Consider the following 121,896-nt stretch of genomic DNA (forward strand, 5'->3'; position numbering starts at 1 on the left):
GGCTGAAGGAGAAAAAGAAATGTGCCAAGTTTTTCCCAGTTTCTTTCAATAAACAACTGATCAGTTATAGTGCAACACCTTCATGTAAGTCCTTGAAGTTGGAAAGATTAAAATTCTTCCAAAAGACAGATGGAAACAGAGTTCTTAGTTTGTCTTCTTTTCACTTACATTTTTTAATGTAGACTCAGTTCTGCAAAAATGAAGGAGGACATAGGAATCCAGCAACATGATGGCAAAGGATAGGGCCAGTGTGCCGTCCCTTTTTTCCTTTGCTTGCTGACCCTGCTCAGACTTTTGTACTCCCTCAGCCAGAAGGTCCGTGTATGGGCAGACAGAAACAATTCTGTCTCATGGAACAAGTCCCAGGGGCCTGGGTGCAGGGCCCTCCTTGCAAAGCCTAATGAAGGATCTCTAGGTTTGTCTCAAACTCATGTTACTGCTTTATACCCTGCGTGTTCCAAGGGAAGCAGACTCATCAGTTTGATTTAGCCCTTCCTGCTCCAGCATTAATGGACGGTATTTTAATATTTTCCTGTTTTTCTTACTCTGGAAAGGTAATCCATACCTAAGCAAACAAGGTGCTCTTATAATAAAAACACACTCATAGTGCTGAGAGTTTGCCTTGTGTGTTTGCCCTCTTGTAAAAGACCATCTCCATTAAGAAATCCGCATTTGATACTCCATTGGGTAAAGGCTTAAGAGATGCTTCATATGTATAGACTTTCTCAGGGCCAAATCCTGAGCTCTTTGCTTACTTCTTTTCCATTTAAACTCCCATTTGCTTTAGTGGAAGTTTGCTTTTCACCAATTTCCATATTAAATATGCTATTTACCCATCATTTTTTTTCCTACCGCAAACTCAAGTCATGCTCTGAGGGGAAAGCAAGGTTCTTTGCTTCCGATACATCACTCACAGGTAATGAAATTTCTGCCAGCAAAAAGATGCAAGAATTATTGCTGTGCAAACATTATTGGCTTCTTGCACAAGGAGCATTTCCACTCATGTCAACACTGAAGGAAAAAAGGAGAGATCCAGGAACACTTGTTAGCAACAAATGTGTACACTGATTGGCCTGGTAACCGATAAAGAGGAATAAGAGGAATAAGAGGTATATGGTAAAGAGGAAAAGAGGTATAAAAGTATAAAGAGGTATAAGGTAAAGAGGTATGAAGAGGTATAAGGTAAAGAGGAATAAGAACCAGCTCCTAAAGAGGTTTTGCAGGGCTAAAAACCATACACTTACTTTGTAGTTTTGAACGCAGGTAGTAACGATTCTCAATACACAACAGGAACAGATCTGCTGAGTAAGAAGGTTCCACTTTTATAGCATTGCTTTTAGAACAAGACATACATCAACCTTTTAGTCTTAAACAAGCTCAGTGTTATTCTTCCAACAGAAAGGACAAAAATACACGGTATGAAATCTGAATCGCTCTGTTTCATTCCACTTGGACTGGATGAAGGGCTATTTGCCTCTCACTGACTACGTGAAAGCTAATGGAAGTGTAGAAATACCTCAGGTTTAAATACCCTCCAGAATGTCCTCCTTCTCAGGAGGTTAAGCCCTTAGCAAAGAGAGGCTGGAGTCATCAGTATTTCAGCTAGGAACCACTAAAATGAACACAAATTTCACATCCAGCTGCTATGCACAGCCATGGAAGCTACTTTGCAATACTTAGTGTATCAACCTCCACAATTAGGAATTAGAGCATAGCATTGCATATCTGCTTGTTTTTGTAATTAGAGCACACTTATTTTTCTTAAGCGCTTTTTATATTCAGAACATATCAAAACACACTGCACGGAAGAAGACCCAGTGGAGTTAATACTAATTGCATAGGTGAAAGAAGCAGTTAGTCTGCGACACTGCACTTCTGCTTGGTGACAGCACAGGGTTATTAGACGCTTGCTCTGATGTGCTGCTGAATTCTCTTCTTGCTCCACGATATGGCCTCTGAAGGCTGGTCACTTGTGGGCTCTTCTCAAGGGGATTTTCTAGAGTCCATCAGCAATTTCTTGATATTATAGGCTAATTGTCAAAACAAACTTTTTGAAGAAAACCTTTGAGAAGGATCTTCCTCATCTCCTGGCGAAAAGTTGTTCAGCCAGTAAGAGCATTCACTTGGGCTATAAGAGACTGCTTCTGCACTAACTTAATTGTAGTAAGGATTTGTCCTTCGTCTTTAATTTATCGCAATCTAGAGCAAGGCCAGTTGAGGAAACATCAAATATTTTTACAGGATCACAAAGCTCATTTCTCTGCATGCCCTAAATTTCTAATTGAGACACACAATAAAAACTATCCATACCAAAAATTATGCTACAAGACCTACCTTCTTGCTGTAATTACACAACTCAGTTAATAGTAGTAATTTATAACAGCTCTGAGTTATGAACAATTCAGTAATTTCAGGGTAGTTCATTGCCTGGACCTGGAGAAACCTGGAGATATTTTAAAGTAATCCCATCACTTGCCAGTGGCTTAGCAAAAATTCTACACCACTGAACAGAAGAGTAGATAGCTCAGAAAACTGAATAAGGATAGCAAAGATAAGGTTATTCGGGATCCTGAAAAAAGAAAAATCTCATCCAAAAGATCTGATAAATAACTAAGTGAGAATTAATATTTTATTGATCAAAACTGTGCTATAATTTGGATGTATCATAGCAGGAATATAAAATGACTTCATGTAACTCAAAATAATCAAGGATTTTGGATCTGGAATCTGTGTTTTCAGCAAGTAATGTGCACCTTCCTATGTGATAATTGAATAACTTGAGGCTATCTACGAAACACAAACAGAATAATTAATACCTCCCTCATAACATAAAATGGTGGGATGGACTAATGCTATTTGATCTCCTTGAGTCTTCTCTTTGTAATAAGCTCTTATTTTGTATTTCATTATGCATAGAATATTCATTCATGTCTCACTATTGCACTGTTTTCTACCAAGACAAAGAAAATCCTGGCCCCCTTTTACATGAACGCATACCGCATATTGCCAGAAGTAGCTCACATCTAACCTGAGGCCAATAGCTGCTGGGAAGTAATTAGTTGTAGTGCTGCTATAATCCCTTAGTAAATGTAAGCATAACTCCTATTTGTGCTGAAGGTGAAACGTTTGTGGTAACAAATGCCCTTTTCTCTGAATAAAAATGTATTTACTTTTGATCAATCAGGGACTCATTATCAGTGCTGTCTTCATCTCCCTAAACCTTTGCCTTTTTGTATATGATTTCAGCATTGGAGGAGACCGTCTGCAGGTTATTTAAGAGAATGTTGCAGAATAACTCTAATGACCTGAATCAGCTAGGGATAGACAGTCAGAAATTATGAGGTAGTCCTATTATCTTGTAGTACCTTTAGCCTTTCACTGGATCTTCACAATCCACAAAACAAAAAAAAAGGAAGGACATTGCTACTCCTGCAATTTAATTGATGGGTACCTGCATACACCTAGGCATCATATGACATGTGGATGTGCGTGTATTGCATGCGTGAAGAACCATTTCCAAAGGGGGAGAGGGATCACAGGTGAAATGCTGTTCTTTGCTGCTGAGCAGTACAAGCTGTGCACTCCAGAACATGATATGGAAAAACTGCTGCCCTAATTTAGAGAGAGGAGCTGGCTAAAGAGCAGGGCAATCGCTGGGCTAGCTCTGAGTGAGCTCACTCCAACCCGAGCACTGTTAAGAGAGATCTGCTGGATAGCTTTAAAGACTGTTATGTTGTTGCAGCCATTTATTCTCCCTCCTCCAAAAGACAAAGCATCCAGAGGGGGGTTAAAGGTTTGAGCCATAAAGCTTCTCTGCTTTTAAAGAGAAGGGAACTCTGGGAATCTCTTACCATGAACTAGGGCAGTTGCTTTATTCATTCTCAGCTTGGCCAACCTTGGAAATAAAAGTTACAAGTTTCAGCTATTACGGCAAGTAACTTCCCAGCAAGGGCCCTGCAGCGTGGTCAGGCAGAGGGACTTTCCAACAGGCTTTTCCAGGACATGCTTGAAGAGGGAGGAGAGGATCCTGAGAAGAAGAGTGTGGATGATGCTCTGTTTAACTTTTGTGCTCTTTATGTTCAACCTGAGAGCGGGGCGAGAGAAAAGCACTCACTCCTACTTGTTCACTGGTGTCTTATTAACAGCAGGGAAGTGACAGACATTACTGATCACAAGGAGGTGGCGTTGACTTCAGCTATGGCAGCAATATCTGCAATCGCTTTTGTAATTTCTTTAGACTTTTTTTTAATTTGTTAAGATTTTTACATTGATTATGAAATAGTAGTACCAATAAGAAAGAGAAAACCTTAGTAATAACCTCATTTTAGAGAGGAAAAACTCAGAACCAGTGTTTTTCCCCCTGGAGTTAATCTGTTATCCCTCAATATACAAGTAAGGCTTCTATAGACAAATGAAATGGCAGTACACAGCATCTGTTTGCTACGGAAGGAGCACATAGTTCTGGGGAAAAGTACATATATTGCAGAACGAAATTTTTATTCTGAACACGTGCAGTCACCTTTTGATACAAAACTCCACTGTTACAACCTGTGATCTCTGGACTCCGTTATCTGCTTTAAAGACTTCTTGCTATAACATCAGCAATGCTGAGTCAAGCCAGCATATCTGACTTACAAGAATAGCTCTAGCAGAGGGTAAATTGTAACAACAATTGTCTTCTTCCTTGTTTCTTTACACAGTGCAGATCAAGTGATACACTCTCAGCAGTAAGGCAGCCTGATCGTTACTGAGCACTCTCCCTGGCATGCCTATAAGCAAACTTTCTGTTGTTTCAATTAGATGTTCTTGGGCATTCAGGGAATTTAATACTGATGGAGCTCAGCTCCTAAAATCCTAGAAATTAGAGCCTAAGAGAACCTAGGGAATCATCTTGTCCATCCCTTGACAATGAAGATTATTTTCTACTGTATTTTTACTGTGGTTTTTTTTTTTCCAGTCTATTTTTAATGATTCTAGCAACAGGGTTTCCATCACTTTTCCTGGGGGGCCATTCCACATTCTAATAGATCTCACTGTTAGGAAAATATTCCTGATATTCAGTCTAAATTTTCCTTTGCTCAATTTCATTCCATTACTCCTAGATATGCCCAGTAGAGGCTGGTGAAAACTGAAAGTGAGTAGGCAAACCTGACACATTATGTGTGCTCAGAGCCAATTTACAGCAGCGGGTAAAGTGATAGAGTCAATTTGCAGCATTCTGTAAGTGATAGAGAGGGTCTTAGGGCATGCACTCTCTGCAAATTGTTCTGAATCTTGATGAAAACCCCCAAGTATAGAAAAATATCCAGAAGCTCTAATGACTTACACTTTTTATAACTTTCAGGCTGAACAAAACAAGGGTCTTCTATGAAGAGACAATAGGTAGGGCACCTTGTTTATACTACAGCTGCCAATAAAACTTACATTTATATGGACATCTGAAGAGCATACTTTCCTTTGCACCAAATGCTGAAAATTGACATTTTTCTTTTACATGCACAATTAAAATCCGAGTTATATTCTTTGAGCTATTACCCACCTGATAACGGATGAAGAAACCTATAGCTGAAAGGTGTGTTTATATTGTAAATGTTCTTGTGTAAGTCACTTCATGTCAGTATAATTTTCTGATCTCTTGTTAATAAACTTTCTAAAAGAAAAACTAAATCCCTTCTGCACACACATACATCCCTCTTTTTTCATTTCTCTCTTTTTTTCCTTCCCATCTTGTCGCTACTTTGCTGTCCACATCACTGCTCCTTGCAGACCATTTAGCTGCTTTTGTGAAAAGGTCATATTTCTCATCCTCCTCTTCAATAACATTGATCTCTTTATTCTTGGGGACACATGCGCTATTTCTACCCCATCACTTTATATTACCAAAAAAAAAACTTTTAAATCCTGCTCCTTATTTATACTCCTTCTTACACTCACCTCTTCCCCAGAGCCTTTAACCGACAGCACCTCAAGACCCACATGCATCAGACTTTAGCTGGTGTTTGTGTCCGATAGAAACCGCTAAGTTCTCAGGTATGGACAGTGCCTTCCTTTATGTTGGTTATGGAAGATGACAGAAAGCTGGTGAAGTAATTCACAGGGGAATTATATGGCCACAGCAACAGGAAAGAAAGATGATTTTAACAACCTCTTGCACAGCTATCCAGGCTCTCTCAAAACTGTAAAAAGTTTAATAGACAAAAGAAAACTAAAAGATTGTGTTAATCTCATAGCAATTCAAGGAACTCCACAAGGGCCTGATCAAAATTGTATCCAGATGCCTAGGTAGTGGTTGAACCTCCTTGAAACACAAGAACCATGAAAATCAGCAACTCATGACAAAGCAGGTACATCTGGAAGAAACACAAATTATAGACACTGAAAGACCTAGTTCAGCCCCTTGTTTTCAGTGGTTTATATTACAAATTCTGCACTTGGGGGAGAATTCAGCAGCTGGGATAGGCAAGGAAAAGAGGGGTTTGTGAGAGACTACAAAGAAATGCTAGGACTTATCAAGAGCCACAGGATGACAAGGACAAGGACCAAAAGCTGAATCTGAGGCTGCAAGAAGCAGAGAAGGTGATGGATTTGACAGGAGAGAGAAAGAAACAAGTCATTAAGAGAAAGAAAGTTCAGGTTGGATGCAATGGGTCACATGCCTGATGGATCACTGTCACTATCATGTCTTCAGGTGTCCCTGGTGATGCTATGAATATCTAAGACATAAGAAGGGTAACAGGGAAAGTCATCTTTCCAGGTACCTAGTGCAGCCTCAGAAACTGTTATTCTGGGATCACTGAGTGCAATCCTATGGCTTTGGCCAAGAGGGAGGTTACAGGACAGGATTACAACCATTCCTTCTGGCCTCAGATTTTATTAACCCCACTGACTTCGCCCATAGCGCCTCCTCTTCCTTGCAGTCAGTCCAAATATTGCTCCGGATGTCACTTTTTTCTCACATGTGTTTAATATCAAACATAAGCCATCTTATCTGCAGCCTGGACGATTCCCTTAGTCTTTTGGTTAGCTGGAACTCAAAAGGTGTGTTCTGAACTTAAAAGAAAATCCCCTCCATGGCTGAGGATCCGCTTGCAGTAAGATCTTGCTTCTTCCTGTAACAATTTGCCATAATAAAGGCCAGTGGATGCATTCAAACTGGAATTACTTTAGTGGCTGAGCTAGAACAGCGTTTCCTGTAGAGAACCTCTGCTCTAAGAAATTACTCCTCACTTCAGTCCTCTGAGGCCCTCTCCACGCCTACCAGTCCTGTCCTTTTAGTTCTTCTCTCCTAGAGGGTGGGAAATTTAACAGCCATAATTAGCAGTGCCTTTCATCTGCAACTGTCCTTGTACAGGATAGGCACCAATCCTTCAACTGTATTTAGGAATCTGAAGAATCAAATGTTTTACCAACTTCAGCTATCTTTGGCACTCCTGAAGGGTCATGTGCAATCTCGTCTTTCCGCTCCTTTCGTTCTATTTCCCTCATTGATCCCATATTTCTTCTACTCTGCTAATCACAGTGCTCCTGTGACCCCTTCTTCCGCTCTGCTTTCTGCCTTCTTTCATGCCATTTGACTGTCCTTCCCCATCTCCTACCTTCCTGTCCTGCCTTAAAACTCACAGGACTGCTATGCTGATTTTCTGACCACTTGCGTTCCCAGGTTCTCTTTCTTCTGGACGCTCACTGCAATTTGTTTTGATCTGTTAATGCATAAGCTCCTTATTTCTTTCACCAACTGTCAGGTACCTTTCTGAGTAGTTGATGAGACAGCTGGTGTGTACATACGTTCATTGCACTACTGGAGAGAGTCCAGCGGAGGGCTACAAAGATGACTAGGGGTCTGGAGCATCTCTCCTATGAAGAAAGGCTGCGAGAGCTGGGCCTGTTCAGCCTGGAGAAGAGAAGATTGAGAGGCGATCTGATCAACGTGTATAAGTATCTGAAGGGGGAGTGTCAAGAGGATGAGGCCAGCCTCTTCTCCGTGGTGCCCAGCAACAGGACAAGAGGCAACGGGCACAAACTGAACCACAGGAAGTTCCACCTAAACCTGAGAGAAAACTTCTTCCCTGTGAGGGTGACTGAGCATTGGAACAGGTTGCCCAGAGAGGTGGTGGAGTCTCCTTCCCTGGAGATATTCAAAACCCATCTGGATGTGATCCTGGGCAATATGCTCTAGGTGACCCTGCTTGAGCAGGGAGATTGGACTAGATGATCTCCAGAGGTCCCATCCAACCTAAACCATTCTGTGATTCTGTGATTCTGTGATGTGGTGTTAGGTACTGAGCTTAAATTTAGTTGTTGCCCTATTTAAGATCTTTACAGGTTAGTGCATGAGTCCACCACATAGAGGGCATATAAATGCTTCCTTAGAAATGATAACTCTGAGACAGACGGGATTTGTTGAGGTGGAGCTCTGCACAGGTGAGGCAATACAAGGAGAAAGAACATGCAGGAGTCTCAACAGATCTAATACATAGTCCCCTCAAAGCGGGGGACCAAACATTTCTTCAAGAAAAAGGCCTCTCAGCTGGCTGCTGTTGTCTGCGAGGGCCCAGAAGCAGACTAACACTCAGATTAGATCTCGGAACAGTCACGAAAAGCAAAATGTACTTCCCTTCAACCCCCATCACACAGTTGCCTTTTCCACTCTATTTCAGTCTTCATTTTTGCAGGCTGCTGCTTTCAGAGTGTTTCCCTTTTGCCTTGCATCTAACCCTCTGGCATGCCATACCTACCTCTGTCTGGGAGCGGAGCAAGTGTGTCCTTAAGGTGTTTCTATCTTCAGCGTGAAGATCTGTGACCTTCTCACAAGCCCCAATGGAAGGCTAGTAGGAGGATTTTTTGAATAGGTTGCTAGCAAAAAGAGCTATGGGCAAGAAATCTGTGCATGATTAACTCTTCCCCTAAGAAAGTAGAACTTCCTACATTATTATAAATTAACAGAAGTGTATCAGAAATATCTCCCTCATTAATTTCTCCTTCTAATTGGAATAACCTGATGAGATCATAAGGGAAAATCCTGGTGTCAACACCGGGATTCTGTTCAAACAGAGAAATTACGAGCTGGTATTCTTCTTGAACCAATGACAGATCCGCTCTCAGAAAACAAAACTAGCCAGAAGGAATTAAAACAAGACCAGAAGGCACTAAAACAAGAGCTGGAAACTTTACAAAAGGAATTACAGCAGCATCTGGAGGTTTCCCAGAAATGGCTGAAGTGATTTGCAGGCAGAGGTGAACTCTCTGTTGGAGTAACAACTACAAAATGTCCCAACAGACTGAGAAGGCCAGCTGCAAAACTTTCAGTTAGAAATAGTAAGACCAAAGAGGTAAATGACAACTATACTGCCGCAGACTCCTCGGGGTAGGGAGAGGCCAAGCTGCAGCCCACTAGCAGGGATGAACTGCAACAAGGACTTGCAGACTAAAATTTCAGCTCCAATAAGAAATTTCCGGTCACAGACCCATCAAGCTGGCAATGCACCTCCTCCATGGGCTGAGCCTTCAGAAGATAGGAAGATATCAGATACGTACAAAGATACCAGCTGCAGGGAGATACCGTAACTTTGCAGTTGTCATCTTGCATTTTCACTTATTTTTACAAAAAAAAAAAAAAGACAGCGGTAAAAAAAAAAACCCACAAATACTTTTTCCTGTGCTATGTGAATTCAGATTTGCTTTTACTCTGTCCTGTGTCTGCTCAGCCTATTATCAAGCCAAAGAAGCCTCTAAGCACAGCCAACTGCAGTAGTGGGTTAAGTGATTTGGGGAATATCATCACAACAAGGCCATCAGTTACGAGACCACATTGCCCTACAAATGACAGTGATTTCCTATTTCATTTTAGGGCTTTTTTTTTTTTGTGGTGACTGCTGTTGTTTCTTCCATAATAATATTTTTATAAGCTGCTGGACAACTGAGAAGGCTGTAGAAGGCTGCAAAATATGTAAGTGTTTAAGATGGCCAGTGATGCTGTCTTGTAGAAAACTCTTCTGTGGATCTTAAAAGTTTGCAATGTTTGTTTGTTCTTTCTGTCCTTCCTAGACATCAATTTTCTCCCACAAGCTCTTGATTTTATTTTCTGTAAGCTTTGATGTACTTTTGCAGGCTTCTACCACTGCTTCTTAGACCTTAGCTTCTTAACTAAAGCCATTTATTGATATACTACATCTCTCAGTGAAGCAGTACATCAATAAATTAAAGATTAGTTCAGTGTGTCAGCTCTCCCTGAGAATTCTGGGAAACATTTGCCACTTTGGATGGCTGTGGAGGCCGCACAACATCCTCACACAGGAAAGATAATAACTCTAAAAGATTTAAGCTATTGCTCCATGGCATTGCCTCCTGTTAAATATTTTTTGAAAGTCACCTTTTAAACTAATTCATAGATTCTGCTTACTACTAAGGAAACAGGTGGCCTGTTAGGTTTATATGCTGTAAAGAAAGGTGTCCTAAACAATTTTAAGCTGTCTCTTACTGTATTTTGTTTTTCTTCTGCTGTGATCTGATTTTATGCGGGCTATTCATAGTAATAAGCAGTCTTATCCTGTATTTAAACACATCAGGTTCCCTGTGCTACTACCTATTGTAAAATTACCTATTGTAATTTTGATAGATGTGACTACAAACTTTCATTGCAGCTTATTTTTTCCAGTGGCACGGGCTGAGGTGCATTACCACTGAATGGGATGCAATTGATCTTATCTTAACAGTTCATGTGAGCTACTTAAATGTTCTTTATTACTAATCTTACATTGGCACTCATTATTTCCTCAGTGTTTAGTTCAGGATTTTGAACCATTTACTTGTTAGATTTTAAGCTTTGTTCTTGCAATTAGTTTCTAGGATTTTACTTCAGATAAGATTTTCAAAATCGGAGCCAAAAATTAGAGTTCAAGGCAATATGTGCATACCTAAGTAGGTGCTTTATTTATTAATGTTCTGATTTGAGAGCAGATACTGTTAATTTAATTTAGGAGATGCAGGATACTCTGCATTTGTGTAGATGAAATATCACTATTTCAGTGCCTAGTAAAAGATTTGATCTGAGTTCAGTCCTTCTGTTTTGAAAATAGTGCCTCAGCTTCTAGAATCCAAAACGTATGCTTCACTGTCAATACACATTTTCCCAAATATATATCCTCTTCCTTACACTTCACGCAATTAAGTAGATGGTCATGAAACGGCAAATCAGAAACATCTAAAGCATACAAAAAGCTCCGATTAGAAATAAAATGGTGCTATTTGGTTCCTATGTATTCCCCAAACAGTTGCTCAGGGAATGTGGCTTTTTCTCTGTTTTCTGCTTGTTCCTGAGACAGTTCAGATTTCTGCTGTGGCTGCTATTGGTACTAAGATGGTATGTGGAAACTTCAGTGAAGGAACGGGACTTAGTTACGCTAGGTGTTCTTAGTATGCTAGGTGTTCTAAGAGAGTGTTTGTGGTTTGTGGGGGGTCTTCACGAGTTATTCACTTCTACTGTTCACTATTTGTGCTGAGTTAGTGGTCACTGAAGTCTCTTGACTGGATAAAGGGAACATTTAAAACGGAAGAATCATGAATGATGCATAGCAGATAGGGCTCGCAATGAATATTTTGTTGTGTAAAGACACCCATGTTAACATATGAATGTAGCCATTGGTATGAAGAGCTGCCGTTCCCCAAACATTCATGGGGAACACAATCCTATTTGCACAAAGGTTCATGAATAATGAATATAAACAGGGACATGAAGAGGGCACTTAGATACCATGGTGATAGGTGTAGGATAATGGTATATACATAGCCAGCTGGCTTTACACAGTCAATTGAATGAATGATTCCTGATAAACCCTCCTACAGTATTTCACCCAGGTACCAGAGATACCGATGAGGCGATCTTAGCCAGAACTAACAGCTGTTTTAAATTTCATGGCAAAATCTTAGCAGAGATGTATCACTCTTGTATGAAAACTGTTGGAGCAGTACGGTTGGTGAACCTTTGCACTGTAAGGCTTTGTTATTATCCATATCGCCTCTAAAGTGCAAGCTTACAGATGCTAGAGTGCCTGGGAGGATACCTTACAGGCCCAAACCTAACTAATAGGCAATTTTTGAGGGGAGTCAGTCATAGTAACTCAGGCTTTTGTATCAACCCTTGTCTCCAAAGAGAGCTGGAGTCTTCACCTTCCCCAATGCTGAGGAGCAGCAATGAAGAAGAAATGACCATAACTAGTTGCCTACCTGACTTCCAGCAATGGTCAGGTTTCCTCCCATTGCTGATGGGCAAAATAGCAGAAAATTACTTTAAAAGAACAAGAATCCTGCAAATTATTTTTCTTCTGTCAAACAGAAAGTTGTCAACGTACAGAGAAAAGAAATACCTGATGCCATCTTACATGTTCCAGGAGGTAAAGGGTTACTCATGCACCAGACTCCAGTGATGGGGCTAGATAAATTGACCTCCACTCCAGCGGGGACTTCACCTTGTCAAATTCCCTTTATCTGTAGGTAATCTTCATCTGGCTGAATATTCTACTTGGAGCTAAATTTCTCTACTAGAAACGAGTGTACTCACATTGAGAATGTACTAGTTACTTTGGGCTAAGTCTCCACAGAGATGCTCTTGGTGTGCCCTGAGTGTCATCTTAAGCAATGAGTGAAAACCCCTGCATGTGACCCCAGCATAATACACCCTACGTTGACCGTGCAGGCAAGAAAGCTATCCGAGAACTGTTAAGCTCTATTTCTCAGAGTCTTACACACGTTAGCCCTGTAATATTTTCCAATAAATCCTGAGCAGATTAGTATTTTAGCCTATGTTTCACCAAAGCCGGAGTAAAGGAAAAATGAAGAGTAATAGCTACATGCAATAGTGCGTCCTCCACCACAATACAACTGTTTGCTATAATCATTCGTGGAAGGACTTCACCCTTAGCTATAAAATAAGGGTGTAGGGAATTATGGGCAAGCCTTTGGATATTTATCCAAAAGGATACTTCTGCTACCTGGTAAAATGTGTAGTAGTTACCAGTTATTAGGAACCTGCCCATATACAGGCCATTTTGTGAGCTTTTACTAAAGCTAAGAGTAAAGTGTAAAAGGTCAAACAACCATCTCTGACTGACACATGGGAAACTGAGCTGCCAACAGTTAGTATCCCATTTACAATTAAAATCTGGCCTCCTTTTCTAATTTTTGTTGACGTGCTATTGGTCTGTGGACTCCTAGTAGACATCCTCGATTTTTAAATAGATCTTGCTTTGACTTCCAATTACCATACAAGTAACAATTCTAAAAGTGCTGCCTTTTAATTTCACTGCTTGTATTCATTTTTCTGTGCCCTCTGAATTTGCTCTTATGCCATGCCTCTTGTAGGCTCTGGTTTAGTACATCAGATGTCTGTATTTCTGTTTAAGATACAGAGGTAGCTAGTCTGTACATCTATATAGGAGCTATTCTTCCTCCTGAACAATGCAAAACTTTACAAAGCTCCACAAAACTAAATTTCTCCTTAATCCACTGCACTGACTTGGCAATATGATCTCACCATGTAATTACATTTTTTTTAAGGCAGGAACCCTCACCATGGGCCCAGAGGTCTGCATCAAAGTGCCCACTGTCTGCAGCTGGGCACATGCACGTGCAGAGCTGTACCTGTGAGCAGAACGTTACTCCAACTATTTTGAAACGTGGTGTGCGGTTCTTGATAGTCCCTTTAGCATCTCTGAGAACAAACGGTTTCAAAATGCACATAGACCCAGTTACCTCTTTCCCTAGGAAGAGGCATGAGAAGGAAAATGGTCTTTGCTTCATTCTGTAAGCCAGAAGTTCCTAAATTTTTGAAGGCCTCCTCTTGTAAGATTCCTGCTCCTCCTATTCTTTTCTCTTCAAATAACTGCAGGATTTTGAAAATGGCTGGGATCCAAGGAAGGATGTGGGAACATGATGCTGAGTCTGAAAGAGCAGTGCCTCGCACAGAGCCACACTAGTGCAGGCAGCTGCCCAGCAAGATCTTGTCTCAGCAGAGAGAATAGCTCCTTTCAGGGCATGCCCGAGGCAAACAACCAATGGTGTGGTTTGGGGCCATATGTCTAGAAAAAAAAATGGGGCATGATCCTGGCAAGTTTGAAGGTGGAATGTCTTCAGTTTAAGAAGAGAATTATAACAAGTTATTGCCTACCATCTCTGCGGTTTGCACTTAATGACCCAAAGAGTCTCCTCAGTCCTATGTTTCTATGGACTGCCGTAGTAGTCAAAAATCACTGTGGAGAGTGCTCCGCTTATCATTCATTTGGATTTGTTTATCGCTGTATTTTTCCAAATTGATGCTATGTTACTTTGCTTCCTAATACAGTTCCTGTTTCATACTCGGAGCTTTGAAGAAGAGAAGTATTACCTATTAGTGTGCCCAAGAAAGGCATTTAGCAATCCTAGGTGCCTAAACTAGTAATTTAACTGGTCTTTAGTGGGTGGGTGCTTAGACTGGTAATATTTGCTTGTATTACAAGTCTTCCCCAGTAACTCTGTCCTTCTTGCTGCTGCTAATCCCTGGCAGAGGGAATATGGAAGATTACAAAAGCTGCCAGTAGTTTTCAGGACCAAAATTCAGTCTCCTGGTAGCTTTCTGATCTCTTCATTGCTTTGTTCCAGCAAAAGGCCCTCGGTAGACAGAAGGACACTGGTTCCTGAAAAGAATTTCAAAAAGTGAATAAAGTTGGTATCTGCTTAAAAGTAATACAAAACAGGAGCATCTGCCAGAGACAGGAGCATGTTGCTGGCTTAGTAAAACAGCAGGGGAACCTGCTGTTGACCAGATTTGTCCGTATCAGTGCAGGTGTCTCTGCAGTTAATAAGAATTACTATTTACACTTGTTTTTAGAGATTTGGAGACATGGGGATAATATAGGTAGCCCATAAGTCATAAAGAGCAAGTAGATATGACACATGCTCCCATTAATGTATAGTGTTGCTCCTTGGAGTTTGTGATATTGAGACATTACAAACTATGGTATGAAATACAGATGGCTCTGAATCTTGTATATATTTGTTTAATTAGAGTAGAATATATTTTGAGACAGATTTTTATTCTGAATCCAAGATGGAAAAAATGATGAGCAAAGCTGCATGTACACTGAGTGTGTTGATTACTGACACATGGTAGCATGGAGTAAGTGGGCCGGATTTGCTGCACATCTTCATGAAAAAAACTGAAAGTGTGAGCATTTAAGCATAAACAGTCGTTTTCCCATGACAAAGTGTGTTCTGCTGAGTGAATTGATACATTAAGGGCAGTTTTTTAGTCAGTGCAAATGAGTGTCTTTCCATTCGTGTCAAGACAGTTCAAAGCCTCCCAGAAGCATCTGCCAGGTTGCTCTGGCCCTGAAGGGAGAAAATAGAGGGAGGATTTGGAACGGAGCAACTGGGGAAACCCCTCTGCAGTTGGGATTACTGGTTTTGTCCTCTCTGGAGACCAGAGAAGCCAGCAGCTAGAGGGGCTACAAGGGGCTATTTTGCCTTTTTTTCCTCCCTTTGTGTCCTTCAGCAGTAGCATCACCCGGTGCATCCTCACCAGCCTGGCTTTGCTGGACTCTGGCAGAGGCAAAGCAGGCTGCCAGAAAAGGGGGAAGTGGCTCTTCTGCTGCCTCCAATGTTGTTTTCAGAGTCAGTACCTGCTTCAGAGTCAATACCCAGCAGACTCATGGCAGCTGCACAAAAAGCAAAGGCTGGCTGCATGGAAGGACTATTGCAAGGCAGCAGCGTCTGAACCATTCACTATATATAGTTAAAATGGAAGACCATTGACTATGTATAATTAAAAAGGAAGACATTTTGCTGACTCCTAGTTGAATAATGCAACATGTCATCAAGGTGAAACAAGTCTCCTCACGGTGGACACATGCTTCCTCAGCCAGCTATAAAATAAAAATTTGAATCTGTACTACCAGTCTTCATTGCTTAGGATAGTTAATCCCACGTACAGTGAGATACAGTAGAGTTTTTAAAACAAAACCTGCAAAAATATTAAAGTTAAAAAAGGCAGGTTGCCTTGAACTGAATAGGAATGCCAGCTGACTTGGCTGGGGCTGACTTGTGCAAGGGAATGTTTCTCTTTTTTTGCAGTCATTGCTGGCCGTGCGGAGGTGGAAATATTAGAGGATCTGCACAAATTTGCTTCTCATTGTACTGTGGGGGGAAAAAAAGGACATTTTCTGATGTGGCCAGTTTCTGTGAAGAAATACACCCCAGTGGGTATTTTTTTTTTTTGGCCCTACTCTCAAGTGTAAATTTGGATCACTTCCTCTAAATAACACCTTTTGTGGCAGGCTGACTACATTTCTGTTCTCCAACATAAAATATTATTTTTCTTTACAGGTGTGAGCAAGATAAAACCTCTCTTCTGGGAATCTATATAATCTATGTAACAATTCTTCCATGGGTTCTTACCCTACGGGTTAAATCTCATCCTACTGCCAATGACACACAAAGGAAAACTACTGCGTAGGCTGCTTGACTGACTTTTGCCCTGGAAATACAGAGGCTGTCCTAAAAGGTGTGGTCAAAGTCTCAAGCAACCATTTTTTATGGCCTGGACTTTGACCAGAATGGTCACCACCAGATCTGTCGCATAAAAGGCTCCTTGAGCACACGTAGTCCCCTTGTGGGCCAGCTCAGGGGAATTAGGGAATTAGAAAGGGGGAAATGGGAAAAGGGGCAGGTGTCACACAGTCGACACAACTGGACAGTCCATCCTTATTAGCTTGTTCACCCACATCAGAGTGGCAACAGTGAGGAGGAATGGGCAAGAGCAAGACCAGGGAAAGTCAGTCATCCAAAATGAACCAAAACTGAAATGGTTCTGGAAGTGGTGAGATTACGATCATGAAGATTTTTACACTTAACTCTCCTTTCAACTTGGGAAACAGCTTTAAAAAATTAAATATATAGAATGCGTGTGCGTGTGTCTGTGTGGAAGAAGGGGAAAAATCAAGAGAAAAGCCTGAAGTACTTGGTTTTTGCTGGATATTTACTACTTCAAAACATTGTAGAGGAGTGACATCTTTCATACTTGACTTTTGCTGAAGTACAAAGCAAATTCTCTCTGCTTTAAACAGCAAAGAGCATTCTTGAGAGTAAGGACCCTTAAAGACTCTTGTGTTTTGTTTTGGGTTTTTTTTTCCTTCCGGGCAATGAATGACTAGTCCCTTGACATCACTAACTGTTTATGTAGAAAAGCTAATTTCACTTCTGCCAATAAAGTTCTCTTGCCAGTCTGAGTTTCTCATTAAAATTAATATTCGTATTGCATGTCCCTGTCTTTTCCCTTGCTGAGAGAGAAGCTAATAATCTTTCATTCAGGGCCAAATTCCCACCTCTTCTCCATCCCAAAGCAGAGGAAGGGGGAGAAGGTAATTGCATATGGAAAGACACATTGGCAGGAATACAGTTCTTTGGAGATGTGCTTCATTTATGTGTAAGGAGAAGTATCTCAGTGGCTGTATCATTTAGTCAGGCTGTAGGAGACCTTGGTTCACTTCTCTCTCGGAAAAAGCTTCAAGCTTACATCTCATGGGGGAATACCATAACTAACAGCCCAGGGACTATGGGGAATCATTCCCAATTTCTCTCCAGTGAAGCAGCTCCATTTTAAAAGAGAGAATTAAGTAGCCAGGGAGAATAAGTATGGAGGCATGGCAGGGGGATTAGGGCACTCAGTTGGGATGTTTCAGTTCCTGCTCTACTTAATATGAAAAGTGTACTAAGCCATTAGATAAAAAGAGGTATTATTTCCTCTGTTAGCTGTGCTTGGTGTGGAGCAGTTAGGAGAATACCTATTGGAGTGTTTATCAGATGTGGGGAGGACCATCTGTTTTGAGGAGCCCATTGGCACTTGCTGTGAAATAGGTGGGACTTGCTCAGCATCCCAACAGTGTGATGCCTCCCCGCAGCATTGTGAGCACCCTGGGATGTGTCACACAGAAGAGGAATTTACATGCCTTCAAGGAAAGGGAAAAGCTGGGAACCACATGGCTTTGGACTTAATATGCCAAAAGGAGAAATTAGGTGGGAAACCTCTATGGATCTTGCCTAGGACCGTGTGGCCAAAATCTCATTTATAAGTGAGGCTTGAGCAAGCACACAGGTAATCCTGAAACCCTCTCCCAGCAAAGGTGGTGGATCATTCGTTCCTCACACACCGCCAAGTAGCATTGCCATGTTGTCCCCACGCCTGACGGTGAACTCCTTCTTCTCTCTGTACTGGTAATACCAAAAGACCTGCTCAGCAACAACAGTATGGATATAAGCCCAGCTAGAAGAAATCATCCTGTCAATAGGACTATAATAAATGGGAGGTTCAACACCCTTTCCTCTTTCACGCCCCCATGCTGCCTTTTGGGTTTGATTTTTGATAGGGAGGGGAACGAATGGTTAGGTTACTGGGTAAGCGGGTATCGTGGAAATATGCTTCTGAGTGAGATCCAACCTTTCAAAAAATGCTTAGGAAAGGAATTTCTGCCAACACTGAAAACATCACTGATGCTAAATGTTCCTTTAATTCTAATTTTTAGAAGTTGCCAGTCTCTCAAATTAAAGATTTATTGCCTGAGAGTGCTCAGATCACAACCTAACACAGGTTTAGCTGCTTTGTTCCATACTGTTTGGAGTCATTCCAGAGGTTAAGCCCCTGTATTAGAAACATCACCAATGCAAAGATTGAATGATCGATCAAAGCAATGCAGATTATGAATTCTTTTATGCAGTCTTTTATAAAGAGGATCTACAGGAGAAGCTATTTTTTTCTGTTTATTTTTGGCAGACAGCTTGATGTTGAAGATTCTGTGAAAGAGCTTTGTAACAGTCTTTGTCCTTCATTTAAGGAGGTAAATTTTACTAGAATAAATATTTTTCAAGTGATAAAGGAAATGACATAACTGAGACAAGACACAGAAATGAAATGTTCTGCACAATTTGTCAGGATGGATCAAACATAGTAAAGTAAAAAGGTATTTCTAACTTCAGAATCTCCAGAATAAATAGACTGTTACTCATGCAAACTCCCTCAAGAAAACAAACAGGATGCACTTTTGCTCTGTTTTGAAATTAATTCTAAGTCCAAGGAATGGAATACATAATGTGTGTAATAATTTCAATGTGAATCCCAGGGACATTAAACATTAAAACTGGGCTGAGACCTTGCATTATAAAAATTATTGAGAGCATGTCATTAACATATATCATTCAGCTACTTACTGTGTTTGAAGAGGCTAGGTTTATACAAATACATCAGAGTAATGCTTAGCATTCCAGGGCGTGACCAAATAATCAAATTACAAAGAATTTGAGTGGTTAGGGCTTGAGATAGCATGGTAAACACTACAACTCAAAGGATCCTCTGCTGTGGATTAGATTTTGCTCCCTGTAGACTGCCTGCAGACTCACAAGGAAAATAAAGGAATAAATAGGTGTGGCATCAGGGAAGCCTTTTTGCAACTATGTAGATATCCAGAAGTCCAACTCGAAGAACAAAACCAGTAATCTGACAGGAAAGAAAATAAGCCATACCAGGCGCTGCTGTACTTGTTCAATTTGCCTCTCAATCACTCAATTTAAAATGTATCTGATTATTGATCATAATATTTTCCTCATCACCAACCTATCACTCCTTATTAGTAAAGAATATTCACTGTATTGATTTACTTCACTTTTTTCTGTTTCTAGGACTTTTTCCCACTCTAACGTACGATGTTCTCTAGATTCTGCAACTAGGAAGAAAGTATGTTAAAAACTGGATTAATCCTCTGAGAATCAAACTTTTAATTAACTCGTGCAAGAAACTTGTAATAAAGCAGCAGAAGATTCTCTTGAGGCTATATCTTTGTATTTAAGTTCCCCACTAGAACACCATGGACCCATTACCATGGATCCTAAATCCCACCACTTCTCCTCACTATATCTTATCATGAAGGTGATCAGCTTTGTAACTCCTTTTGATGTGAGCATGTAGACAAAATTTCATTTTATAACAACAAGCAGGAAAAAACTGACAGTGGAATGAAGTGTATTTGACAAAATTCAGTTTATTTATAGAAGTATACAAAATCCTGCTTTCAGCACAAGAGAAAGATCCAGAGAGAGGCTCTTTCCTCACTTAAATGTCATTTGCAACTCCCTACCACAAAAGTGTACTTTCTGCTGCTCTCAGGTCATATACCAGTTCTTTCAAAAGTGGCTGAAGTGGCTTCAAGATGATTTGTGTTCTGTCCACTCTCTTTTTACCATCCCTCTCCATGTTTTTCCCAAAATACTCAGAAAAGCCTTTCTTTCCTGCATCACCTTTTCCTTATTTTAGGTGAACATACATGGTTATCTGTTTACAGTTATCTTTCTTAAAGGCTGATAGTTAAGCATACCTGTCTGAAAGAGGTTTAACCTTACATATATCCTTCAGGTCAGCTCAGCCCACTGAAACAATGCCATCATAATTCATACAAAGTCAATAGATATGTAGTTCTTCAAGATAAAATTCACCCACATTTTAAAAAAGCACAATAAAAGCAAGCTTAAGCCTTTCCACATTTCTAACCTATTCCTGTTTAGTTCATTTCACATCACCAGACATTCTTAGTGTTTTCAATAACACTTTTAAGAAACTTTCCCTTCCTAATTTATTTTCTTCCAGCTACCAGTCAGAGGGTATCTCTAACAAGTCCCTGAAGAGTATTTTCTTCCTGGGTCTGTATGGCCCCAATGAAGCCACCGTCACCTTTTTCTAATGCTACAAGCCATGAATCAACACTTTCCTAGGACTGCGTGCATAATCAGGAGATGGGGACCATTTAGGGATGGCTTACAGGAGATAATGACAGCTTGCTATGAGTTGAAGCAATGCTAAGTCCCAGCATGACTTGGCAGTGCCAACTTCAACCATCTTCAATGGCTAAAATTTTCCCCTAGCAAGAGATGGAGATGAATCTGCTGAGGTTTGTTTGACATACCATTGGCTTAGAAGCCTCATCGAAGATGCGGACAAGCAGGTGTCTTTCAGGAACTGAAGAATGGTCACCATCCAGCAGAGCTATTTCTAAACTGGAAGATATTAAGTGGTTGTTCTAGGTAAAGAAATAGATTATCTGGTACAGATTTCCATTCTCATCAGACTTATGGAGTGGCGATAGTGCTATCATTAAGCACACCAATGAACAGGAGGAGTCATACAAAACAACTACTTCTGGGAGAATTCGAGGTATAGACTAGTTCTACACTATCTCAGTTTTCTTGTGTCTTATAGCTTATTCAGTCCACTCATTCGCTTTTCCAAAGCATGGCTGCTTTTTCCCCTTCCTTCCTTGTATCTTTTGCCCAGAAGCAAACAGGGACTTGGTCCTGCAGCAGAACTGCAAGAACTTTGGCAGGTAAGGTTTAACTAAGATTCTGGGCCAAAAAAACAGATTTCAGGCACTCTTCATCTTTCCTGTGTAGGAAAGATAGCAGAGCATGCTGATGCATTGCCACATGCCCCTTCCCCGCTCCCAGATGGCTCAGGAGAGCCTGCAGAACCAGGCCCCTGCATCCACTCATACCCTTTTCTGCATTGTCCTGGAAGATATGTAGAATAAAAGAAGTTAGGAGGCACTGGGTATTAGGAGGAGCCAACATCACTGCAGGTCCCTTACACAGCAGAGTGTAAGTGAACGTATGAGTCATGTGTTATATGACCCAGAATTATAACCTCTGCAGCACAATCAGAAAAAAGGGGGTCCTTCTAAAGGTTTTCATAACATTGATCCTTAAAGCAAGACTTGTAGGTGAAAGTATCCAAATAATCCTTCATGCAGCTTGAACGAGCCAGGTGACACTGAGTAGTGACTAGCTCAGCCCTGTGAAACCCTGCCGGTCACCGCTCTAAGCTCCCAAACACTCTCTCTGGAAGACCAGTTCAGACCGAGGGGAGAGAAGCTGATGGAACAAGGAGGTTCAGGGAGATTCGCTGCCCAGAGATGATAAAAACAGCAAAATATCAAAACGATGAATTGTCTTGGGATCAACTAATGCTGCTGTTAAAGGGCAACTGGCATTGCATGGAAAGCCACTAAAGACAATGGGAGAAGCTGTTCAGGAGATAGCCCAGAGCACAAGAGCTGGCAGGACTTATTCTTTACTCTTGGGTAAAACAAATCAGAAACTTTGATTGGAACAACCCTGCCCACACTGGAAAATGCCATTTCTACAGCCTTGACGTATTCCTGCAGAACTTAACTTTTTGGTCAAATTTCCTAGCCAGAAATACTCATGCTTCCCAAAAGCACCAGCTTTTCTGCCCTGCCATCTCCCTGCCAGTCTTCACCTGAGCCACCTTTAGACACCTGGGAGCCCCAGACAGGATGAGGAAGCTGTGGGCACCCCTCTGTTGCTCTCTGCAGCAGGGATAGAGGAGTTTTATCAATTTTTCCTTAAAAAACAAAAACATAATGCTGTTGCAATTCTTTTTAAGATAAATATTAGATTTCTCTGCTCTTTAGGATATTTCTATTTTCAAGGTTTCATTCCTTTCTTCATTGCAAAACAGTTTTCATAAAATGAAGCTTCCCAGTTAAAAGGAGTTACAGATTTTAATCCAAATCTGTCCCGGAGTAATAGGTCTTGGGGTCTGTGGGGATGTCATATGCCCATTAATTGATCAGATTCATCTTTTTGTAGAATATATCGGTACTTGGGAAAGATATGTTTGCCTTACCGTCAGGACAAATGGGAATTAAACAAGTCCAGAAGATTCTCATGTGTTGCTAGCACTGGCCTTTGCTTCTGGAGAAGTCAGTCTAATTATTAGAAATAGCATAGCTTATCCACAGGATGACCTGCTTGCCAAGAGGTTGCTAGACACTTCCTTAAATAAAGTGGAAGTCTACCTGCTGTCGAGGTTCCTACCACAGTAGAGCAGTCCATATAAGTACTCTGAGGAAATTTCAGGGATGTTTTTAAAGCGGCAGGAGGACTTTGGAGAATAAGGTGGTCATTCTTGAGTGACGAATGAGTAACTCAACCAGGTTGCTCCATGTGCTGTCAGAAACGTGGTGCTGGCTCTGCTTTTATCTTTTCGAAATGGAGCACCTGGCCAGGAAGGGAGAGACCTGTGTTCTCAGCCTGAAAGGATTTCGTCTTTAAAGATAAAGTAACAGTCTGGCAGTACTCTACAGTCTAGCAATACTGCAAGTTTCAGGATAACCTTCCGCTTGTGTCTGGACCTCCATGGAGGACGCCAAATGCACAGAGCTGAAAGCAGGCAAGAGGGAGTCTGAGCCCGCAGCCGAACAGTAGTGGCATTTCTCAAGAACTGGAGTGACTGCCAGCTCCAGATCCAGTCTGACTTGCGTTTCTCCTACCTCTTGAACAGCAGTGGCATGCCAAGTCCCACCCTTCAAAATGACCTCACTATTCGGCTAGATCAGCATACGCTTCCCTGCCACATGCTTTCTTGCTTTCCATGACTCCCGATGCAGTGTGTGGATAGACAGAGATGATTTCAAGAGACATCTGAATTCCTGGTACAGTCCAACAACAAAGAGACTCTTCACAGTATCATGCATAACCTAAATCAGTGATTAGATTATTAACCCGGCTGATAAAATATTGCTACCTCTTCTCCTGTTATAACTTCCCTTCCCTACTGCAACATCCTCTACGCTTTGTTTTGGTTTTCCTTCCTTCCCTTGAACTCTTCCCCTGACATAACACTTCTCCCCCAATCTGTGCCATCTGGAGGATGCTCGGTGGACTCTTCTGGACTCCTTACAACTCCAGGTCTCTCCCTTCCACCTTTTTTTTTTGTATTCAAAAGAGCTAACACAGGGGCCAGCTAAGGAACTGAGATATATCTCTGTTTAGAGCTGTTCCTTAAAAACTTGCAAAATTGGTAAGTCCTGCAAAAGCTGATACAGGTTTCTTGCCCAGGGGTTTCAGTTCCAGATTAAACCCTGGCAGAGTCCCATTTCACTCTAATGATTTCTTGAACTCGAGTCAAGTCGCCGAAAAAACCCTTTATTGCATTCATTTTCTGTGCCAGATACATCTTTGCAGATGCAAGTTACTCATGCCCCAATGCATTGTTTTACGTTTGAAAATGCAATGGCAGTCCTTTGTTGCAGATTTCACCTCTGTACAGCCTGTATTAGTGTTGCAAATTCACTTAGCGTGGAGCCCTTAACTCGTCACAGACAACTCCTAGTGCTTTAGGTAGACCATCAAGACCAGGACAGAGGAAGTCTGGTCAGTCAGAAGAGGGTATGCACTTATCTGGCTACAGAGATCTTTTCTGTTGCAGACTCTCAGACAGCTGTCAGTACCACAGCTCAGGCTTTAACTTCAGATCAGTCCAACAGTTACAACTTTCTTCAATGTCTTTGCAGTTTCAAAGCTTCCTCCTGAATTTCACGCTCAGGCAAAGCTGCCAGTGAAAACGATGAGTGGCTTACCTGACTAATGAGTATGAAATTGGAGCTTAGGTCAGTAAAAATTACTGCAGGAGAAAGGCTGTGATAACTGAGTATATGCAGCACTCCTGTTAGCTCTCTGTCAAAAGACTAAACCTTTCATTCTGTAGATCTTTTTATAAACCCCCCTAGCTTACAATTTTCTCTATAAAACAACCACGGATTTAATTTGGCTTTTAAAGAACAGAAAAAAAGGAAACACTCAGTACCTGATCTGTGTCTGAAAGGTAAAAAGGGAATTTTACATAAAGCAGACAAGCCAGAACTTTTTTATTTCAGTTTTTATTGGGGCTCTGATTTTAAGTCAGAGAATACTTCAGAGAATCTCATATTCTGCTATTTTTTTCCAATGATATGTTTTTAATCCTAGATTTCACTGGTAGTCGATTGCTTCCTCTATCCCTTGCTCCCCACCTCTGACTTCCTGTCAGTATTTCTGGCTGATTCTATTCACAGCCCTCACTCGCTAGGCTCTAAGTCTATGCTGAGATTCCTCAGTATAGCCTCAAAGCCAAAACTCTTAATATAACCGGGAAGCCAAGCAAATTCAGCTGTGAAAGACTGAATGGAAGAGAAAAAAAAAACACTGACTGTGCATACTGAGTATTTATTATGTATTTATAGTCGGAGTGTTAGCAATAGGCTTCGTAAAAAATGACCTGAAAACAGGAGAGGAGAGCATGGCTTTTTTAATCTATATGTGCCTTTTTATGATGCACAACAAAAGTCTGGAAATGTTATTCCTATAATCCATTACTAAGGTGGAGTGGGCAAAAGATTCTTGTTGTTTGTCCTAAAGATTAAACCTGAAGTACACTCCTTTAGTCAGCTAAGATGACCTCCAGCAAAAATGACAAAGATATTTATTCTTATCCTTATGAACCCAGTGGAATGAAAAACAAGTGTTAAGAAAAACTAGAAAATTATATTTATTCTTTCCTTACACCTATGCAGCCTCCTTTTCTCAGTGTTCCAAGGCACATTCTAGGATGCCATTTGCAGAACTTTTAGGAAAGGGTTCATAAAAACTAGTCAGAAGATTTTTGTAAAGAGCCTAGAAGCAAATAATACACTCTTCTAATTGTTTTAATAATAATAATAATAATAATAATAATAATAATAATAATAATAATAATAATAATAATATTTTGGAGAAACTCTCCAGTGAAAGAAACAAAGAAAGCTATGCTTACTCAAAAGTGCCTAAAAGAACTCTGCTGAAAGTTGGTGGAAATTTGACTTATTAGTCTCTTAAAAATGCACTTCTTATCAGTGACAGTGTTTTCCCAGCAGCTGGAAGACAGGCTGAATAGGCGGCAGATTTATGTGCAGCTAATCTAACTGTGTAATAAATGTCCATACTCAAAAGGTGTATATTAAATAGGGCAGGGATCCAAATGACATATAAAGTCTATATCAAAGAAGGTGGCACAGCCTTTCCCACCAATTCATCGCTTTCAATCTGGATTCAGGAGAAAAAAAAAGTTTACCTAGTCACGCTGTCTGTCAGTCAGTCCTCCCATAATAATTCTCCAACCCATTAGCCAGTTTCAGACAAATTTGAGAGAGGAATAGAAGTCTCAAAGATATTAAGTTCCGACAAGTTTCATAAAAATGAACAGCTGGAGAGAGGAGAAAAAACCCAAATTAGTGCCTCCGCAGAGCGGGTGAGAGGCAGACTTTGTACGCGAGCTTGCGTGCCTCTCTGCAGCCTTCATCTCAGCAGCCCCGCTGGCCTCAGCCGGGTGCGAGGGAGTCGGGCTCGCACCCCGCGCCGCCTCCAGCCGCAGGGCCAGCGTGGGGCAGCAAGCGGAGGTGGCCGCGAGCCCGCAGGAAGGCTCTGCTCACCATGCCGCTCCCAGAGCTGCTGGTTTTCCTCCCCGATTCAATTGCAGGGGTCCTTCTTTGCTGGGGAAGGAGAAGGGATACGGAGGCCAGTCTTCTCACCTTGGAAAATACCAGGGCAAAACTTCTCTCTTTTTGTTCCACTTTCATTCCACTAAAATCATTTATTGAATCTCACAGGAATTCTTGAATAGCTTTGGTCAAATTGAAACAGACTTTTTCAGTGAGTAAAGGGGATTCAACCAAAAAACTCTCTTAGCTCTTCTTGTGATTCTCACTGCCACATAACATTTTCAATTGGGAGCCTATAAAACAAAGCTTTCCCCAAATCTTTTCAAAGCCACCAGGAATATCATTCAGGATGTCCAAAGGAAATATGCAACAGGGAGCTGAGGAAATCTTATTAAAGTGTTCATTAATAATTGATATATAAGAGTATTTTCCTGCGGGAACAGATTAATCTTAAGTTCCTTACAGGAAGAGTAAAGTTCCAAAGAACGATGAGAACATATAGGTGTCTTCATTAAAAAATGCAAGGTGCAGTATGTTAAGTGCCTCACTGTAGTGTTTTTTATTAAGAAGTGAAAGTGAATTGAAACTGTTTTTCAGAAGACAGTTGCTCAATACTTCTTATGCTAACAGTTTGCTGTTCCAGAGGAAATCTTTGGAGAGAACAGTGGAGGCAAAAAGACCAACAGCAGAGGTAGCAGTAGCAACAGGCTCTTTACATCTAGCTGACAGTTTTGGCAAAGCAGAAGACCAACTGGGGTTAGAATGTCATCAGCTATTTATGGTTATTTATTTATTTATTTATTTCATTTTTGCATTTTAAATGCGGAGATTCACTTTACTTCGTTATTTACCGCAGGATGCATTTTTAACACAGTCTAGAAGATTTTTATGCTCGCAACCCAAGCTAACAATTAACAGGATCTACATGCATAAATTCTTTTCCCCATTCTCCATTCAAATTCTGATCCTTTCCCACAAGAAATTTGATTGCTGAGAGGTAAGTATTTTTTAGTACTTTTTTTCCAGGGGAGAGAAAAGAAATAGTTTGACCTCCCAGTTGACTGGCATTGCCTGACCTCTCATTGCCCTCACTGCAATTGCATACCCACTGCTTAGAAATACAAAGCTTTCTTTCAAAATAGGACCACTTAAACACTGAGCTTGGGGAAGATGATGGGGAAAAGAAACACCACCTGTTAGGTTTTAACAATTTAATAACTTGACAAAGCACACAGAGAGGTGAGACAAAGTCTTGGGAATGTCTTAGGCTAAATTTTCTCTCTGTTGTCAACATCTTCAGTATTATTCTTTCATGAACTTCTCATTGTGCTATTCCAAAAGTGAGATCAAAACTGGGGAAACAGGGGAGTTCTTTAGCTGTGATCCATGTGATGGCTTTCTGAAAGAATAAGGGAAACTCTTAAGATTAGTACTTAACATTTTTCATAATGAAGTTTGAAAAATCACTATACCTATAAAAAAGTCTGGGCAGGTAGGTCTCGTGGACCAAGTTTTTCGCATAGCAAAAGATAAATTCCTTTGGAGCTCCTTAGTTCACTGGATTTCCATTAGGATGAATTTTGTCCTCTATATCTTGATGTTTCTTTTGCTCTCCTCCATTAATAATAGACTGGCATTCCCCAGTTGTCTATTTTTAAATACCTTTTCCTGAGAAGGTAATATAAAAAAAGGCAACTTTTCAATACCTTTGACTTGTTCCCCTACTTTCACTTTTCATACGCTCATGGGCCCTTTTTTGGGTAGCCAGGGACAAAGTGAGACAAAGGCATTGGGGGTAGGCGCCCAGGAAACAGTTTCTATAGCAACAGTAACTACATTAAACCATGATGAACTTTCTTCCTACTCTTCATATTTCAAGATTTCAAATATCTTAGAGACTCTGAACAGGCAAATGCTATTTCCTTTACAGAGATCTCTGTCTGGGTCTCATCAAAAACATCTTTGTGCTGGGGGGAGAATTATGCTTTTTCGCTCTGCTGTAGGTGTGGAGTTTGTCTGTTGATGGTAGTGAACTTGCTCCCAATTAGCAGCAGTGCAACTGCAAAAAGATTTGGCTCCACATCAAACTACATTTAGACTATTGCTAGGACCCATATTTCTCACTGGCGGTGGCTGCTATTTTTGGCTTGGTGCCAGGGCTGCGCCACAAATAATATTGCCAAATATACCGCAACAGGTATAACACTGTTTTGCATGCTGATGTCTTCTCCATCTACTCTCCTCTTCTCCGAGAGCCTAAATTCCTTTGTACCTCAGGGCATTTCTATGGGATAACTATTTTTATCACATGTAAATGTTCACTTGCAATGCTAAGGAATGGGAGGAAGGAGAAGAAATATTAAAGGTAATAAAATGCATATAACTAAGAGTAATGGGAACTATAAAAGCGAAAAGTTGCGCTGAAAAGTCAGGGGAAAAGCTTCCCGGTAGTGAGATCTAATAGGCCATGAAAGACTCCCAAAGGAAAATGACAGAAGTCATATCATTTGAGACATTTAAAAGAGGGCATGAAAAAATATCAATACGCAGCTAAAAACAACGTTTCCTGGCGAAGGGAGCAATGGGCTAGGATGACCTAGTAGATATATTCCATCTTTAGGATCTCTAGTCCACCTGTATTTCACTTTTAAAAAACGAATGTTACTTGCAAAAACCCTCTTCTGTAGCTTGAATCTTCCAAGTGGAGAAAATGTGTGTAACTTAATATCTTATATTTCATTACCATTGGTTTTTATTTAAATGCTGCGTTGTTCCATCTGTTTAGTAGCTATGCGGCGTGTGACAGACTAATAAACACAAAATAACACAAAAATGGGTATTTTGTATGGTATCTTCCTCCTTCAAAATCTTGCAGATGCTTGGGTCCCAGTGATATTTCTTAGAGGATGGAGCTTGCAACTGCTATAATTAAGCAATACAGTACCATTAAGTCACTCGAGAGGAAATTAGGAACTAAACTAGCGCTGTGTGCTGAGGAAGCCAAAATTGTGAGCTGAGATCTTTATTCAGTGCATGAAAGTCTGCCTTTTTCTAGTTTACTTTAAAAGAGGTGTTATTCCTATTATACACCATCAGAAGATGTAAGAAGTGATATTAAAACTGTATTCAATGTTTATTTTACACGTAAACTGGGATCTTAAATTGTGGGGAAAATATGCTTTTATCAACAGTGCTTTCTGTTTTGGTATTACCGTATTAGCTTTTAATGAGCAGGAGAAATGTACAGAATTGGAGGCTTTCCAGGGGTTTGGCAGTATTCCACTGCATCAGCGCTGAGTAAAAAAGATGTTATTCCTTCTTGTTACAATAGGAGCTGGATGAAGGTAATGTCACTTCTTTGAGTCGTCCTGGCAAAATTCCCTCGAAAGAGAGGCAGTTAGACCAAAACAATCACAGTATGAGATGTGGAAATGATATATGATAGGATATGAACTCACAGTAACCTGTATGGGACATTGTTACTGCTCATATATATCACCTTCAGCAGCAAATATTCCAACGGGGTCAGAAGTGCTGTATCCAATGGAACAAAGGACTATCCCTCAGATAACACAAATTATTAGATTTTGGATAATCCAATATCACAAAAGCTTTATATGAGAGGACCTGCTACCACATGTGGAGCTTTACAAAGCAGAAGGAAGTTTTTCTGGTTACTATTTCCTCATTGTTGATTTCCTCGGGCTTTTAAGACACACAAGGTGACCAGCTCATCTTCTTACAGCTCTGTCTGAGCCCTCCCCTCTGCTTCCTATCAGCAGTTCTGCATCTCTGCTAGACAACCTTCTTCTCAGTTATCCTCCATCTGCAACCCCACAAGGATTTTTGCTTTGTTTTTGACAGCCTCCAGACCACTTCTCAATGGGATCCTTGACTTTGAAGCTGTCACCATCCCCCTAAGTCACATAGCATTTGCATCTCTCAAGAATTCTTTGTAGAGCCCAACTTGCCAAAAAACGTTCTCTTTCCTTTTTCCTTTTCAAGGGATGTGCTTTTACTCAGCTACATACAGAAACAGCAGCAGGATGTTGATGTACGTTTTCAATTTAGTTCTTGGACTGATCTTTCTGCACCTAAATTGCCACTTCAACAAATTGCTCTTCTCACTAGTCTTGACATACGTCTCCCCTGATCTCACACTAGACTACAGCTTGGCAGCTTTCATAGATGGAGTTATCTATTCTTCTTCAAGTTTCCAGGCCCACAGACACTCTTTTTTCTCTCTGTTTACCTACCTTGACTGAATAAATAATTCCACCTTAATTTAAGTGACTCCGGAGCCTTTCTGTACTCTCAAAGGGGTACTCATGAATGTGGCAAAAAAAGCCAACAAGGTGCCACCTCCCTGCCACGCTACTCCTGAGATTAGATTTGAAAGTTGGCCTCTCTATTGTGAATTATTAACTGTATTGTAGTAGCAACTTCCAGCTGCAAAAAAAAAAAAAAAAAATCATCTAATTGTGTAAGATGGTGTAGTGACGTAACGTAAGAGAAAGTTCTCTTCTGCAGGGCCTGGCAACCTAAATAGATGAAATAGATGAAGGGATATAGAACAGAAGTCTCCTACAGTGGTTGAAACCACAAATATTTAGTTAACAGTTTAAGCTGATGCCCTTATTCTGTCCCATTTCTCCTCAGCGGGAAGTGGCACTATGTCATTTTGTTGCCTTAGAGTGGCACATCAACACTCGGTCATACCAGTCGTGCTGCTTTTGCCATTAGAAAAGTAATGCAGGGGGTGAGAGGGGAAGGTGAGGACCCAAGCCTGTTTCTGAAGAGGTGGCCCTACGGGCTCTGTGGAGTCACCTGGGAGAGCAACTGCAGGACACCCTTGGTCTTACCTTGAAAGCTGCTGCCCCTATGTGAGGGGCACAGCCCTCTCCATGGCCGTCAGAGGTGCCAGGGGACTAGCCTGGCTCAGACGCTTGGCTCTTCGCTAGCAATAATCAGGAAAGACATGTCTCATCCTATGTGACTTGACAGCAGATCTACGGCAGCGCTGGGAATGAGTCTCTTTCCAGCCCTTTCCTCCTAGAAGTACACATTCGTTTCTTTGGAAGGAAATAAACCTTTGTGGGTTGTAGCCTACAGTGTATGGCAGGATACAAAATACTCAGTTATTTAGTGAAGTCAGATTAATCACACCAGTGAATGGAATGCCAAACACTGCTCAAAGAGTTTTGAAAGGCAAGAATCTGCTTTGTCTCATACAAAGTCTCTGCATAACGAGAATAAAAATCCTGTTTGTCAGCTGCCTTCTTGATTATGTTCAATAAGAGTACACAGGGCTGGTTTTATTTTCACTTGGCAATTTCTGTGTTGCTATGACTTCACTAATCTCCAGTCCATAAATCATTTGAGTAAACAATACACCAACAAGCTCAAATCCAGAGGAAATTTCTCCAAGGCAAGTTTTTTCATCTTTCTGTTTTCAAGAGAGAATTCAGGAGATTCCTCCTACATGGGATGTCACCATGAGAAAAAACTCCTGACATTCTCTAGGTTTAGCTTTAAATCATATCATTAGGTGTAGGTATTAAAGTGAATAGAGAATAGCACACTGTGGTCAGCTGAATCTTTTCTTTCTCTGAGTTCTGCTCCCTCTTGACCCTTACATGAGGATCCTTCTGTTGACTAGAGGATCTCTGTTTCTCTTCCCACTTCAAAACCCTTCCTCCTAGCAACAGAAAAGCTATCAACGTGCAGAGGCTTTTAAGGCAGCCCATAGCTGTGCTCTCTTGAATGTCAAAAGTGGTTGGTCTCACAGCTACAAATCAAACGTCATTTTATTTAATAATGTATTTCTTAGTGGTGCCTCTTTCGTTGGAGTTGTTTAGTTGCACATCTATCCTTTGAGTTTTATCTATAGCTGCTATCCAGTTCAAATAACCCTGGGATAGGGGAAATGGGCATCAGCTTTATAATACAACTTAAAACATAGTCCCGTAGGTAAAAACACTTTATAGGAATGGGAAGGAGGGAAAAAAAAAAAAGTGCCGAGACGCACTAAAGTGAACAGGTGGTAGGCTGGTCTAACTTTCTACTGCTTTATATCTTGCTGTTAACATAGGGCAGAATGAGTTCAAAACAGACAGAAAACAATACCAGACCCAGAAGGTAATATTCACACCATCACCCGCTTCATGCAAACTTCAGTAACTATGCAATGTGAAAGGCAGGAAGAAATCATGTGCCCATGGTTTTGTTCACGAAGGGGCTACCTACCAGGGTAACGCTGAGATACAATATATTCATGTTTTTTACAATATCTTTTGCAGGTTGTGAAGGAAGATTGGATGTGCCAGCCTTTGGGAACTCCTGATTTGGACAAACTAAGGGCGCAATGGGCTGACTGGGGAAGGAGGGTTTGGGTTCCTTGCAATCATTCTCTGCTTGTGTGAATTATATATTCCTTCTTTATGGTCAAAGTATTTTCTTTATAGTTGACAGGCAAATTGACAGGCAATTGAAAGACCCTGTGTACGCGATCCATGCCTAGCTATGACTTAGAAATATGGTATGATGACAACAAGAAAGTTAGCTCCTTTGGTCTTTGGTTTACCCGTCTGCAAAATGGTGCTGTTATTTTTCTCATATTGTCAGTACTGAAAAGGCCTAAGAAGTTGTTGGCACATTGGACATTTCCTTTCTGCTAACATAGACTAAATAACATTTTTTATTGATTAAGTACTTGTCTTTTATTTTTTGTGCTCAGTCCTTTCAGTAGAAAGTATCTTAGCATTATCACAAGGTCCTCAGCAGTGGCTTCCGTATGACTGCCAGCTTTTCTCATGCTCTTCTGTTAAAGGATCCAGCCTGAGTTTTCCAGTATATCCTGATTTTTCCTAGCTATATGCTGTCACTTTGATACAGCAGGAGACAGACTCTGAGACAATATTTGAGATGTTTTCTTTTCTCCTCACCTGCCTGCCTGCATGGCTCAATTTCCTTCCTTCCCTGGCTCTCGGCTCTCTTCAGCATTGCTCCAGGCTCACCATTCACAGGAGTCATCGCAGCTTTCTGGCCTGTCAGTTTTAGAGAAAGTCTGTTCAGACGTATCCTTGAGAGAGTCTTCATTTCACTCTAATAACAGCAGGGAATCCCCAGTATGTTGCAATTTAAAGGATGGTAAGAGGGTGGAAACCTGCCTCACAGACGTCCTAGCACAGAAAAAGAAGCCCCAAGACACAGATCTCTCTCTTCTATTCCTGTTAGGCATATTTCCCTTTTGCTTCCACTTTTCTTCTTTCACATGAGATGATCTGCCAGAAAATATTTTTTCGACTATCTTCAAATGTTCAACTCATTTTTGACTACCCCAAGGGCAAATTCAGTCCCTGTTTTATTATCGCCTTTTTTTTGCCACTGAGGCAGTGTAGGACAATCTTCAAATAAAAGCAATATTTTTTCACCCAAAGTTGTCAAAGTGCCTGACAAAGGTGAACAGGTAATAAGGGTCCCATCTCCCAAGTGAGGTTAAGTGACCTGCCTGAGACCACACAACAGGCCGTAGCAGACCTCACACTCAAGCCATGACTCCTCTTCCCTGCTAGACCAGGAAATATCACTAAATCTATACATTGAACAAGCACAAACAGTAGAGGTAGTAGGAACATGGTCCTCATATCGCAGATCACTAGTAATTTAACTACGTAAAACCCGATGGTTCTTCAGAAATGAATTCTCTCTAATCCTGTTTTGCATCCTGTTTCTCAGAAGAGATCTCATTTGAATCACCTTTTTTCCATATACAGAGTCATCAGTGGTGGGAAGCTTATGCAGACAGACCCTATATGCAGCTTCTCTTAGGGAGGCAGAAAATGTAAGCAGAATTATGATATTTAGATAACTGCTATATGCACCACTAGGCCTAAAGAAGAAAGTAAATTTTCAATTAAGATGTCTAGTGTTATCATTTTGTTCCAGCCTTCTCCCGTTTTCTTGTTGAACAGTTCCCCTACACGTTCTTAGTCCTTTTTTCACCTGTCTCCCACTTTTACAATCCTCTGGCTGCCTCCCACCAAAAAACAATGAAAAATAGCTTAAAAGCAAATGAATTATTATTGACTACCAAAGAAGGTCAGACATAGGAAACTATTTTTTTTTTAAATGAAAGTGGGACGTGATTCTTCTACCATAGAAGTTTTCTACTGGGTGGAATTTTATTGTGCTGAAAAATTTTGAGCATCACAAGAACCCTTCAGAAAACATATACAGACCTACTGGGGCAACGTATTTTTTAAAGTTAAAATATAGGCGGGTGATTTCTCTTCCAAAAAAATAAAAAAAAGAAAATTGGTATATTCCTTTTCTATATTTACTTTTAAAATAGAGACTCTAGTAATTTAAAATTTGTTTAAAGATAACTTTAAAATAGAATTTTTCAAAATTTCAGAAAACATTTTTGGTGAAAAATCTTGATTAAAAGGATATCTTTCTTGTAAACAAGTCAGTCAGCATGGCTGACTGCAGTGCGCATAAGTGAAGGAGTCATTATATGTTTATGGCTGAGTCATAAGCATATTGCTGTGCACCATTTGTAATGCCACTTGTAGTTTATTTGTATCCCTCAACCATCTGAGGCTGCAGGGGCAAGGATTTGCAGTCAGCCAAATGTTCCTGAGAACAAGATGCCTCGTTTGAGTAGCCTCCAAACAGAGACCCAGAGCCTACAGCTACCGAAAGGCGTGCTGCTGCTACCAAGGGTACTGAAAGGCTCCCCCAAGGGCTGGGAGGCCACGGGGCCGAGGGCCCCTGCAGCTGGAAGGGTGACTGCCACATACGTCCACCAGCCTCCCCGGGACTGAAACATCTGCCCAGGCTTGGGCAAAGGAGAGGTGCCCAGGCAGCCAGAGCAAGGCAAAAAAAGGAGAAGGAGGGTTATGTCGGCCATGGTACACGGAGGTAGAGGAAGGTGGGGACCACACCGAAGCCATCCGGAAGCACGTCGTAGGGCGGTGAGAAGAAAGGGTCATTGAAACTAAAAAAGAAAGTGTTGTATTGGGCAATTAATTATCGTTTTTTTAAAGTAAGCCAAATGTTTTATAATCACCAGCTAATTTAGATATTTGTGCAGTTGATTGAAAATATGCAAAGAAAGCAGAATTATTTAAGATTATTTTTAAATGTTTGGAACTTATTAGAGTTGACTATGGAAAAGAGATAATTAAGGATTCTAAATATAATTAATGTGCTGAGTTATAAAAAGCTCTGCTTAGGCTAGGGGTTTTCCAGCAGTTAGCAAGATGGTTGACACTGTAACAACATTTTTACATTTAAAGAGCTTTGCAGCTCACATAAATATGTATTGAAAAATAATTTCACAGGGGGTGCATAAAGAATATACCTCATACTACTTAGCTATTTATCGTTCCATCTTCATTTTAGAGCTTTAATATACGAACAAGTATTGGGGAGAGAGGAAGATAAGTTAGAGTAGAAAGTCCAGACAGCTGTATAACATGGATTTCCCCTGTCTTTGACAACTGCAGAGGGGGAGCAGAATCTCAAGCAGGCAAGGAGAGGCATTCATTTCTGGATGCATTAAAGGTTGATTTTTCAACTAAAAGCTGGCATACAAAAGGAGAGGAATTTTAAAAAAATCAAAAGGCAGACTTTCTCTCAAAAAGCATTATTTAGATTTTCTTATACTCAGATGGTAAGGGGGAGAGTCTTCTTTGATTCTCTTGAGAGAATCTAACTCACCGTCTTTGATCGTTTGAGATGAACAAGCCTAGAGGCAGGGAGGCATCCATTAGCAGGAGGGGAGTCCAATTGCACGTCAGGACCAAGCAAGAGGACAAATATCCTCCTGGAAAGAGATAAGTTCTGCTTGGTCCTGCATATGTTCTACAGCAGCTAAAGTAAGAAAAGTTTGCTTTTCATACCCTTCGCAGAGCTTACCCGTCTGTCCAAACTCTACCTTGCCTGAAGAGGAAAGATGAAACCCTGGCATGTCGAGGAGGTTGGTGCTCTGGGACAGGCCAGCTCATGCTGCAGGCAAATCTGGGCTTTAGCACCAGTGCCAATGGCCTAAAGCAGTCTAGCTGCCAAGTCCCGTTGCAGAGCTCACGCCGGGATTTTCTGCGGGGAGCCCAAGGAGAGAGTCAGTGCGGTGGGTCACTTATATCTGCTCATGCCCTAACCAGCCTGGCAGGGGGCCCAGGCACTCAGACACAGCTTGTTTAATGTGCGGAGGGGAAAGTCCTCCTGAACTGCGTGATGGACTGCATCAAAGCATCGTTCCAGCTGGGCACCAGAAATCGTGGACCTTCTGGAAGGTTATGAAGCTCAGCTAAAGGACTGCTACTGATTTAAACAGCTTTAGGCTGGACTTCCAAATCAGCTGCTGGAAAACAGATCACTTAGAAAACAATCTTAAAAATGCCAGAAGAATTATGGGCATTAAAATTTTATGCAAAGGCCAAATTTACCCAGCTAGGAGCCTAAGATTAGCATAAAGAGAGTTAGGCATTCACTTATTTCCAGTAGCAGCCTGAATCTCTGTGCCACCTTTTAAACTGAAACTTAACATCTCAGGCTATCAAAATTTAGAATTTACCATCAAGTACAGTGAGATGTAATACTCACCCTTCAGGAGCACTAGACTTGCCAGATTTCCCCTGTATACTGTCTATTTGGTCTTTGTTTGAATAGGATGTTCATTGGTCCTCATGAAAAGTAAATTCAGACAGTGCAAGGGAAAGCAAAGTGCAGAGAGCAAATAAAGTCTGTAGAAGGAAATTCATTCTTCTCTGGAGGAAAAATGCTAGTACTGAAAATAATGTGGGTGTAAATCAAGTCACCTAGGTAATCTTATCTCTGGGTGGACGAGAATTGGATTTCTTTGGTTTCATTTGCTTGTGTTTTAAGAGCCTCACTGGATCCTTGTTATTGCCTGACTGGCTGGTGCACCTGGTAAGACTCCCTCACATTTAAGATAACCACTTAGCCTCCTGAAGAACAAGAGCAGTCAGGGCAAGACTTGTGTAACCTTAACAAACTGAAATCAATCCCTCCAGTAATGGCTTTCCCAACTCTTTGCTTTTGTTTTTATCCAGTCCAAGGAGCATGTCTGACACCAAAATAAAAGGATGTGATCTGCAGCTCCACTAGCACAGGCATTTCATCAATATCTTTAAAATTAGGAATTTGTCTAGATTTTATAGCAGTTATTTGAAAGTTAGGTTTCTTTTTGCTTTAAATATATGTTTGAGGCTGTAACTTTACATGGGCTTTAATGAACTTTAAACTCCTTGATGCTCTGTGTTCAGTTTGAATGCACACGCTACAAAATGATGAGGACAGAAAGTACTTCAAGCTGATGTTTTCCACAGACAGCTGAGATTTAAAAGCATACTACAAGCCATTTATTGCATAGACCTTCATTGATTACAGCAGCATTCTTCACCTACAGTCTGTTGCCAAGTACTGTTACTCAGCTCCCTGCCCTAGGGTATCTTGCCATTACATGGACATAATGGCAGACAACATCTGTCCCCCCAAAAATGAGTTGAAGACTGCAGGCATTTATCACTCAGCCTATGCAAATGACCTCCTGAGAACCTCAGAGAAAAACATTTGCTGGGGTGTGAGCACCTCAACTAATGTCGAGCTGGGGCTGTAGGGCTTAGCAGCACCAGCCTGCTAGAGGTGTTGTTTTCCCCTCATTGCAAACAGGCTGTCACATGGAGACTGTGCTTACCTGTCTCTCTGCACATTGGGATACTCAAAACAAAAACATATCCCCACAACTTTATTACCACTACTGGAAAATTATTCTATGGAAAGAAGGAAGATAAAACTCCTGGACAGATGTTGTCCAGTCTTAAGGCTTTAATGGGAAAGAAGAGATCATCTGAGGGGTTTATGATGCTTCAGCCTGTGGCCTGTTCAGCCACCTGCAGTTTCATTCTCATTCAGGATCCCGATATTTGGCAAAGGGAAAATCCTTTTTCTAGAGAGAATCTGTCCCACTAGTAAGTTTGCTGGAATCAGATTCTAATCTTTTTCTGGGATAAAATACAGAGATCTGAGGGACAGCCACAGATCTCAGGCAGCCAGCCGGCAGGCTGTTCCCACACCACCCAGGGGAGAGCCAAGCAGTGCTGAAGCCCTCACACAAATGGCCAGGCTGCAAGGACAGCCCAGCAAGTATCTGCCAGCTCCAATGGGACCTGTTTTCACCTACAGCACCCTGGCAGGTCCCCATGACCCAAATGTAGCTTGAGGGCTCCACTTACCCACACGCTATTGCCTTAGCACGAGACCACTGCCCCGCTTTGCTCTGCGAGGGCGGATTACGCAGTGGGATTTCTCCCAGCTCAGAGGATCACTGCTGCTGGCACATGCTGTGCAGCTGCTGTCATCACCGGCAGAGCAGCTCCAGCTGTCCTCCTCGGGGGAGGAGAATAGGAGCTGGAAAGGCAAACCTCAAACTTCAAGGTTTTCTTTTTCCCACAAGAGCCAGGAGGAGTGTCTGTGCCACGGGAGGAGAGGAGGAGAAATAAAGTGGGTGCTGGTGTGGCTCTGCTGCCCCCTCACCACACACACACACGCTTGACCACTTTGCCACTTTGGTGTGTGTACCACCTGAGTACACACAGGTTTTCCATTCTCCTCTGGCTTTTCTTTCCATCCTAATCTCAGCTCTGGCTTTATCTGTTCCCTCTCCTATGTCTGATTAGCCTAAAAATAACCCATAAAAAATCACAACAAGTCCAATCGGAAACAAAATAAATTATTTTAACTCTTTGGAGCAGCTGTTCCCCTCCACCTGTGAATCCAAGTGCTAGGAGAAGCATGATTCACATAACTGAAATGAAAACCGTGGGAGGTGGGGCTGGGAATTGCTGTGAAACTTAATGCCACTGAGGAAAGGATATGACAGCAGGTCATCCAGACGTAGCTGCACCTTGGCTAGGGTCTAAGATACTTAAGTTTTGAAATGATGTATGTCCTGGGGCTTCTAAACCTGTCCAGCTCCATCCTAGGTAGATTTCAGACATATGCCTCTCGCTTCCTAATTAAGGTAGAAGTCACAAACAAGGCAGAGTCAATCTCTTGGAAGGAGCTTCCTGCTTCTAGGGTTGTTTCTGTCAAAGGGAATGATTAAGATTGCTATAAATGTTATTAATGTTGTCCTTAAAAAGTCATAAGGAAATCTGCTCTGAGCCAGGCTGCTGTTCCCCTGAAATTCAGAAACCAGCCTGTTTGTTTCCCAAACAGTAATTTGCAGCAGATAAACATAGAGTAAAAGGAAATATATGGTGCTGGATGGTGCCTGAAAAGAGTGCACGAGCTGGGAGGTGTTACTCGAGCTGCACAGCCGCGGTTATATTACAGCTTCATATCACACAGCTGAGTTCACTAGGCGGCAGTGTGTAACCCTTAATATTTGTCATTGTTAAAGAGCTGGTGGGGTTCAGGAGAGTCACAACAAAATATTCTGTTTAGAAACGATTTTGTTCCCATATCATATTAGCTGTATTTCCCTTCTGTCATTGCCATTTACAAGGATATTGATATATAAACCAATGTTTGTTTTGTCAAACTCATTTTCTCTTCCTACCTATTTCCCCTCTGAAATCACAAAGTGAACTATTTGCAGAAACAATATGTTTGATAAATTTACTCCTTTTTCCTTTTCACAAATTATCTGGGAACAGACATTGATTTTTTATTACTTTGTTCATTATTTAAAATATTTGTCAAATTGTTTATAATAACATTCCAAACCATGCATTGCTACCAAGCAGCCTGTCACAGGTTTTGTTAACAATTTTGACTTAGTGATTTGCTTTATGGAGCTGAATCTTGAATAACTCTTCATGTCATTTCCAAATTCCCAAGACACTGTTCATTTGTTTTGAAGGAGCATTTTCTACTCCCTGACACGCCTCACGCTGTCTCTGTGCTAGGTGCTGCATAAACACGGCTGAAAAATAATATTATTCTAATACACGGTCTAAGTCTAGAAATGAATGGACATCACCAGAAAAGCCAGAGCACAGAAAGAGTGAGGCTATTTTGGTGAGTATGATGGACACCAGTTTAGCATGCCAGCAATAAAGCAATGGTCAAATATTTTGTAGGCATCATAGGAAAGAAGAATTCTAAGTAGAGATTGGAAAAACAATGAGGTAATTTACATAAATGCCTAAATCATTGTGATTTATTCTTTTATCTGATAATGATGTTCCCCTATGCTATTTAATATTTCTTGGGTTCTTCTCAGACCTTCAGGCTAGCCTCATGAACAATTGTTGTATCAAAACATCTAGAAAAACAACATTTGTACAGGTATTTTTGATACCGCCTCCATTACCAATTCTCATAATTACTTTTTCAGAGAGTAAAAGACATGACAAATACAATCACAGCCAAAGTAAGAAAGCATACTTTTTCAACCTTTAATTTAGAAGACAATTTTGTAAGTTGAAGCACGAAATAGTCTCATTTCTACTGTAGTGTCAATGCACTTCCTGTTTAAAAAGAAAAGAGAGAGAGAAAGAGACAGAGGAAAAACTCCAGCTATAAAGAATTTTCCCTGTAATTTTCCACAAGGAGCTCACAGCTCTTTAAAACTAATAATCATCATTTCAATATATAAAATCAAGCTTCAGCAGAATCAGACCAGAGCATATCATATGTGACTGCTGGGATTATATAATGGGGAAGTTCTCATTGATTTTTATAAAGCATTGGATCCCAGAGATTTTAAAATTAGGCACTGAGGTTGACCCAGTTTGGGTGGAAAAAGCTTGCAGAATCCCAGGGAAGAACATAGCCCAGGGAGAAGTCTCAGGAGGTACCGTTATTTTTAACCTTTCAGACCTGCATGACAAAGAATGAATTCTGAAAACTCTGAGTAGAAAAGAGGTATTTAGTTTAGAAATTTTAGAATCCTCTACCCCGCAGATCTTGACCCTGGTAGAAAACTTGTACAGCAAACTTTTTTTTGGATTAAGAAAAAACTTTGGAGTAGATTGAAGCTGTCATTTGACTCTTCCCTCCAGAAGTGTGCAAGACAAAAGTAAAGCACTTTCCAGGACGTGATTCAACTAACAAATAGATAAATCAAAGCCAGAATACCAAGACAGAAAGGGTTTTCTTTTCAGCTAGAATCAAGAAAGCTAAATTTGTAATCAACATAAAGCATGGCATACACAAACTGTATACATAAAAAGATGCATTTACCCTCAAAACTGTTCTAAGAAACACTGCAGTTTTTCAGAGATTAAGTATTCCTCATCAGATGATTCAAACAAAATTTGTTCTGAATAAGTATTCTGCTGAAACTGTAATTCAATTTTCCTTCAACCTATTGTAGGTTTCAGCCTTTCTTATAGATGTGACAGAACCATTAGCTGAAGAGATTTTATGATACTTGCTGGACAGCATTTCAGATACGACATTTGTTTATTTGTAGTGGAGTAATATTAAACAGGCATTTGTGGTTCAAATCAGGTGTGGATAAGATGTCTGTATTGGTATTTGATCTTACCATAACAGCATACATATTTTCAGCCACTCTGAAATGGGAAGAGGACCGAGTACACATTATTTTGACAATCTAGTTATATAGTACTTGCCATCTATGGATTAAAAACCTCACTACCATTCCAGCCCCATTACACCACATAAAAATGCTAGACTAGCGTAACAGGGCTTTAACACACACCCTTTGCCTGATCCCTAAGGATGGAAGGGTAGGGAAATGCAAACAGCAGAAGAGACATACAATAAGGATGTACATCTCTGGCCTCGTTTCTGAAGACCCTCTCTAAAAACCCGGGCACAGACAGGACGGGGAGCAGTGAGGCCGAGGAGTCTGAGTCAGCCTATGACTTTTTGGTCTCCGACTCCCGTGCTATCGCATCTCCTGCAGGGCTTTTCAAGCTGCCTTTGATTAGTCAGTGTGGAAATTTTACAGCATAGGACTTCACACGGCATGGCCAGTTGCAGGTAGGAGAGAAGAGCCGGAAGCTGAGTTCACCCCTCACTGACCCTCTCCTCTGCCCTCTCCACATGGTGCTTTCTCGTAGTGGGAATGTCCCCCAGGGACAGCCAGCAAGGGCAGGTAGCTTGCATCCTGCGAACCGCCGGCACAGCCCCAGCTGTTTGTTGCTGGCACACAGGCTACATCTCAATGATATGTAGCTTGGGGCAACCACATCTGGGGTTAGCTACTGCTGCTGCCACCCCTTATTGCTGTTTCCTATGGCCATCAGGTGTCCCAGGGCAACACTGTATGGAACCGTGCTGGGAATGGCTCCTTGCTTTAAAAAAAAAAATTTTTTTTCCTCACTTTTCTTCTGAAGCAGGATCAAAATTCCTGATCTCGTTCTTGGCACAACTTAGAAGGCAGTGTACTGTGGTACTGGAAGAAGGTGGTAATGTCTTAAGCTGGTATTGCCAATGAGGATACGGACAATTGTCTCAGATGAAAATCGACGGCCTCACAGCCATGTTTTGCTAACAGAGCTGAACGTTTCTCTTGCATTGCGACCCAGCTTTGTTTTGTTCTTCCTTCCCATCTTTAGTTGGGGAAAAATCATTCTAAATAAATGCCTTAAAAATTCAGATATTTTTGACATAATAATCTTCCCTAGCTCTTAACAAACTTTTAGGTTTCTCCCACAAATTTTAGTGTTGCTACCTTCAACTAAAGAGTCAGAAGTGTCCTGTTGATCCTCAGTCACCTGCCATTAAAGAGACAACATGAAGCACGTGATCATAGAAAGGAGCCTGGACAAACTTCATTCTAAGGCAAGAAAAGAGTCAGATATCATCTTTGACCTACAACTTGACATCCAGTTTCTGCAATCGAATAGAAAAAAGGCATTTGTAACCTATTAAAAACCTAAGGATGATTTTATGTGGTTTTTTTTTTTTTTGGTGAGAAATCAGTCTTTCAGAATAGCCTGGGAGTTGTGAATAAAGAACTTTGCTATGTTTATTTAGAGAATCTAACCCCTTGGAGCCAGCATTTTCACTAATGCATTTTACATTAGTGGGCTGCATCAGGAAATCCTGACTTTTGGTGCCAGGGGGGTAATTAATATCAGATCATGTTTGCAAAATGCTTGTGTTTATGTGGGAATGAGGACTGAGCTGTAACTGGCAGGATTTGAAATAATCAACCTTGCTATGTAGCTTCAGCAACTTGCTGGAGAGTGGGATGTTGAAATCAAAGTGTACTAGGTTTTGATGGCTTAGTAAAGCTACTGTTGCTGAAGAGAGTTACAGTCTTTTGGATTCTGCTCTTAAGCTCTTAAGAAGTGTTGGAAGTATTTTCCTTAACAATTTTAAGGATTTATAGATAACATAGAAATGGTTGCTTTGTTACTGTGGTCTCAGATGTTCCAGGAAGTGCCAAAACATGGGTAAATTGTTCTCTCCTAGCATATCACCTCACACAAAACTTCCTTCCAAATCCCTGTGCTTACTAGCAAGGCAGCATCCATATATGGTGCAAAAATATTTTTTGCAGCACACCTCAGAAGAAATACTTGCTTGTGTGTACAAACCAGCTAGCACCGTCTGAGCAGTAGGTGTGGTTCAATGCCAGCCTGTTTCCCACCAGCTGTGATCACACTCAGACTAAGAAAGGTATTTGGAAATGTACTTGACGAGGTATTTCTTCAACTACTGTCATGCCTTGTTATTGCAGTATGGGCTACGTGCCACATTTATTTCTTCAGACTGTCCAGAGTCTACCAGCAGGAGGGACAGAGAGTAGTTAAAAATATCTATTTTCGTTCCTCTGGCTCTTTTCTTGCATCCTAATCCCCCTAAATTTTGGGTAAACTGAGAGGGGAGTTAAAAGGAGTCAACGGCTAAAGCCATCCTCCACAGGCCAGAACTCCTTCTCACCCTTAAGGGATGTGGCAGCTGGCAGGTCCTCTGTAAGACAGTGTATTTACTCCTCTCCCCATCAGAAACTTTGCTGGAAGTTCATGGCTCCCTCAGCAGTGGTAGGGATTAAAAGAAAAGGCGTAATCTATGTTAGAGCTAATACATGTTTCTTATTATAATGAGCCAATATACTGTTAGGGATCTTGTGGTCAGCTCACTGTGTTTGATAAATACGATCAATACATGTTATTCCTCTGAGATCCACCCACCATCATCTTCCCATACTCATCTCTTGCCAGTAGTCATTAGGGGATAATTTTCCCAACCAAGAGCCCACCTCTAATGTGCCCACTGTCTTTCCTGCTGCCATAAATCGGTCTGGTACAGGCCCTCAGATAACAAATCTAGACTGTATCATTATTATTGCTGTTATTTAACTAGTTCCTTGATCCTAAGATAGGGGTAACAATCTAATCATTTGCTAAAGCTATAGGAAAGCTAGATGTACCTAATGAATTATTCCCTACTGGGTATCTGCGTAACTGATTATTCCTAGCTAACCCTAGGAATAATGTCCTAAGCTCAAATACTCCTCAGTAACATTGTCTACAGCTTTTGTTCTCTGCGAAGCAGTGGACCATCTCTTCCTTTTCTCCTTCTACTGATATGTCTGGATAATTATATTTCATTGTGTGGTTTGTCTTGATTTTATTTCTAAAAGTTCAACTGTTTGTTTAAGCTTAGCTTAACAATGCACTTCCTCTTTTGTTTGAAGGCACTGATGAGCTCTTGATCCTCCACTTTGGGATAATTTGTACTTCTACCCATAGCATAATTTCCTTTAAGGTCTTGCCTGCGCTCCTGAAGACTTTTTTCTTTAGACCTTTTTCCTTATGTTACCTCTTCAATCTCAGAGATTATGGAAGTCATCTTCATGGAAGTTCACCGTTTGTTAGGCTCCGGAGGAAACTATGTGTGTCTGCTTGTCTACCCTGAGTTGAACACTCTAACGAATTTTAACCAAACTTGACACAGCCCAGCCAACTCAGAGAGGGATGTTTCAAGACATTACCTTAAGAGAGGAAACCTTTTCACACAGGGGAGGGGGACAGGCTGCCCAGAGAGGTTGTGCAGTTTCCATCCTTGGAGTTTTTCAAGACCTGACCAGAAAAAAATCCTAAGCAACCTGATCTGATCTCACAGTTGACCCTGTGTGGTGCAGGAGGTTGGACGAAAGACCTCCAGAGGTCTGTTCCGATCTGAATTATCCTATGATCCTGCTCGATGACTCCTGAAAACACCATCAGCCATCTAAGTCATTGTAAAGTATCAAGCTGTTCCCTTTGTATTGACACTGGTGCTACAGACCTTGGCTGTCTCCCTCGTCATTGCAGATCTCCTGAAGCGCTCAGCTTTGTGGATGTTTCTAAGACCCACCATCTCCTCCTCCTCCCAGATAGCAAAGGCAGGACTTAGTACTCAAAATATCTATTTTATGCTTTAGAAGGCAACATAGCTCTCAGATTCATTAGTGTACAATAAACATGCTCCTGTAATACATAGACCCTTTTATACCACACGTTTGTCTATATGGAGTCTCATGTACTTATGCCAGGATGTTGGCAATGCTGCCCACAGTGCACTTAGACACCTACAGTCCTTGGACATCCACGTACCCAGGACAAAAAGGAGTACCAGTCTCTCCTGCTCTGGAGACCTTGACTTGCAGAACATGGGCGGGGCAAAGGGAGGAATGTCACAGGCTGGGCCAATAAAGGCAGTCAATAAATCTGAAAAATCATGAAGCTTGGCATAACAATGCAATAGTAACTCTTCTTGTTGATGTAGCCACAGATGCCCTAGGATGGGCAACTTATGGGAACTGAGGAATCCTGTGCTGGGCAAGGTTCCTGCATTTCCTTAACTATATTTTGTGGAGGCAGACTTTAATAGTCATCTTCCCTGTAGTTGGCCTTCCCATGCCAAAGTCACTGGCCATTGGCCACGGAGAAGAAAGCCTCCTCAGGGCAATGAACACCCTCTTCCTCACCTGTACTGGTGTTTGAAAGGTGTTGTGCTCTTTTTGAAGGGTAAGGAACAGTTCCCTACAGAGATCTTCATCCAAAAGCCCTGCTTCCAAATGACGAAGATTATGTCCATACTTAATGATGTGCATACTTGTCTCTATGGCCCAGAACCTCCTCCTAACAATGGAGGAGGTGGATTCAGACACAGACCAAAGCAGGAGCTGGAGATGATTTTCTCATTGCTCCGTATATAATTCCTATCAGTTATCACAGCCATCTTCCAGCGTCTCCAGCAGTAATTCTACCTTTGCACCTGTGTCAGGCTTCAGGGGCAGTCTCGCCTGCTACCCTTCTAGAAGATAGACATGGTCAAAGTTGAGCTATCATGGCTGACAGAAACGAGAGAGATGATCAACACGGTTCCACAAAGAGGAGGAGCAAAAAAGAAGAGAGAGTTTCTCGATTTTCACCTAAATATACAAATTGTCTGCCTAACTGATGTCATAGTAAAATGTGGTAGCCTACAAGTTAATGAGTTATTGAACCACCATGTTGCAGCCATACAGTCATACATACATCAGCCAGTAGGACACTCTGCAGCATCCTTCTGCAAAAACTCTCAGTGGAAGTGTAAGCAGCTCAGCAAAAGGTGCTTTGGCACATTAGCTCACTTCAAATGAACTGATGCAAACTGGTAGTGCAGACATACAGCCAAGTGCTCATTCAGATGGTGACTAGCTGTCAGTGGTCATTTAAACAAAGATCACAAGGTAGAGCATCACGAAAGTCTAGTCAGCAGTTCACTGCTATCATGCTTGTCCCACAGACCTCAGGTCTACTGCATTCTAAACCACAAATTGTCAACAGGCAAAACTACTAACCAAGTAGTCCAATTCATTAATGTCCATGTTCATTACTCCTTCCTCAGCAGAGTGGGTCTCTCATCTCCCCAGTTTTCCGCCTCCCTTGTTTGCTGGCAGAGAGCAGGAAAACCCATAACAATCCAAAATTGAAGGGTGAGTAACACAGGCCACAAAGCAGAACTAAGCTTCTGATGTAATAAAGCAACAGTGTTGTCCTTATAGCAACAGCACAGCAACATTCATAACAAGCACCAATGAACGCTAGGCACCATTAGATACGTTAGCATGCACATAAGGTATATGCAGTGATTACAGATTTCCTATTACCCACCAGACGTCTAATTATAGTCCTCAGATCAACCACCCACCATCAGCCAGTAACTTCGCAGGATATTATAGATGCCTACAAGCTTGCCTCAGTTTTGCAATGCTCTCATCTTCCCTGAGTGTACGTGGATACCTGAGTGGGAGACAAATCTGAAATCAGTGTCAGGTTGGTTAGTACTTTGCCACGTTCAGGTGGCACGCTCTCTGGTCTTAAGAAAGTAAAAACCTTCATGTTTATTGGCAGAATACTCTTCCCTGATCCGTAAGCTTTTAAATAATATATCTCATGGTAGAAGGCAAACTTTTTATCCCAGCAGAAACAACCATGGGAGCAAATATAGATGTAGCTATCTGCGTGCTCACATTAAAAAATAATTAAAAAAAAATAAAAAAAAGCTAGCCTCAAAATGATATGCATCATTGTTAGGAAGAAAAAGAGAGAGAGACACACAAATCATTTACCTTTGAGATTGACAAAGGTAAATTGTCATATTGACTCGACAAGAAAGTACCTTAACAAGGAAGGCCAAAACCAGTATTTAGATAGAAACTCTAAGAACTGTGGCACTTGTTAGTACAGTAGCTCTGTGGAAAAGAAGTCTGAAGGCTCTGGGCTGAGAACCAGAAAAGCTATTCCTGGACAATGTAAAGGCAAATTAATATGGCAGACTGAAAATTCTTCACTTGATTTAAAGTTTGCTAAGAAAAAAAAAAAGGAACTAGCACTGATGTAGCTTAATTTCATGAAAATAAAACGTGTATTTCTACCAGCCCTCCCTAGCAAATGGTATTTTTCTACAAAAGTATCTGTAATGGACCTATGTCAAGATGCCAGCACACTTCTGGCAACATCCTACTGCAGTAGGTGATTAGAATTTATGCTGTGTAAAATTAACTTTTAGGTGAAATGAAAATAATAAACCAAAATGCAAAAGGATTCATAAGGCAATTCACCGATTGCTTAAAGAGTGTCAAGTGAAGTGAACACAACGCAGTGCTCTGAAGAATTCACAGACTAATAGCTTTGGATATTCTAGCAGCTTCTTTTCTATGCTCACACTTCTTTCTGACCAAAAGCCTAGCATGTAAACATGCAAAACCACTGGCATAATGAACTACCTTCACTTAAGATCAAGTGAATAAGGGGAAATTAGAAAACATTATTTACAGAAGAATGAGGGGAAAAAACTCTAATAAAACAATCAGATTTCAGCCATGGGCAATCCTACATTCTGCTAAATTAGCCAAGAATTTGCGTTGAAAAATGTCACAGGAAGCTTACAGGAACTGAGTGAAAGCACACACCATCTTGCAAGCCTGAAACAGGCAGGAATTAAAGAGACAGAAGTAAGGCCTTCACAACAGGTGTGTATTTCATGGAAACCAATGTGCCTGTTCTATCACAAGCTGAGAGCTGAAACCGCTCCATACAATGCCCTCTGAAGAGTCAAATGCATCACCCATCAAAGGGAGCTGGAAAATGAGCTGAGCAATTAGCCAGAGAAGCTGATAGCAACATAACTGCTCAGCCAATTCATGACCTTAACACAGAAGAAAATTCATAGTTTTTCAGTGGTGCCAGTGATCAGGAGCAGAAATTAATAGAATAGGGCCAATTTTGGAATTATTAGCAAATTCACCAGAAAGCCATATTTAGAAGCTATGTAATAACCATATAACTTAGAAATATATTTACTAGGATAAGTAATAGCGCACAGTAACAAACACATCCTGGGCATCTCACTACTCACATTATTTGACACTTCATTTCACCATTGTGGGGGAAAAAAAAAAAAATCATTTTTTGAACAGACCATTGTCACACCAGTTCAGTTCTACATTTCATTTAGTTCTTCAATCTAATCCAATAGTCTGCTGCTAATGATGCCTACTACCGGGTTTTTCAGAGTAAGGTTCTGATAATAGGAATGACAAAGAAATCTAAATGGTCTTCCACCATTTCCTGTCTATAAGGCACCAAAATAAATTTTTTCCGAACTCTAGCATGTTGTTTGTTACTTAATGCTGTGAAGCTGGAGGTTTTATATTCTTTCAAAATAAACCGTTTCATCTGGTCTGATGTAACTGTGCATGTTCTGAAACATATAAATATGTAATTACTTTTTTAATCCTACTACGCCCCTGGCCTCAACAGTATCTTGTGGATCAAGTTTACAGTTATGCATTTCATAAAGTGTTTCCTATTACGGATTTAAATGTGCTGCTGCTCATTCTCAACATACATTGTCTGTATTCCTGCACAAGTTGCACTATTTATTATGTACCTCTATTTTACCCATTATCACTTTTGAAACTAAAAATCCAGATCGGCTAAACTTTTACTTCATTCTTTCCTTATCGTTCATTACCCACTTATCTTTTACTTCATCTATCCTTTTTTGATAGAGGGGACACAAAAATTTACACAATAATTCAAGTGATGAAAAAACTCAGTGTTACAGTGGTTGTTAAGCATTCCATCACACTTTAAACATTTTATTGGCACTGTGACCTCCGATATTGAAGTTTCACTGGACCAGCCATGGAATTTCTCCTGATAGAACTAACTGCATACGAATAAATTCACATTATTCCTTTCAATACCTACTTTGTTGTATTTGTCAACAATAGCACTCTCATGCCATTTATTAAGTTCTGCTAAGGCTCTCTAAGTCGTGAAGATCCTAAGTAGCACCATGTTCACCTCATTTTGCTATCTCAACACTGATTACTTATTTCCACTTTTTGTTTTTTTAAACAGGTGTTAATCAGTGGTCCCAATACAGAAGCTCTTGATAATAAATTATACCAGAGTCATCATTTCTGATATTAAACATTTAATTCTATTCCCTCCCACATCTTATCTACCTTCCCATGTTTGACAGTTCATCTTATTGAATGGTCCATTTGTATGATAGCAGCTTCTCAGAGAATTTAAGGCTATGTGAATATACAAATATAGATCAATTGCATCAGACTTAACTGATCTTTTACAATAATTCTAATAGATGTGAGAGGAAGATTTTAGTGAGGGTTGGGGGGGGGGAAGAAGGGGAGATTTAAGCATATATATATATATCTCATCATTTAGTATAGTATTTAGCACCAGTTTCTTAACTTACTACTTCAGCCAGTTATCTAGTGTCTCTAGAAGGTTCATTTGGGTTGCTTTCATAGGGTATCTCCCATACGGTCCTATTCTATGGTACAGCAGCTATTGCCCGTGAAGAAAAATCAGCTACTTTCTTTTTAAATTTCTTCAGGGCTTCTGGCTGAATTGCACCTGGCCTTGCTGGATGTAACAATTTTTCTTCATTTTGTAAATTTAAGTATTCTCTTCTTTTTTGGAACTAAAATTGTTTTAAATCATATCAAGGTATGTTGTCAACATCCTCTCATCCTCTGTGGTGAGAACTGCAAAGAAGTACAATGATATTTTGCACCGATGTCCTACCCTCTGTATCAGGGGTATCACCTTAAAAAGTCAATTACTTTAAATGTTTAAAAGTGACCTTAGGTATGTAAATAAAAGTGAGACTATTTGCAAAATAAAGTTTGTTCTTTCTGCTTTATGTAGCATGTTCGCTTGTTTTTGTTAGAACACCCTGAAATCAGTTCCACTCCAAACAGTGAGCCAGCTTCTCCCTATCATGAGTCATTCACAGAGCAGAAGGGGAAGTAAAACCATCTGAAAGGAAAGAGCAAAATGTGATGGCAAAAATCTCAACACTTTGACAAGTAAAAATCACTTCATTCGTTAACTACGTCTCTTCACTCTTAGGGAGTTTGTACCATTTCTGTTCACATATTTGATTTGCTGTATAGGATCCCCTCCCTCCACCCAAGCCCTTTCATTTTCTGCATTCTACACTTGGCATTTTACACGCAAAAATGTTACACCTTTTCTACTACTTTCTATCCCTTGAATTTTATTTAATAGAGGATACATACTAAAATGAACCTTGAATCTTGCTGTTTCATCATCTTGCTCTTATTATGCATTCTTGCTTCTTTTTTGTTTAGGGAAACTTTTAACACAGAGATTTAGTGGAAATACTCACTTTAGAGTTATTGTCTCTCAAGTTGTTCTTCTGGCACAGTATCAGAGGAATAAGGCAATTTTTGTCACCACCAATTAAAAACTTTTACGAAACAGGACCGTTATAAAACAATTAAACCTTGCAAATGCAGCAGTCTCTAGGAGGGAAACCCTGGAGGAAATTCTGCTTATTAAAATTGCAATTTTAGTTTCCATTAAAAAGGAGAATAAGACAACAGAAGATGGGCTGGCAAGACAAATTATTTCTTAATGTCAGTTGAGCTTATTTCAAATGAGATAACATATCTACACCAGGTTGGGTTCATCACATTCTTGCCTCCTCAACTCATTTATCTAATTCAGTCATCTTGATTATAGCCTCATGGACCTTCATTTTCAGGAAGAATTTTGTAACAAACAACCTACACAACACGCTGATTACTGAACAGTTAATTCTAATTAAGTTGGCTATGGCAAGAGAATTTTGATAAAGTCCTAGAATGTAAATACAGTTTGGTTATCCTGGCCCAACTTCTATATAACAAAAACCCACAGCAGAGTCTCCAGATGAGAGATCAGAGTGATAGAGATCTAATTTAAAGGAACAAATGAGAAAATTAAAATCACAAATAATTTATTCTTCCGTTAGAATTGATGGAGTACAGTTTTAAATAGCAATGAAGTACACAGTGGTGGAAAATTGGCACAGAACCTACTAGCATTTCATTCATAATAACGCTCCTCATACTGTATCTTTTCAAACCTTGATGTATATTTTCTATCAGTCAAGTTTAAGCAAAAGAAAATTGCTTTCCTTTTAAAAAGGATGAACATACTGAAAGTCTTGTTTTCCATGTATAATGCCATATACATACTACGAACACCTTTTTTTTTTTCCCTTTTCAAAAAAAAAAAACACTCAAACATGATTGCCAATTGAAAAAAATTGGATTTTACTCCTGGGCTATTTTAAGTTGTGTCCTTTATAAAAGGTGCCAGGAATTCTTGTATGCACATATTCCTGTACAACGATAACCATTAATTTATCTGACATACTGTTGCAGGACAGTCTCAAAACCAATTTTTGTGTACTATGCTACTGATCAAGGTGCTGCGTCTATCTCACATGCAACACTATAAGCATTAATGCAGTTCAGAACAAAATTTGGCATTTACCTCACCAATAGGTTTTATATGTGATGTTTTAACACATCCCTTGGTCTCGTGTTAACCAGTAAGAAAAACGGACACCCACACAAAATGTCCCCTTTCTAAAGATATTAACTCCCAATTAGGAAAGTTTAGATAGGTTTTACAAAGTCTTCTAGGCTATTTTGATACATACAAATTATTCAACTAAAGGTTAAAATACACTTATACAATACAGCCCTGTTCTCCAAAATCTTTTTCGAGTTCTTTGCATATTCAAGCCAAGTAAAATTAACACTTGTCATTTTCTGTGTTATTGCAATTATTAAGAGGGATTACAGCTTGCTTTATGTGAAGCTGTGACAAAACACTTAAGAGATACAACGCAAACGTTTATCTTGTTACCCAAAGATGTTGCAGGAAATTGTCAAACTATGTTAGAAACAATTTTTACAAAAACGCTTCACTCAAAAATTGGAAAGCTTAAAAAATTAATCTTTGCACAAGACTATATTATACTGTCCTTACTTATGTTCCCATTTAGATAACTGGGATTCTTATTCTGTGTACATGAACCTATCAGTGATGTATGATGCTCTTCATCCTTTTTCACTGTTATCTTTATTGTACACCATTTCGAGACTTACACAATCGAGCACTTATCATGCCCCTGCCCATTTTAACAGTAGATTTTTCTAATCCTGCCCAGTGCGTAGTGTACTGTCTTGCATATTCACCACATGAAAAACATAATATACAAAATATTGCTGTTGTAAAAAGTGTGCATTTCCCCTTTCCCCCTACAAAAAAAATCTGTGGAAAAAATATTAAATTCCCATAACCTTCATAAACATACAAAGCTGTTCGCACCTTTTAGTCTGTAACAGTCTATTTGATATAGAGTTCTCAGCTCACTGCAAATTGTTATGTCACGTATTTTCTGTCCAATATTGCCATCTAGAGTAGAGAAGTGAAATCTGTTTCTGAAAAATCTACAGCCTTTTGTAATTAACCCATAAAGACTGTATACCATAAAACAGCCATTTATCCATAAGATTTTTCCAAAAGCTAGATGGAATGGGAAGTTCTCATCTCAGGATGATGTTCACAGTGCTGAGGAGACAATGTGGCTGCTAATAGATACCGCCTACTGGAATGTGAGTACTTTTTCACTGTTGATAATTTCCATACTGACTCTAAAAAGGAAATTCAAAATATAGAATTAGACCAAGAGGTAGCTTTTCTGTATTAAAAGGTGAAATCAGAAGATCACTTAAAAAAAAAAATCTGATGTTAAATGGTGTAAACATATGAAAGTTAAGTGGTAAACTGATTTAAGCAGTACCAAATTTCATCTCACTAAATCCTTTACATTTTAATGTACAAGTAAGACTGATGACATGGATTTAAAACCATGAACTTAACAGAATAGTATGTCTTTAAATACAACCATACTGCCGTGAAATTTGCAGAACACCATCAAAAATAAAAGGCAGGATTTACTTCCCACCTAAACATCCAACTATATTTTAAAAATATAAGGTCACCTAAATTCAAAGAAGTTCAGAAAACTAACCTGCTTTCAGACATACCTAAAATACTCATATATCAAGCAGCACAGAACAGACTGATATAAGTAACTCAAAAACCAGGGCACATTATGGTGAACATAAATAAGTAACCAACTTATCCTACGGGAATCAATTACTCCACAGATCCAATCCACAGAATTATTACTCTTGTTGATATTCTCTACTTCCTTTGATAGACAAGTCCAATATGATGTAATGAAGAGGAGGGCAGAGTTGAAAGCCTCAGTGCTACAGGCTTACTGTGATCTTTTACCACAGGGTTCAGAGCAGGCAGAAAAAGTTAGTGTGCCATAAAGCAAACATTCTTCAAAGTGGCATTCCACATGAATTAGGTTTCTCCATCAACATTCCACATAAACACCATCACAATAAGGCAATACTTTAAATGTCATTTTTACATTGCAATGTCACTTTTTTCCATCGTAATATGCCGATCAATTGGAAAGAAGAGTTCCAGAACAGCTGCCAGATGAGTATTTAAGCAGCACAATTCCTATGGGAATGGCTAGTATGAAAGAGTAGGAAGGCCTTCTGTAATTGAATTTCCCAATGGAACTTAGATTGCACAAACTGGAGGACTAGCATGTATCTACACAGAGGGTTATCCATTTCTACCATGTAGGAATCTGAAAGAAACTCAGAGAATTGAAATTAAGTTCCCCTCACCCTACATTTGCCACAAGCAAAGCATCTTCCTATAGCTTATTCTTTGCATGAGCATTTTATTTTTTAAATCTCACTGAGACACTGAACTGAAGAATTAGCAGAAATAACTTACATCACTAAACTACCCCCCAGAAGAGTCTGTCTGTTCCTTCTTTCTTGTCTCTGCTCCCTTTCTACAGAATTTAGAAAACGGTTCTCCTTTTGAAATGCTGATAATTGTAGCTATTCTCACTTCTAACGGTAAGCTCCTGTTAAAAATTCAACTAGCCCTTTACTGACCTATCACAATTTTTTTTTGAATATCAGAACCTCAGCTGGATCACAGTATATATTCAGTTCCATACATTTTATTTGTGCCAAGGCACCTAATAGTGTCTACTCCAACGATGTTTCTGAGCTCTTTATTCTGCTAAGATTAGACTTTTACAGTTTAGTAACTTATGCATGAATATTATACATGAATAAAACCTCTGCTTCATGCTTTAATGAGAAGGCAGTTTTATAGGAGTCCTCAAGAACAACTCCAGCCTCTTTTTTTTTTTTTTTTTTTTTTTTAATTTATCTCAGTAGCAATGGCAAAGCAACAGTTGATTTTCAGGTAACTTCTTTCCCACGTTCAGTGTTCCCTTACACTGCTCAGAGGAAAATTGTGTAAAAAGCAGGCTTTGTATCTCCTAACAGTTCTACAATAGAAGGACTTTAGTTGTTTACTTGAGGTGCTTCTGCAGCTGGAGAGTCAGATTACTAGGTTTGTTTGTGGAAAATTCAATCATTTTGAATGCAAAGCAGCAATGAAAAATGATCCTACATGAGATTTAAGAGCCCAAACCTTCATAACAGTCATTCATCTTTAAACTATGAAACAGATCACCTTAATTTTTAAGGTCAAAAATATGGTCTGTAGGCCCTCACTTTGCCAAACTGTGTTAAACTTTGCAAACTCAGAACAGAATGACTAATCACACCTTCACATAAGTGTTTCTGAATAACCCACATGGAAATAAAAGCCACAAGGGCTTCATATACACAGCAGAGAGACCACGTCCTCAAGTTCATTAGTTTAAATGTCCGCAATAAACTAAAATTATCAATTGAGTGTACAAAAATCACTACGCTCTGTTTAAGTGAAGGCATACCTGGTCATATCCATAAGGCCTCTGCTGTGGTGGCTGCGGTGGCCCAGGCTGTGTGGGTCTGTATCCCCCATACTGCTGGCCCTGTCCTTGCGGATAATTGGGATACTGAGGTCCTGGACCACTCTGGGAAGGACCTGGAAATCATTAAAACAGAAACAACAAAAGAAAGAAAAATTGGTTGAAGCAGTTAGAAAGAAGCAGTGGTAAAATCATTTAGTTTTACAATTGATTAGAGCTCAGAAATAGCACTTCTGTGCAATTAGGTCATCTCCTACTTAAAAATACATCAGGGATTAGTGGTCCTCCTCTCAAGGTGGAACAAACCTTAGCTGACAGGGCGTGCACTCCAACCATGGATCACTTACCTTTATTTTTTTTTATTATTTTTAAATCACCAGTGCACGTAGTTCCACACACTAGGTCATAGGACAGGAAGAACAAGGCAAGAAGTTACAAATACGGATCACGATCACTTTACAGGGGTTTAGGGAGGCACACTCTACTCCTGCTATATGCTGCTCCAGGTCCAAAACCTATAATCCCAGGAGCAGCCAAATGATACAATTGTGTTTAGTATTTGAACTTCTGAAGAGACTAGCGGTGCTGCACTGCCAAAGAGTGGGTTTTCACACCATGGCAAGCGATCATAAATGGGATGACAGGCAAGTAAGTTACAGGTAGAAAATGTGAGATGTGACAACAACTACATGCTATTGGGGGATGAAAAAAGGCACCCTCTACTCGTTCCTCCTCTGGTCATCTTAACTTTCCAGAAAAAGGATAGAAAAGAACTTTCATTCCAGCCTTTTTTGGCTGTGAAAAGCAGCAGCTCTTTTGTCCATACAAACTCTTTTCTTTCACAGGGACTCTTCTTTCCAGTCAGTTTACCAATGGAAGCTTCATGTTACTACCATAAGGCAGTGCAGACATATTCCAAAGAAAAGGAACTTCATCCCCTCCCGCCTTGGGAAGATGAGGTACTGTGCATTTCAGTGATACGCCAAGTGGATCGTTTGCAGCAGATGCCTTATAAGTTACCTTTTCAGCACCACCCTTTAAAAACTGGCAGAGTCAGGAAGACCTGCAACCCTCCAGGAAGTGCTTTCTGTGCTGCAAGCAAACCTGTTTTTTCAGAAGAAATGGGTATGTTTTAGCAATAATGTGATTCAGTGCTGGAGAGTGCTAGTTTTAGCTACAGGCACTGAACATTAAGATGACATCAGGTGGTAACTCTTTTGGTAATTCTGGATCTATGAGAGAGTCAAAGAGATGACCTAGAGGAAAAAAAAACTCCATAAACTATTACCTTTCTTCTCAGGCCTCAAATCCCCTTGAGCTATACATTTCAGCTTTTTGCAGTGGGACAAAGCTTAGAAGACTGATAATAATGACCGAGATGCTGATTTATTTTTTCAAATTAGTAAGCAATTAAATATTAAGATGTAGTATCATTGCTTGATTTAAGTGCTGCGTTCTTCTAATAAATGAAACCAAGTTTCATTTATTCAAGGTAATTCTTCAGAGTGGTTCTTCATAGTAGAAGTAACAGATTTTGTAAATTAAAAGTGAAATCTATTTATTTGGGACTTTTAACACCTATTTTCACTAAGAAAAAAAAATCAGAAGTTGAGAAATAAGCTATCTAGTTGTACAAATTTTGGTGGATAAGTAACTCCAATGGATTTCTTGATCCCTTTCCTCTAGTATTTCTTAACCAGAGTAAGTCAGATTTATTTGTTTACAACATTTAGAATACTGAGCTAGATGGACCTTCACTCTGATCTTCACCCTTTTCTTGTGTTAAGCTTAGCAGAATACAAGTATGTAAACATCATTTTAGAACTATTAATTCATCCATAGCCTCCAGAAGCTTGTCAAATCTCAGTGGATCCTTTTAGAACTTAACTCTATCTCAATATGACTAGATCTGATGTGAAACTGGCATTTATTTAGATGGCAAACAAGAAAGGTGTGCCTTTCTTTGCATACCCACAAAAATGAATTCTTATCATTTAAATCTGCAACAGAGCTAGATGTTAAAATATATGGAATTAGATTTCAGAGATTCCTTTTTAAAGGTTGCTGCTTCTAAGATAAATAGGTACAGCTTTGCAATATGCAAGCAAGGAAAACTTTGAAGAGCAGCGTTTTCAGTATGACGTTCTGTCCTATTTTTTTTTTTTTTTTAAAGGAGTAATGCACAAAAAACACACACTACTACTATAAACTTCCTGTAAGGAAGAACACCCTTCAATCCAAGGATTACATCAACTCGCATGTGACAAAGGATTTCTATTGTGTCACGTGTGACACAATAGCTTTAGGAATTTTTCACTACCAGTGCAAATTCTTTCTAAGACAAAAACTTTCCAAAGCTGCCTTGGTAATGCAAGTAACTGCAGACCCAAAGACAAAGGGGTGAGAATAGCTTTTTGCCATCTTTGTGCCCTCCTGGCTCTATGTTCACCTACCAAGAAAACAAAAGAGCAGAGTCTTTCAGGGTCTTTCTAGATTACAGATACCTGTGCCAATATTGCCTAGAAACCCCTCAGTTTACCACCAAATCTGCTTCCCAACAGATGCTGTCTTCTGCACTTTCTTGTTCTGCCCAGAGAGATTGAGGGCATAGTGCTCTTTTGCATAAGCCTCGACTTCCAACACAGTAAAACTAGTCGGAAGTAACATATGAGCATCTCACTCAGCCTTTTCTATGATTACTGTCTGTGTCTTCAGGTTCTTACCATAACCCTGCTGTTGTCCTGGATAGCCTTGTTGGCCTGGATACTGCTGCTGCTGTGGTGGATAACCCTGCTGTTGTGGTGGTCCTTGATATGCATCTTGCTGCTGACCATATTGTGAGTTTCCTGTAATATGATTGCAAGAAAGAAAAAAAAAAAAAAAACAACAACAACAAAATTAAAGACATTTACTTCACTAATTTTTTCCTTCTAAGATGCACAGCCAACAACACAAGAACAAAATGAAAATGCAATACTGATTTCAAAAACTGAACAAAACAAAGAAAACTCAAACCAAACAGAAGGAATTCGGCCAAACAAACTGCAGTTAAAGCCAATTTTGCAAAGTTGAACTGCAGCATTTTCAGCATCTCTGCCAAACGAGCATTACATTTACTGGAACATCACAGTCATAAGATCATGACTATGCTAAATAAAATAAAAAAGACAAAATTAAGGACAGCTACAAGAGCACAGACTAGCTACACAAGATCAGCAAGCTGTTTCCTAATGGCACTATAATTATACAAAATATATACACACACAAAAAGAAGATATAGAACTGAACCAACAAATTTACGTTTAAATAAAAATTTCCATTGAGGGAAAAAAAAAATCTCTATAGTGTTTTAGTAATTTTACTGTTGTTAGAAATGGCAAATTATGGTTATACGTTTTAGGTGTTTGCAAGAAATTATTCTGAATGCTTCAAGTTCCCTGCAGTTTTCAAGACAGCCAGCAACTAGTATTCTACAAGAGCTTTGCATGGGTATAAGTTGTGTTGTGCAAGAATTTTTGTTCCCGTTGCAGGTGGGGAAGGAAAGGGAATGTATGTGCGTATGTGTGTGAAGGTATATAGATACCTCCTTCGTAGTAATGTTGTGAGGAATCCTCATAAGGCCTATCGTAGCCTTGTTCAGGATACGACGGTTGCTGATAACCGTAATCATTATGACCTACATCAATTCGACAAGAGACAGGAAGAAACGTTAATGGCCTCTGAGTGAAAACCCTAAAAATATTTAATCTTTCAGAAAAATGAAAAAATTTTCAACTGGAAATACATGAAAAAGAATTTTCAATTGTATTAGCCAAAGATTTATTGATATGATCTCCTTTCATACTGAATTAACATGTGACAGGAAAAAAAAAGGCTTAATGCAGTAGTTTTAGCAACATCACAGCAAGGGATGGTCTTAACCTTCTGCTTAACCTTCTGATCATCTTTGTTGGGGAAAAAAAGTACTTTTTCTTTCACTCAAAAAAAAAAAAGAAAGCATTTAGGCCTTTCACATGTAAATAACCTGAATTAAATTAGAATGAACAAAGAAAGCAATTATCATACTTTGTCTAACACCTGTTCTGCTGATCGCCAATTCAAAAGCATATGCTAAAAGCAGTGTGAAATATAACAAATAAAGCTCAATGAAGTTATGAACCATAGTCTATATTAAATTTTGCTCTGAAGTGAAAAGAGGAAAAAAAAAAAATCTCAACATTGACTTTTCCCTACAAACAGGATTCCTGGAAGTCTTAAGAAAACTTCTCTTGGATTGCATTCCAGTCATGAGGGGAATCATTACAAAAGAACCTTCCTTCTCAGAGACCACAGGCATCTCTGATTAAGAGACCAACACATGAAGTAAGCACCCTACCTGTTGGTTGTTTTAAGATCAAATACATTTTATCTTGCAGGTGACCAGCACATATCATATTGTTAACTCGGTCATGAAAATAAGCTGAAATTTTGTTAAAATCTGAGCTAAAATTATAGTGAGTAGCTAAAATAAGAACAAAATAAATCTAAAACTAAATGGTCTTTGTAATTATTTCTGCAACTGTACCATACTTCATTGACTGAGTCAAATATAAATACATAACCATTAACATAAGTTTCATAATCTATTCTTCTTACGTTCTGTATAACAGTAATAATGAGGCAGTTATAAAGAATAAATCTTTAGAAGGAGTAAGTCTTAGTGAATTCATCTGTGCTACCACAGAGCTGTCAATGAAAATGTCCAATTTCCCTTACCACAGTAAGTTACCTGTAACCATTTAAAGGTCATGTGTATAACATAAAAGTCCCAAAATGAAAGCTCAATAATTATGATTTAATGCAACATGTAAAAACACCTTTGCATGTACGTATCCAAAAATAACATGTGCAAGCTTATATGTAACACCTTTGGACATGGTCTTGAGCATCCTAAAAACTCAATTTAATAGAAACTAAAATTAAAATGACTAACTTGTGTCCTTTCATCTGCAACAAGGAGTTTCTTTGGCAAGTACACAGCTTTGTTTTGCATGTATTTTTTAGAACATTAATATCTACCACTTCCTTTGCACTTCATGAGATGCCATTAAGTTGCAGACAGGGTTATCACAGTAGCCAAGAGTCAACATCATTATTCTCCCAGTCTATGCTCAGCCTGAAAACAAGTAACTGCAACTCTCCTAACTCATAACCTAATCCAATAGCCTTCAAGACTCTAAATTCAAAGAAGAAGAATACAGTTGTGCAATTCAAAGTTAAGGTCTTGCCTTGAAAGCACTGGGGGACTTTTAAAGAGGATTCACAATTATAAGCTCCTCAGGGCAGCGACCATTTTATGCCTTTGTAAGACATTAATTAAACTAAGAGGCCCACAACATAGCAGCAATAAAACATTTTTGTGACTTATATTAAAACTAAAAGCTAAGTTAAAAAAACAGAAAAAAATATGTCTTTTAAGTTTTTCCATTCCAATAAAAACTTTCATAAGAGGATATCACCCCCTCTCTTTTTTACTATAAGCTTATGACTTCTAACTCAGCTCAACTATACTAGAAATAAGGAAGCCTTCACACTTTTAGACAAACTAATTATAGAATCTTCATTTTGAAATACTGTAACTGATATTATGGTAACAAATGGAAGTATTACAAGTTACATACTTTAAGTGTAAAATTAACTAATCATAATAACTTAAGCTGTAGTACAATTCTGAATTGGGACGTTTTTGTAAATGCAAGGTATGATATTCAATTACTATTCTTGCCCCAATCCCTACTTTTGGGCAATCTAATGTCTACATTAATACTGGGCAGGTATAGAAAATGGGAAAGTTAACATTTATGAGAGATTACCATCAGGGTAATATTGCTGGTTCATGCCTTCTGGAGGACCTTGTCCACCATGACTGTATTGGTCCCCATAATAGTCTTCCTGGCCTGAGTACTGCTGTGGTGGGCCTGAAAAACCACAACCAGTCAATACGTAAATAACTTGTTTTCTCTTTTATAATGCTTGCTAATTTCTGATTTTAGTATGAGAAATATTTCTCAAATGTACTCCCCACCCATATTGTTGCATTTCAGACAACATATGTAATCTAGTTTACTTAAAATACCCACACGTACACACACACACACACACACACACACAGAGTTGTTTGGCTGCACTAGATCTGAGCATATATATGTAGATAGATAGATATCTATATCTATCATACTTCATTTCTGAGCTCATTTTATGAATATGTATATAATAGCACTAAGGCATTAAAAATACGATTATTCCCCTTCTAAAAGGACTGTAAAGAAAAAAAAAAAAGATGCAAGATTGTGGAACTTTAACTGAAAATTCAGAACCAAACAGCTACTCTGCTCCTTTTCTAAACCTATCAATATTTTTAACATTAAAACAGAATTCCACATCAGCATATCTGAGATGCACTCTTTGAGATACTTTTCGTCAGAAAGAACTCAGAAGAAATATTTGTCTTCAAGTCTCATGGTGATACTAGTAATCTGTTGCTGCAAGAACCACCCTTAAGAGGATGATAAAAAAAAGTCCACAAAGTCTACAAATGTTACATACAATAATTGATCCAAATTTGATGTAAGCAAGAAAGTGATTTAAAATAGTTTTAAAGGTGGTTATTCAAAATTCATATAAAAACACTGAAGTAAATTCTTACCTTGCTGTGGTGGCCTATACGGAGGAATCTGTCTCTGACCCATCATGTGATTTCCTTGGTTAACTTGGCCCATCATTCCTATAGGTGGCTGCTGTCCCTGGTAATGCTGGCCACCTGCTTGTGGCATATTGTATTGCTGGGAAGGAGGCTGTTGGTGCATCATTGGACCTATAAAACGAAAAACATAGTGAGAACGTCTTCTGCAAAACATGACCTCTGATTAAATCTTTCCAAAAAATTTAATACTGAAACTCAATCTTAAAAGTGTGAGCTAAAAAAGGCAATATATTTCTAGTGCCCTCACAAGTATTAGTTGCTTCTGGACCTCTGCAAATGCAGGTAATCAATTCAGTGACCAAGTTACAGACTAGAACTCAGCCTGAACAGTAGGACTGCTTCCAATATAATTTTTCTTTAAACTACAGGCACTTTAGTTTACTCGTACACAAAGGTAACTGAAACATTTCCTCCCCCTCCCTTTTTTTTTTTTCCCCCCAAGTCCCTAAAAAGGAAGCATAGATGAAAACCTGATAGCTTGAAGCTTTCTGATAGATTGAAAATTGATAGACTGAGACTTTCAATATGACAAGTCATAGAAACATTATTTAACACTGAATTCCTTGGGGCATGGTTTTGATACACATCCATTTGTTATAGCCCATTAACAGGCAACTTAGCTGCTATCACAAAATATAAAATTTTACTTAGCCTTAGAGACTTGTACCACTGAGTCAGGCAATCACACAATAGGCATTATGCACAAAGGACCCCAGAAATACAGGCTCTGCCCACCACAGAACAGCCCCAAACAAGTCTGTAACAAAAATCTTCTTTCACAGCAAGCTGCAAAAAGTTAGTGAGCCACAGGAAGAGAACAGGAGAGAACAAATACTGTCAGTGTTGTATTAACTCAGAAAATGTGGTTAAGGTGGAACGTGAAGAAATGCAAACTTCACTACTGAAAACAGGCAATAACAGAGCTGCTATTAACACCCCACAGCAACAAAAGTGATGAGTAAGCCATTTGAATATATCTGATTGCAGGTCAGGTTGATACAGCTTTTAACAAAGAACAGCCTCCTCACTTCCTCCGTAGCAAAACTTCAGAAGAGAGTTATTCCAATATTACAAATGGGAGAACCAAACAGCTGTGACAGGGAGCTAAACTTTTTAAACAATACTTTGAGACGTTTACTCAAAGTGATACACATTTTACACTTTGTAATGTTGAAACCCTAAGTTTTTTGCAAAGAAGCTAATCAGTCTTGTTAAAAAAAAAAAACACACACAAAAAATACCCAGAAACAAAGTGAATCAAAGTACCAAACTAGCACAGCTTTTCCTTGTCCCCCTACCCAGAAATAAGGGAAGGTGTCATTTATTTCTTGTACTGAAAGCTACTTTTTGCTTTTAATTTTTGCTTAAATAAGTGGGTGTTCGAGCACAAGTAGAAAGTATATGTAGAAAATGTAGCACTGGAAATTTAACTAGATACAGTCAACACTGAGAACTGATTTATAGAGGGAAAGAAATACGTAGTCACTTCGGTCTTCTCTGTACAGGGTTACCAAAGAAAGTTAAGCCAAATTAATTAACAGTATGAATTCAAAGTCTGTTAGTTAAATCCCATTAAACCCCTGTGTGGAATCTCTCAGTGAGAAGTAAAGTGGTCTTAGTTCCATTAAGCTTAATTTTCCTCTGAAGATACATATTGGCTACTCTAAAGATGATCTAGTCATGCTTCTGTTCTCCAGCGTGAGAACTTCTGGGTTATGATTTTAAAATAATAAAACGGATTAAATTGAGATGCTGCAAGTATTTTTCACTTAACTACAATATATTTCATTTTTTGACCTTCTGAGCAAGTAGGTAATTCAGATCATTCCATTTCACAGTGTTTTTGCTTGGAAATACTGAGAAAGATTAATCAGCTTTGAAAAAAACAAAAACTTGTTGCCATAATGTTCCTAGATCTCAAGAAAGCTTGTTAATTAACAATATTAATATTAGTCACAATACTATGTGATAAAATGTGTTGGGTCCCCATGGTGCAGTGTAGAGGTTTTCTGCTTGCTTTTTAAATTAGAACTTCATTAACGCTTTGTACAGCCACAGTGAGAATTCACTACCCTGTATCACTGTGTATTGTGTTAATAACAGAGTGCCTGGCTTATTTCCAGTTTGTTCACATCTCTCTCTCATCAAAAAGATACCTCAAAGAAGAATCATGGTCTTTAACATCTCACAGAATAGAACCATTTTCTGCATAGCAGTTTTGAGGGGTGAGGGAACTTGAAAAATTTTCTTTTGAAAAACTAAGCCTACAATAAAGTTACATTAAAGTAACTAATATGGTGAATAAATGTGACTTAAAACTGTAATCAAGAAAACCCCTTTAAAATGTAGTCAAACTGTCTCTAGTTCATGATCTAAGAGTTTCTAATATAGCACGCTTTTTTTGAGCCCACGTAACATACAGATTTTGAAACTTCAATCAAATCACAGTACAACACATTCTAAGGAATGCCATGATCTCTTCCAGACTTCGATATAAGACATCACCATGGAAAAGCTCACAAAAAGAGCACTGCAAGAGAATGCTCACTCCTTTCAAAAAACTTTTTGGAAACAATCAGTTTTTGACAAACTTCTAGAACTATTTATTCTAGAGGGGGCAGAATGCTTGATTTGTACTGAGCCTGGAGTAAGCCCAAGAAAATATTATATAGTGCTATTACTGTAAATATACAGGTACAGAAATGGATTATAGTTTTTCCAAGAAACTTCAGTAACTTCAGCCATATAGGCACTGTAAGTATTTCTGTATATTAAGGAGGGGGCTTTCACATGTCATTATATTGTGAGCATTCTTAGGATAAAGGAAAGGCTGAAGAAAAAGATTTTGAGCATTAGTATTGCAGGTCATGTGAGAAGTGTGGGTACCTTTGGTAACCACTACATGGGCATTCAAAAAATGCACAGTGTAAACCCACATCAGTCTTGCGGAAGAAGGGAAAGTCAGTCAACAAGCGTAAGAAAGCCAGGCAATATGTGAAAATTGAACTATCGTTCATTTTTCAATTTCCTTTAATTAAAAGGTCTGCCTTTGTTCCATTATCAAGAATGCATAAAATTCTCCTCAGCTACTGAGTTCAAAGTCTTCTACAGCTACTAAAAAAAAAACCCGAAAAGTCCTCCTCCAGCCAGTGTCTCATATACAGGACGAGTATAGGGAAGAACAGGTGTGTGAATATAAGTAAAAATGGACTGGTACTGGAATATCTCATAAATCCAGTGACCTGTGGTTATTCTCTGTCAAGAAATTACTTAAGAAAACTGACAGCCTGTTCTCCAAATATTTAAGAAAAATGGGGAGAAACAGAAATGCAAACTAGAAGTAGGCGCCAGAGCAACCTGACAAATTTGAGACCAGAGATGCGTTGAAGATGAACGAGCTGCAGAAAACCGTAGCTGTATAAAACAGCCCCTTAACCTTGCCTCTTCTGCTGAAGGTCAGATAGTGGTGACCAGGGCTATAAGAGGACAATAACTGCTGACATGGTCGAAACTTCTGAAAAGCAGGGAAATGAGGAACTGTACTCACAAGTGAACTGCTGGTACTGCTGTTTTGGTGGAAGAGCTAAGGGAGTACGCTGGGTCTAACTGAAAAGCAATAGCACAAACTGTTTCTTCTGTCTTCAATAACAGACTGGCTTTGTTGCCAAAAAAAAGTATCTACTATTTAGGTATCTCACATTGTGCACACATACTGATACAGCATCCAGATATCCACATTTAGATTATCAGCAAAACGCTGCACCAGATACTCTAAATTTCACTTTTGTGTACACTGTTATACAATCACAAAACGCATGCCTAGAAATTTGGTGGCCCTCGGTAAAATTTTTTATTTTTTTTTGCAACCCCCAAGAACAAAAACACACACATTCATAGGAAATACTTGTTTTCAGACATAATTGATGATGATAACTCCTGCAAGACCTAGCTTAGGAACTCTACTATAGGGCAAGTTTAACCCTCAATTTTCTCAGGGTCCTTGATAAAAGCTAGAAATTCCACTAGAGTCCAGATACCCTACTCAAATGGACCAAAATCTTAACAGCTTTTTTAATATTAAGGGTCAGTTTACACAATGTCTCAAAAGACTTAAAGCTTTCAAGATATAAAGTCTTCTGCTACTCCTAATGTGCAATTTAGACCATAAATTAATAGTAGTAGAAACTATTCCACATTTTCACTTCACAAAGTCTTCATCTCAAACGCAATTTGAAGTTTCTAAGCCTAACCTTTTCAGATGTCATTTAAAAATAAACAGAGGAATATGTCAGACCAAAAAAAAAGCCCCAACAGTTACCAACATTGTCTTTCACGTTTCACACTACAGAAGAAAGATTTATTTCTCTATCAAGAACAAGTACTGTGACACCTGTTTCCATCTTTGTCTTCTCAAGATAGGAGAACTGCAGTGTGTTCTACAGCTAGACGTCCTGCAAAGCCAGCTGTAGCACGATGGCACTTCACATTTTCAAAACAATTTTATTTCTCTTTAATAGGTTAGCTGTCCAAAATATTGGAGTTTAAGTCTACTGAGACTGATGAGCTTCATCCATGACACACTACGGCTACCATAAGCAGATGAGGTATTCAAACTAACAGCCTCTCTATATGGCAATGAACAGATAGTAAGATATTCACAAAGGGTCAACCGTGGAAATCATTTTATCCCAAACTGTCACAGCCTAAATATGTTTATGTTTTGGGTAACATAGGGTGTTCCTATCTTTCTACTCCTTTATGTGGGCAACAAAAGTAGATAAGAATTCCTCTCCTGCCTAGGTTCAACTGTCTTTGCGATCTCTTTGTATTTATTCTAAAACTTAATGGATTTTAAGTTTATATAAATGAAATTGTCATTAAAAACCTTACCATCACTTTTCAGAATTACTCCTCTGCAAATGACCAAGTCAATATGACATTCTCATGTACAGTTCAGCTGTTAGAAGTAAACTAATCCATCCCATCCCCCTAAGCCTTTCCCAGAAGCAATGTCTAATGCCCATTAAATAAAGATGGAAGAGTCCGGCAACTCAGTTCAAACACTTCTGGCAAGGGAAGGGACTCTAGCAAAACGACCTGAAAAACATGACTTCTGAGACGGCCAAGCTATTGCTTCCTTGGTCCCTACTTCCAAAGCATTTGAATTCTACAGTTCATATTCTATGAACAAGAAAGATCTGTTCAATACAGGCAAGAAGGAGTTTTCATGCAAGTTTCACGTTCTAGAAAATTCTGCCTACGCTTCTCCCTTGAAAGGCTAAAAATTAGCACGAGATCTTTTTAAAGATCCTTTTAAAATCATCTTATTCAACATAATCTAACTAGCTTCCCATACATAGGGGAAAACCACCCATAAGAAAGGAGTTTTTAATACATTCACTCAGCCACTGCTGATTCCTATCTTTTCCACAGAAGTAGCAAATGTTCCTTTGGATTTCCCAGAGTGCTATGGTAGCTTTTTGACTAGGAGTGACCTGCAGAATCTTCTACTTAAACATTCTGCTTCTTAAGTCCAGAACAACCAAAATTCTTGTTTTAAATGGATTGACTACATGAGAAGCAAAATTTTAACAGTATTATTTTTATTTAAGACATTCCTTCGGCTAGCATTTTATAAACAAGTGCAAACCAGTAATGGGTATAGACTGGAGACAGAAAGCAAATCTAACAACGGGTTTTGTTACTGTGTGTTGTATTTTAATTGTAACTTCCTTTTTTTCTCCTAACACAATCTGACTCAAAAAGGTATATGCAGTGAGATGCTTGAGAGAAAGTGCACAAAAAAAGTTATGCCATAAACACTCAAAAATTAGAGGAAACCTCTCTGTGTTATGGCGTTTTTTTCTATTTTATGATGGCATGTTTTTTTTCTACAAGTCTTGCTTCATTCAGGACACAGTAGATATTAATTGAAAAGCTACTCAGTATTTTTTTTCATTCTAGTTGTTCAGTGTGAGATGCCATGCCTATTCAAACTCTGCTACAAAGATAGAATTATTAATTTACTCATGGGCTTTCTTATAGCACTCTTAACTAGAATGTCCAAATCTTCATAATGAGTATACTTCACAGCACTCCTGTGAAATCAGATGGTATTATAATCTCACTATCATGTTCATTCCTCTACAGAAGGGAGGCCCATGCAGGGAAAGATTAAGGTCAAAAACATCTACTAGTTTTTAACACCAATTTGAGATGCTAAGGCCTCATCTTTCAGGATATTCAGCATTATATTGAGCTAGTGTTTTAACTGATAGGAATAGCAGGATCTCACATTCTCAGTATGGATTACATCATACGAGGCAAAGAAGCAAACCTCGTTAAGGGCTCACAAATACTTCCTGACAGCAGTAGTGACCTCCAAAAAATTTTGGTTTCGTTTGTTTCTCAAAAGCGGCACACACTACTGATTTAAAAAAAAAAAAAAGCTTCAAGTCACAATCTGTTTATTCCCTTTTTGTTTGATTGCATCCAAGTGTACTTCCTATCTGCTCGTTCTTGTTTCTTCACTTAGATGAGGAGTCTGCAAGCGTTTGGGTTTGGCTGGTCCATCTGCTCAGCCAGACCGAATCTTGGCTACCTCTCTGAATCTCTTTCACAGTCTCAGACTTGTCTGCCATTCTTCCCCCTGCTGTCTTGAAGTCACTGGAGAAGAAATATTTCCCCTAATTTGCCACCAAGCCTCACAAGAAATGCAACAACCAGGAGTGGAAAATGGAAGAAATATATTACATAGACACGAATATTCTCAGGTCAAAGAATTAATGTACTGGTACCTAAAAAATGCACATCTTCAATACTGAAGATACCCATGGGTATTTAAAATTTGACTAAGCTGGGACAGTATTTTCACTGAAGGAGCAAAATCATTTTGCTGGTAGAACAGACAAATTTCTAAGCCTTGCTACAAGGCAAGGGGCACCTCCCTTTACATATGAAGTACTCTATTTAGTAATGTTTTTGTGCAACACATACAATATTTTAGAGAATGCAGTTTTTCACCCCATTTTCAGAAATACCCCTATACTTCTGAATTTTTTTGTGGAACGTTCACAGTTTGAGGCAGACATTTGACACGGAAAAATCTCAGCCTAGAGGGTCAAAATTGGAAGGACTCATAACGCGAAACTTCCTGTGACCTTAAGTCAAAGTTTAAACTCAAGTCAAAGCTACCAAGTCAAAGCTACCAAATCCAACGATACAACTGTTCTAAAACTATTTTGTTCTTGTTCTCCAGCCTAAGATTTGGTTAGATACTCCTTTATCCTTTATTCCCCAAAGTTACTACAGTACTATTATTTGTCAGGAACAGAAACCTTTCAAGTGTCTTTCAGCCTAATTTCTAATGAGCAATTTCCAAGTTTGACAAAACTTTTGAAAATATGGCAGGAAAATATTACCAGAAGGAGTAAAGGACAATGTTTTGAGACGGGAGAATCGTTAGTCCTAAGCTGTAAGTCAATCATACAAAGTAAGTTGTTTTCTGTAGAGCAATTAAGTGAACAGCTTCCTCATACAAAGTACATATTTACTGCTAACTCTCTGCAACTAAGAAATTTGAACTGAGCATGCATAGGACTTTTCTAAAGTGTCTTACAAGTTTTATAAAATTGCTCCATGATGTATTGCCCAGAATATACAGATACCAATTTAGAAACAAAAATATTCCCAGTTGTGATGGCTTCCTCTGCTACATGCCCATTTTTTCCCCTTTCCTTTATTATCAGACTTGAAGAACGATACCATTAACAATGCGGATGATGCAAGACTCAGACTTTCTGCTTTCGCTACCAGTAAGTAAACCGCAGAAACATATGGTTTGTCTTGACTCATTTGGGGTCACATATTAGCTTCATCTTCCATATGTTATGAACCTCTAAGTGATCTAATAAAGTATACCTCACGAACTACTGACATCTATATAACAAAATGGAGCTTTGGCCTCCAGTGAGAGTATATTGTGATAATAAGAACCCATGCCACTGGAGCATTATTTTTTTATAAAGTACCAAAAAGAGTCTTCAAAAAGAGAAAAGTGTTTTCTCCTACAGCATCAGAAAGGAAGAAAAACCTCAACCCAAGCCATATCCTTCAGCTAATTTGTCTTTAATAAGAGTTCATACAGACTGAATAAAAATGCTTACTGCAACCATGGCACAAGCATTTTTAAAAAAAATTCTACAGCATCTCTTCTAGTGGGTGGTATGTTTGGATACAGCATAGTAACAAACCCAACAAGTAAGCTGAAAATACTGCTTGCTGGCTTGTAAAGCACGTTTATGAGAAAATGCAGTATCGCTACTATTTAAATAATTTGGTCTGTTGTGACACTAATGAAGTATTTTAATAGTGCCAATGTCCTTGCGCTTCAACAAGGACCATACTGTCAACAGGATACATCATCTGTTTATGCTATGCAAATATCCTAGACAGAAAATTAGTTTTGAATTTTACTATATACACAAGGACATCTAACAACAGTAGGGAGCAGCAGATTTGTTCCTGGAACTGAATTTTATTTCTTAAGATTAAAAGACATTCCAAGCTAAAGCAGCATGTTGCAAAGAAATAAGACTAATTAGGCATAAAAATCTGAGGGCTACCTGGCTTTAATTTTTCGATTTACCCAAGATACTGAAGAGTAGAAAGATGTATTTCATCAACTTGCACAATAGTAATGCGTAGAAATGTAAAACCTGAGAAAGATAAACAGCAGTTCAAATTTATAACCCATGAAAACAGATCCAATCCCTGATTTTCATGCAACACCTGAGAACAGTTCAATGACTGCAAAAAGAAAGAGTCATTGACACAAATGAGAAAGGAGATGAAGAGTTATCAAACATAGGACAAATAGCACTAATCTGCAAGAAAAAACCTTTAAAAAAGAAGTCTGTATGTGAGAACTGTTTCATTTTTTATAAAAGCTAACAAGTGCTTCACTTACCTTGGTTTGGTTGCATGTTCATGTTTGGTCTGGGACCATAGTTGCCCATTGGCTGTCCCTGGCTCATAGTCATCTGATTCTGCACTGGCATACTCTGTGATGATGGCACTGAATGATTATAACCGCCCATTGACCCATGGCTACTTGAAGGCATGTTCATGGAACTGTTTGTCATATTGAGTTGGTTAGGTCCAGGTCCTTGCATAGGCATATGGTTAGGTCCTTCAGGGGAAAAAAAAAAAAAAGGGGGGGGGGGGAAAAAGAGTTTTACACTAGATACCATAAAGCAAGTAAATATAGTCACGCTGAATCACAAAACTGGAGTCATTAAATACATTTACTTTAAAACAGAGCTAAAGCACGAAGCATTTGCTAGTAATTTCCTGACCTGGTTAACTCCTAAAATACAGTTAACAACTGCCAAAGCTCAATTTTCTTTCGCAGAGCAGCTGAAGCAGCTGTTAAAACAAAACTGTAAATTATTATAAAACCCATCTTACACTCACATCAGATGCAAAGCTAGTCTTTTTAATACTTGCTCAACATGCCCTGAATTTCAACCTGAACTGCGCTCGAAGGGAGTATAGCGGGCTCAGAAGGTTAAAAAAAATTCAGCTGTAATATTTTTGTGTATTCAAACAAATCATACTAGACAGTTTTTTGAACTAAAGATTTTTTTTAAAAGGTCAGGTAGTATTAACATTGATAAGGTAAAAAAACATAGATAATAGATATTGTTTAAGGTATATTTAATGTTGTTTGACCACCAAATATATAACAAACATTTTGCAAGTGCATTTACTGATTACTGGGGTGGGAGGGAATGACTGGAAAGACAGCCACCAGATATAAGCTCACCTCTCTCCATTGCAGAGACACAGAACAACAATAATCTGCTCATATACCCATGTGGTAAATTACACCTCTTCACCCTTTACTTCCTCCCCGTCCTGGCAACACAGGTTGGAGTTGGATTGCTCTTTGAATTACATCTACTCTCAATGAATATTTTAAAAAGCACAAACGTTACAGCTTGCCAGCGTGCTACTCACCAGTTTACCCATTACTTTAGCTGGGAGAAGTGAGCAGTGATTAGGAGCAAAATTAATAAGGTTGGACATAAATATGATAAGAAAAAAAGCCAGCAAAATGCAAGGATTACGCATGTGACAAGCGCCATATGAAGAATTTATGAAGCTATGAATAACTACAGTATGTGACAGAGAGAGTAGTCAACTGTAAACCAGGCAAGTGTTGATATGCAGAGTTTGTAAAGAAGACACCACTGCTGCCAAACACGCCACATATTTTTCTTGTTACATAAGCTGCCAAAAAGCTATGAAGTAGAGAAAACGTAGAAGAGGAACCCAGGAGAAGTTATTCCAGTGGAGTTGTAGGAGGATATAGTGATTTGGTTATGTATCTCCGCATGCAGAAAAAGTTATTTGCCTTCAGATGAAAACAGCTGCTGAGTATTGTCTTAGTCAAAGAAATAACTGCACTAATCTTGGACAGAATGAAGGCAAAAGCAAGCATTCCGACTAGGAGAGTTGTACTCAAGGTCAGAGAGGCAACACCAACTGATCTGCAAGCAAAAAGATGCAGAAGGAAAAGATAATGATGGTCAAGGATCACAGCTAATACAGACAACTTAAAGAAGCAGAGAACATATTTAAAGCGACTCCTCTGGCCCTTTTCGGGACACCTTGCTGAAAAGAACACCTAAGTTTATTTTATCACGAAAAGTGAAAAGGATAATAAAGATATCATATGTGCAGTTCACTGTTGCTGCAGAACAGAAAGTAAAATTAAGTTAAGCAGAGATTGCTGAATTGTACAAAGGCAGACTGACCACAAATACAGAAAAAAAGATCGCAGTAATACAGGATTATGATCACAACAGGGAACTATAGATGCCTATACTGCCACCTCTCCAAATGGAGAGCTCCTAGCTCCATAACAAAGCAAATAAGAAGGCGGTTTAACTGGGAAATACATGAGACCATCCCTAACAATGAGATCTTCAATGTGTTAAGGGAAAGCTAAGATGCAGAAAAGCTCCAGATGGTGGTGCCAAGAAATTACTACAGGACTGTGAGAAGACTTTAAGAAATAAATTGAGAAAGTAGTAAGAGATTAGTGCTAGAAAGTCAGCACTTGGGAGTGTTTATTTACTTTTTGTTTAAAGGAAGAAATTGTCAATAACAGATTTTACAGAGCTTTACAGAAGTAAAGAAATTATTGATACTCAGGAATAAAAGAAACAAAATGAGGAAGATGGGGGGCGGGGGGGAAACACACACAATGCAAGAGAGAAGAGAAAATGTCAAACACGTGCATGTTCTGGGATCAAAAACAGCAAGTTTGTTAGCAACAAACTGGGAGACAAGGATGGGAAAAGCTGAGACCATCCTATGAAGAAAACCTTCCAAATGAAAAATAGTAAGAGAAAGTTTGACACATGATATAATGTTTTTATTACACAAATTGCCAAAATACTTGAGGTTCTCCTGCACATAAGGACAGAACAATTACTTTTTTGTAATATGAAGGAACTATGAAGAAAAAAATATGAACGAAACATGAAGAGCATATCTGTCTTTAAAATAACTGCTTTACACCCTATACTAATTAGATTCTATGCTATATAGAAGTTAGTGGAATAAACATCTTTTTTGACCATAAACCAAAAAGTGGTTAAGACAAAAATTATGAACAGTCTCTGAGCTCTGAGACTAAGTCATAAGTCTGCCCAAATGCATTTGGGAGTGCATGCATAGGAAAGAAGAATTCCAGAAAACTTGTTGGTAATACGTAAGTACCCATTATTCAGGAATGACAGCTACCAGTCCCAAGACCTTTACAGAACTCTATGGCCAAGTCTGACCTTCCAACTTTCTACATGGAAATCCGTATTATAAAAACAGGCTCAAGGAATTAGACAGATGACCTACTATCAGTTCAACCCAGTTCTTCTTCCACACCAACACCATCCATACTTTGAACTACACAAACTCAATGAATGTAACCCTTCAAACAAGTCTTCTTTCAGTTAAAGCCATAATCTGCCACAGGTACAAATAAGATTCAACTTCACTAAAGGCTGAAAAAGGTCTGTCATGACTGCCTTCCCTGATAAGAGGATACAGATACTTGTCTGCCAAGGGATGCAATTAAGGGCCTCAGCAGTACTTCAAGTCCTTTAAAGACAAGAACACAAGCATGAGAAAGAGAAAAGTCATCCCTTGCCCTTTAAATAACAGGACAGGTCTATGGCAGAACTTTAAAATCAGCTCAAGCACTGACCGTGACTAGACGGCTCTTTTAATCCTCCCATCACTCCTTCCACCCACTGTCAGGCCTGTGGAATCCCTGACTTGGAGGAGACTTTCCAGAATTTCTTAGCTGGTGTTTTTAAAAACTTGGATTTTACTTCTTCCAGGCAGGTCAACTCTTGGTTGTCTTCCCAAAATTCTCTTTGTTTACATAGGAATGACTTAATTCTATTTGAACAGATCATCTCTTCAGATATTTAAAGCTTTGTATCTAGCTTCCATTAAAAAGCAACTAAATTTTATGGTAAGTGTCCTATGAACAGAAAGTAAATGCATACACAGAATAAGTGATTACAAGTATATGCCTATGAAATATAGAAAGGTGCAAGTACAGGCAAACTAGCATGCACTTAAAAAAAATTCTGTTAGTTATCCCCTTAATAAGACAATTCTGCTTTCCCTTCTTCAGAGCATAACTATGAAACAATTTTAGCATGCTTTCCTAATATTAGAGATGCCCTCATCTTAAGCTGTTTATCTTCACATCCTCAGAGACAACCTTAAAAAGAGAAAGGAAGGAACAGACATTCAAAAAAGGGAGTGCATTGGAAGAATGGCTAAATTAAAGCTTAGATGGAAACTGTATTTAAATATCTGTCTAGGTGAATACTCAAACAAATCTATTTACCTTCCACATATTTTCATAAGGGCTCTTTCTTATTCTATCTAATTACAAAATATGTATGTTTAAGCAGTGACTTTTCTCCCCTGTGGTTCTGCAGTAAAGTCATTATGCTCACATTGTGACTTAGTAATCCTTCTCCTTGGAAAAGATCATTATAATAACAATAATATGATTACACTAGAGGGTCAAAGAGACTGATATGTGAGAGGCAATGCTGTTCTCCGTGGGAGATGATGGATCTTAGGTGGATAGGAGACTCCTCAACCAGAATACCTCTGCTCTACTTAGGGAGCAGCACGTATTGGTCTTTCCACTTCCAAATGCAGACCATGACCAAAGTGTGATGAAACTAACTTCTCTAGTTCATTTATTAGACTTGTTATATGCAGCCTCTGCAGGCTATTCAGCTACTTTTCTCAGAAAAGTTGTCACTAACGTTATCAGGTCAATTTTATCAAGATTTGAAGGGAAATTAGAGACTACAGCAATTGTTACATTTTTACCTTCATATTTTAAATTTTGCACAGTGATTTACTATTTTTATTGCTATAGAGCTCATTCTTGTGAATTTTCGAGAGGTGAATTTTAAAAGATCCTTTGACAACAGTTGCCTTTCTTGGAAGAATCAATAAATTGAAGAGCTTGTGTATGAAAAGTTCCTCCATATACAAAAGAAAAGGGTCCTGAACAAGAAGAAACCTGAGAATGCAATTGTAAGTTGAAAACCAATTCACACAAAGTAGGCACTAAGACTTTATGCGTGGAAATACTGGAAAACAGCCTCCTTATAGAGAGGCAAGCTCTTCCAGTGCTCCCTCCATTCTGATATGACTGCTGAAGGGAGCAGTTACTCCAAAGCCAGGTTGGTACAACGTGAAATTTTATCATCTTGCTTCACTGCTTTGTTTTTTGACTTTTCAAGCACTTTTCTTTTTATTACAAAACAGGATGACATAAAAACTGACTTAAAATTTACACCTGGAACAATGATCTGGAGGCCATTTCTTTACAAATTCCTTACCATTCAACATGTCTCCAATAATAAAGAACACAGAAGATTAGTGGAAACTGGATGGCTTTCTGTATAAAAGGGATCGAATTTTGTTACGTTCACCCAAGCTTGAAACGTCCTCTTTAAGATATATCTATTTTATTACTATCTAATTATTTAGCTATGATGATTTCACATTATCTTTTTAAGGAAGGATTTGTATTAATTCAGCCACAGGCCAATACCTTTCTCCAATAAGCCTTCTAAAGCCAGCTGTACTGCATGGTTTCAAACAGACTAAATTTAGCCAGTTCTGTTCATCAGAGGAATGCTGTGTGTCAGCTACATCAAAGCCCAAGGGCAGCCTGATAAACACTGAATACAGGTCACGTAGCTCTGTAGCTAACAAACTCTAAGAGAGCTTGTACTCGGGGGCATTCAAAGCAGTTTTGTCATCAACAATCTAGTATCCCTTGAGCCCCCATGTCGTTTCAGTTGCTAAGCAACGCTGGTGTTAATGTCTTAGAGGAGAAAAACTTACCAGGCATCTGGCCGTTCATCTGGTTCTGCATGTGTGGTGCAGGAGGGCCCCCACCTACCATACCATCTGAAGACATGTTGTGAGAACGTGGAGGTGGGGGAGGGCCACTCTGACTCATCCCTCCTGGACCCATAGGCATATTCTGTGTGGGTGGCTGAAAGGAGACAGTTTAGTCAAACAAGAGAAGCAGTTAGTCTGACAAATATATTATATGTACATACGGTACAGCAGTTGCCTATATTGTTAAGCGGGGTATGAAAGAAAGCACTGAAAAGCATTTTTTTCTGATACACTTAACTCCTCTCAATATTAATTTTGAGAAAACATTTAATATTCCTATCAATTTTACATGAAGTATTATATACAGGCAACACTACAGCACCTTCAAGCATTACTTTGAAATAAAAAAAATATAAAACAATGCCTCATTAAAAAAAAAATTATATCCAAAACAGGTTAAAGATTGCTGGAATTACTCTCCTCCACATACACAGAAAAGCTTTCCTTCAAAGCAACATCTTTTCAACAGAAAAATAACTCTTCTGTTACAATTCTCTCACATCAACAATTTGTTGCTGTTAACAGACCTTGCACCAGGACAAAACAGGTACAACAAGAGATGAAAACCTCTAAATGCTCATGGAATAGCAAAAATTTGCACCTGGGTGTGGTAAAACATTTGAGATCTCTTCTCTTCTCTCCCCTGAAGCACTGAAGGCCTAGTTCATAATTTTGTGCCAAACACCCCCTACAGACTGGAAGCACATTAGTGCTGGCCTCCAAAGGTCCAGAGACAGCTGCCTAGAAAGGATGTTTTTGGCAAATTTCCTAATGAAATTGTGAGGAAAATAACTGAATAACCTTGAGAGTTCAAAGAGGGAGAGCAAGAAAAACAACAAATACAGGGGGGAATTTACTATTAGGTTCTACTCAGGGCAATGTAAGGAGACACAGAAAATGCTAGTAGTTTCATTTTCCTATTAAAAACACCTGTGAGAATGTACTTAACCTCCTCACATACCTGAGCTTGCAAGGGAATAAAAACAACCTCTGTGACAGGGAAAGCCTAGGTCTACGGTTTTGAAGACCCTCTCTAAGAAGCCATAACCATTCATGCAAAACGCTTTCCTGTGAGATAATGTGTCTATTTTCCAATAGATCTCTTCACAGAAAGAAACAAGGGGGTAAACCCTAGGTTTTTCCCTAGTCCTGTCTCTTTACCTAAGAGGAGGTTCATAAGCACAACACACAATAGAAAAAATAATTCCTTCAAAACGTGTAAAGCAGGATACCTCTTTTGCCTTGGAGAGGGCAACATATGGAACAAGGGCATTAACGTAGGTAATAGAGAGACATGCGCTCACTTCTCTGGGGGTGAATGGCTGTGTGATGGTGTTATAGTCACTATCTATTTTTTCGACATTCTCTTCCAAAGACACTGCCCCTTCAAGTATTTTCCTTGCTATATTAAAAAAAAATCCTCAAGAAGTTAGAAGAAAGGCTTTTTTTTTTTGGCAAGAGGAAGGAGATGACTTATCTTACTAAATTCCTTTCATTCCTCCACAATGAAGAGAATGACCTTTCATAAGCAAGTTCCTTCCTCATCTTGTAGTAGAGGAGGCAGAAGGTAAAAAGGTAAGATTAAAAGGCAGCTCTACTCTCTCAAAAGTATCAGGAGTGAAATGCAGCTCCATTTTGCTTGATCTTTCTTCACTAATGAAGTCAAGAAGGGAGAAGAAAGCCCACTCCAGCTAAGTCTTGCTTCTCACCCTCAAAAGCCTACTATCATCCTACTTTGGCATCTAACATTATTTAAAACAGATGCACAGAGAAACAAGCAAAAATAAAGCTAGGAGACTATTTTCCCTTTTGTTTGAGAAAGAATATTTCTTGAAACACCAAACCGATACACACTTGGTATTACTACATGAGTTGCTAGAGATCAGAGCGTAACAATAAGCCCGTTTCAGCACGGAGCAGAGCCAAAAAACCACCAAGCTGGAATGAATAAACCATGCCAGTATTTTCCTGTTAACTTTTCAAAATTAAGGTGAACTTCTTAGTCGGACTTCAAATTATAGACCATTATAAATCCACTGCTCACATAACATGCTGACAATGAGAAATGCTGTAAAGTACTAAAAAGAAAAAAATAAATTAGGCTGTACATAGGATTTTTGCAGGTGTAATTGCCAAAGTTATGAATATGTCCACACCTTTATGCACGGTAAGATGAGCACAAAAATTCCAATGGCTATTTTAGACAAAACTATATTTTCCAGCTCTAAATTTATTCTGTACGTTTTCTAAATATGTATTGGTTAAACATTGAGGTAGACACTGGAGGTATCAAGGACAGAATTCAGAGACCAAATATTCAAGGATAGAAAAAAAAAACCCCATACACTAACAATTTTTAAAATTACATTAAAACAAAAACCTGCAAGAACCACTGGAAACTACATGGGAATGGAGGGAGTAATTAAGGGGACAAAAAAAAGGCACTATCAGAAAATAAGCATGAGAAGCTTCGGGATATGGGAACACTCCTAAGACCACTGTGAATCCATTTGAGATTTTTGAGAAAAATATACAAGAAAAAAGTCCAAGCTGCTAACATATGCAACCTTCTTCAAAATAAACTACCTTATGAGATGACTGGAAGGTAGCAAACACTCCAGCTCTTTTTAGAAATAAAATAGTAAGATCAATTCCAGGAATCACCAATCTGGAAGCAATAATTAGAGAATTATAAGACTCCAAAAGTAATAAAAGATAAAGATAAGTTGGCGAAGTGTGTCAATAAATGGCATTGCATCTTTCTAATCTATTTGAATTTTTCAAAAATATATACCAAAAACGTTTAGCGGCATACGTAACAAATTTTTTGATAAAAGTTTTTTGACAAAAACTTTTTGGAAAATACTTTGTCCAGGGCTATACACTTTTTTTTTTTTAAATCAGAAACTGTCCATAGGGAAGAAATAAGCAATACCTTTATGCTAAGTTTAAAGGACAAATGAACACATGAAGATTTCCTGGAAATATTTATTAGTAAATGTCAACATCTGAAGATGCTACAATGCTAATAATGGAAAACTATGGAAGAAAGAAGCAGCAGAATGATGACAGGTGAAATGCAACACAGATAAACTTAAGGAATCACATTGGATTTTGAACATTCCTCTCTCCCTCAGAACTCTACTGACATTGCAACTACTATGGAAAAAAAAAAAAAAAAAAGACCTAGAGAGTTTGGTGGGAAGATAAAATACAACCCTCTTGCCCCACCAACTATTCTAATTACGTATGTTCTCTTTCTGACTGTTTGCAGTGCTTGTTACATCAGGAGTGAGGTACAAAATAAGAAATAAAGTGCCGTGGTATTTCTGATATATGTTCAGTTTGAGGAAAGTAACCAGAGGGGGGAAAAAAAACCAAAAAAAATAAAGCAAAAGCAAAAGGATTCTAAAGACAAACACCCAGTGACTAGAGAATTCAAATATCTTTCACCTAAACCAAGTTGCAAAGGACTTTTCTTTTATTAAAAGAAAGGAAACAAACACAAGAGGGTATGACAGAAATACAATTTAACATATGATACAGAGAAAGTAGTTGATCCACTTTATGCTTGAACAACAAAATACCCCAAGGGAATAGTCAATAAAATGAGAAATAACATTAAACATTTAAGACACTATATAAATCACATAAATCTGAGGAATTCATCAACATAAGGCACTAGAAGAAGGTCTAAATAGGATTCAGAAGTAATTATACAAATATATATACAATGAAAATAGAATTATACTATGATATTTTTAAAGTTTGTTTTAAGCCTTCATATCAGGGTCATAAACCAATCACTACCTGAGAGTAATTAAAAATAAATGCCTTCTGCTGATATAATAGATCCTCTAGGGAAATTCCTCTGGAGTTTTTTTTTTTTTTTACTGGCCACAGCCAAAAGAAAAAAGAAAAAATTGATTTAAAATGGCATCTTCCCTGTTTTTATCAGAGTTAATGCAAGCTTTTAGAGGTGATGAACTTCTTTTAAATCTTTAATTACAAAAAACCCTTGTGTCATTTAACCTTTACAGTTCTTCATAAAAGTTATGGAAATTGGCTATCTCTAGGAATATGCACTAAGCATAAACAGATTGTTTAAAACATAAATTGACCATACAGAATTCAAAAGTCAAATGCTAAAAAACAAAAATAAAACTCATACTCTTTTTTAAAAGCAAAGTGACCCAACGTGAATCTCACTCACTCAATCTAAATACGAAAGATGAGATTACATCCAAAGAAAGCCAGGTCGACAGAACAAGAGGAAAGGCTACTTCCCTCTTCTCGCAGAACGAGGGACAGAACGGAATGGAAAGGAAATTAAAATCACTGCTGGTTTTGTTCCAGTTATGAAATAGAAAATACTTTTTACTGATAGTAGAATATTAAATAAGTTTAAACAATTAAACATAAGCTCAGCGTTAGATATAGCTTCACTTGCAAACCTTTTATTTTTGGCTCTCTTCCCCAAATACACAGGTTGTAATTTCTACTCACTATAAGCCTTTAAAATTTATCAGAGCATGAAAACAAATTATAAGGTATTTTGTCTAACTCTGGAAGGCTAAACTGGAGAGATTCAAGTTTACCTGCAACTATGACCAAAAAAAGAAAAAAACACAATAGAAAAAACAAACATTAAATTTTAACCGACAATTTTCAGCAAACAAAATCCTACTAACCTGAAAAGTCATTTGGAAGTATATACTGAAAACAAAGTCTCTGCACTATATTCAAGCTTTTCACTTTTTCAAGGTTTTCCTTTGAAGTAATAGAAGAGATCAGAAGCAAGAGAGCAAACAAACAATTTATCATGGTGGAACTGTACATCTGGAATTTTCATCAATTATCTCTTTTCTATCCTAGTTCAAATTATCAGATTTTGTTTCACATCAATAGCAGGTTAAAAGATTTGTTTATGGAATACTCATTGCTATAAAAATCCAGATGGAATACCAACTCACTAGTCAAAATCTTAAAGCAGTAAAAATGTAAAAGATAAATTTCGTTAAACACACCAAATGACACTAATCCATATATTATAAAATATGTATTGTTATTTATATTGTCACAAATACAATTTTGCTGCAGTTCTCCAGAACAACAATTAAAAGCTACGCACAGTACAAATATAAAAGCCTTTCTGATCTTTCTAGAAGTAGAGAAATGCTCAAACTCAGGATTTAAATCATCTTTGTTTTCATTTCTCAAATATAATTTTCTGCAAAGCAAAATATCCCAACCCAGGGGGTACCTTGCCCTGCAATCAGCTGCTAATATCACAGCCCTTGTCCCAGTCTCAGAGAACAGTTGTCTGTTGATAGGTGGTGATGGCACCTGCAGAGTACTTACTGAGGTGTCAGAGTGGGAAGAAAGATCATAAAGGAATAAATTTCTGAGATTTGAAAAAAGGTGAGATTTATTTAATTGGTTTATGTCTCTTCTTCTATCAGAAGCAGGATATTCTTGTACTAAAAATATCTTAAAAGAAAAAAAACAACCTATATCAATTCTCAGAATATGTAGTACTTGGGGGCAGGGGAAGATTTCTGTGTGAAAAGCATTTACAATCATGTCTAAAAGGGAAGTTTAATTAGAAACGTAATTTGTGCTCTCACTGCTGGAAGTACAAGTTGTGACACTAGCAGTAAGGAATTCTAAACTTAGAATGACAACCAGCAGTTTCTAAATCTCCATTTATATTAATATCTTCAAAAGTAAAAAGAATTTAGTATTTGAACAAAATGTTAAAATATTTCATAATGTAAACAATAAAGCATTTTGTCCAAAGAGTAAAATGCAATTCTTAATCGTTTCAAATTGTACAACTGACTGTGTAAAAGTACTTCATTGGATGAATATTATTTGATGTTATGTTAAGAGTCAGAAAAATTTAACCCTAAAATACATGTTAATGTCCACATAGCAACAGCTCTTTCGATACTTAAATAATAACATACAATTTTTAACTCTTGATATCACTAGAGATGATTTAAATTGAAAATTAAAAAATCTAGTCAAGTACATATGATTTTATTTTGAGAGATAAGGAATAAGCAACTGTGAGCATTAACCCAGGGAACACAGACCTATAGAAACAAGACAAATTCAGAGGTGCTTTGGAACTGCCCCATAAGACAGTTCATTTATGTTTTTAAACTAATCTGCCTGTAACCTTGAATATTTTCTTGGCAGAAGTAATTTGGAGAATCTCTAAATTTGGTGACATTTTTGAAGGATGCCATTGTCAAGATAATCAAAAGCAGGAGCCTTCTGTTCCACAACTGCGGATCTCCCGCTTCTTTAGCTTTTAAGATGCTTTAATGCCTCGTCCAGTATTTACATGCATTTAGTAAGCTAACAAAAAAGTTCCACCTCTGTCCCAACTAGAAGTCCTGATGTAAATTCAATTAAACCAGAAAGAATTCTGTAGAACCTTCAGTGCATTTCACTGGGGGAAGAGCAAAACTCTTGCGAAGGGACTTGTATCGACATAAAATGCATCTATGTTACAAGACTGCCTGGTATAGCTCTCAGAAAATGGTCTAGAGCAAAACAGGAACAAGCCAAAATTTATTGTACAGATACTGTACTAGACAGAGTCTTGAAGTACAAAAGGATTACATTTTAGAGGACTCTCCTTAATCAAATTGCCTTTTTTTTTTTTTTAAACTAATTACTAAAATAGCCACAAAAGTCAGTGCGCAACATAAGCAAGGGTTTTGTGTACAGTGCACTGGCTCCCCATGTGGACACACTAGACCAGCACTACATGCAAAATAGCTTATCGATCCTCTTGTTCAAAGTGGAGTACGCTACCAGTCTGCAAAATCACCCTTAACACGCTAACATCTTAAAATAACATATTCTGACGAGAATGTCTTTCAGTGGAAGTGCTGATTCAAGAAGCTCTCTCCAGCTGCTCTCGCCTTCCTAGTACCATCCTTTCAATCGTCTCAACACAGCCATTTACACAGCCCTGCAGTGAATCAGGACTAATCTAGAATGAAAATTCCCTCCCCAACACACACTATGAACCTGCACTGTTTCATCATACAGCAACATTAAAACATGACACAGCAGAATTGCAGGGGATGAGAATAAGGCACTCCTTATGTCAGCATAACCATTTTCTTAAAAAAACAACAAAAACCACCACCCACCCACAAACACACGCACCTCAGCTTGCCAAAAAAACAGCCAGACTTCTCTCCAGCATTTAAAAAGCCTTCACTTTAGCCTCCCTGGAGCAAAATGAACAACTCGGAAGCAATTTTTATTGTAATATCATGGCACACAAGCGTAAATTGAGGGTCCATAGTCTGAACATTCTTCAAAAAAAAATACAGTGTACCTAATTCTCTTTCGTTAGAGCAGAAAGACTCTGTTCGTTGGCCTCAAAAGAGGCTTATTAACATAAAGACTGGTGTTGCTATAAAGATTCAACAAACAGGCTAGGAGAGGAACAACCTACTAAACTTAATTCATAGGAAACTTGGCTGGCATGCCTTTAAACCTAAAAATCTTGTATTGCTGACAATTTTACAGGGTATCCTCATAATGAGAAATTTTGCAGCTTTGTGACTAACCCTTTTTCTTCCATGCTCTGTTAAATAAGCATACACTTTACTAGCTTATTATAAAACTAATTCTCTTCTGGTTACATTTTTACTTATAATGAAGGTACAGGGAATTAGTGTTCACTGAGAGGACAAAAGTCACATGGCATCCAAAGCCTCAAGTAAAAAAAACAGATACAGAAGATCACCTGCGGCCTTGGAGCCAAGACAATTAGTTAACATAGACACGCTAGACCTCTCTATTATTCTATAGCAACAAAGATGGCCAAACTTCAGGCTAATGAGATTACTCAAGTAGGCTTACCCCTTGTGTTTCTTGCTCAGAGTGTGAAATAAACACCATAAATGAGAAAGGCAGAACATAAAAATAGTTGGAAGAAGGAAAAAAAAATAATTAATTAAATCTTTGGGAAAGATGTAGGCACAAGCAGGTTAACTTTTATCAACTACGGATTTGCGCTGACTAGATAATTTGCAAGAACAATACAGGAACATGAAATTTAATTTCTTTTAACTACATGAAGTAGAGTTGCTTCACTTGCTTCTCGTTCAAAGAGCAACAAGAAAATTCTTCTTTTCTTCAAACTATTCTAATCTGAAACCCCACAATGAACAGAAGCATCCAAATTACTCGTTTTAAAGAATACAAGCATTGATGCTGATGCGTTCTAAAATTCCTCCTTGGATTCTTACCCACCATATTATGCAGGTACGCTCCAACACCTTTTCTCCCTTTCTCAAAAATACTACCTCACATTGCGCTCCTGTCATCATCTCCTATCTAATGTTTCTCCTAAAAGACTTCAAAAAAAGAAATTATGTTTGAACAGTTCTCAAAAAGCACTTAACAAAAGCAGTTTTTCTTCAAAATTCATGCTCAACTTTGACTAACAGCTCACTTGCTTCTTGACAGGTAACAGTCAAGATTTCTTTTACTCTCTGTTCTCTATTAGTTCAGGTTACAAACAGCTGGAAAAAAACTGAATTTAGCACAAACCTGTGCTCTGGAAAGCTAGTGCTGAGCAACCAGTATAATGTACTACTTCGTTTTTAAAATAATTTAATCAATGCTTACCCTACCATTCATTAGACATAGAATTAAGCCAGAGACTTAAAGACTGATGCCATCTGTAAACAGCAGGAAAACAGATATAACTGACAAGATTCTCCTATGCTATCGTAAAGATCAGACTGTCCAGTAATTTGGTACATACCAGACAAGAATTTTGTTACAGTCAGGATTATCTTCAAAGAGATAAATTTTACAAATAGAAATACAAATCAAATTTTAACAGCTTAATGGCAAGAGTTCTCTTTCCATATGTCATCTTGTTTTTCAAGCTGTATCACTATGATTTGATTTGTGCGTGTGCATACTCATTCTGAGCATAAAAACCCTTTGTATTGTTCACTTCCTACGACTCCAAACTGTTTCTATAAACTAACATATTCTAATCATTTCTCAACTACATTAAAACTGTAGATTAAACATTGCCCTTTTGAAAAGTACTAAGTGACATTTAGTAAAATGAAGTATCAAGAGGGAAAAGGTAGGTGGAGTAGATAAAAGCCATCACAAAACTTTAAGTGAAAAAAAGATTTTAATGCCACTGAGATCACATGAGAGTTTCAACTAAGTAAAACCATTCTTATGACAACCATGTAGCCATCTGAACTCTACAGCTATTTAGCTAAAATATCTTCCAATGAGGAACGTGACGCAAACTTTTTAGTCAAATTCCGATTATGATGTTTAATGATTTTTTTTTTAACCCCTCGAAGCAGATACTTTGGAAGCAATTAGCATTTCAGTGTAGTTAATGTTGGCTGTTTATAAAAAAGCAATTATTATTTTATAATAAAAGTGCTTCGTAAATATAATGACAAAGATTCTGCTCTAGTCTTTATGACAATTTTGGGACTAGCAAAAAGCACTAGTTTCAAGAGAAACTTCTCTCTCTCAAAAACAAGAAAAAACCCACTCACTTTTCAGTATTTATTAATAACCTTTCTAGTATTACGAAATGAAGAAAAAAATTTAATATGGCACGCACATTTTTGCACAACTCACAAATACAATCAGTTTTCTTGTAAGTCTCTTCACATACATGGTTTACCTTGCTACTGGAAGAGACTGGCATTTTTAATAGAACAGTAGAAAACTGGTACATTATAAAAGTGAATTATGACTATATGCATATATTTTCAGTGCATATTTCAAGAAACTAGTGAAATCAAGTGCTACACGGACAGTGGAAACTTGACTTCTATCTGAAAGGGAAAGATAACCTCTAAAGAATCACCTTTTCGTTGTAATTAAAAAAGTGATCCAAATAAAATAATTCCTGCACAGCTCCATGTTTATCTGTTATAAAACCAATGCCAAAAATGGAAACAACTCAAGTGCAGGACAAAAATTCCTCTTTAGTTATTCCAATAAAGTGATGGTCATGGGATGACCATCATGGTCATTTGCCATTTGGCAAAAGGAAGTAGTACCAAGGAAGGAAAGAAGAGACAAATTAGATAAATATACTGTCACTCAAAGGTTTGCGATGACTCTTTAATGCCACTATCTCTTTAGAGCACATAAAAGCTAAATAATGGTCAGAGGGGGACAGGATGACTGATTTACTGTTCTAGGTTTCATTTATTTGGAAATACATGCACACAATACTGTATTAGCTATTTCATGAGTTCTCTAGTAGGTCTCTGAAACTACCGTTGATTGCATCTTTGTTCTCTACAATTCAAGTAGAATAATACATTGCTGATGCTGCCATCTGGGAAGCAATAAATGCAGTACAAATGGAAATCCAAAGAATGCAAGTGTTGCATTCCTCACTATGCAAGGCCTTTTTGGGCAGCTTATCCCATATAGTGGTGGCAAACAGATTCTCACTTTTCTCTGCTGTCCAAGAAATAGAGTACCTGCCAAAATTCAGTAAGAGCCAGTATCCTTACCCAGTAGTGAAGATCCAAAACGCTTCAGAACAGGCCCACTCTTAGCAATGCTGAGAAAAGCATAGCCGAGAAGAGATCGGTTGAGTAACGGAGTTCACCCCCAACTTCTTTTGTCTTCCAATGTGACGGAAGGCCTCTTCTCATAGGAGTCACAATTTAACATTGCACACAAAGACAGCATGAGCCTTCTTATGATGCTAAAGTTTCAACAAGGTCTTTCTAGTTCTTTTCACCTACAATCTGCAACGCTTACTTTACCTGTTCCCCTTCTCCTCACTTCCAGGCCTCTTTCAGAAGCATTTTTGTGCACAATATAACTGATTCACTATACTGCTGTTTTGCATAAGATTTATCTTATTCCTTACAGGCAATACTGCACTTCATTTCAAAAAGGATGCACGGTCATTTTATTAGTATAGCCTGTTCTGAAAGACATGGCCAGTGGCCCAGAGGCTGAATATTTCTAATACCCACATTAATGTCTAATACCACAGGCAGGAAGGAGGCAGTTAACTAGCTGGTAAAAGGCAGAAAGCAAATGTGAGGGAGAGCATACTACCAGCATTATTTCCAACAATATGAAGCGTTCAGGCTAAGGAGTATTGTGAAAGGATACAAAGTACCGTTAGGTCCAAGTCACTTCGGGTTATATTAAAAGTGTTCATTCATTTGAGCATTTAGCTTTGTTGTTCAGCATGAATAGTACCTTAACAATAAAATCCTCATTTTAACTTCAGCTTGTCACCCATAACTATTACTTTTTATAAAACGTTTTGAGTTCTCAAGTTCCCCGAGAGTGTATTTATCTGATTAAAACAAGGACAAGATAGACTTAAGGACTGAAATTTACTAGGAGAAAAACCTTCCAGATACGACTAGATCAGACTAATGCCAGATAATGAATTGATAATCTTAATTGATATGGGAAGCTACTGCAGTGGTAATACCATAAACTTGGTGTATTATATTTTACTGTTAAAAATAGTAGATGTTTACACACATGGTATTTTGCTCCATATTTAACTGCTGCCTTGAGCTTAGTAAGACTGTACAACAGCTGCCACAGAAGAGTGGTGAACTGTAACCTAATACCTCTAAGTCAGCTTTGGCCTCATCAGTTCTCAATCAGAAAACCAAAGAAGGGGAAGAGTTAGAAGCAATTGTATCTTACACTGAAAAGGCAATAGCTCACACTTTCCCAAGTTCTTCTGGCTACAATTAAATGAGAAGACAGCAACTTAAGAGTAATTTTCTCAAAATCCAACAAAACAGTTTCGATTATTTGAATAAAATCTTCAAATATTTGCCTGAAATTTGATAACTGACTTGGTAGATCAAAGTGTTTATGCTTAGATATGACTGAACATCTAAATGTGGTTTTGTATTTTAGTTCAGAAGGAAAAGCAACCAAGAAGTTACCTTCGTATTCCCTCCCGCAATGCATTGAGGGAAACACAGTTACTACCAAAAAAAAAAAAAATTATGTGGCATTTTCCCACTACTGTGGGATTTTCCTTACATACAAGATCAGAAATACACTTCAGTCCTGACCTGCAAAAGTACTTCTTAGCCCTATCTTGGTTTTCTCTTAAGGAGACAGTGCCACCACATTCAACTGTGTAAACAGAGCTGTCCACCAGGGACTAGGATAAGGTCAAATTCTTTTCTAGTTGTCATCAAAACTACGATGTGAATTAAGCCTCCAAGAACATATTAGTTGAGTAACACACAAAACCCTCTCTTAAAGGTTCCCCACCACCAGCCGTAATCAAGCTACAAGGATGGATTTATAAAAGAAGCCTCTACAGGCACAACAGGTTGGACATAATGAAGCACTGTTTCTATAGTCCTCTAGCTACCAACCCGAAAGGATGCTTCACCGGTAGCAATGATTGGAGAACACTTCTCCTGAGACCAAAGAAAAAGTAATTCAACTCCAGCTGGTGAAAACTAATATACAGAAATGGTTGTTTTATAGACCCTTTAGTTTCATATTACAAAAATGAATCAAGACTACAATAATTCAAAAAAGTCTTAGTGCAAAAAACAAATAACTTTCTGGTGTTATTCACAATAAATTCCCCAATCTTTCCGATGAACACAAAATACAAACTGATAGCAAGCTATTTAAACATTTGTTGTCTCTTTCCTTACTGCTCTATAAGTAAGGGAAAGGGAAAAATTAATGGTTGGTATTTTACAAAATAAGGGCTTCAAGAATACAGAGGAATTCCCGATTAAAGAAAACCAGCAATTATCATCTAAAAAAATACTTAAGTTGTAAAGTTACGTAGTGCTTCAAGATGAGCCTGCATAACCTTATTTCTTGTGTATTATCACTATCCACCTTAAAAAGGTGGATTTCGGATACTGCAGAAGGGCAAAGAATTTTGAAGAGGCTCACTCAGAGACCAAAACAAAGCTGACAAGAGTTTTACCCACCTCATTCCACTGAGGTTGAAGAACAGAGAATACTCCAGCCAAAAAACCCTTTCCCTAAGCTCCACAGCATAATAGATAAACCAGAGCGCTGTTGTAGCGGCTGACTGAGAAGAACCATACCAGGAGAGTTCTTAGTTGAGAAAAAAAGAGATGTTGACCATCTATGAGACAGGCTCGATAACCTGTGCACTCTGAGTTTCATCCAAAATACCTATTTTCAGCTAAGCAAATCAGATTGTGAGCAAGCAGTGAGATTACTAGACTCCAAACACTGTATGAAAAAAGATCCCATCTTGCACTCAGCATACAGTAAATCTTAGGCTAAGTGTTTAGTCAGTACCTCAAGCACCTTTTTTTTTTTTTGGTCAGGAACCTAAATGAAATCCACTCCCTTAGTTTTATAGTATTTTGTACTTGCTGCTGATAGTAAAGACTGCTTTAGAGTATTTTGTACTTACTGCTGGTAGTAGAGACTGCATGTTCTGGTTGGAGTCAGCTATAGTGGCTAGGTAAACCAAGTTTGTATGCAGCATCTGCTGGTATCTATCAAAGTGAACAAAACAAGACAGATTTTAAGAAGTCATGAATACAGTAATATTAGAATTTACTCAACTCTACACACGTAAATAAAGTTACTATGCAAAACAAGGTTCAGAAGACACACGAGAACATTTAGGAATCCTGAGCCTTTGCCAACACTCCCCTATTGCCTAGCTTTTGACAATTTCTCTGTAGGAAAGATACAGCCACAGTTTTGACAACTATCTTTCTATGATAATCTAAAGCAGAGTAATACTGTTCTTGCCTATTTCACATCCTGCCCCAACATAAATCACCAGGAGATATGCAGACTGTAAGCATGTGTGTGGCTGTTTAGTACAGTTTGTATCACAAGCATTACGGAAAGACAAGGCAGCTCCTCTTGTTATGTCGCCAGATGGAAGATACTATACACTTATGTGAACCACGACCAAGAACAGTGCAAACATTTTAACAGGACCCTGAGCTTCAAAGATTTGCTATGGAATTATTTTTTCTGCTACAGAATCACTTCCCAGAACATCTAGCCCACATTTGTAAGAATAACCTCCAAAGCAGGAGCAGACTATGGACATGTAACTACAGTATCAAGGAATCTGCAAACCTGTTCCACACTCTACTCCTATCAATAAAAGCAAAAATAAATAAAAATACCTACCCCACAGACCACCAGTCACCTTAGGAAGAGACTCAATAGGACTGAGACGTCCCATCTGGCACATGATGGAATATTTGTCCAAATATTGTGTTAAAACTATATTATACTATGATATCTTTGAAGGTTTGAGAAACAAACTACCTCCTTCCCAAAGTGCAATTATGATACAGGTAAAAAAAGTCTCTATATTTTGGTTATGCAGTCCCCATAATTGGGAGCATGCTATCAACCTGCAGTAGTCAAGTTACAACTTTTTAGCGATAGAAGTGATAGTCATATTGCAAAGAAAATAAATCATAAATGTAATATCTGCAGCAATAGTTTTATATTCATAGTAGCATAGTTCTCCTAGAGTCTAAACAAATCAAGAACTGCAGTCTAGATGGAAATTCACCCAGTTTACAGTAGATCTGGATTAATGTCTTACTGAGAGCATTCAGATGTCTTTCCTTTGTTCTGATAGTCCATTATACACTGAATAAGGTGGTTATTTTCATCCAACATCTGAAACGACAAAAAAGTTTAGAATAAGTTTCATGCTTTTTAGGGAAAGAAACTGATGACGAGTTTGATTCTTGCTCCTACTTCTTTTTAAGCAAGTGTTCTAAAAAGCTTTATTTCAACCAATTATTTATAGAACCTATTTTGCTACCATCTCCCCCTTCCTCCCTCTCAGTTTTCAGTTGAAAACTGAAAACTCATTAATTCAAGATGTTGCTGAGTTCCATAAGCAGGAAAAATAATATACTCTGGTCTCAGAGCTGCACATCCCTACACACACATCCTCTTAATCACTCCCTTGCACTCTGGTCAGACAAGACACAGCAGAACTATGGCTAGTCTGAGCTACCAGCCAAATTATCCAGGTTAATTGAACTAAACAAAAAAATTTACAGCCAAATGGAAAACTTCACACTAACTTTTTCCTGCATTTTGCCCTCAGTGGAGGGCTAGTTTAAGATCTCTTTTGCAGCTCCTGAATTTCACAAAACCGGTAGGGTCTTAATTATCTCCCTTCCAAACACGGCTGAAATTAGAAAGCAGGCTTATGACTCTGAAAGGGAAGCACAGACACCATAATTACAGCATCCTCAACTCTGTAAGAATCTAACATAAAAACAAACAAAAAACCTATTAAAATATTTATTTTTTCTTCCAAATAACCTATCTTTAATATGAAAAAGGTACAGATTCAGAGACCTCATACAGTCCACTCAAGACTTGTATCCATGTAAGAACTAATAAGCCAATAAACCAAGTCTTCCTAAACTTAAACCAGTAACTTGCCAGAATTGACAAGAACAGTCAGTAAGCAATCGTCCTTGCCTAAAATTGCTAGACCTGGAAACACTGTCCTTAAGCAACAGACACATACAGAACTGCAATGTTTCGAACATCCGTCTGAACTCCAGAAACTAGGAAGAGATGTACTTCCATGCTCTAAAGGGGCTTGCCGACCCATATACACCCATATACAGACACACTTCACGTGTACTAACATCAAGTTCTGTAAGAAATACAGTAGCTACTTTCACCAGAAAAAAATGAGGAAAAAGGAGCAAATATGTAAATAAATAAAATATATGTATGTATGTCTATATATATATATATAGACAAATACAAGTCTGTTTCTCATATACAACAGACAGCGCATTTGTAAAGGGAGCCTTGGATGAAGGCTCTCATCAGAACACTTCCATCTTCCAGTGGAAGACAGCATATACTTAAAGGGAGTAGATCATCAGACTTCCAGTTAGATGATTCCATTCCCTTTCCCCTCCCCCTCTCAGGTAAGCCAGATCTCTTTGGAGAGGGGGAAAAAAAATGCTAGGGCCAGGAAGAAAGTAAATAAAATGGAATACAACTATAGCCTAGACTAGGCTGCAGGCACTGTTTTATAACGTTTTCATCAAGCAGTTACCGATAAAGAATTGAAATAGTTCTCTGAAAGAATTATAAGCACCTATCACCAAGAAAGAATCTTAAGTTTCCAGCCAGATGAAGACACCTCCAAGGCTTCCAACAGCTTAGGAACACTACAAAAACTTGTTAGCTATACCTATACTAGGATTTTGCAAGCATGGCAGCATCAAATCAACGGTAGGCCTACAGCACAAGAAAAAAAAACCTTAAGTGCCTACATTCTTTATATGCATCCCAGTGAACTGAAGTCTCTACTACCTACTGGTAGGCAGCTCAGTGGGCGTGTACTTTTTGGCTATGCTTCTCAAGCACAGACTACTTCTGCTCCACTACTGCAGAGGTCTGCATCATAACTCTGAGGTCTTCTTTGAGGTCCTGATCCCTACAACTTTGACACCTTGCTGACATCCTTGTCCTCTAATAAAGTCAGCACCTGATTTATCTAAATGGAAGGCATCTCCTCCTACAGGAGGAGCTGACGGCCATAAATTAAAACAGATTTCAGATCACGATTTAAACTGAGGACAGAGAGGGTCTAAAGTTAGGTTTCCAAATGTTACAGAGTCAGCACTGAACTTCAGTGTGCTCTTTTGCCTCTGCCAATGCGACATATCGTTAATTATTACAAGTCCTAAACACGCTTTCTCTCGTTGCTTTTGGCAAGTTAGCTTGCTTCCTCCCACAGGAGCCTAGACGGACGCATCCCAAGTCCCTGCCATCAGCTCTAGCCACAGCCTTCCCCCATAACAGCACTTTAGAGGGTTTTGTTTGGGGCAGGGGTAGGGGAATTAAAAGGTAAGCCAAATCTGGGAGTCTCTGCTCACCCCACGGAGAGAGAGATCACATTTACACAGGGCTTAGCAGCAGCAGCAGCAGGACCGCGGCGTCACTTGCAAGCACCTCTCACAGGAACGGCTTCGCCGACTTCTTCGTTCGCCCCAGGTGCCGCGGGCGAAGCGTACTGAAGGGCTGACTCGCGCTTGCCACACGGCCGCCGGGTGCCGTGTCCCCCCGGGGGCGCGCGGGGGCGCGCAGGGGGGCCGGGGCAACCGCCGCCCCGCGCGCGCGCGGCCTCCCCGCGCCGCGCCCACCCCACGGCGAACACCCGTGGGCGGCGGCAGCGGCGGCGCCGCCCCGCGCCCCCCAGAACAAGTGGCAGAGCGCAGCGGGGCGGCCCCGCGCCCACCGACCGCTGCGCGGGGTCGGACCCCGCCGCGCCACAGCCCGGCCGCCGCCAGCGCGGCCCGGCCGCCGCCGCCCCGCCGAGGGGCTTTGGGCGCCCCGGGGCCTCGCCTCCACCCCCCTCCGCGCACGTCCCGACGCCAGGAAGCAGCCGCAGCCCCCGGGGCCGGGCCAGGCCGGGCCGAGCCCCTCCTCTCTCGCGCCCTCACCTTCTGGATGGCGGCCGGCGTGATCTCGCCCTTCCCCCGCTGCCTCGGGGCCGCGAACGCCACCGACATGTCGGGCCGCTGCAAGGAGGGGCCGCCCCCGCCGCCCGCCCGCTCACGCGCCCCGCGCAACCAACAGCAGCGGGAGGCGGCAGCGATCCGGGAAGAACGCGCTGCGCCGGGGGGGCGGGGCGAGGGGGCGGCTGCCCATCGGGCCAGCCCATCTCTACCCCGCCGGGGAAAGGTGAAAGGGGGAAGGGTATTCTTCCTCCCTCTCCGGCACGGAGAGGGAGAGTCGATAAGGCGGTGGCCGCCTCCCTGGGTTTCAGAAAAGCAAAAGGAGCAAGAATCGGCGCCGCTCCGTTTAAATGTGGCCTCCGTCAGTCACGAGGCCTTTTTGGCTACCCCTTTCCCTTCCTGGCGTTGGTACGTTCCTGCTCAACGCGGCTCCGCGCCGGACAGGCAGCGAAGTGGTACGGCCGGCGAGGGGGGGGGGGCGGGGAAGAGGAGGGGGAAGGGGAGCGCTTTAGCGCTCACGTTACAGGGGACGCACTCCGGCTGTGCCGAGGAACGCGCTCTCCTCCCCCCGCCACCCGCGGCCGCGCTGGTTGCGCCCAGGCGGTGCGCTCTGGCGGCCGTGTGAGGCGGCGGGGGAAGGCGGCGCGGGGGAGCGCTGTGAGGCGGCAGCGGCGGCAGCGGCGGGTCCTGCGCTCGTTCAAGTCCCGGGCGAGGCCGCGGCGACTTCGGTGTGGCACCGCCAGAGCCTCTCGCGTGGGGAGCCGGAGCCGCAGCCGCAGGCCTGGGCATGCGAGGCAGGGGAGGTGCCGCTGGGACGTTTTTGCCGTTGGCGGTGGCACGTGCCGTTTGCCCAGTAGTGTTCGCGCTGACGTTTCCAGGCTTCTGGTGGTGTTTTTTGCTGTCAAGTCATTGCCAGAACTGGCAGGTTTAAAAAAAAAAAAAAGTTTAAGAGCAGACCCTGGGGCTGTATACTCCCCCCTCCCCCCCCCCGCCAGCCCAGCCAGCTTGTGTGTGATTAAGTTTCCCTACTGACCTCCCCGGCCACAGCTTCTCTGTCATGGAAACGAAGCCGAACAAGGAGAAACAAGTGCTGCTACGACTTTTAATAAATTATAGACGCTAAAATTGCTGAAAGCAGCCTTGATTTTTTTCAGTGCTGCCTTTGGAGGGATCTCTGGGGCTTCACCACATATTCTGATACACAAGTTTGCAAAGTCTAAGGCTGTTCTTTACAATAGTAAGAGTTTCAAAGGTAATGGCAAAGAAAAGTAGAAAATCCCAAACTAAAACTTCATAAATCTGCTTTTTCCCAGGCACGTCCCTGGCCTGCCTGGATGCTGTTTAGTGCTGTGCTGTAGGCCATGAATGCTGCATCTCCTTCCTGACGTATTGGGCAGTGACCTTCAGTATCTGATTTGCGCTCTGGTCCTTGACAGAAATGCCTGCTCCTGTGGCTGATGGGACACTGCTCTGTTGCATGACGCCACACAACAAAATGTGAATATTCTCCCTTATTCTGCGCGCTTCTCTCTTTCCCTCTCTCAGCTGTTGCTGGCTCAAGTCCCTGGCTCTTCCCTCCAGCCCTAGCCTTTTTGGTTACAACATATATTTGTAAGTGGCATCCTCGGCCACCCTGTGGCTGTGCAGCTGCTTCCCAACTGGCATGCTCTCTCCTCCGACTGTTTCTAGGCTGGCTTGTTTCCCCAGCCCCATGGAGATTGCTCTTCCTGGCTCTGTTATCCTAGGATTGACTGTGACTGCCCATCATCCCCTATTTTTTTCCCCCTTGACAACCAGTTCCCAGGCTTCTGTCTCCAAACTGTTCTTGCATTCCCAAAGCATCCCCCTCTCCAAGGGACTGTCGCCTGGGCCTGATTCTCTCTGTTCCCAGAATGGTGCTTCTTCTGCCCTGTCTCTTCAGGTTATATAGGACCTTGAGTTGATGCGATGCTAATCTGGCTTGCTGTCCTCTCCAGAAAGTGATTCTGGCCCAGTCATTTCACTATAGGTCATTTTAAGGAGGAGGACTAGTGCCGGCATATCCATTAGGTTGTTTGTGTTTCTACACGTTTCACTCATCACCATGGTATCTAGGTCCGCTTTACTTTATTTGTACAAGCAGTTTTTTTTCTCTCACCTTCCCACACATTTCATTATTATCTGTAGCAGCAGTATTATCATACTTGTAGGAAAACAAAGGCAAAAAGAAATGGTTGAAGAAACCCTTTTTTCTGAAGTTGATGGGCTTCATGGTCATTCATGGTTTTTGTTGAATATTCTTGGAGTGCACTCATACCACAGAGATGTGGCAATAGCTCTGTGCTCAAATCAATATTATTTCTAGATACTACAAATGACAGTCCTAAGAATAAAGAGTACAAGATCACTGTGGCCAGAATAGAATGAGAAGGTACTACCTTCTAGCCAGTTGCAATAGAAGAAACAGGACTTATTTCCTTAGCAGAAGTAGATACTTGGCTTTTGAGAAATAGGGATGTGTCGGAAAGTATTCTAAGGCGGCAGGCACCTTCAGCAATCAGAGGACAAATACATTCTCATGAAGTATTCTGAACACTGAGAATTCTTCAAAATGCTGTTCTCTTCCGACAAGTATAACTAACCTTGCTGCCATCCTCTAGTTAGACAGCTGCTGTTTCTGAAATGTTTTGCATTGGGGTATCTTGGTGACGACAGTATTTGACACAATGTGGGTTAGGTGTCAGCCACATAGCAATTGCTTTTAAGCTCAGAATAATGCATCGTGCTCTCCCACACTTTCAGGCTGATGATCAGTAGAAGAAAAAAAAAAAGGTTTGTGGGATTGCACGGGGATGGTGGAACCTTAAAATGAAAGGAGTAATTGCCCATCCTAATTCCCAGAGATGGCCTAAATTAAATACTAGATACTTTTAAGTGCATTCCTGTTTTCCATTCCAAATGCAGAACAATGTTTGGAATTCAGCTGTTACCAAAGGAAGATACAGACATAAGAAAAGATCATTCATTTAAAATAATTAAAACTGTCTCTTTTGCCTGGTTTTATCTGGTAGTTGTAAATTAAATCCAGTTATTCCCCTTTCTTTGTGATGATTTTACATTCATATGTTTAAAATTTGGGGTTTCCATGTTCATGATCTAAAGAAAAGTTCAAAAAAGAGACTGCAGCTCCATTTTTTAACGGGGAAAGAGAAAATCACATTGAAAATCAACATTTAAATAATGGCACAGATGCATACAGGCAGGGAAATAGATAGCTACAATGGAAACGTGCCACATGTCTCGGAACACATAACCACAACAGGGTGTCTCTTTTATGACTTTCTTAATGCACTGCAATATGCCTAGATATCGAAGGACATATGGTATATTTTCTTTTTAATTGCACATTTCTTTACTCTTGAGTTACTCACAACCTTAACATTATTTAATTGTAATTTTGATACATAAATCTAGATCATCACAAAGAGTTTCAAATACAAAATATGTTTCATCCAGCTCTTTTCCATCTCTGCTCCAAGTTTTATCAGTGTAGCATCCTTTTTTTTTTTCATGTGTATTTCAGTATTTCATACTTTTTGAAGGGAGAAGAATGCAGACAGAGAAGGATGTGCCCTTTTCTGAAACATTTTTTTCCCTGTGTTTCCAGCTCATCTTTCTCAAACACAAGTACCTGGGTAACAATATAGGCTCTGAGATTAGGGTCCAGAAAGCATTAACATATGGCTCCTAGAGAAAGCTATCTATTTGAAATGAAGCGCATAACAGTTGAGTGATTTTAGCCTCCTCAGGAGTGTGTCAAAATTCCTCACTGCACTGGGCTTCATTTGATTTAGTTTTGGGGAAAGCTGTAAGATTTGCAGTGATGCGGTCTTCCAACGGTTCTGAGAAAAAAATAAGGTAGCTTCAGTTTCTGCCTATATTTTCTGCCGTTTTTATTATCCGATTTTCCATAAATTCCCTGGAATAGAAGAGACGGATAAAAAGGGATCAGAAAACATTCCCTTTCACAAGCAGGAAAATACAGAATGCTGATCCATCATCATTTTCAAATTTTAATTCAAAACTTAAATTCACATTTTAAAGTTGGTATTTACTAAGCTGACAGTACAAGACAGGAGAGCAAAGACGTTTTTGGTAATGCTGCTTACACCTGCTTGACTAAAGATTGCAGTATCGTGTTGAGAATGATTCCTGAGAGTTAGAACTTTCTCGGAGACAGCACCTCATTTTGTGCATTCACCTCAAACTGACAAGAATCACTTTATTAAAAGTAAATATGATAGCTCAGAGTCTAGTGCTAGTAGGATGGCAGGGCAAATTTGAGCCTTTTTTTAGGGCTGACTTTTTTTTCATCTTGTGATTAAAAAAAAAAAAAAAAAAAGAAAAGAGTTTTGGGTTTATGCCTGTGTGTTTCCTAACATTTTTAGATTAGAAATCAGGGAGCAGTTACAGCAAATCTCAAGGAGTAGCTTCCTTGGGTAGATAAAAAGGAAAGTTACCAAAAGGAAGAAATACAATTTTTGGCTCAGTATTTCTATGGGCTTCACTAACTGGACTTGGTGTGATCTTGTGACTTTGGGGGGATTTCCTACATGCCCAGAATACATGTTAATTCTTCCTGATGCAAAATGGAGCTAGCATCTGAAAATCTGCCAATTTAAATGGTTGAGCTTAGAAGATTGTTCAGATTCAGTCTCTTTAATTAATCAGTAAGTTGTTATCAAATTATACAACAATATCAGCTTGTTGTTAAAGTAAATGGTCTCTCATGGTGTTTTTGCTTCCTAAAAGGGATCACACTAATAGGGTAAATTTGTCTGGAATTTAGTCTGTCAGCTTCTTGTCTGCGTCTTTCAATTTTGCCATTTATATTTTGCATTAGCCTTTGCACAGAATATTAATAAGAATATTAATATTGTACAGAACCTGAAATACAAGCTTATATGTTCTGATATAAACTGATATGAACTACCCCACCAGCATGAATAGTACAAAGATATTGGTTGCTCTACTAAGTTCCAGAGGGGCAGTAACAAAAACAGGAAAAATCATTGTGAAGCTAAATTTTTATTCTAGTATCTGCCATGTTAGTTTGCAAATATAAATATTGAGAATAAAGAAACTCACACTATGTTCAGCAGTCTGCACTAATGGGAGTAAGTGCAACAGCTGCAGTGAGAAAATCTTTTAGTGTCCTGATATTATTCTTCAAAAGGGAATCTCCAGCTAGTAGGAATGTATGCTATAAAAAAAGAATAGCAGAACATCTAGTCTAAGCCTCCTTAGAGCTGAAAATCCTTTAAGAATTCCTAGAGGTTAATATTTTATTTTAGGACACAGAAGCAAAGTACTGTAGTTCACTGACGACTTCATTTTTTCAATGTCAAAAGCAAAGCAGAAAAAATAAACATAAGAGAGTACTGCCAAGCACTGTTGCGGAAAAGGCAGCCATCATCTTGATGATAACTGAGTACTCCTATCTGTATAAAAGCAACAAATTTGCAATGGAGAGGTGTACTGTTCTTCTGGAGATGCTTCTCAGGACTCACTTCTGCATTATCACTGGCCTTCTGAAGACTCGTGACCATGGACAGAGGAAATAACTGAACAGCTGCAGGACACTGCTTCTACCTTGTCATAATTCTAAACAACTTGTTGAGGAAATACAGAAAGAGAATTATAGGAAAGGCAATTTTCTTGCAGAAGGCAGGATCCCATGACCTAAATAAGACCTGGAACTCCTGCAGAAATAAATCAGTATGGACATCATCAGTGAATGATCACTTTTTAATAAAATTCAGAAAAAAACATGCACTCCATTCCTTAAAATATTGTGAAAATTAGTCAAAAACGGGTACTTGCAGGGCTTTTATGAGGAACTCAGTTTGCTTGCATAATTTGAAGCATATCTTTAAGACTTAGCAACTTGAAGGTCTTCAAACCCATCTATGAATTGAGAGATCAAAACCAAATGCCAGTGATTTAGTGGTCTAAATTCTGAACAGCAGAAGGTACAGGGACCAAGAAACTGTAGAACCATTTGAAGGAGAAGACAACCAATGGAGAAATATGGAAAAGGGGCAGAGCAATTTTGTCCGTTCCTTTGTTGTCAATGCTATCCTCCTGCCATTTTATGCTATGGAGTACAGTGTGGCTTTCGGGTGCTTTGGAATGTACAATGTCATAGTACACTAAATTCTAGTCCAAGATTTAGGGCTGCGAAGATGATTAGGGGACTGGAGCGTCTCTCCTATGAAGAAAGGCTGAGAGAGCTGGGCCTGTTTAGCCTAGAGAAGAGAAGACTGAGAGGTGATCTCATCAATATGTACAAGTATCTGAAGGGAGGGTGTCGAGAGGATGGGGCCAGACTCTTCTCCGTGGTGCCCAGTGACAGGACAAGAGGCAACGGGCACAAACTGAAACACAGGAACATGTTTCCATCTGAACATGAGGAAAAACTTCTTTCCTGTGAGGGTGACAGAGCACTGGCACAGGTTGCCCAGAGAGGCTGTGGAGTCTCCTTCCCTGGAGATATTCAAAACCCATCTGGACATGATCCTGGGAAATATGTTCCAGAGGACCCTGCTTGAGCAAGGGGGTTGGACTAGATGATCTCCAGAGGTCCCTTCCAACTTCAACCATTCTGTGATTCTGTGATTTGGCAAGAGACATGAGCGTACCGTATATGGCAGCAAGCTGCACCCTTCCCTGCCACAAAGCACATTGGGTGATACTTCAGATCCCTCTTTCTCTTACTGGTGAGTCTCTATATGGTAGCACTGGTCACAAACCAGTGGTTTTGGTATTGCAGTATTTGGTACTGGTATTGCAGTACCTTCTGCTGGCTCTTGCTTCTCAGTCTAATGCTGCTTACATGTCTCTGTGCTGTCCTACATATGTAATCGTAGACTCATAAAATCATAGAGTGCTTAAGGTTGGAAGGCACCTCTGGAGATCATCTGCTCCAATACCTCTGCTCAAAGCAGAGTCAGCTAGAACAGGTTGCCCAGGACTGTGTCCAGTTGAGTTTTGGATATCTCCAAGAATAAAGAGCCCACAACTTCTCTAGGCAATCTGCTTCAGTGTGTGACTACCCTCACAGTAAAAAAAAGAAAAGAAAAAAACAAGTTTCAATGAAACTTCCTATATTTCAGTTTTTAACCACTTCCTCCAGTGTCCTGTCACTGAGCACCGTTGAGAAGACTCTGGCTCTGTCTTCTTTATACCATTCCATCAGGTATTTATACACATTGATAGATACCCCCTGAGCCATCTCTTCCTAAAGCTGAACAACCTCAGCTCTTTCAGCCTCTCCTTATACGAAAGATGCTCCAAGCCCTTAACCATCTTAGTGGCCCACCACTGGACTCACCGTGGTATGTTCATGTCTTGTACTAGGGAGTCCAGACAAGGATCCTGGACACAGGATTCCAGATGTGGCCTCATCAATGTTGAGCAGAGGGGAAGGATCACCTCCCTTGACCTGCTGGTGACACTTCCTGGTGCTGCCTAGGATGTTATTGGCTTTCTTTGCTGCACGGGCACATTGCTGGCTCATATTCATGTTGTCCACCAGGACTGCCATATTCTTTTCTGCAAAGATGCCTTCTAGCCAGTCAGCCCCCAACATGCTGTTATTCTTCCTCAGGTACAGGACTTTGCACTTGCTTTTGTTGAACTTCATGAGGTTCCTCTCTGCCCGTTTCTCCAGGCAGTCAAGGTCCCTCTGAATGTCAGGACAGCCGCCTGGTGTATCAGCCACTCCTCGCAGTTTCGTAACATCTTCAGATTTGTTGAGGGTGCAATCTGTCCAATCATCTACGTCATTAATGAAGATGTGAAACACATGCCCTAGTATCGACCCCCTGGGATACTCCACTAGTCACTGGTCTCCATCTGGACTCTGTGCTGCTGATCACACCCCTTTGAGCCTAGCAGATCAGCCAGTTTTCGTCCTCCTCACTCTCCACTTACCTAGGCCATGCTTCATCAGTTTATGTAAAGATTTAATGGGAAATAGTATTGTAAGCCATACTAAAGTTGAAATAAGCAACATCCACTGCTCTCCCCTCATCCACCAAGCTCATCATCTCGTCATAGAAGGATATCAGGTTGGTTAGGCACAACCTTCTCTCTTTCATGTGTTTGGAAATGGTTTCCAGGATGATTTGCTCCATCACCTTCCCAGGGATCGAGATGAGGTTGACCAGCCTATAGGTTCCGTGGACCCTCCTTCCTGCCTGTCTTGAACATAGGACTGACATTTGCTTTCTTCCGGTCCTCAGGAACCTCCTCTGATCGCCACAACCTTTCAAATATATTTGAGAGGGGCTTTGCAGTGATATTGGCCAGCTCCCTCAGCACTCGTAGGTGTATCCCATCAGGTCCCATGGACTTTTATAGGTCCAATTTGTTTAAATGTTACCGAACTGGATCCTCCTCCATCGAGGATAAGTGCTTCCTTGCACCAGACTTTCCCACAGGTCTCAGGGACTTGGTACTGCTGAAGGCAAGTCTTTCCAGTAAAGACCGAGGCAAAGTAGGTATTGACTGCCTCCGCCATTTCTGTATCCTTTGTTACCAGGTCCCCTGCCCCATTCAGCAGCAAGCCCATATTTTCCCTAGTCTTCCTTTTGCTGATGATATATCTGTAAATGGCCTTGTTACCCTTCATGTCCCTTGCCAGATTCAGCTCCATGTGGGCTTTGGCTTTGCTAACCTCATCCCTATGTGCTCGGACAATATCTCTATATCCTTCCCAGGTCACCTGTCCCTGCTTTCATCTCTTAAATGCTTCCTTTTTATGTTGAGTTTAGTTAGGAGCTCCTTGTTCATCCATGCAGGCCTCGTGCTACCTGTGCTTGTTTTCCTGCTCAATGGCATGGACCATTCTTGAGCTTGAAGGAAATCGTCCTTGAAAATAGACCAGCTCTCCTGGACTCCTCGTCTCTCCAGGGCCATATCTCATGGGATTCTTCCAAGTAGGTCCGTGAACAGGCTGAAGTCTCTTGATGTCCAAGGTTGTGATCCTGTTTTTTTTGTTGTTCCCTTCTATCAGGATCCAGAACTCCTCCATTTCATGGTCACTGCAGCCAAGACTGACACAAAACTACCCACCTCTGACCAGTTCTTCCTTGTTTGTAAGTGTGAGGTCCAGCAGATCATCTCCCCTCATTCACTCCTCAATCACCTATGTTAGGAATTTGTCATGGATGCTCTCCAGAAATGTCCTCGGTTGCTTGTGCCCTGCTGTGTTGTCCCTCCAGCAGACATCAGGGTGCTTATAATCCCCCACGAGAACCAAGACCTGTGAACGTGAGGCTTCTTCAAGTTGTCTGAAGAGCAACTGATCTTTGTGATATTTGTTCCTGATCAGGGGGTCTGTACCAGGCACCCACCACTGCATCACCCATGTTTGTCTGCCTGCTGATCCTGACCCATAAACTCTCAGCTGGCTCATTGTCCCTCCCAAGATGGAGCTCCATGCATTCCTGCCATTCCTTCACATAAAGCGTATTTGGTTTTCTTCTCTTCCATCTGCTTGCTTTGTTTGTATTCTCTATACATTGCTTTTTAAATCTTAGAAGAACAATAACACAGACCTCTTCATATTGTGTTCTTTAACTTGCTATACATAGTATATCTCAAAGTCACTGTATATTTTATCAGCAGAAGGTCTTCAAGATTATTTGTTTGATAAATGGAAAATAATAAATTGTACAATGGAATACAGTTACATTTGACCAAAAATAGGTTACAGAGATAGTCTTGTCAGCGTTAATAACTAGTGGTGCCATTTCTCTTATACAGCACCTCTGTGACAGGAAAGCACAGCAAAGAAACAATATACTTATACTTCTGTAAATATGCTTTGTGAGTATTACTGCCTTGAAACCAATTTGTGAAAATATAGTCTTAACTAAAAACTTGTTGTATTGAATGTACGTTTATTGTTTTCCACTTTTAATGTCAGCAGAGTTCTTGCTTCTTGCTTGCTTTCTTCCACTTTTCAAATATTTTTAAGGATAAAATTATTATGCTTGGACATCCAGTTGCAGAGTGGGATCTGTAACATTTCTTACACACTGCATGTATTTCACTCTTAACTTTGGAGTGAGAGATAAACTATATTCATATTTTATGTTTAAAAAGGAACTAATATGTCAAAGACACATATCACATCATTGTTTGTAATGTGGTATTCATTCTCCCAAAAGTGGGGGACTTGTTTTGCCCTGTTTCTGTATTTGCTGCTTATGTAGTAATTTAGTCACCAAGACTGCTTAAGCGTGCATGGTTCATTGAAAGTCAAAACTCCTTTCCTGCAAAAGTGTCCTCATTTATACCTTGCTATTCTGCATAGTCACATTGTCAGGAGAAGCAGAATGGGTAACTGAGCACCTATGTGTTTTCAAGAGCCAAGACAATCACTAGAGAGCATAACCAAGTTATTTTGAAATGTTTCCTTTCTCTGATCCAGATTTCTTACGTGGACTGTGCAAGTACAACTAACAGTTGCTTGAAATGTGTCTCTAAGCTTGTTACTCTAAGCATACCTACATATAGCATTATATCACATGCATGTGTTTCTTTTCAATCAGGAGAAGCCCTTTAAAACACAGTGTGGGAACTCCTGGCCTTTGTCCTCCCAGCAGCCCTGTAAGCAATACTAGCGACCTCCAGCAAATCCCACAGCATTGGATCTTAGAGCCATGCGAAGGCCTGCCCTGGTGGACCCAGCTGAGGGACCCACTACTGCACGCCAGCAGCTGTGCTGGGAAATGCCTCTTGACCCCCAGCGTCGGTGTGTGCTGGTGAGGCGGAGAGCCACAGAACCAGCCCCCTCAGCCCCACTGCACTTGGCAGAGCGGTCGGGCAAGGGGAAGGCAGCGGCAGCTGCACCGATGACCACACGGCAGGCTGTGTTCATGGGGAGAAGTTTGACTTGTAGCTGGCTGGCTTTGATGGCTGCTGGAACGCTGTCCTTCCCATGGCACGCCACTGTGGAAAGCAGGTGTGCGAGCCAGGTGGGTGTATGTAACGATGACAAAATGTTCACGTATTCCCCTGGCATGTGCAGTAACCTCCTGCCTGCCCAGGAGGGCCTGCCGGTGTGCTCACAGGACTTGGCATACCAAATGGTGGGGAGAAAGTTATCCTCCAAGAGAAGCGGGGCTCTTCTGGCCCCGCTCGGGCCGCCTGGACTTCAGTGGTCTCAGCCGCTCCCCCCATCTCCCGCCCCTGCCGAAGACATCGGGCGTTTGCTCCTGCGCTGCCGCCTGGCGCTGGGCAGCCCAGGGCCCCTGTCGACAGGATCCCCCTCGGCCCCGCCAGCCCCCGAGAGAAAGCCACTGCTCCGCCCGCGGCGGTGGTGCCCAAAAGGCCGACGTGCGGCCAGGCTGCTCCCGGCCGCCTGCACCACCAGCGCTGCTCCCTGCCCGAGCTGTCCCGTGGCTCCAGGCCACCCCTGTCCCAGCATCCGTCCCGGCGCGCAGCAGCGGGCTGCGGGAGTGCGGGCAGAGGGGCACGAGGGGTGTTGAGGGGCAGCGCGTGGAGGCCCTGAGGGGACTGCGAGGGGCTTGTGGAGCTGGACCGAGGGCTCAAGCCCTGCCCTGCCACAGCCCCAGGCCGCCCGCACAGACCCCTCGACCGACCACGGGCAGAGTTCCTCCCCCACCCTCAAAATCCCACATGCCCCAACCCCCAAGGGCCAGACCACCGCTGCTATCGGCCTTGGTGCCTCCCCAGCTGGCAAACGGTGGGGCAGAGGTGAGGGTGCCTTTGATGGGGGCAGAGCCAGGAGGGGAGATTGCCCTTGGCTGGGGGTACGGCACTGGCGTCGGTCAGGCTGAACAGCATCTCTAGGCCAATGGGGCCACCGCTTGACAGCTGCCCTGGAGACCCTGGCTCTGTCTTCCTTACACCCTCCTCTTCAGATACTTGTACACCTTGATCAGATCCCCCCTGAACCTTCTCTTCTCCAGGCTGAACAGTCCCAGCTCCCTCAGCCTTTCCTCCTAGGAGAGATGCTCCAGTCCCTTCATCATCTTAGTAGCCCTTTGCTGGACTTGCTCCGGTAGCTCCGTGTCTCTCTTGTACTGCAGAGCCCAGCATTGGAGACAGCATGCCAGATGCGTCCTCACCAGTGCTGACTGGAAAGGAAGGATCATCTCCCTCGACCTGCTGGCAACACTCTTCCTGATGTGGCCCAGGAGGCTGTTAACCTTCTTTGCTGCAAGGGCACATTGCTGGCTCATGTTCACCTTGGTGTCCACAACATTGTTAGTTGTTGCCCACAAGATTATTAAACATAGATTTTTTTGGTTGATGTTTGTCTTCCCCAGACTTCCTCATAGTCTTTGGCCAGTTTCAGCTTAAAAGATAACTGGAGACAGAGACAGACTAGAAATTATAACTCATAAATCAAAGACAGAGGTAATCTTGCAATCTTGAGATAGGAAACAAAAGATTGAAATTCATCAAAATTATGACCAGAAGAGCCAAGTGGAAGAAGTAGTGGGAGAATCTGGTGAAGAGAAGCAGATAAAAACTCCTATGCTTATTGATATTTATTGGTTAAGATTTAAACTTTTAGAATAAAAGAATAAATTGAGGCATTTTGCAAGAAATGTACTCAAAGAGCATTTCTTTCTTGAGTGCTGGGTGAGAAGAGAGATTTCTATTAGGAAAGGACTATTCATATCTCCAAATATGCCCCCTTTTTCATCAGTTCCTCATTGACTGGAGGAGAGAATCTTAGTATTAGTATTAGTACTATTACCTATGAGTGTGGCTGTTTCTCAGCACATGGGACTTTGAGGAAGAGTAGGAGCGGATGCTTATGTGCTATTTCAGTCATGCTTGGGACTTTCAGTTCAAATCCTTTGTTTATTTATTATTGGTCACTCATATCTTTCATTTACCTTCTTCAGCCTGTTGTCAGGTCTGACAAAATACCAGTGAAAAGTTTTCTTTCCTTCTTAGCATTCATTGATTTGTATCTTTTAAGAAAAAAGTTTGATGAGAAGAAATTCTAAGTCTCAAATCCAGCCAAGAAAGAAACAAGTTTCTCATCTGCTGTTGAGAAGTTGACTGTAGACTCTTTTGCATTAGTCCTTCTTATAAATTTTCAAAGAAGCAGTCTTCATCTTCCTCTCATTCTATCCTGTGAACATGGAAGGAGTCTCTCTTAAATGTCCACAGTACATCATTGTTCATCTTCAAAACTTACCCTGCCAAAATAGCTATGAAACCAGTGATAACATTTAGCTTGCAGTCTGGCATTATCTTACAGCTAAGTCAGCCTAAAAAGGTAGTTGTTACCAAAAGCCATATTTTTCCTTCAGTGCCCTCTACACTCTCTTGTGGCCACGCATTCCCACTCCGGGGTCTCCTGTGCCATCACTGTTACTCCTCTGATCTTGTAGTGTGATGATGAAGGAAACTAAATTAGCAGAAAAAAAAATGTTTTTCTCAATAAGTAGTTTTCTGCCTCTTAAGTTTCACAAATTGGGAGCAGATGAGATTCAATGTAAAAGCAAAGGAAAGCAATTGCTGGTGCAGAAGAGTGGAGCAGGATTGTACTTTGGCAGTAGTTAGCTGTTAGATCAGCTTAGCCGTGACTGTACCTATAAACAGTTAGTGTACAAGAATACTACTTTTATCACATTGATCTGTGTTGTGTTGCTATCTCCCTGAGCTCTTGTGTTTGTAACCACCTTATTTCCTCTGTTTTCTACTTTGATCATAAGCCCGTAGTGCAGGGTCTGCCTCTTTGTACTGTTTTTGTAAACCACAACTTTTGCAAGTTTGCAACTTTTTCCTGTGATGTTCACCGCATCGTATCATTTTTTCCTTCTAAACAGATGCCTCACATTATTTTTTATTGCTTGGGGAGGATGACACAGTCTTCAAAAAGCTGTTTGCCTACCTCAGTATGAAAAGATTTAGTATTATAACATCCCCTCTGCATAACATGAATAAAGTCAATACTAGAAATGACACTATTTTTTTATTCCGATTTAACAGGTTGGAATTTGAGGGCTGGATACAGTTGTGTTTCGGGCTAGAAGAAAAATGTGTTGCCAAGCTTCAGGAAGAAAGATCTGTGAGGAAGATTTATGCACTTGATGATCCTGACTGTTTTGCTTTTGTTGGTATTGTTTCCACTGTTGTTGCTCCACAGAGCATCCCATTGCAGGTGTGGAGTATGTGAAAGGCCTTAAAATGGAGTATGTGAAAGGCCTTAAAAGACTGGATTTATGAAAAACATTGTGAAGATGGACACGGTGGTTTGGGAGACTGATATTAGGGTATGAAGGTATTAGGTTTATACATAACCAGTTTGAATATAACTGAAAGATCCTTATGGGGCCAATGGGAAATATTTTGATCTTTAAAACTTGATTGATTTCCTAGTATTTTTTCAGCCATCTTACTCAGGTCTATTTGTGTCTCATCAGCAGGGACAAGCCCCTTGGATTGCTCCTGACTGGTTGCAACAGCAATAAGCGCATTGAAAGGGGAGGAGCAAGGCAAACCTAGGGTTCTAATTCAGCAAAATAAACCAGGATGGTACTGGAAATACTCCTGGAGAGTTGGGAGAGAACTTTAGGCTTGAATTGATGCTGCGCTCTTCCATCTCTGATGTATGAGACCTCTGTGCAATAACACTTGAGAGCATTTGCCTCCCCAGGGAATATTTTCCTTCAGATAAGGGTTGAATGAAGAGAAGACTGCATGGAAACTCAGCAGATTGGTTAGCAAAACTGCCTAAGCATACATCTCATCTCAAAGTGCAGTTTTGTGTTATCACTAAACTAACTGGTAGTGGCTAGCTGCCACTGGAGGGCAAAGGTCTTGTTCCTGGCTGTGCTCTCCCACAGCCATTTCTGTGCTGGCTTTGCTGGCTGGCTGAGCTGGGATGAGCCAGGTCAGAAGCCTGTCTGGCAGCGAGCTCAGCCAGGCAGAAAAGTTTTCTTGCACTGGCTCACTCAGGTCAGCTAAGAGTCAGCAAAGGCTCCAGGAAAGGGAGAGCAATCCACAGGGGAGAGCCACAGTAGCACTGATTTAGATGACTTTAAACTCTCATACAAGTGCATGCTCCTGGGTGGTGCTTCTTCCTCCTGTCCCTGCTCTAAGCTTTGCATTTTCATCCCTTCCCTAGTGCTGTTTCTGATGCTTCCTTGACCTCTTGCGAGTTGATTCAACTCACTAACATCACAGGAAAACTCTTCAATTGTTTTGCTGAGTTAGCTTGTTGAATTGATTGAACGTGCGACTATAGAACCTCAACACTGTGTGAGGGAAAGAGGCAGTGAAGGAAGAAGCTGAGTGAGACTGTCTGTTTTTGGTGGTCAAACCATTAGAACGGTTCAGCTGTGCTGCATAACCACACACTAAGGGTACAATTTGGTGTTATATTTCACCTACTGTGAGTGCAAGCTGTTACTGAAGGAGATATTCTTAAACTCCCCAATCTGATGAAAAAATAATTCTTTTTTGGTGAGTTGCCATAAAGCTGTGTGACTGTTAAATCCAGCTCAAGGGAAGCTGCAGGAACGTATGTATAGGGAGTGGCTGGGAAGAACAGAACTGCTGCTTTTTGTGGCAACCTCCAATTAGGTCATGGTAGCATGATGTGAAACCATCCTCTTAGGATGCTTTCAAAAGGGATGAAAACAAAACTCAGTTTGTCAAAAAAAAGTTAATTTTGAGTTATATCAACACAGTGATGTAACTTAACATGGAACTGTAGAACAATTTGTGCTGACACAGGGAGAGACTGAGAAGATGCAGTGAGAGACAGGGCATAGGGGGAATCACCTCTTTTGGTAGCAGTGTTATCTTTGAATTACTGATACTGACCTTGGAGATGCTCCCCAAGAAGGGGTTTCCAAGCGATAGAAGAAGTTTTTAGCTGTTGGTAGTAACCAGCTCAACAAAATGATCCAACTTACAAAAAAATAGTATTTATTTACTTTTTTAAGCTTGGTGTTTTCAGTGACCCCATAAGCAGGTAGAAGAATGGGAAGGTGAAGGACTATGTTAGTGTGTGACTAGGAAAGTGGAAAATCAGAAACCTGTTAAACAGGCTTCAGTGTCAGGAAAATTAAAATGTGAACCTGTGCTTTGGATTTTCTGTACTAGCTAGTAATGCACAAGAATGAAGATGCACATCAACAAATGCCTCTTCTTACAGACTGTGTTATTGCTGTTCCTCCAGTTTGCTGGTACTGTGTGGTGGAGAGAGTGGTACGATGCCAAAGCTGTGAAGTATGACATGCTACAGCAGGGAGCATGACTTTTTTAATACGTTTTTTTGGAGGAGCTAAATCTATATTTAATACTGAAAACCAATTTCCTTAAACTTAAAGCTGTTATAGCTCGAAATTTATTTAAAGACTTTTCTCAGTTTGAATAAGAAAGTTACTTCTATATGCTGCTTCAAATTTGTATTTTCTGTCTTCATCTTCATTGCTTTTCCAGCAGTTTCTGAATTAAAAAAAAAAAACTGTTGTAATAGTTTGCCCTTTCTTGAATAACGGTTTGTTGTTAGTTAATTGAAGATTCTTTGTGTTTTTTTATCATTATGATTATGCAGGCCTGACTGCTGATGCTAGAATAGTGACTAACAGATCCAGGGTGGAATGTCAGAGCCGTAAACTGATTGTTGAGGATCCAGCCACAGAATATCTCACACAATACATTGCAACTTTAAAGCAGGCAAGCAGTTTGGCACTGTTAGACTTCTGTGTAAAAGCTTCAAATCCTTAATATTGAAAACAAAGCAGTTGTTTCTATTCCATCTGTTAAAAAAGGAAGTCAGGTTAAGGTTTCTTTGCAGGACTTCTTAAAAAATATGAATATCACTTGAGAAAAATAACTGTTTTTCACAAGACAGTAACAGCTAATATCAGCTCTTTTATTTTAAGGACCACGAGCAAATATATTTTCTTGTCTATTGCCATGTGTATAGATGGAGGGAACTTCCTTGTATAATTTGGAAATAAAAATAATGCAGAGAGACCAAACAATATTATCATATACAAGAGCTGAGATAAGACCAGAAACTTAAAACAACAACAAAAACCCTTACAGCAGAGAGCAGTGTGGGAGGCTAAACTGAAAGTAAAACTCACAGATACAGATTCTTAATTTCAAAGACTGCAGATCAGCTGAACAGTCTGATTGATTGCAAGCGTCTCAGATGGTCCTTGGAATCTGTTCACAGCTGTGCCCAAGATCCTGTTAAAGGATAATCTGACTAAGCCTTAATTCCTGTAGTTCATGTGGTTTTAAGAGGGAATGCTTATTTCACTCTGAAGCCAGTTTTGCCTTAGTTATTTGTGTGTGACTTGAGTGGAGTTGTACAGCTGCAATGCTGCCTGTGAACTAACCTCTGAATATCAGAAATAATCAGTTGGTATATCAAAAATGCATAGCTATATGGTGAATAGCTGTAACCTGCCTTTTCAGTTTTGTAATTTTCTTGTGTTTTGGGCCTGTAATATTCTTAATTTTCTGGGATGCCAAAACTGGTCAGCTCTATACACAGAGCAATGGAAGTCCTAAACTGCACCAGTTTCATCTGGTGCCTACCACTCTCGGAAAGTAACTATCAGTTTAATATATGTACTGTGTATATGGATTTTATGTGCAATCAATTTTATACAATAAAAATGTTTATATATATAGCCAATGTATTCCACTGAAGCTGGATGTTGAATTCTGAACCAAACATCGACAGAGTCAGAAGGAAAGTTCAAGCTGAGTGAGCCATTGAAGCATACTTGGTTTTGGAATAAAGTTATAATAAGACTATAGCAAAAATACAAAAATAGGTGTAAAAGCTTCATGAAGGCAATCATATTGCTTGATATTTGCCTCAAAAATGGTACCTTATTACAGAAAACTAAAAGTAGATTCCATTTGAAATTTGTCTTGTGGTTTTTTTGTGATTCTTTTGTTCACTTGTTGCTTTATAGATAAACTTTTCTGTATACAAATTTTTTACTTTTTTGAAAACTCTTGTGTTACCTGTATTTGAAGAAACACAGACAACACCAACTAAGCCATTAGAGTTTTGGTACCAGGTAGTTTTGAGTCTTACCTTGCTGTTGATCATGGGGTTTTGTAACTGACTCAAGCAGGATAGGAACGAATATGGTGAAGCCTTCTGTGTACTGTTCATTTAACCTAAAAGATCTCCCCATCAGCACTGCAGCTGTGCTACTGGGAGCAGTGGCAAGAGAGCTACTCTAGATGATTAGATTTAGCCTTCCATTCCAGTTCCAGGGAAATCGTTGCATGTGTTTTGAGTACAGGAGGCAGAAAAGAGAGGTGGAGTGATCCTATCTTTCAGAGCTGTGAGCATGGGGGTAATAATTAGGAGGATCATTATTTTTTTTTTTTTAAATGAAGAGAGATGGAGTGAGGCTGAACTGAGGAAGTACCCAGGCTAAAGAAATGGTCATATCTGACTGCAGCTGGTGTTTGTACTGTGTACTCAGTCAATCAGATCTTTACCCCTTCGGTTTACAGGGGTAATTTCATTGCTGGCTTTGTGCCTAATAGTTACTTAAAGCTCTTGTAATGTATATGCTCATGGACGACCTCTTCATTACTGAACAAAACTGCCAATGTCCATTTTTTGTCCCTGAGGCCATGTTCAGAACAGACTCTCCTTGCCTCAGAAACAAAATAGCTGTATCCAGACTGATGCTTCCCAATGTGGGCCATTCCTGAATGTTGCTCAGGAGTTATCTGGGAGAGAATTAATTAGGCTGAGCCAAAATCATGCCAGAGACTGTTGTAGCAATACCGATGATCAAGTTCCAGTGTCTGGGCCCATGCACTGGTAATTTTTCTCTTCTGGCACAGGCATAGCTAAGGTAACTGAAAGCTGCTGCAGTGGATTGTTTTCTCCGGTGTAGACCGGAGTCGCATCCACCTTTACAGTTCAGCATCTCTGCTTTGGATTAATCCTCTTTGATAATAAAATATAGATATCTTCCAAGCTTAATAGAAGAGGAAGGGGAAAGATAGTATGCTAACATATTGTAATAGTTTCTGGGCTCTGGTTATGTGTAAATCAAAACAACTTTTTCTGCAGAATGGATTAAAATTCCCCAAACCTATCAGTGTATATGACTTGGTAAAGGCAAGATCAAAGAACACATTTGCTTTGAAGGAAAGGACATAGGGAACCTTTAAAGTCTTACACTGGCTTTACATATGTTGTGCTTATTTTATACATTTTTCGCTGTCTTTAGAGACCAATGAAATAAAAAATCTAAACAGAAAGTTAAGCAGTGAATATCACTTCTGTACTGATGTACCTTTGTTTCCAGGAGGACAGTTTTATTACATAAGTATTTCTCATTGCTACATTTATATTGTAAATGCTAGTTTTATCATTCTTATTTTTTTGTCACTTTCTAACACATGTTAATATTACAGATGGCTGTAAAGTAACTGCTAGTATTGGCAAGTAACCAAACAATTTGCATTCTCTTAGAAAGTTTGTGGGGGGAGTTGCCTTTTAGATAAAACAACCTGTCAGGTAATAGCTGTTCTTGCTGGTACCATCATCTCCCTCCTAGCTCCCATTTGTTCTGAGACTCAGATTCTTGATTGGAGGTTATAGATAAAAGGTAAGAAAAAGTCCTAATTCCTTCGTTCCTCGTGTGAGTGGTTTTTTTTTTTTCTTTCCCCAAGGTGAGTGTACAGTACCAGAGTTAACTTACTGCTGCAAATGAGAGTGGTTTTGCTTTACAGTCTTCTATTCTATGCTGTGATATGCCCATCACGCCTTTTTTTTTGCTTCCCTGCCCTGCTGGGGCCTGCCTGTAGTTGCTTCTTATTCCCCGGGTTTTGCCTCAAGGGTGTAGTTAACTGGATTACAGTTCATGTTCTCTGCTTGATTCCCAAGAGCCAGAAAGCAGGGTAGTGGAAGCTACCATCTGCTTTTCCCTGTCCTGTGGATTTCTTTCATCTCTAATGAACTCAGACCAAAACACAGACCAGTGTGCTCAAGAGCTATCATAATACTTCAAAGCAGTTGTTGAGCTAGCTGGGGAAGAATTGTGGAGCATACAGATAGACATTAAATAGATCAAGCAATGAGACCATGAAAAGCTGAGGGTTTACAGAATCTGACAACTGTTTCATTAATGACAACATTGTAAACGTGAGAAGAAAAAAAACATTCTGAATGTACTTGTTTCACTGTGAACAGTGCAAGATGCCATTCATGCCACCCTTATTATCATTGGAGAAAAGGTTGACAGAACCTTGTTTCTGGGATTGGCAGCGGTGTAATGATAGTCAGGTCGAAACATGACTTCTTTTCAAGGATACGGTCAGTGGACAAAGTCATGGCATGGGTGCAGATGGTCCCAATCAGCTCTTCAGTATCCCCAGCTGAAACTTCTGCCCACCTTCCACTTTCCTTTCAAATGAGCAGATGTTAATTTTTTTTTAATTATGTTAAAATCATTTTTTGTTAAGCTTCAGAGAGGGAAAAGAATCCTTGAAACTTGCATTGTATGAATTGTATCATTATGCAATCACTACAAATATTTATTCACTAGGCACTGTGAGAGATAACATAGCTTAAACACTACACGCCAGTCTTGCACACCAAACTGTGTGGACACCATTCAGTTCACCAGGAAGCTCTGACAGCAATTTCAGTTTTGGTGAAACTGAAAAAAAGTTATGAAATCCATTACAGAGAAACGCTGTGCTTGCCTTTTTTTTTTCTATTTGAGGTAAATAGATGGTACCAAACTTTGGCAGTTCTTCCAAACAGAACTTAGCTTTAAAACATAAAAAAAAAAGTCTTTTTTGAAGGGCTGAATATAGGTCTGTCTGTATCGGTCAGTGAAGTATGCTGCATCTTGGCCCGCTCAGAATGCTTCTCCCATGGACAGAATTTAATTTGAGTTTCTTCAACTGTTGGTCACAGGACTGTGTTAGGCAGTTTCAAAATTTCTGTCCTTCCCTAGCTCTGTATCAGAAGAAGTTTTAGCAAATAAAGAGTTGCTAGCATAGTGTACATATAGAAAAAGACATGTGTGGCATGAAAAAGTTTTGAGAACCCCTGTTCTGATATATTTATGTCCCCAGATACACTAAGATAAAGTCTTGAAAAGTTATCAGATCCTAAATAGAAGTGAGGGGAAATCACTGTCCTGGCAGATAGCCAAATACTGAATGATATATTGCATACTGATATTGGGGGAATCCCAAATTAGCACCCAGTCTGAAATGTATACCAGCTTTTATGCGATTGATTACAACAGGTACATTAATTTCTGTTGTGGTGAGATTTATAGCTCTCTTTCTGTCCTCCACAGGCCAATATCATTTGTAACAACGCTAAAACTGTGCACGAATTTTTGGAAAAGCATCACAGAGAAGAAGCTACAGCAACTCATAAGGGCACTATGAAATTAGCAATAAGAGCTGTGCTAGAAGTAAGTGATCTGATGCAATGCCTGTGATAAACGCTCCAAGAAAAGCTTGGGTTTCTTTCCTTTATGGAAATGTAAAATGCTTTGTAAACATACTTGTTTTAGTGATTTTGTTGTACAGTAAGTTGTGCCGTCTGGTGGGAAAAAATACTGAATATAGTAAGAAACCCGCCACCACAGGTATGTGTTTGATTTTATAGGGAAAAAAATATAACTGTATAAAAAATCTTCTCACAGAAATTATTCCAGGTGACACCTGTGCATTCAACTTGATGTATGAAGTGTCCCCTAACATCTGGTTGTACAATGTTAGGTGACTTCTGTGGTGTCTCTGTAGACTGATAGTGCTGGGAGCTATAGTGATTGCTGCTAATTTACAACAGAGTGTAAGACTATTGGGAACATTTTGTGCAGAAAGCAGTTCCGGGAAGGCATATGAGAACATGCTACATCCATTGGGTATATAAGACATTACCGTTGTTTCTTAAAATGATGAAAACGATAGGAACATTTTCTCCTGTAGTAATCCTTATTGGAGTATTTCTGAGATGCTGTGGTCCCTTCATAGCGTAATAGCTTCTGTTTCTGTCACAAGTGGAAAACATAGGCTTTAAAGTACATAGAAAATTTGGGTTAAAAATATGATTAGAATACAATATTTTCATTTTTTGGAAGAATTTCATTCTTAATATTTACTACATTATCTCTGTGACAAAAAGAGAATATATAATATATCTAGCTGAGCTATCTTTTATTAAGCTATAAAATAAAGTCAACAGTTTCAAATGACAAGATTACTGTTGATTGTTGTAGCTTACAGTTATTGCTGCTATATCTTAAAGAAGTTCTGTTCCAGGTGTGTTACTTGACAGTCAAAATATTACAAATATTTAGCAGCACAGTCTGGACCTATGGAATGTAAATGAATAAATTATCACATTTGGAAATCTATGGTATTAATACTTTTATTTGTCTTATTCAGATTTTTAGTGCAAAAGATAATGAAACGCAAGTTGCAGAAAGAGAGAAGGAAGAAGAAGAATCTGAAAAGAAAAAGAAGAAAAATATCTAAGTCACAGAACAGGTATGGTGGCTGTTATTAAAATGTTTTTGAAGTTCTAACAAGCAGTAATCGACTAAAGTGCGTTTAGCTGCTGAAAGAACTTATGTTTGATCCTATACTGAGTTCTGTAGTTTTCCTGAAATGTGATAGACTTCCAGTTGTGCTAAACCTAATATGCTCGTGTGTCCTGCATTGTTCAAGGAGGCATATATTCACCTATTTTTTTATTTTCTTGCACATATATTTGCCACAAAAAGTTATTAACATGTTTTTTGAGGGCTGACAGTTATTTCCCTGGTTAGTTTGGCCACAAGATATGGTAAAATCTTTTACATATCTTTTACATGATACATAATATCTATCAGAATCTCTATTTTTTTTCCTACGGTAACTTTTGCAAATGAGATAATGGTTGTTCAGTGATGCTAAGAGTCCGGTAAAGTTCTGATTTGTACTCTATTTCATTTACTAAATGTTACAGTGCTGTGCGTGGCTAATCTATTTTTCATAGATAATGTCATGTTATGTAATGCTATATTATAGGCCAGTGCTGCTTCAGCAGTAAAACTGCTTTCTTCTAGTGAATCTTACCAGATAGCAAATGGTATCCTTCTTTATGACTTCCCAATATAGTTATATATATTTTTTTAAATGTTAAGTCTTAGTTAAAAAAAATCTGCTATTTCAGTGTTCCGTTGAGAACATGCTTTTGCTCTATAGCTAAACTTTTAATACTGTGAATCCTTTTTTCAAAGGTATTTTAACTGAACCTATTTCATATTACTGTACATTTTTAGCTACCTATTCATACTGCACGTTCTCATTCTTCCGACCTCTCTCACTGTTTACTTAGTCTTCTCATCTTTATTCCTCAGTTAAAACCCAACTTATGAGGTGCATGTGTTTCCCTGACCTTTCCACTTCATCAGATCACTTTTGTGGCTTCCTGATGTAGCTTTGGGTTCCCCAACCCAGCAGGAGTTGCAGGTGCACGTCCAGGTTGGCCTTCTGCTGCTGGGAGTTACGTGTTTCACCTTATGGCTACGCTCTAAGTTCAGTAAACTCTCCTGTTATTAGTAGCTCAATATGATCAAGCAAGCTTTATAGCTTAGAATAATACAAAAGTTATTCCTAATTCTTTTGTTGTGCTCTCCTGTTGTTTAAATATTTTGTTAGACTTTAAAGCTGCAGTGTATTGTACCTTATGGGACAAAGAGTTTGACTTAAATAAATGTAATGTTTGGTTTGACATCTGTCAGTCCTAATGTCCAAAAGAAAAATGCATTCCCATAAAAGATCAGTCAAGATAGGAAAAAAAAGGCATTGTGACACCGACTATAAATTTGAAAAAATCTACCTCCAGTTGTAAACTTAATGTAAGGCACGATTACTAAGGATGTTAAAAAAATGGTCAGTTATGATTTTACTTGGTTGTTTTCAGTAATAAATAAATTCACATCTGCCCCTGTATTCCTACTACTTAATCTTTCTGGTTATATTTTCTATCTCCTTATTTTCAACCAATTCATTCTGTCTGCCTCTTTCTTTTTTTTATTTGTATGAAATTTCCTCTTCCTTGATTTTTACTACTCTTATCTGCAGTATCCCATTTCCTTCAGCATCTTTTCCAGAAGATCTCATGGTCTCTGTTACTATTTAACATATTTCTTGGTAAGCATAGTTATAATATTTTCATTTTTCCCACTAAAATTAACTATTTTAAATAATGGGATTGAATCTTCGCACATATTTCTTCCCTTCTTATTACAGCTACATGCGTAAGTTAATTCTGCAGTGCTGCCAAGTCTCTGTCATTTAAGAAAAGCTTAAGACAAATATTACAGGTTTTTCGTTCCAGCTGATTTGCTGGTTGTATTTAACTGATGATTTATCAATCAGAGAGAAAATAAAACTTTTGTAAGAAGTATCGCTGACAGATTAAAAAGCCTGAAGCATAGTAGATGGATTTCATAGGATTGTGGGAAGCTAAAACAGTGTGTTGGATGTGAAACTGACTTAAGATTTAAGGGCTTTATGAAGGTCTTTCTTTGAAAGAGTTGAGGCCTGCTGTCTGGGCAGCAATTTTGGACTGGGAGTTGGTTTACATTTTAAATACCCTATTTGAAAGCATAGAGAAAGCTCAGTAGAGCAGAGACCAATTCAGTATGCTGTAGTAGTCTCAACTGTTGGAAAGAGGTTGTGCAGACCAACTACTGGCAGTATATAACCCAGTAGCTCCTGAGGAAATCTAAACCATTGTTTACAGTAATGCTTTCCTATGCCTGAAGCTAAAGGAGATACCTCTAGATGAATATCAAATTAGTCCATTCATGAGTTACGTGTAATAGTAAAGCAGGTGAATTCACCAAGCCTGGACATTCTTTGAATGAGTAACTAGATGTCTCTTCAGCTGACTTTGAAAAACAATTACCATATTCATCAGTATCTCCTGGACAAGGTCTTGGAAAAAGGTGTAGACAAGAATGATGACTTAATGAAAAGTTTTTCAAGTGATGAGTTTTTTGGTGGTAGCAATTAAAATACTCGGCGTAGTGACAAAAGTAACTTCTCTTACATGTGTTGTAAACTTTTCAGTTACTAAAATGAAAATAGCTTTAGTTTCCAGATTCTGTGTTCCTTCCAATTCACACTAAGTTTCTGCATTGTTCTTAGCTTAGATAATGAAGACTGGATACAGGTAATTAATCAGTCCTGTGTTATAACACATTCCTCCAGTGTGGAAAAACAACTCTTCCTTTTATTTCCTGCACAGTTTATTGGAATGACAGGTGTTATCTGCTTTGCTTGAAGAGTACAGTTTTGGCAGTCTTAGACCATTTTTTTAAGATGTGTATATTTCTAAATCTTCTGGGCTTTGTTGAGTGTTTTTTTTCCTCTTTACTATCATTGGGCTATACTTTTTCCTGTGTCTTTCATGTCATTTCCTCTTTTACTTTTGCACCGTTTCTCTCTCACTATGTTATATTACTTCCTTTTTTCATACTCAGCTATTCCTCCCAGCTTAACTACATACTCTTCTGTCTGCTGCACCTGTCTCTTTTTGTCTCTTCCAGATACGCTTTTGCTTCTAAACATTTGCATATGAGTCTTAGAGATTCCTATAAAATTTGAGTGGCCCCAATAAGAGAAATCTTGATCTTAGATGATAAACCAGTTCTGTTCTTCCCTGAAGTTCCAGAAAAGCAGAACTTGTGTTGTGGACTGCATACCTTCCTTTCCATCCTACTCAATTTGTCATCAGTTAGTGTTGTTCTTCTTGTGCTGGAATTCAATTTTTCCTTTCTTCTGTTCTCTGAACATCCTTTGGCATGAGGGAGGTATCTCACTATCCTTTGGTTGTCACCTTATACACCTAGATTCACATGCAGAAGAAGAACTGATTAATTTGCTCAGACTCGGCAAAGCTGTAAGGGGTACAGAGACTGTCTGTCTCCTGTGTCACCCCATTGTCTTTCTAGTCCACTTTTAACACTTTGAAACTGCAGCCGTTGCTGCTGCCTCCTTAGGATTTTGGATGGAGTTCATTAAGGAACGGTAGCAGAGTGCATGATGCAAAGAAATGAAAGCTATGATAATGAGGCAGAGGGGATGCCATAAGAGAAAGAGAGAAGAGATCCCTGTTCAGATCCTAAACAGTTTTTGATTTGTTAGATATAGGCTTCTGTGCCACTGTCTCTCTTACCTGGTGCAACGCAAATGAAGGTATGATTGCAGCGCTCTGTGCAATCTGTTAAAGCTTCCAGTGTATTAATAGTGGTGAAAGTATGGTAGAATAAACTTTGCATGCGTGTAAAAGATCAAGGCACTTACTCAGACAGCTAGTCCAAGCCATGTCTGTTGTTATCTGTGCTAGTGAAGTTTCCGTGGGTCCAGTTACCTGTGTTGTGATCACACTAGAAATTAAGGTGCAGCCGTATACTTTTAGTTCTCACATGATTTCTCTTCAGTGCCTGCCTTACCTGCTGCTGACAGTATTTTAAAGCAGCAATACTGTGAAATTGAGCAAAGTTGCAAATAAAAATCGTTAAAAAGAGGAGCGTTTCTTTTCCTCCTGCAGTTTGACAAACCTGCATATGGAACTATCCATCACTGCATGGAAGAGCTGTATTATCTTATACACTCTGTTCACATTTCGCATGATTTTCACTGTATCTTCAGGTATTGGAATTTCTTGTATACATTTCTACCTGAAAAGCATAGTTGCAAAGGATCTCTATAATAAAATTTTTAATTTTTTCTTTTTTTTTCAATACAAACATTTTGTTGGATTTTGTGCTTTAGGTGCTACTATAATGAATTGTACACCAGGCCTTCATTTTGTAGTCACTTGTGCTGTGCTTAACTCGGGCAGATGAGCAATCCTCAAGTTTTATGGGTAAAGATAAGCATGTGCATAAGCGTGCTTCAAAACCTATTGAAATTTAGCCCAAACTTAACTATGATAAATAAAAACCTCAAAATAGATTTATTCAAGGTCATACTGACACCCCTATACACACAAGCAAAGAAATTTCAGTTCTACTCTGAA

General features: G+C 39.6%; 2 protein-coding genes across 10 annotated transcripts; one reads left to right on the forward strand and one right to left on the reverse strand.

Annotated features, from left to right (window-relative positions):
• Positions 1–33,010: 33,010 nt before the first annotated feature.
• SS18 (SS18 subunit of BAF chromatin remodeling complex) lies at positions 33,011–95,537 on the reverse strand. 9 transcript variants are annotated; one of them, XM_068932413.1, is made up of 11 exons: positions 94,791–94,972; positions 91,904–91,980; positions 90,737–90,821; positions 77,224–77,377; positions 71,732–71,953; positions 62,707–62,874; positions 61,874–61,978; positions 59,605–59,697; positions 58,745–58,867; positions 56,004–56,137; positions 33,119–33,370 (listed from the first exon to the last, which is right to left on the reverse strand). In XM_068932413.1, exons 1-11 carry the CDS (start codon positions 94,857–94,859, stop codon positions 33,353–33,355), a joined length of 1,248 nt encoding a protein of 415 aa, XP_068788514.1. In that variant the 5' UTR covers positions 94,860–94,972; the 3' UTR covers positions 33,119–33,352. The 9 variants fall into 9 exon arrangements, with proteins under 9 accessions (XP_068788519.1, XP_068788514.1, XP_068788513.1 ...); XM_068932412.1 differs by lacking the exon at positions 33,119–33,370 and adding an exon at positions 52,078–53,805; XM_068932414.1 differs by lacking the exon at positions 33,119–33,370 and adding an exon at positions 52,078–54,827.
• Positions 94,858–121,365, forward strand: PSMA8 (proteasome 20S subunit alpha 8). Its single transcript, XM_068933754.1, has 5 exons — positions 94,858–95,213; positions 108,834–108,912; positions 116,168–116,287; positions 117,267–117,368; positions 118,223–121,365. The coding sequence occupies exons 1-4, from the start codon at positions 94,858–94,860 to the stop codon at positions 117,354–117,356; spliced, it is 645 nt and encodes a 214-aa protein (XP_068789855.1). The 3' UTR covers positions 117,357–117,368; positions 118,223–121,365.
• The last annotated feature ends 531 nt before the right edge of the window (positions 121,366–121,896 follow it).

Source organism: Struthio camelus, chromosome 2, assembly GCF_040807025.1.
Source record: "Struthio camelus isolate bStrCam1 chromosome 2, bStrCam1.hap1, whole genome shotgun sequence".
Lineage (NCBI taxonomy): Eukaryota > Metazoa > Chordata > Aves > Struthioniformes > Struthionidae > Struthio > Struthio camelus.

Excerpts from the sequence above, each read along its gene's own strand:
- SS18 (XM_068932412.1), bottom strand. The coding sequence starts at position 94,859 with ATGTCGGTGGCGTTCGCGGCCCCGAGGCAGCGGGGGAAGGGCGAGATC. Across the intron at positions 58,868-59,604 it reads ACAACATTACTACGAAGGAG|GAAACTCACAATATGGTCAG; the intron begins GTATCTATATAC and ends ATCATATTACAG. Across the intron at positions 56,138-58,744 it reads AGGACAACAGCAGGGTTATG|GTCCTTCCCAGAGTGGTCCA; the intron begins GTAAGAACCTGA and ends AATGATTTCCAG.
- PSMA8 (XM_068933754.1), top strand. The coding sequence starts at position 94,858 with ATGTCGGGCCGCTGCAAGGAGGGGCCGCCCCCGCCGCCCGCCCGCTCA. Across the intron at positions 95,214-108,833 it reads CCTTTCCCTTCCTGGCGTTG|GTTGGAATTTGAGGGCTGGA; the intron begins GTACGTTCCTGC and ends CCGATTTAACAG. Across the intron at positions 108,913-116,167 it reads AGCTTCAGGAAGAAAGATCT|GCCAATATCATTTGTAACAA; the intron begins GTGAGGAAGATT and ends TGTCCTCCACAG.